Source organism: Cottoperca gobio, chromosome 24 (assembly GCF_900634415.1).
Source record: "Cottoperca gobio chromosome 24, fCotGob3.1, whole genome shotgun sequence".
Classification (NCBI taxonomy): domain Eukaryota; kingdom Metazoa; phylum Chordata; class Actinopteri; order Perciformes; family Bovichtidae; genus Cottoperca; species Cottoperca gobio.
The window spans coordinates 4109708-4250141 of record NC_041378.1 but is presented as its reverse complement, the minus strand read 5'-3'; the positions used below and the strand labels follow the sequence as shown (position 1 = coordinate 4250141).

Here is a 140434-nt window from a genome sequence, read left to right as displayed (position 1 = left end):
AGGTGGAGACCAGGAAGATCAACCCCAACAGCCTGGTGAGACTAAAAACTCAGATTACCTGCAATGTACAATAAATACATGCACATATACTCATATATATAATACACTCATACTTCTATGTCTCCATAGAACATATGAAAGCAGACAGCATCATTCATGCTGCTTTGAGTAAATGTTGTCTCCTGATTGTGATCGTATTTTACTCCCCACAGAAAGAGAGGCTGCGTCAGAAAGAAGCCAACATGTCTTCAACCTGAGAGAAGGAACATAAAGCTGATCAGGATCATTACAGCCATCTTGGATCAGACTGGATGAACGTAATATATTTTAAAAACTCTTTTGCTGCTCTGTTCCTGACGATGACATCTTGTTTTCCATTCACTGACAGCTCTGTAATATAATTCACTACCTAAAAATGTACTTTGATTTGAAAGATTTTAAATGTACATGTGCAATATTTAGAATTTAATATTATAAACTTCCACGCTGTATTTATATCTGTGTGTTGCACTTTCTACGTTGATTTTGACGTCTTTAAATCCTCCTAGAGTATTTTTTCTTTCTACGAATAAAATCACTGATCAGAAAATATGTGATTTCACAGCTTGTTTTATTCACAAGCAACTTTACAATACAGGATATACATATTATACACAGTCATGAAATGAAGTGGCATTTAGCAGTGCAGGTTGTAAAAAATAAAAATAAAAATCATCATCCCACACAGTGGAAACAATACAACCACCGAGTCCTTTGAAGATGTGTCCTTATACTTATATTGTGATGATCCATAGCCTGGATGTCTCCAACATATACAGCCGCCTCAGTTCACTTTGGCAACACTGCATCTTAAACCTTCTGACAACAAATCCTCCAAATCTCAAACACACAAAAGAAAAACTTTGTGGAAGCAATGACTGATAATTAACAAGATATCTGGACAATGTGATGGATTATTAATTGCAGCTCATATAGTTTCATGTATTTTAGAGAGAAAATTACACCTTAATCAACCACGTATGTATATTTCCTTTCAACATTTTCTCCCCATTATAATGATTTTAAAAAAGGGCTCAGGTAAATTCCTCACCTTCCTATTCCCACTTTATTCTCAAGTGCCCTTTAAGCAAAATACACTTTCCGGTTTATATTTTTGCAAAACTGCACTTTCCCTCCAATGGAAGCGGATATTATCAACCTGGATGCGTCAGTTTGCGTCTAATCCGTATCGATTGTTGTGCAACGGCACTGCTTTACGCGCTGGATCCGTCTCTTCCTGGTGCTGGGTATCTGACCCGGGCAGAAGAGGGTGTAAGTGACGGTGCTGAAGGTTTTGGGTTTGCACGCAGAGCAGGACTGAAAGGCGTCTCCGTCCTGGTAATTATGCCTCGGGATGTAGAAGGAGTTGCACTGTCCGTAGCAAAACCGGTTGATGATGGTGCGACTCAGGCAGCCCTCCTCCTGCATGGTCTGCTTGAGCGGCTGCGTCTTGCACCAGTCAAGCCGCAGGTACCGGCGCTCCGTGACGTGCAGCGCCTCCTGACTGGACTCCAGCACCTCGTCGGTTGAGGTTACAGAACCCGGCCCACGGGAAATTAGTCCACTGATTGCTGGTTGTTGGCATCTATCCGATTCGTTTGGGTTGTATTTGTTTGGGTGCGGGAATGCGCCTTGAAAGGTGACAGCATCTGCGCTCCTCAGCGGGCTGAGCAGCAGCGCCAACACCGCTGCAGAGATCAGCACTGATGGTGTCTTCATCATTGAAGCTGAAGGAGAGAAAAAAAAATACACAAAGAGAATTGATGGAGAGAATTTTACGCAGTTTATGTGAGGATTTTACGCACAACTTTTACGCGAGAATTACGCACCAAACAAGCAGCAAATAAATGACCATTAAAGCAGTTACCAGCGGTTACTAAATGAAGTTACCTGTTGTTATTTAAGCTCCTCACGAGAAAACTTTATCCAGACAGTCAGTTCACAGCATGTTTGTTGTCCAGGTTCTTGCTCCTGGGCAGTGGCTTTATGAATGACATGCTGAGGGGGTTTCTAAACTGTCTTGAGCTTCAGAGCTTCAGCAGGACACGCCCCCAATCTCCCCCCCCCCCCCCCCCCCCCTCTCTCCCTCAAACCCTGATCCTACCTTTATCTGTGTGAAAGAAGAACAACTCCAAACGTTGTCAATGCAGATAAATCGTTTATTTGACTGTACAGAACAAAACATAACACAAACGTTTTTGTTGGCAAGATGCCGTCAACAGATTCAGTGCTGCCTGTAGAGACTCACGACTGCAGTGAGGAGAACAGATACTAATCAGAGTAAGAGCTACAATATGTGCCATGCTACAGTGACGTGGTTCACGGTCAACCTTTACATGACAAAGCAAAGCTGCTACAGTTGATAATTAACTTCCAATAATATGATCTGTATTGAATCTTTGCGTGTGAAGACACAGAGGTGATTATATCAGGACGTACAAAAACTTCAAATTCCCTCAAATCAGTATTTCTTTATTCAAACTTCTCTTTATAATACATTTCTAGTTATACTGTACACTGCCAGTCAATATTTTAACACTTTTATATTTTAGCATTTTGGGTTTAATGGTTGAATCTCAGGCAATGTGACTATTTGACTTAAAATTGGTTTGTTAAAGTGAGAATCTTTTCCCCTTACAAGATTTTTAATATTCTGATCAGATACTTACACTAATAACATGATAACAGTTTGCTTTGTGAGCTTTCCGGTTCATTCTCAAACTCTGAAACAGCAGCTGTCAAAATAAATGTCAACACAAAGTCCCACCTGCGTGATGTTTGAGAAGCAGTTTTGATTTTGTGATGAGATTTTGCATTTTCTTTGTCAGGATCCAAAAAAAAAAGCTCTAAAATGTTGTTTCCTTGGACGAAGGCCTCGGATCGTAATGCTTAAATAAAGCCAGGTGCCGTGTAAGAGTTTTAAATGAGAGCGCCTTATATACAGTAAGTTGTGCCGAATTAGTGAAGAGCTAATTAATATGATCGCAATACAATAAAAAAGCATGAACGATTTTCAAGCTGCTTCTCTTTTCTCTGCTTACTATTGCTTATTTTACAGTACTGGCACTGAAGTCACAAATCCATCGCTTGTTAACCAAAAAGTTTAAATATGTTGTGTTAAAAACTCGTATCTGAGCGTATACTTCAATGTTACAGTGAGTGTTGCAGGCGCGGGAGTTTAGGTGGTGGTTTTGCTTGCAGCGGAGACGGTCGGCGCCTCTTCCTCCTCTTCCTCAGAGAAGTGAGGAACAGATTTTTTGGCGACCACGTTGTCCAGCCTCTGGCCCATCAGATACGGGTTGACACTCTGCAGGGAGGCAGGGAAATATGTTACTATACAAAAGTTATAAATTACTCAACCTGCGTTACTTTGAATTTCATTAAGAACACTTTGTATTTCTCACGCATGCCTCCACAGTGAAGGAAATCATGAAACCTTACTATTTAAAGCACTTCTGCATGTTTAAATGAACGTGTTTAAATAGTAGTGAGTGTATAACTGGATAAATGAAATATATATAGTTTCGTTGTTAAAGAGTTTGGTCCGTTTTTTTGGATTCTTCGTTCACTGTGGAGGCATGCGAATAAAAAAACAACGTTTTCTTCACAAATTCAAGGTAACACAGAGTAATTGATATATAAATAGTCATTTTGTGGGTGAAGTATTCCTTTGAGAGTACATCAGGGGTAGATTTCCGTGCTGGTGATGTGGTTTCTCAGAAACAAAACTACAAAGGAAGAAGACAACAAACATAATACCCTTTTTCTTCTTTTCGGTCCACCCTTCAGTTTTTGGTACAAAAGCTCCTTGTTCTGAAAGGAAACAAAAGTTTTCAGACATTAAATCATGTTTCTGTTGTTTTACAGCCGCTCTCTTTGTTCCTATAGTCCACAAATCACCAGACCAAGATTCAAGAATGAATCCATGCACATCACCAACAAGCTTCGTGTGATCTTTTAAATGGCAGAAGTATTTTCTTCATTTTGTTTTTAAGCCGTCACACGCATGAGCAGACCATGAGAGACCAACTCTGTGGCTGCTGGGCCGCTTGGCAACATCCATTGTTTCTGTTTCAAATGTTAGATGATGAAACCAGAAGAAATCCTCATCACACTGTTAAACCACTACATGCTTACACTTAGGTGTGTTTAATTTATTTAAAAAAATAAAACTTTAAACTCAGAAATCACTTTGCACTTCCAATATGTGATGACATGTATCTTTAGAGTTTTGTTTGGACACGATGAGCAGTTTGAAGCTCTGGGAGCTTTTTTTCAGCCTTTGATTGGTCTGTGATCAAACATGATCATGTGTTCCAGTCCTGCTCTGTACTCACCCACTTGGCCAGCGCTGGGTAGTCATGCTCTGGGTCAAATAGGTGCTGGTGTTTTTGAAACTCTCTGCTGAACTCGGCTGTGTCCGGAGCGTTTTCCAAACACCCGTCTGCTGCTGTGAATGTGATGAGAGGCAAACGTTAAATACAATATAAAACAGATATAATTGGCCCTGTGGCATCATTAATAGCAACATTTGCCCATCTGTTTATATATAATGTGCTTAGAACAAGAGGCGCTACCTGTCTTTCCCAGGGGACAGGGGTTTGGAGGGTCTGGGTACCCGTGGTCATCACTGAAGTCTTTGGGAACGTTGTCGCCGGTCAGCTCGGCCACAATGTTGGGGATGTTGCCAAAGGGGCCGAGGTGCTGCAGCCCCTCGTGAGCACCACCTTGTGGAGGCAAACAAGAACTACAGTCACTACAAAAACAACAACAACAAAACCCAGCAGCTAGAAAACGATTCATGATGAAAGTACAGGCATCAATGAAGCATGTATATGTTATAAATGTCATGTTTGACAATATGCTCCATGTCTCAACAACATTAATTCATTTTATAATAACTTGTTTCAGCACAGGATGAAGCCCCATCAATGATCAGTTATATCACTTGCGTTCAGTATTTGAATGAGTCTAAATACATGATTAATTAATCTATTTTTTTATATTGTTATAACTATTTTTAACATGTTTTGGTAATTTTTCAAGCAAAAATACAAAATATATGTTTTTCGTTGTCATGTGATAGAAAATAAATATCTTTGAGATTTGGGCTGTTAGTGAGATATATTATATTATATCTGTGCATTGCTCTATTGACATGTTTTGTGTTAAAAAATAAAAGTGAAAGAAGTAAATGCAGAATAAAGACAGATGATATAAAACTAATATCATTTATATTATCCATATTGGGGGATCACCAATCAAACCAGAGGTATTGGGTTGTTCTGATCCAGTGCTGCTGTCACAGTTTGGGTTGTTTAATCAGAATAAGAGGCAAAATAAGAAGAATTGCATACAACAAAAAGAAAATGAGTACATAATATATCATAATAAATACACAGCATGTGTAAATATAAGCACTTGCACCCTCCCTACTGTCCACGTCTCCCCTTTTAATAAAGTGTATTATTGTTATGATGATTTTAGCTTTATGATCTTTTCCTGGTTTCACCTGGTTCGTCTCCTCCTATGTGTGTTACATACCTTGTATGCTCTGAGGCCCGACAATGTTGGTGGCCTGATGTGCGGGATACTCCACCCTGGGCCGAGCTATGCCCAGCTGCTCCATGACACCGTGCAGGAGCCGCTGGATCTCGGCCTCAGACACCTGGTCCGCCGTGCGCGGGCTGCGGGCTGGAGCTGTGCCGAGCTGCAGCCACAGGAGGAGGCCGAGGAACGATAACCGCACCGCCGAGCTCATTTCTGTCATCTGTGGAGAAGGAACACATTAAGCTACTGTGCAAAGGATGGACATGTGCAAACACAGCTGCCTTCTCTGTTACACACAATGCCAGGCTAATTAGGTAGGAACACATCCCATAATATGAGAAGAGTGTTTGCATATGATGCTTTTATGTTATCTGTTGTGGTTGATATAAATAGTAAAAGGTAAATTGTCTGTAAATTGAATAAAGACTTTGTGCGCCACTCACTCTGTAAACAGAGCCAAGGCCGATGTAAATAGTCTATAAATAGCCTACATGATGTCTATTAAACATAAAAACACCATATTTTATGAGAAAAGCTCTCTTTATTTACATTTATTGTATTTACAGTAGGATTTATTGCAATAAAACATCACAAAAGGCTAAAACAGGAATTAAGGTGTATTTTGTCTTACCGTGCACTGATGGTGGGACCTGCGTATTGCGCGAGACCTGTGTCAAGCTGGCCAGAATAAATGTGGATTCCGGTTTCCAGAATAAAAATGGTTTCCGGTTTCCAGAATAAAAGCTTGCGTCACAAACACTAATGAAAAAATATAGTTTAAAACAGTTTCTCTCAAATTTTTACTGAAATCAATTCCGATTAAAGTTTATTTATCAAACATTTTGATGTGAATTGTTCTTAAATAATTGGCTTAAACCTTTCTCTTTCCCCGGTTCATTTTCTCCCACTTTATTTTGAATGGAAACACATAATTTCCACTGTCATCACGAGCGTGCATTACGCAACCTGAGAGGACGCCGATCCGTCTCACTTCACGGTTCAGATGCAGTTGCTAAGATACCAAAATCCCTCTCTTCTCATTGGCTGTTACATTAAATCAATACTTTGTGCACTCAGAAACACTGCACGGACATGAAGCATAATGAAAGTCTCCAGAGATGAAATTTCAATATTTATTCTTACGATTCTTTTCCTTTTAGACCAGAAGCTTTATGGGGTCATCTGGTGGTTAAGTAATAGGTTTCCCATTATGTCATTAACATTATAATATTGGTATTGTGCTTATATCTAGATATGTACTGTATCTGTAACTTCTTATATGGATTGCTTTCATGGGCCTCTTGTGTCAGGGTTTCTCTTGATACTGACTGTTTACTTTAAACGGTCCACTGATCTGCACTTTCTTTTTTAAATGCTTCAATAGGCATATATTTCCTTGCATTTTGAGTTTGCATCAAAGATACACTGAGGATAAACTGAGGATAAACATGACCTAATGACAACCCTGTAACACCTTTAGTATAATGTTTAACATGCAGGAGGTAAAAGAGAAAAAAATAAACATTTATTCACTTGATATAAAAGTATGGTGACAGTTCACCTACAATAATCCTGTTGTGCAATAAAAACACATATATACACACACACACATTAAAATGTAACTTAAGATCTGAGTCAAGACAATAACAAACACTTTATAAATATAAACTAGTCCATCAGACATTATAAACTAAAATGTTGCAGTAAGCAACCCACATGACTTCTTCCCATTTAAAACATTATAGTGAAATGCGTCTTCTCCAAGGTGTGAGCTGCAGTTTCCCGACGCCAGTGAGAACAGGAGAGCCGTCTGCATCGTGTCCTCTGGTGAATCTGGAGAAATGAACAACATCTCTGAAAACAAAGATGGGAACACAAACCAAACTAGAAACAGTCGATATAAGTGCATTAGATTTAGGATGAAAACTGTTTTAGAATACACAAGTTACTGGTTAATGGGCTTTGAGACGATACTATATTATAAAAACAAAGACCATATTCCTGCTGTCTGATAACTTCATTGGTTCTACACTGTAAAGACATTCTGTGAAATTAATTACAACGCTTTTATAATTTACCTTTTCAGTCCCTCTTGTGGAGTTTTGCATGCCTCTTTGTCAACGGGGCTGTGACTGTCCAACAACGCCGGTGCAGGTCTAAAACTGTGCTCTATAAACAGTTTTAACAGCATTACATTCTGTGCAAAAACAAATTGACATCTGCTACAACCTGCTTCTTCATATTGCGTTTACCTGCATAAGGCATACAGGTCCTAAACAGCAGGACATTGGGGAAAGTCTCCAGGCCGAGGCTTCTCCTGAGCGTTGGTCGGGCTCTTGAGGGAGACTCTTGGCTCTGCTCCGAGACGCCAAGCTTGACCTTTGGCCTCGCTTGAATCCAGGGCACCGTTTTCACTAAGTATTTGAGAAAATTAAATGAAAGAGGCTTTTATTTAAGACAAAATGCTTTATATGTTTTACCTTTCAAACTGTGTCTTTTTCTGTGTCCTCCCTTTGCAGCTTTCAGATGAGGGAAGTTAATCAGGAACTCCATACTGTCAATTACATCTTTAGGAATCGCACCTAGAAGCAAACGTAGTAAAGATGTGATTGTTGCAGATATCCAGTCCGTTCAAACAGCCTTAATTAAAATGATAGCGTCAAGATGGAATCATTTGGTTTGTTACCGAATAAATCGGGATTATCAATGAAGGTTTGCAGGACGAGAACTCTGAGTTTAAGTCGCCCCTCAGACATCTCTGCCTTGTTGGGAGGCGGCAAAAGACACGGAGCAAAGACTGTGGCGATGTTGGAGCTGGTCATCAAGTTTTCAGAGCACCTGACAGCAGTGCATTAAATAAAGAGGAAAAACACATGACATGTAATCTCTTTGTAGGTCTCTTGAAGACCTTTCTCTTGAAAAAGAAGCTCCATTGCTTTACGGTTAAGATAACTCCTTCAAAACTTCAACATTTCAGTTGTTTGAGTAACATCAGAGTTTCACTTCATATAAATCACACTGGTGCTTCATTATTAGTTTTCTCAAACCTCGCAGAGACTTTGGAGAGGAAGTCAAACAGGTAATGCAGACACGAGGAGTTTCTGGCAGGTAGCAAACAGGACAGCAGCTGGAGGGCCGAAGTCCTGTCCTGCAGGTTGGACAGCTGCCTGGGCTTTGAGCAGAGCTGCGTGGAGCTCAGAGGGAAACAGAGGCTCCGGCAGCTCCCTGCAAAACTGTTTGAGGAGCGTTGTCACATCGTATGGGGGGGCTGTGGACAGACACCCTTCTCCTCCATTTAACTTGGCCTGAAAACACAAATTAACTACATTTTGTCACAATAGAAATCAGTGATTTCTCAAACCACCAGATGGCGCTGTTGCCTCAACATCATTTATATTAGTAAAAAGGTTAGAATCTTACTCTGAGGGTCTTAATGCGAGGAAGAGAGCCTGATTTTCTAAACAGGCCTACAGTCCCAGCACGCTCCAGGAGCAAGGAACAAGCATCCACCAAAAAGCTGAGACAACATGTTAAAGATTAATCTGACCTGTTGTCCCAGTTTAATATCATAGAGTTCCTAATCCTGCAACTCACCAGGGCACCAGTCCAAACTCAGCAATGTATTGTCTGGGTAAACACTGCAGAGGAACACCAAAGACCTTTGAACCACAGATGAGCAGCTTCTCCTTTTTCTTCTCAAAGCTCTTCACAGTTATCCCATAAATAATTTGAAGGTGAAACTGAATCCCATTACTGTCTGCGACCTTCATGGTTTGAATGTCACCGAGAGACGTTAAAAACTACGCAGTTCAGCAAACTCCTTCAATCACTGAGTAAAATCACTGATGAATGAAGGAGGCCGGCTTTATAATGCTCATCTATATCACCTGTGGACACAGGTGAGGAGGAAGTGAAGGAATAGTGTTGTGTTCAGGGCACATAGGGAAGGTGGTAGATATGAGCTTTCAATTTGAAAGTAACTTGAAAAGTGTTTTATTAATCACACATGGTATAAAAAATAAAAGTATCTAAAAGAACTATATTTATTGGATGATTTAATTAGAGTGACGGTTTTAAGTCCAAGGCCATGGAGAAGAGAACACTTTCTCAAATGCTGACTTCCTGTATATTGAGACATTCCAGACTGTTACTGTTAAAAGCAACTATTTTTTATTACAACAGAACATATATATACAGCAATAAACACAGTAGAAATACAGATATGGATGAAATGCTGGTGCAGTCGGTGTGGGGTTGTGGGGTTGTTTGTTTTTTTGGTGCTGGTTGGAGATTTAGAAGCACTTCCTGTGGACGATGGAGGGGCCAGCCTCATCGTACTCCTGCTTGCTGATCCACATCTGCTGGAAGGTGGACAGGGAGGCCAGGATGGAGCCGCCGATCCAGACGGAGTATTTCCTCTCAGGGGGAGCGATGATCTGTAGGGAGAGGAGAAGTATAGGTTGGTACGAGGACATTTGACAACAAAATTAACTTCAGGCACTTCCTGTCAACTAAGCATTACAGGTAAGAGGACAAATCTGTGTTTTTGATTTTGGGGTGAACTGTCCCTTTAAGAAGCCAGTGCTCACCTTGATCTTCATGGTGCTGGGGGCCAGGGCGGTGATCTCCTTCTGCATGCGGTCAGCAATACCGGGGTACATGGTGGTTCCACCGGACAGCACATTGTTGGCGTAAAGGTCCTTACGGATGTCAATGTCGCACTTCATGATGCTGTTGTATGCAGTCTCATGGATACCAGCAGACTCCATACCTGCGCAGGTGAGAGGACAAAGGTGAGTGTTCATACTGCTGACATTAAATCTGTGCTAATATGGGAATAAATACAGACATTTTACACATATGGCACCTTTCGAAAGCAATGATTCCAAGTGCAATAAATAAGTAAATAAATGTTAAAAACAATAAAACAAATTGGCCATAAAGAAGGAATCATACAAACAAATTAAATTTGAATAGATTCGATATTTCAGTAACATATTTTATGGTAAGACTTTACTTTAAACCCCTTATTACGCATTTATAAACAGTATATAAACATGTGTAGTTACACCTACTACAATGTAACTATAAGCAGATATAAGGATATTATATGTGTTCATTTATGTACATTATGTGTCAACAATAGCACCGTCTCTGATCAAGACATTTTACTTTCACTGCATTTAATATTATTATTTATTGTCTGTTCATACACCAGCACTGTAATTAGTTATAAGCACTGTATTAAATGTTTATATAATGTCAAGAAATGCTAAATAAAGATTACATTAAGATACTGAAGTATCATAAATATAAAGAAAAATACAAATAAATACAAATTTAATTACATTATGAAATGTCAAATTATTGTTTTTCTCAGCTCGGTTATTGTTGATGTCAATCTGAAATTGTACCTTCCGGCGTCACTAGATGCCCTCATATGAAAAGGGTTTATGACGCTGTGAGACTCACCGATGAAGGAGGGCTGGAACAAAGTCTCCGGGCAGCGGAAACGCTCGTTGCCGATGGTGATGACCTGACCGTCGGGCAGCTCGTAGCTCTTCTCCAGGGAGGAAGAGGAGGCGGCGGTGGCCATCTCGTTCTCAAAGTCCAGAGCAACGTAACACAGCTTCTCCTTGATGTCACGCACGATCTCACGCTCAGCTGGAGGGAGGACAATTAATCACAGTTTAGTCGATTAATCTCACATGACAACAAATCATACTCAACAAACAGCTTTCTGAACGAAGAAATAACACATCGTTTCTCTTACAAATGAAAAGTTTAATGCATGAGCAAGAAAATACACCTTGTGAATACACTTGGTCACTATGTTTTATTAAGTAAAGGATTTGAGTATTTCTTCCACCACTGCTTGTACTGCAAGTGTCACTTGTTGTGGTCTTGCTTTAAATAAATATAGTGTACTTAAACCTCCAGAACACATGTTAATCTCATAAGTCATGCTAGTTGTTGGGGCTTTTCTTACCAGTGGTGACAAAAGAGTAGCCACGCTCAGTCAGGATCTTCATCAGGTAGTCAGTCAGGTCGCGACCGGCGAGATCCAGACGCATGATGGCGTGGGGCAGAGCGTAACCCTCATAGATGGGCACGTTGTGGGTCACACCATCACCAGAGTCCAGCACAATACCTGACCACAGAAAAGCAGCAGTTTGTCAGAAGACAACTCACACTATCAGAATATTATTGGCCTGCGATCTTTTGGTCGAGACTCACCGGTGGTACGACCAGAGGCGTACAGGGACAGCACAGCCTGGATAGCCACATACATGGCGGGGACGTTGAAGGTCTCAAACATGATCTGGGTCATCTTCTCTCTGTTGGCTTTGGGGTTGAGGGGGGCCTCAGTCAGCAGTGTGGGGTGCTCCTCGGGGGCCACGCGCAGCTCATTGTAGAAGGTGTGGTGCCAGATCTGTCAAAAGACAGGAACATGGAGGAAATGAACCATATGTTTGATATGACTCACAAAAGGACTATCAAATTGACACGTCAACACAAAAGCAAGCATTACGGCAATATTTATGCATTAGGCTCCAATCAGAAAAACATTGAAGAATTTGTTGTTTGTCTTCACCTTCTCCATGTCGTCCCAGTTGGTGATGATGCCGTGCTCGATGGGGTACTTCAGAGTCAGGATACCCCTCTTGCTCTGGGCCTCGTCTCCCACATAGCTGTCCTTCTGACCCATACCCACCATCACACCCTGAGAACGAAGCAAACACAGCTCAGAATCTCACACAAGGCACACACAGACAGCCTGTGATGAAGCTTTGACATTTGAATCTTTCAGAAACTCATGGCTGTTGTCAGTATTCCTACCTGGTGACGGGGGCGTCCAACGATGGACGGGAAGACGGCTCGGGGAGCGTCATCACCGGCGAACCCAGCCTTGACCAGGCCAGAGCCGTTGTCGCACACCAGGGCGGTGGTCTCGTCGTCGTCGCACATGTTTGGTCTTTTCTGGGCTGGCCTTCTGAACGAGACAGAGGGTGAAGATTAGTTTATGGGATCCGGAATTGAGGTGTCACGATATACCAATGTTATTAAAGTAATTTAATATTGATATTGTGTTAGTAATACGTATATGATAATATGGTTTTTGGACGCTTTTGTACAGTTACGGATACAGACTCTTTCTAGTCGTATTTGACGAAAACGCATTAACAAAGTCGTTTACATCGAAACACTGAACATTATTCATCCTCTTTAAGGTTCTGATGAAAGTTCCATTTAAATCAAAGTGATTATTTGCAGGAAATGATGTAATATTTCCATTTAAAGTCTCATTTCACATGAAAAACAAAACAAAACCATCCAATCCTGAAACAATGTAGCACTATGTTGAGTACGAAGACACCTCTCAGTGCTCTAATCTCCTCTCCGAGTCTCACAGCTGCCTGAAAAGCCAAAACGGGACATATCCCAGCCTCTCCACACACACACACACACACACACACACACACTCAGGGCTATTTTTAGCCATCGGGACCCCTTGTCACCCTCCTCTGCCCCCACAACCCGTCCTCTGTATCTCATCATTAAGCCCGAGCACAGTTAACAGCTGAGGCGGTGTGTCTTTTGACAAGTGGCAGGAGGAGGTCTGGGTCTCAGCTGTCGCCACATAGTGGTCTCCTCTGTTTGGAGCCAGAACATGTGCTCTGATCCCTCCAGGATCTCTGGACACAGCCTGCATCCCAAGTGCATCCTACACCCCCCCCCCCCCCTTACATCCTACATACAGGCTTCCCCATTCAACATCTGTACATTCAATTTAAATGGCTGCTGTTGCATTTTAAAATGAGACGAATGAGCACTTGAAAGGCATCGTTGCAATAAGATAAGATTCTTTATTCTCATTGCATGTCAAAGACAACTCAATTTAGTTGATAATTTAATCAAACAAAAATACTTTTCATCATTCCAGGGTAGTACAACACATCGTAAGGGTACAACATGCTTACAATTGGAATTGTGGAACAATTATTTAAGAGGCCATTTGTATTCCGGGGTTTCCATAGTTTGTTTCAAAGTACTTAGTCCATTAATTGCTACTTTCATGAAGTTTTTAACTACTTTTTAATCTTCATTTCACCAGGAAAGTCCCATTTAGATTAAACATTTCTTTTTGAAGACTTCCTGGCCATGACAGGCGGACTAGACTTTGATTATTGTGGGTTTCAGTGGAGCGTTATAAATGCTTCTTCAGAATGAACATATTGTGAGTAATATACTGAATAGTTTGGTCTTTAAACAGTCAAACCTAATATTATCTATTTCATCTCAAAGTATATACATTTTGATGTATCTAAGTTGAGTCAGGGCTTCATGCCTGTCTCTCCACAGCAAGCATCCCAACCCTGCGTCCTCAACCTCTGAGTATGTCCTACTCTGCAGAGTGCAGCTCACCGCTCATACATCTGGATGACGTGTCCATATTTTGCAACAATCTCTGAAATGTTCAGCACTAACTTTCCTTCAATGTCTTCCCCCTGTCTTATGCTCAGCTCTCATCCTTCCCCCAACAAACTAACTATGAGCTCCGGTCACAGAAACAACTTCAAACTGTAACAAAATGAATAAATCCATGTTTGGCAGTAAGATGTCGTACAGCAGCGGCGTCTGATCCCTACTGTCCAAAAACAACAACAACAACAGCTGAAACGCAAAAGACTGCAAAGACACTCACCAAGTTGTTACCACAAGACTGGAGTTTCCACTGGGACAAAGGGCCGAGGGTGTGAGGGGGACCTTAAATATGTCCCAGCGTCCTGAGGCTGGGGGGCTGGGGGGCCGGTGGGCGGGCTCAGCATTTCACACAAGCCCAAATTAAGTGCTGCTTAGCAAAATGGTTCTGTAAAGTGGATCCTGTGTCAGGGATGACATAAAACTGGAGCGATGTTGCCTTGGAGACGAATAGGCAATGGACAGAAGGGAGAAATAGTGTGACGTTTCTTTAAGACCTTTTCCTAAAGGGATGGTTAAAAAAGTTGGGGTTCGTCCAGTTTGATATGAATTTAGGTGCGCTCTCCAATGGTCTGTACATTAGTATGCTGTATCTAAATTGTTTTAGGTGTCAATTATTTGTGTGGTTTAATTTATGGAATTTAAATCCACTTATGCCCATTAAATTAAAGGTGGCAGAGAGATCGGGACACTTGATAAGTTCATATTCTTGCAGCATCTTTCTCCCACTCATACCTTGAGGAGCTGGCCTTCAGGGCCCTAAGGATGTGATAATATGACTAAGCTGAAGCAGGCCACCAGGGTTGTGGGTGATTGGAGGGAGCGATGGTAATCTGAGATCTTGTCTGAGCAGTGTGGTTAAAGAACCGTCTAAGGGGAACCTGCCTGTGACAGTTTGCCAGTGTCGTGGCATGTGTGAGGACGGACGGGGGCCAGAAACATGCCAGACAGCTGAGAGGCAATATTGTAAGAAAGGGGGGGTGATGAGGCTGGTGTCCAGACCTCCAGCAGACGACAGATCCCTGGAAAGGCCTGTGCAGAGAGCGACGAGCGCTGGTTCTGAGCTCTGATTGGCTCCAGTGTCTCCTTTTAGGGAAATGGAGTGTAACAGGTGTCGCCTCAGAACTCAGGCTCCATATTCGTCACCTGGCACTGTCCCCCACAGTTCCTACGTCCCCATGCTGGAGCCCTATCAGGCCACTGCCTGTGCAATAAGAATGTGCATCAACACTTGTAAATGTGCTGTAATGCACCTCAAAGGGAGACGCTTGTCTATTTCTACTCCAAGCTTTCACACAACAAGGAGTTACTTTCACTTCCTGGTACCAGCTGATCACTAACGTTTCTCATGAATCACCACAGCAACATACAACATACAACATTTTTTTGCTTTTATGTTTGCAGTACTTTAATGTTGTAGTGCTTTCTGTCCTTTAATATGCATCATATTATATAAACTGATCATATGTTTTGTTTGTAAAATCTTAATCTGAAAAGTAACGTCTAATTTTATATTTAAAATAAATGTAGTGAAGTGAAATGTACAAGATCTCCCCTTAAAATGTAGTGGAGTGGAAGTTTAAAGTATATAAAATGTAAAATACACAAGAAAAGTACCTACAAATAGTACCTAAGTGCAGTACTTTAGTAGGTTTAAGGCCTTTTCTTCCTTCCCTGGTGCATAAAACAAAAACAACCACCAACAAAGTGTCGTTGAATGACTCATGAACATTCAAACCAACCAAACAAAACGTGTTTCAATAAGTGTTCTCGTGGCAGAAAGTAGAAGTCAGAGACATCACGTTAGTTTTTGGATGAAACCGCCAGCTGTGTTTTGTCAACATCTCCCTTCGAGTCCAGGAAGCACTTTTTGGCAGAGTCCCGTCTTTATCACCCGGGCTTTATCAGGATAAAGCAGGTTGGTCTTAAATGGGTCATGGTTTTGAGGGACATTCGTCCTTATAAGGGCGTGTAGGAAGCACACGGTTTGTCTGTCTTGACAGCTGCCCCCTCTGCACCTCAGCCCCCCTGAATCCTCCAACACACACACACACACACACACACACACACACACACACACACACACACACACACACACACACACACACACGCACACACACTTCAGCAGCTGTTAGCAAAAATTGCTTTCTAACAGTCAAGTCCTGCTATGACGGTGGTTTGTTTACCATTTAACATGCAATGGTTAATGGTATTTAGGCTTTTCTGGTATTTGAATAAAAAGAAACTTCTGCATTTGACCACAAGCTGATTACTTTTAGTCAAGTTTCTGTTTATATGACATAGTCTCAAACTGTTCCTAGTTGAAAACTATAAGATAGATTAATAACTAATAGATTAATAACTTATACCAGTAGTCTGATTGCCATGTTTTGCACACTTCCATTAACAAAATGTTGTCACTGCAGAGGAGTACATTTCAGAAACAGCCACTGACGATGAACATGCAGTGTTGTCGTTGGAAGCAACAGCCGTCATCGTAATGTGCCACATGCCGGCTGTAAACAGCTGCTGGCTCGGCAGCGTTTGACCAACTGCATGCTGGTTGACATGTTAATCAAAACAATCACATCAGCGGCTGTTTTGTAATTTGCAACACATTACAGAAAGGACATATGAGACCTATGTGACAGCAGAAACATTCTGTTTGATGAGTATAATGTTGTCATCAGCTACAGATATTTGATTTGTTGATTTTTGAGTTTTTTAAATCAGATTCGGATGATATTTCTTCTTTTTTTAAACATGCTATAATTTGGGAGCAGTGGACACAAGTTTTGAACACAACACTTACATATCATCACCTTTAAGTTGATTTGGCAAGTTAGTAAACAGTTGCTTATTTACACATCCAATGATTATGGAGCAACTTTATTGGTGTGAATGTCGCTTTTTCATGCATTTTCAGCTCTTATCGATTATTCATACTCCTAAATCCTAAAATGTTCCAGGTTCCAGGTGACCCCATTCAAACGGGGAATGAAAAACATACCAAAACACCTCAACAGACACAAAACATACAGGAATCAGAAGCTAAAAGAATCAAATAATGTCACTTGTTAAAAGCAACAACCGTGCATGATGATTCAGGAATTACAGGACTTAAAAAAGGAACAACTGGTTAATTTAAATGTACGATACAAGGCAATGAACAACCAATCATCCGTGCAGCAGGTCCCTCCAGTATCACTGTGCTTTGATTATATGACAGGGTCTGTTTTCCTGAGTGCTGAGACCTGCTGTGTAGAGCAGACACCATCAAACACTGCCAGCCGTTTCTTAGATAATGTCAGCTCTATAAATATACCGGGTGCTTTGAAAGTTTCCATGTCAGCGCTCCATTGTTCTGCCTCCTGTATGTGTGATTGGGTTAAGGGGCAGGAGTTAGACGGGGAGCTGCATGGGGGGGGTAATGAATAAAGGTATTAGAGGAATATTAGAGACACCAGTGTGGAATGTAACTAAGTACATTTGAGTGTTGTACTTAAATACAATTTTGGGGTACTTTACTTGAGTGTTTCAATGTTATGCAACTTAATACTTCTACTCGACTACATTTTATTTAATAGTATTAGTTACTCTGCAGATTTAGATTATTGATATAATCAGCAAATATATGATGATGTATTATTATAGGCTATCCAGCTGTATATAAAGGAATTAATATGAGCTCCACCTTTACCAGCTGCAACATTAAAGTGATATGTACATTAATCTGTCACTGATTATGATTCAATAATATAATAGGCTATACATATTATTGATGCCAATACTTTTGTACTTTTACTAAAGTAAAATATCTCAGTACTTCTTCCACCACTGTGTGACACCATGCATGTAGAAAATGGTACAATAAGGTCAATAACACATATTTAAATGCCCTATATCATAGGCTACAGCGCGAGATAGTCAAACTCTTACCTTATGGCTTCACATCAACAGCATGAAGAAACTAAAATGACCCTAAATAATAATAATATTATATAATTATTGTTAAATAACAACCACAGAGTATGATGAATATTTACTCTGCAACAGTCCAGTCTGATAATAAATGTACTAAAGTAGTATAATGTCTCACATGGTATAACTTAATGACACAAATTAATTAAGTAAACCTTAATTAAGTAAACTAATAAGTTACAGAATAATCCTCATCATCATAATATAATATAATATAATATTTGGGAGGCCTATTCAAGTTTCTCAATATGTTCAAATGTGGCAACTAAATAAATAAACATTTCACACCGTATGTTTTTATCCTGGTTCACGTGGTGAACGTGAATTACGTAAAGTAACGTGTGACGTCCGACGCATTCTTTTTAGCGACGCATTTCATTGGCTGAGCCGTAGCAACTAGGGTGAGTCCATAGCAACGGGCCCACAACGCAGCAGTTATTGTCACAAACGCAGACTACTAATTAGAGCTTTAACACACTTGTTTGTGTAATAAAGTTTGTCATTACTGCAAGAAGCTAAAGGCAGTAGCCTTTTAAAATGGGGGATAAAAAGCAACAAACTCGTCCCAAACGTATTTTTATCAACGACGTCGACAGGTATTCCTCCAAACACATCGCGAAGGTACGCTAAGCTAAAGTTAAATGCATGTTTTAATGGGAAATGACTTGTCATTCACTAGTTTTACAGTATATTTTCTGACCTACTTAACAGTTTTTATCGACATCACGTGTGGCCGGAGAGGACGCGGAGGAGGCCGAAGAAGAAGAGGCTTCCCCTCGAGGTGAACCTGCTTTCCACATAGTGGGAACTACTTCTTCCACCAAAGATGCAAAACAAAGTTTTCTTCTTGAACACTACGCGGTGAGTCAGGCCAATAATAATGTAATATCCTTTTAAGGACTCATTCTGCATAATGCATTATTTTAGTGCATTCACCTGATCACACTTAGATTTGTTATTAAATGCAGGACTATTTCTTGTGTTGTGGTGTTTCTACTTTTACTTGCTACCAGTGCATACAGGGACTATAACAACTTTATATATTTCTCTATTTCTGGACAATGCACATTACAGACTAATGTTATATTGGTTGTATAATCTCTTTTGGTAGTCACCAACCCGAGACAAGCTTCTTGAGCGCCTGCTGGAGTGTGACATAGTGGTGTACAACATCTCAGAAAGCACGACAGAACAGCAGGTTGAAGACACAACATGGGCGATCACAGGTAAGGGAGTGAGTAGGCTGATTATTCAGTGGAATGGCTTAAGTATACCTTGATCTCTGTACCTAAAAATCCTCCTTGTACTTTGTTTCCATCTTTTAAGCCCTTGATGCTGAGACGGAGAACTTCAAGTCTCGGAAAATGTTCATCTTAATCTCAAGCGTGATGACCTGGGCCATGACCAAGCCAGAGCATCCGGTGAGCCTGCAGGCAGAATGTAGGCAAACTCGTCCCGTGCATAAAACACAACCGACGTGATTATAACTTCTCTCTTCAGGAAGAAACAGATGTTCTGCTAACGGAGGAAGAGTTCAGAAGAAGAAGGCCGCATCCTAATTTCAAAAACCACAATAATCTGGAGAAGTTTGTGCTCAAACTGGGTAAAGGTGTAAGTGCAAAGTCCTTATTGTTCAGTCCCAACGTCCAGGAAACGAAATATGCCTGTAAACATCACAGATTCTGTTTCGTTGTTCAATCTTACAGAAGAAGTCCAAGCTTACTGGATATGTTGTAGCTTCTGGTCTTCAGTACGGAAAGGGAGAGAACCTCTTTCACTACTTTTTTAAGGTAAATATTAATGTGGCAATAACTGGATACATTGTATGTTTGTGAATATACCTAATAGCCTAATGTGTAATATCATCTTCTGTGAAATGCTTTTGAACAGGTATCCTGGTTGATGCAGTTCCCGAAGGTTCCTCTCTTTGGACAGGGCACAAATCACATCCCCATGATTCACGTCTATGACCTTGGAGGGTGATTTTAATGAACTGCACTTCTATGTATGTACTTTAGATAAATACTGCAGGGCTGAACTGTGTTTCTTTTTCAGAGTGATCCAAAACATAATTGAACTGAAGCCGAAGTCAAAGTACATTCTTGCTGTCGATGACTCCAAGAACACTTTAGAGGATATAGTAAAGGTCATCGTGTTCTAAACATTAATGCAGCAATATGTTAAAGGAAACGGACAATTACCTTTAGTGTAAGTTGTTCTGAAATCCTTATTTTTGACTCTCTACGCTTCAGATGATAAGTGATACACTTGGGCCGGGAAAGATGAACAAAGTACCAGAGCAGGACGCCATCGCCATGAAGGCTTTTAAGGTACAGTATGATTACCGCTCAACACGCGTATTCAATATAATATCATAGATTCATTATTCCTTCTAATAGAATATAACATAGGTTACTGTTATTATCAGATTATGTTTCACCCCTTGAACATTTCTTCTATCTGACACTATTAAAGCAGGACTAGATTCTTTTGTATCTTTGTTTCTAGCTCTAAAGGCTCTAAATACATGTATGAAAACATGCCTCTCTTTTGAACATGACTGCAAATCCTACCTGTAAATATTTCATCTAAAACATACTGTGTCGATGACCCCTTGATATCATCTCTCTGGTTTCAGCCAGAGGAATTGGAGTACCTAAACATCAACCTCCGCCTGGATGCTTTTGTCATAAAAGACTTCTTCAGTCTTCGCTGGACGTCTGAAGCTGGGATGGTTGAAAACATGGCGAGCATTGTGGAAGAATACCAGGACACCAGGCAGCTACTTGTGAGTGTGAAGTAGTCCACAACAATACAAACACATGTATGGAGGTATTTGAGGTGTAAAAGTTATTTTGATATCAGATAAAAGATGCCACAAGTTCCTTTTTTTCCATGTATTTCCTCAGCCAATCAGAATGTTCCTGGTTGGACCTCCAGCTGTGGGGAAAACAACTGTTGCAGAGAAGCTCTGCAGTCATTACCAAATACACCACATCAGGATCAAAGAGGTCATCGAGGAGAAGATTTCACAACTGGTCAGTAAAATAAAAAGATTGCATTTTATTTTTCTATCAATGCTGTGAATAAAGGAATTATACTGCCCCCGTGTGGACGTTCTTCTTTGAAAACGAGTTGTAGTGAATATGTTTTGCAGGGCACCAATCAATGATGAATGTAAAATACATGCTGTTTCTTTCCGTATGCTACAGAAGGAGATCGTTAGCGGAGCTGACCTTGAAAATGTCGGTGAAGACGAAGCAGCTGCTGCACAGAAAAAACTGGAAAGTTTTGACAAAAGCATGAACATGAACGCAGGTCAGTTAGAGAAACAAGTAAGAACGACTTCTTTTGGTTTATTGACATTGAAAGTTGTGGTTTGGATGTTTGGATTACTTCCAACTTGTGCACTAAATATGTTGGTCACAATGCTATAAGATAATAAAAGTGAGAAAGTGTTGTTAGTAATCCATAACCTGTCCAGAAATTGATGTTCAGTCAGTGTAATGGGAAGGAAACAGTTTGTTACCTGGGGCCTTTAGTCATTTGATATTCTGTTGTTGCATAGAGAATCTTCTTGTTCCTCACTTTAGGTTTAAAATGTTTGTATTGGTCCTTTAGGTCGTCTGGCTGACCATCTAGTTTTTGACATTTTGCAAGAAACGCTGAATTCAAAGCCATGCAGGAACCAAGGATATGTTCTCGATGGCTTCCCCGAGACTTATGAGCAAGCAAAGCTGATTTTCTCTAGTAAGTTTCATTCCATTCATTCCATCGCTGTATAATGTTTACTCCATGTGATATCGATTAAACTAATTGTGGTGTTTTTAACATTCAGATGAGGACACGGAGAACCAGGATTTGATGTCCAAAAAACCTTCATGCAACAAGAAGATCACTCCAGGTTGTTGATTACTTATTACTTTAATTTACCACTAAGGTGGAAGACCTTCAGTTCTCACAGCATAGCAGGCCCTGGAGGTGCATATGTACAATAACCTCAGTCCCTGAACTTGCCAAACATCAAAACATCCCGGCACTTTCTTAACTCTACTTGTTGTATGTTTTGCAGAGCATATTTTTGCCCTCAATGCGACGGATGAAGTTCTGACAAAGAGAGTTCGGGGACTTCCACAGAGCGTGGCAGAGAAAATGCGTTACACGCAGGAGGAGTTTTCCCCTCGCCTGACGAGATACAGACAACTCAGCACCGCTGAGGAAACGCTGCTGGACTACTTCGATGAGCTTGAGATTCACCCAGAACATATTGGTACTGTCCTCAAAGACAACCAGTTCATAGTAGACCATGAACAAAAAACAACCGTTACTCCAGAATGCATAAATGTCAAGACATTAACAGAATATTAAAACATATCTCAGATGTAGGAGACACATTTTGTTACCTTAAGACAGAGCCATGCTAGCTTTTCCCACCTGTTCCCAGTTATTATGCTACGCTAAGCTAACCAGCTGCTGGCTCCGCCGTACAGACGTGCGTGTTGTATCAATCTTCTCATCTAACTCTTGGAAAGAAAGCGATTTGAGAATAGTCAAACTGATTAAGAATGAACATGCTGGATGTGATGATTCCTTTAATCTTTCCCTCCGTCCAGCATCTGGCAAATAAGGAAGATAACAATGTTTTTTTGTGCCATAAATCAATCTCACTGTTTACAAACAGCACGATGAGGTTTCTTGACAGCACGTGTGTCTTGTTCCTCTCCAGAGGTTACTGCAGGTGATTCAGAGTACACAGATGTCATGAAGAAGATCACAGAGATGGTGGGGCTTCCCAAGAACTATGGCCTGAGTCCAGAGGAGCAGGAGGAGGAGGACAGAAAGAAAGAAGAAGAGAGGAAACACAAACTGGCTGCAGAGGCTGCCGAGAAGAAACGCAGGAGTGAAGCATCACTGGCTGAGATGGCTGCTCAGTATGAGGAGTGGGTAAGTGTCGTGATATACATTCACAGATGATATAATCCAAGAAGAGGAGCAGAAAGAAAGAAAGCAGACTTCACTGGCGAGTTCCTTATCTTCTTTTAAATCCCTCTTAAAAAACAGATTTTTATAAATGTGCTTTCACAGAGTTTGTGTCCTGAATTCACTTCTTATAACTTATTTATATACATAACATTCTCTAAACCTTTATTTTATTGAGCATTTTAATCATTTTAATATGTATTTAGCTTTTTCTCATATGTTGGTCTTATAAAGCACTTTGTAACTTTGTTTTGAAAAGTGCTATAAGTTTATTATTTTAATATTTATTAGCAGAAGAATCTGTCCGAGGTGAAGCGACAGGAGAGCGAGCTGCTGGAAGCTCACTCTCTTCCTCTGAGGGACTATCTGATGAAGTACGTGATGCCCTCGCTCACCGCGGCCATGTTAGACTGCTCCAAGATCAAACCAGAGCACGCCGTCGACTTTTTGGTATTTATACACTTGACCTTCTCATATCGAGCAAAGGTGCCTTTTGTTAAATATCAATGATGCAGCAGTTTTGTTTTTGCAGGCTGAACATCTGCTACGGAACAACCAACAGGAACAACAGGAATGATCCGATACGTGTTGTTCATTTGAGGCTGTGTTTATTCTACAGCAATATAATAAAGATAAATATAAAATGTAAAGAGGGCCTGCAGCCCTTTTTAGAAGGTCAAAGGTCAAATTATGCATTGCACCACTTGGTGAACCATAAAGCTAAAAAGACGCATTTATAAACATATTGACTTATTAACTAAAAACTATTAACTATTAACTAGCCGCCAAAGTGGAAAATAAAGTATTGGGTCCTGCACAGAGAGGATATGAAGGCAACACTACTTTCACTGGTAAAATGTAAAAAAAATATTTATTAAAAGAAATATTAGTTTTTTTAATTTAAAAAAATATAAAATAAGATATCGAAATAATATAAAATATATTTAAAGAAATATAAAGTATATTTAAAAGAAATATTTGTTTTTTTAATAAAAAAAATATTAAATAAGATATCGAAAATAAATATAAAAAAATATATATTTAAAAAATAAATAAAAATTAAATATTTTAAATAAAATACAATATCATCATTTCAATGTGGAAAACCCCAAACATGTAAATCAACTAAAGTGCCAAACTAAAACTGTGCTCTAACATATTATAAAAAATATATAATATGTACATAAGAAGTACCAAAAAATACATTGCAGGTATTTTGTGATAGGGTATAAGTCTACATTTATAACACACTTCAGACACTAACAACTAAACTTTACATACTGAAGTTTCTGTTGGTGCAGGACTGGGCTCAGTGTTTGTTAGAGACGTTTATGATGCAGCCAGGTTTCCACTCATTACACATCCGTCCTCTCACAGCCTCCAGCTGGTCAATGACTCAGCTCCCACTCTGCTGAAGAGTCACAGCTTACTGGAAGAAGCGTGATGACTGGTTCTAATCCAGCAAAGACGTAAACACAACAATCTGCAGGAAGACTTTCATTTTGTGCAAAGTGTGTCGCTCGAACACGAGACAGGAGTCAACTTTTATTTATTGATAAATTAAAAGGTCACTTTATTCCCATGTTTTGTTCTAACTTATATTACTGAAAGAAAACCTGCGAGTCATGCTACATATATTTATGACGGTATCTAAGTGCATTTATCTACTGTACTATTTGAGGTATTTGTACTTGAGTATTATCATTTCATGCCACTTTATACTTCTAGTCCACTACATTTAGAAGTAAATATTGTTATTTTAGTCTTAGAATTCTTAAAGTACGATGCCTTGTTTTTACATTAAACTACCCAACAGTTTACATAATAAGAGCTAAAATTACTATATTAAATATTTGATATATTGAAATGTAATAGGCAACTATTTTATGAATCCTAATTTTAAATGCAAAAATGTCATAGTTACATCTCTTTAAGTCTGATTATTTACTACTTTATTACTTTAATTCACTATTAACATGATTAAACAAACAATTAGGATCTGAATACTTCCTTCACCACTGACAGTTCATAGTTTACTTATGAAAAAGCCACAGAATAAAAACAAAACTTAAATGCACACAGTACATACCGTACAAAATAAAAACAAGAGATCTCTCAGGTTTCAGTTTGAAGTCTGTTCTTCCAACACAAGGTGGTGCAAAACGTCCATCGTGGTTTAAAAGAGACTTGGACTCAAGTGTTAAAGTGTCTGTAAAAGTGTTTGTTTCTATTCCACCAAAAGACAAGAGAGTTCTCATGTTATGAGATGCATTGAAATCCCAGTGTGTTGCTTTGCTGCGCTTTTATAAATAAATCTGGCCTTTATTGTAAAATGTGTCATAAAATATGAAGGTTTTGCTCGACTGGTGTCTGGAGTTTGCTTTGTTGTTTCTTTGTGACGGAGAAACTGTGGAATCCACCAGTTAATTAGAAACTGTCTGCAGACTCGCTCATATGGAAAATGAATCAGAAGCACTTCCTGTCACAAAGTCGCTTCATATACAAAGTCTGACCACAATTATTGGCGAGAATAGTATTTTATGGGTCATAAAAGCTGCAAAGAAAAACGATATAATTGCTCCTGTAGCTGTGGGGATTACAGAACATCCACTCTGGAGGTTTATTGCACAGTAACTGTTCTTAAACAGCACGTTTTCACATGTCGAGCTTTAAATTCTAAGGTTGCAGAAACAGACATGTGGCTTTTGTTGTCACTTAAAACTAATTATACCTGTGCTACCTGTGCCGTGACGAGAGTGAGAGAATGCATGTATGGTGTGGGTATTTAGGGTCTTTAATTTACCCAGCAGGCATAGAAAGAGCTCCATAGTACTGCTGATTTAAGTATCTTACACTTTTTAGGCCTCATGGGCAGTGGTGGAAAGTAAACAAGTAGAGTAAGTCTTTCCATTTTCTGCCACCTAAAAACAGCGCAGGTGTGCAGGTGAGTGTGGAGGTCATGTGATGGCGAAAGGTGGAAAAACACTGAAGACTGCTGCAGGACAGAACATGAATGACAGCTTCTAAAATAAAACGACAAAAAAACACACAAGGGCAAGGGGTCGGCCCAATCAGCCACGTTAAAAGTGTCGGCGGTAACACGGCGAGAGGAAAATCAGTACAGACTTCCCCGGCAGGGAGCAGGTCCAGCTCTGCCACTGACGTTTCATTTCATATTCATGGGGAGAAATGACAAGATGTCCTGCCAAACGCCCACGGTTCTCATAATTCACAACTTCAATATGTGTGTGTCGGCTTTTTACTGGACCCCAAAGTCAGTCCTCATTCCCAGCGTTTTACTGCCGTAAGAGTAGGAAATGATTCGATCTAATAAGAGTTATTTTTCCCACGATGCACTGGAGCAAGTTAGTAGTTTTATCCTAAAGTTGTAAAATGCTGGGAATCCATTGTAAATAGCTGAGGCTGTATTTGCTCTCAGGTCTGTTTGGAAAACATGAGTCATCTTGATCCCAGATGGTCCAGCTGTACGGAGACCTCACCTGCTCCAAAGCATGCTGGGAAAAGTACAATGTATTACTCCTGTACTGCTACTACTATACAAACGACCAATACTGCTGTTCTTCTGACTAGCAGCAGTTCTCTTCTCTTCTCTACTGTACCTCACCGCCGTTATGATTACAGCTGATTATTATTATTACATTTACAATATATGATATTAGATAAATGCTGAAAACAACCTTCTGTATTGGGCTCTAAAACTCCACATTGGTCACAGCCAGAGGTCACTGTCAGGTCTACCATAATGGCCGCTCTCCAATGGAAAACTTTTAATCCAGGACTCCAGAAATAGTGTATGAAGACTTTCACCTGAACAAACGAAGAAGAAAGGTTTCATTCTGCGGCGCAGGGCGTCGGCTCGACCTCAGAACTGGATGGTAGAAATGTATTCCTCTTTCCTTGACCTTGTTTGACAGCCGGATTTTATAGAATCCATATTTATTTTGAGTCTTTTGATTTCTTCCTTTCCTTCCGGGTGAAGCATGGGCCAAATAAAAACCCATTCGATTTTGGAGCACAAATTATTTTCACTTACGGGAAAAGTCTGCGCTGTCTGAGTGCCGTTTTAACTTTAACTTTGTTTTTGGAGGTATTCTTTAGGAACAGTAATACTAGCTCCAGTAGAAGTTGTATTGTCATTGATGTGTGTGTTCTTGTGTAAAGGAAATATGTTGTCATCCTCTCCATAATCCATCATTCACCTACAACAAAGGAGAGACAGAGATGTAAAAGAAAAGGGAACTTGTTTCTTTTAATTCCCCCCATGGTGCCGAATGGTCTGCACACAGCATGCGTGTGCAGGGGAGTCAGAGTGAGGTCTGAGGTGGTCTCTGTAAGCCATGTTGTTTTATCTGCTAGGCTTCAAGTCACAATAACCTCTACCACCCTTGTAGTGGTCACACACGCACACGCACACGCACACGCACACACACACACACACACACACACACACACACACACACACACTGAAAACATGGATAGAGCATCTACCACCCCCGTGGTGGTCACCCTAACATCTGCTGGTGGTTGAAAATGCAAGGAGAGGACCACACACACACACACACACACACACACACACACACACACACACACACACACACACACCAAACTGTGTTTAACAGCAGTGTTTGCTTTTGTTGGATTATGAGAGTGTGTGTGTGTGTGTGTGTGTGTGTGTGTGTGTGTCCTAGTTTACAGATATGCTTCACCGTGCCTGCAAACCAGTCACCCACGAGGGGTCCAGGAGGTCGACCCTCGTTTGTTTCACAGGGCAACATGTTGTGTCTGCGGGTGACGATGTGGGTTTCACCAGTTTTCCAAACGATCTCCACATCGGGACAGATTAAAGGTCTGTTACCTAGCAACAATAACCGTGACTGTAGTACCTTGTAAACAGCCCAGCAGAGGACACATGGTTGAAAATGAAAATAATCTGCGGGTGTGGGGTCAGAAAGAAGTGAGTTGACATCTGCGACACGCTCCTCATCTCTGCTACAGGCCCGAGGCTACTTACGTACGTAAATTGCAGCTAGCATAATAAATCTGAATCTCAGCGGTGGTCCAGCACACATTTATTTATAACCAGAAAAGGACACCAGACTATAATTAGTGTCATGTCAAAATACAATCCCTTGCATGTTCCTGCACTAAAGAAGAAAACATCTAAACATATAAAATAACTCTCTCTCACATTTCGCTGCTCTTCTTGGCCAGTTTTTAAAACACATTATGTCTCCGGTTGATGCTGAAGGTCCAGATTCCAGTCACAGAACATGATCCTCTTTAAAATCTAATTTATCCTCCTTTCATCCTCCATTTACTTCAAATTGTTTCTCATCTAATTTTGTGTTTTCAGCATGTGCACTCCCGCTGCTCAATCTGGCAGCTGTTAGTGTTTGTGTGCGGAACATGTTTATGATTTTGTAGTTATGATAAAAAGAGATAAACGGCTTTAATGTACTCTACTCATTGTCGAATTAAATCCAATGCATTAATGTGCATATAGTAAACAAATGGGGGAGTGGTTTGAAAAATATTAAACATGTCTGTTGTTTCCTCCTGCAAACTGGATGTTGTTGCAATACTTAGGTATTGTGCACCTCCGGTAAGATAGGAATGACACTTGAGCACTCATTTACTACTACATCCTGACAGCATGATAAAGCCTCTGTGGGTCAGGCAGGGGCCAAAAAACTTTTCCTTTAATCCTCTCGCAGCATCAGTTTGAGTGGAGGAAGTGTCAGCAGGTCTACTCGTGACTTCTCAGCAGGCTCCAGGGGTAAACAGGCGCACTCGATCAATCGCAGATACAAATATCTGAACGCTTTCCAAATGTTAATGGGAGCCAGGTCTGCTGAGGCCTCGGAGGAGAGCATCCTGCGAGTCTGCACGAGGAATGTTGGACAGCGAGAAGAAGCTGCTTGAATATAAAGAGAGACAATGTGATTTGCGATGCAACGCAGAAAGACACCACTTTCTGCGAGGGAGATGTTCAGTGGATCATCATCCTGAAGAATAAAAGGGTTTCCTGGATACAAATACTTTGAGCTCTTAAGAATCTAGAAGATTTAGATCTAAACAAACCTGCCTTGTGTTTTAATGTTCAGTTTACACGAGTGAGTGAAGAATGTGTGTGTGTGGGTGGCTGGTTGCGTGTGCGTACGTGTTTACTTGTGTTTTAGGCAATGACATTATAAACATCCCATAATTACCTCTGATTGCCTCATGGACCTCCTGACTGCTATCGAAACGTTTAAGGCCCGGTCACATTTACAGCGTCACTAAGTGCAGCGATATAAAAGAAAAAGAGACTTCAAGGTGTTTGACGCTGGTTATGGATTCAACATTTCGACCACACTGTGTCTTATGTCTTGTGTTTAAACAAGTTTCTCCTTTGAGTTTCACGTGTTACTCTTGTGACCAGATACTAGTAGGTAGAGTCATCTGCAGAAATCATCTTAGATCTCACAATATCATTTTCTTAAGATAACAAAACTTAGATAGTGACATAATTCATTCGAGATCACAAGAAAAACAATATTATTGCATAAATTATAACTTGTTTTCTTGAGAAAACATTTGTTATTTCAAGATAATGACATAAATAACTAACGATTTCAAGAAAACAAATATAATTAACTTGTAATCGGGGAAAACGGAGGGAATAAAATGTTTGAATTATGGCCCTTTAGGGCTTCCGTAGTGACTGCTAGTTTCTCCGTCTCTGATGAATCAGCAGTCATTTGTATAAATATGATTATTTTTGTCTTCAACAAATTCATACTATTGGCTTGTAATTTCCTCTCGTGCATGAGAGTTAAGTAGCACATGTTGGTCGTCAGGTACTAAAACCATCAGATGTATTCTTTGCAAAAACACAAGGTGTCGAAAATCTGCCACAAAGACTCATTACATCGTTATGAGTATATTTAATTAAGCATGCATCGATTTTGTTTTCATTCCCTACATGTGCAAATGAAACTCAGAACACCAAGTAATTTTATGCACATGTGTCGGGTAATGTTTATTTGAAATGTGTAAGGGCAGTATTACAGTATGGAAGAACACAGATGTATGGCAGGGTACGGAGCCTGGTTACATAATTACATAACCAAAAGAAGAGGTTATTTAAATCTGTAAAGGAAAACATCCCTCCTCTGGCAGAGCTGCTGTGCTGAATGAAGCAGGCAACTGCTTCACTTGAAATAAAACAGAGCAGAGAGCAGGTTTAAGTGATGTGAGCAGCTGCACTTCTGTTATTCTAAACACATGGAGGGAAATGAGGGGAGGATTTTATCCTGCAGCTCCGCCCAAAAACACTGGATGAGGGTTAACCAAGGGTCTGACAGTGTGTCTGGACAGGGTCATGTGTTGGGTGCAGATGTAAAGAAGCAGACTATTCTTTCAGGTTAATTAACCAAAACAGTCAAGTTGTGGGTCTGTAAACAAAAACATGAGGTTAAAGATGCTTAAATACAGAGTTGAAAGGAAACGCAGAATCCAAATCATGGGGCGGAGACACATTACCAGAACATTACATATGTGATAAAAGGAAGGTTACTTATGTAACTACGGTTCTATGAATCCTTGATGACCGGCAGAGTTCTTAGTCACTCAAGAATCTCGTGATTTCACAAGAAGATTCTGTAGGACTGATCTCGTCGATGACACCAGATCTTATACATGACCGGGGTCATCCAAGGTCACACGTGACTTTGTCGACTATGTGCGAGACGGAAGGTATTCAGTGTTAAGCACTGCATCTGGCGGTCAGTAAGGATGAAATAGAACAAGATACATTACTATACTATAGTTTTATTGAAAGGATTATTATCTGTAGTGACGCTGAATGCAGAACTTGGAAACACAAACATAGGGACGAGAGGGAAAAGCTTTATTGATAAAACCTGTAGTGACATGGTGACATGAGATTGTATTGTTTCTATAATCCCTGACGTGTGGTAAATCATTGCAAAATTGCTTTTGACGGTTCATCGAGTTTGCAAACGGTGACTGAGATGACAAAGGTTTATAGAGGACGGCAAAGTAGAAGAGAAATATGTTATTATTTCAAAACCAAATTACTGGTTTCCAATGTTGAGAAACTGTCACGACTCGTCCTCATCGGTTACCACAGCTGTCTGCCATGTGAGCGCTGCATAACGCCAACACACTGTTTTGCAAAACAAGAGAAGCAATGAGAGAAAACCCACCATCCCACAACAAGACCACCATCATGTTGCTGCTAAATTGCAATGACGATATTCACCGACAAACCGATAAACAAAACCAAGCGTCCTTACATTTACAGGAATGTTGATACAACTCTGGACATGAGTTTTTCAAAATAGATTATTTTAATATTTGTGGAAAATTACAAAACAAAAATACCTGTTATTACAATAATCTGTCATTTCTCTGTTGTTCACAAAACAACTAAAACATTTATTTGGATAAAACAGCCGCACATGTGTTGTTTGATGTTCTGATTTATTCTTCTGAGGCGTTACGATTTCTCGCCAGGCTTGAATAACTGGGACGAAGCATTTTATTGGAATTAGCCTCTCAATAAAATAAGCATTTCAGTTCACACGACAGTTTCTGGAGCCAATACCGGACACGCTGGATCAATGTGCCAAAAATAAAGTGAAGGAAAACAAATCAGCCAACGTTCTCCGGCCGGTGACGGCAGAATAATCTTCCTCATTGGACTGCAGCTTCACTCCAAACTCAAAACACATGGTTACAATAATACAGGACCTCACTTTTCCCCTGCTGCCATGCAAAGCAAACAAACACATAATAGTTTAATTTCATCTGTGTTTGAAATGTTAAGTTACTTATTGCAATAACTTCAACTCTACATTTTTATGACTTTTTGTGCTTTTATGTTGTTTTTTCTTTGACAAGCTTTCCACACAGTATGTTCTATATTACATTACATTACAGGGCATTCAGCAGACGCTCTTATCCAGAGCGACTTACAGTGAACTAAGTACAGGGACAGTCTCCCCAGAGCAACTCAGGGTTAAGAGCCTTGCTCAGGGGTACAGCCAGGGTACAGGCAGGGTACAGGCAGGGTACAGCCTGGTATTGAACTCCCAACCTTCTAGTGTTTTGTTTGGAAGGCATACCACTAGACCACTAGGCCAACACCACCCTATATATAGAGAGGAGTCAGTAAAACACACGTTCACCCAGTGAAATCCGTCTAAAGTAAACAGACCTGACTGAATTGACCTGACTTCAGTGAGACAAGTGTCCCTTCAAGTGTTGTGGGCGGATTGAATCGCATTCTAGCCACATGTTGAAAAGGTACTTAGCATATAGTAAGTGCGGCCGCTGGGGGAGAGATGGGAGTGTCTCAGCTGGAGATCAGAAAGCTGGACAGTCACACAAAGAGAGAGAGTGTCCGGGTGAGAATGCGTTGGAGAGATTGTGTTGGAACAAAGTGTTTTGTCTTGCCTGAAAAGGCCAACGTGTCGTCCCATCAAACTGTTTCATTTACCAAACATTTGTATCTGGGTGAGAGCGGGAGTTGTCTCACAGTAAGACAGGAAGTTAATTAAGACTGGGAAGCAGGGGGTAACAGTCTGGTTTTGTCAAATGAGCTCCAGACAATATCCAGAGAATCAGGTCATCGTTCGGAGGTTCCCTTTCACACAACAGGATTGTCCTTCTTAGTAGCGTTCTCACTTACTGGAAATACTCCGTTTGGGTTAGTCGAGGCGTGGCAGCTGGGCATTACACCGCCGTCACCTATTCGCTTCATAATTTGATCATAAACAACCGAGTCTCTTGCCGTTCCTTGAATTTGTCTGACGACTTCCTGTTTCACGCGAATCCGCGATAGAAACTTCATCAGCACGCCCACTCACTCGCCGTGAACGACCCGGAATGTCGAACGCCTTTCTTTAAAACAAACAAATTGATCTTTCATCCGGCGAGGACACGTAGACTTACATAGAATACGTCTGTTATTGTCTAACATGATAAAACAAGGACCACTCCTGAAACTTGTGAAGTACCTCAGTAAACAAACCAGGGTTCAGACCGTTCCTCCGTCGTCTGTCGTGACCCTGCAGTTGCCTTCGTGCACTGAGTCCTCACTCACTGCCAACACAAATACTGTGTCAAGCTGCGTGACTCAAGCGGTTCAAAAGTTCTGTCCAGGACCCAACTCAATATCTTGAAAATACAATGAGGGAACAGTGTGTGTGTGCAGCCAACCCGTGGATAACAGCAACACAATCACTTTGATGATTTAATAACCTCATTTTTAATGTTGGGGAAGGTAGCAAGTATTCTCAAGTGAAAAGGCTCAAGTGTAAGTTAAATCACGAGTCATCGGGGATGAAGATCAAGTCGAGTGGCAAGTCCAAGTCATGTGACGCGAGTCCACACCTGTGCTGTCAGATGTAGAGGACTGGAGCTTGAACTTGAGACTCACCATTTCAATCACAGACACAAATACTCCACTATTTATTTTCAGAGTTAGTTGCTGAGTCACTACACACTTTGCAGCAGGTGTGATACCTACCTTTTCTCTCTGACACACACACACACACACACACACACACACACACACACACACACACACACACACTAATGGTTACCTGAGCCAAAGTGAAAGGCCAAGTGTGTTTTTACAGCTGTCTACATAATGAGCTCTTTGGGGTCCTGTCAAGTCAATGGTTAGCTAACGTCTCAAAGTGAATATGTACATGTATGTGTACATGTGTGTGTGTGTGTGTGTGTGTGTGTGTTGGTCCAGGTTAGGTAATGTGCCACCTCCCACTCCTGACAGAGTTGATGTCATCATGACTGGAATTACACAACCTGACGTGGGAATTAATGTGACAGACGGTTGAGAAAAAGCATGAAAAACATTTTTTTTAAAGGGAATAAAAAGATAAATTAAACGGAATGTGTTTAATGGAGATCTGTACATTTTAATGAGTGGTGTGGACCCTGCAGAGGTGAAGAGGTCAATTACCACTGCTGTCAATCTTAATAAACATGTAAGCAGTTAATGATAAAAGATGTAAAGGTGCATCTAACTAACGATTGGTGGCATGGATGTGTAAAGAGAACTAGACACAGCGAGGCAATGATTTTCTGAACGTTCCTTAAAGTGCCTATATTGAAGGATTATTTATGAAATGAGACCCTACTGTGCAGGCATGACATCAGATCATGAGTCAGCAGAAAGCTGTCCTGTGGGGTGCATTACTCCACAACAGTCCATCACAGCCACTCAATCCACTTCACAGCCAATCAGCCTTTGAGTGTTCATGTGGAAAGAGGGAGAGCGGCGTTACATCCCGGTCATTATTGACTCTGAGAAAAATAAATTATGAAGTTAGAGCTTTCAGCCTCTGGTGTGAGAAAATTACACGAAGCAGTGAAATATATTCCACCTGGGAAAGTCGGAGCTGGTTCCAGAAAGCACATCTGGCATTCGGGTTTATTCTGGCTCGGTCTGGTGTTTTTTTTACCACAGCTATAGCACACCGTGCCCACACTTCTCACACGTATTACTTCACTTCCTTTGACTCTCTTTCTCTCTGTGCATGTTGGACATTTTCATGTTTTAACTTCATGCGCTGCTGTAGTTTCAAAATAGAGATTTTTGTCTTGATGAACATTTATGGTGTTTTTTTCCCCCCTCTAGGATTAGAGATGCTGAGCCACTATAATAAGTAGAAAAACAATAATTACCCTCCTCCAGAAATCCCCCTCAGTGACCTCTGGCCATTTTAAAGTTCTAAAATATACCTTGTTTGTAAGCATGTGGTGAACAGGGCAAGCCGAAATGAACAAGTGATTCCTGCCAATGTAAACAGGCTGTGTTTCCCCCAGCCCCCATATTACTCATGGGAACCTCAGTGTGATGGCGGGCTGAGAATCTGAAACATAAATCAACATAAATTGTCGTGATATGACCTGGAAGGTGCTGAGGCTGGAAAAGACACTTTAAAAAGATGAAATATTGATGCAACGTAATGCTCAAAGGATTTGGAAAGGCTGTGCAACTGTATTGTAGTATTTTACACCTGTAGCTTTGTCAACTTGAAACTTTTTCACTGTTAAAGCAACATTAATTAATTGTTTGGCCACTTTTGTCAGCTCTGCAACAAGCTGACAAAACCAGAAACATACAGCAACATACATTTGCTTATGGTATATGGCAGAAATATAATGATAGTGTGTGGACTGTACAGTTTTATCTTTGCATGTAAAGCCTTTTTCTTTTAACTAATTACTAATCCCCTGCACCTGCACCAGTTTCAGCCAATCCCTGGCAGGTGCAGGGGATTAATAATTCGTTTTTCAGAGGCAGAAAAGGCTCTAAAATACTTGCCTGGTTAAAACTATACACTACTGTACACACACTAAAACACTGCAATAAATAGAAGTAAAAACATTTACTTAAACTATGCAATGAAACAACATAATAAATAAATATAATATTCATTAAAACATGCAACAAATGTCCCACACAAAATCCAATATTTCTCCCTTCATCATGTGAAGACTTGCTTCCTCATCTTAAATAAACATTTCATTATTATCATGTGTTCTGCAACACTCTAGTTTGCTGAACGACTGTAGTCGTAGAGTAGTTTCGTCAAAAGTTGGAGTTAGATGTTGGCTACATCAGAACCTTATTTCCATATCCCATTTATCAACTCTTCTTTTCAACAAAGGCAAAAAACGTCCCTACTTTTCCATATAGCTTTTGTAATGCACATTAAAATAAGTTTATGGAAACGCTAACGCCGTTGACCGACCAGGCAACGTCTTATTTTCTAATTCATAGGCCTACGCTAAAGTGTTTAAATTACTAAAGTATTCTGGGAAGATGGAGATTTCACAACGTAAAACATTAAATCACTGTAATTGATGTGATTTAATTTTGCATTGACATTAATAACTAGTCATACCTTGGGGTTTTAGTTCATTTATAGTCCTAATCAACAGTTCTAAAACGTCTCTTTCTTCCATTGTCGCTTCTCTTTCTCAGTTTCTCTCTTGTGGCTGCATGTGGTGACATCTGTTATACTGTGCCCTGTCTAACAATTGATTTATGGCTCCCCATGTGGGAATACTTTGTCTGCAGGAGGTCCCCCTGACCATAAGAAGAGACATTGAATCATCTGATGTGTGAATAAAGCGTTCAAATCAGACCGATATAAATCTAAGCCTGGATTTTATATAATCCATATTTTCCTGCTTCAATTTTACGCCCCAGCTTCGAGGTCTCAGGTGAAAACAGCGAGTGATTTAGAGCAAATGTTGCGTGCTCGTAACTAATAGTTATGAGGACTGCAGGAACAAGGGGTTTGGGTGGATTTCTGAAGGACGTTTTTGTTGGAGATCAGGTTCCTAACATCCCACAAGGCATGTCGTGTTCCCGCACTGAGAGGGATATGTGAAAATATCAGTCAGCAGATCAGGGCAGCCTGTTGCACGGAGGTTATCAACTGTTTTTCTGCAACAACACACCTACATAAGCTTGTTTCAGACATTAATGTTTTCTAATTGTCACTTTAAAATATTCAGAAAAGTATTTTGAAGAGAGTTGCTTTAGCATAAAACGGATGATTTTAGGCTTATCAAATGTATTCTTTTTTATCGTTAACTCTTATTTCCAGACAAAAGTACCCTAAACATTATTATGTTCTGCTATGAACTGCAAAATGTTAATTGTAGGGCACATTTTTGTAAATCTAGACAATCGAATATCTTCAAGTCAGTGGAAGCAAACCTCAAAAATCTAATGGGAGGGGTTTGACATGTGTTTTGAATTAATGTCCGCCCCTTTCCCCTCACAGGGCAACAATAGCACTCTGCTCTGGAAGTACAGTAGGACACTGACAAGAACAAGTCTGTTAAAAAAAAAAAGCTTTATTGAAGTTCGATGCAAACCAGTCGCATTTCATTACAACACACAGGTTTACAAAAATAGTAAGTTTCCCTTTTTGTAAGATGTTTTTTCTGTGATATAAAAGGTTATTTATGTGTGTATCATAAGACCTAAAAACCCTCTTATAAGTCTTTACTCTTCTATCTCAAGTGTTAATAGTAGAAACTGAGGCAAATGTGACACTCGAACTGCCACTTCGGTGTTTTTAGTGTTATTACTTGACATGTTTACAAACATTATTATTCATTTTGTATTTAATGAGTTTCATGTCCTTCCAAGCCTTCATACCTCTTAGAAGGAATAGTTCAACATGTCTTTGAAATATGCTTATTTTTCTTTCATACCCAAAGTTAGATGAGAAGATTGTTACCACTCTCATGTCTGTGCATAAAGGAGCATAAGGATTAGCAAAGCTTAGCATTAAAAAACTGTAGCTTATAAGAAATAGTTACAACTCCCAAATGCAATTAAACAAACAAGATACGCGTTAATAAGTGAGCTTTTGAAAGTCAGGCTACCTGTTTCCCCTAGCTTTCTGTTTTTATGCTAAGCTAGGCTAATCACCTCCTGGCTCCAGCTCCAAATATGAGTGGTATCCCAAAATGTTTCGACAAGAGTTACTTCCTTCGTTCTTACAGATGTTGCATACAATGTAAAACAAGAAGGTTATCAGAGCACAAATTCAGAGGCCGTGAATTCTGCAACTTTTACTTCTTCAAACACTGATCATAAAATGACTGCTTTGCCCAGAGTACCTGCTCTGAAATGCCAAAAAAAAGATAAGCAAACCTTATATTTTTACACTTTAAGAATGTATAAAGTGCCATCTATCAGAAAAATCATACATCATACATAATGTAAAAACAAAGAGATATTTATTACGCCCCAAGAGGTTTTGGTGGCTTGACAACAACCTTTTCTTTTCTTCCAGTACATTCAATGTACAAGACAAGACTTCCATAACAGATGTTTTTTGAATTCCTGTTAATCTCATCATGCAAAACAAGTTTTTAATTCTGGTAAAATCTCATACTAAGTCATCATATATGGACAGAGCTTGTTGTCTTTGGGTATTCTTTGGTTTTGGTGGACAAGGAAACACTCATCCAAAGAACCATGTGTTGTATGAAAGCAGTTTTCAAACCCAGACCATTTCTGGCCTTAGGTCCTCTTCTTTCTCACTCCTCAACAGTTCAGTTCTGTTTTCTATCTTCTACATTTCTTCTTGGTTCATTTCATGTGGCCATGTCATATTATCAGGGGAAGCCTCCTTTAAAGACAAACCCCAAATTTGATTTGTCGCATTTGTTCATGAAGTTCTCGATTGTCTTGCATAATCCCATAGAAATTATTTATTGTGTCTCTAGTCACAATGGATGATATTCCTTCATCTGTCTAGTAATTCTTCTTTGTACCGTACAAATGCCCTCTGGGTCCACGTCTTCGTCCATCATCCTATTGTCTCTTGGACCTAGATAGCAGGCGTCACGGTTCGCTGCAGGGTGTTGATTCGGGCATGGGGGTATGACAAGCCTGGAGGTCCAGGGGTTCCTGGTGGTCCAGGCGCCCCTACTGGCCCTGGTTTTCCCCTTGCTCCTGGTGGCCCAAGTATGCCCGGTAGTCCTGCCTGACCCTGGATCCCTGAAGGCCCTGTGGTTCCTTGGTTACCGTCTAAACCGGAGAGGCCAGCATCACCTTTCTGACCCTTCTCACCACGCGGTCCTGGCGTGCCAAGAGCCCCCTTAGCTCCTTTGATTCCTACTGCCCCTCTACTGCCACTGGAGCCTGGTTCACCAGGAGCTCCTTTGGGCCCAAGAGGACCCTCCTCTCCAGAAGTTCCACGGGTTCCTATCGGGCCTCGGTCACCTTTACTCCCAGTCAGTCCCATGGGTCCTTTTGAGCCGCTCTCACCGCGGTTCCCTTTGGGCCCTGGTAGTCCAGGAGCACCTGTTGAGCGAGGAATGTGAGGTTAAGTGTACATTTCTAGGAGTGACCTTTTGGTCAGTTGGTCAATTTGTTGGTCTATATGCTCTTGTCCGACCAATTCTCATTGGTTGGACAATCGTTGGTGTTATTTAAAATATAACTGTTTAATCCATTTTTCTTAGGGCCATGTGTGTGTAAGAGAGGTGCGGCACAGCCTCAGGAGAGCGCACAAGTTTGCTGCAAAAAACGTTTTAAATTTAAATTTTTGACCCCTCAAGTTGTTGAAGACTAGGTAGAAGTTCCGTTGACCAAGATTTACTTTGGTTGACTACAGCCCTGTACGTTTCAACAACATCTACTGTACCTTTTACTATAGTGAAGTTCTTTATGAGCTGGATATGATGAACGTCCACAAGCTTCATCTCCTCCATCACCATGGACAGATTCCTGACGTCCACATCCAGTCGGACATTCAACAACATGTTTTGCTGTCTCAGTGTGTCGGCCAAGTGGAGGAGTAACAATACTGTGTTGTTCAGATTCTGCACAAAAGAGAGGAGGCGGGGGAGAAAATCTTTAGGAGCACAAACACAAAGAACAGGGAGAGTAGAATAATGACAAGAAGGACAAATCTGGTTAGTACAAGTAATAAGTGTCAACAATTACAAATCATCTTAGCTAACATTTAAGCTAAGTGTTATGCATTTGCTGTCAATAACATCAAGCTTGTTCATGCATGAGCTTTTGTAACAAACAAATCAAAGATGCTTGCTAGCTATAGCTAACTTTATATCAGTTTGTCCTGAAGTCTCAAAGCTCCAGCAGCACATGGGTCATCAAACATGCATTTAAGGAGCATAAAAAAGGCAACCAATCACCATGTAATCCGTGAATTAAATACACGAGCTGGCAGTCATGTGTCTAATGTTGGATGTATTTAGAATATTTCAATGTTATAGTGGAGGTGTGGTACACTAGGAAACATTTAAAAATACAATCTCTGCATCTGCAGGACTTCAACTCTAACCTGCACTTTTTGTGTGTACTTGTCAATGGATACAAAAGCAAGAAGAAAGACATCTTCCGTGTTTACTACCTGTAGATCTTCAGTGTGTCTGCCCATGCGACTCTGGCACGACGAGCTCTCGATGTTGATGTACTTGTACATGCTCTGGACGTGGCTGACGGTGGCGTTGATGCTGGAGGAGATGGTGTCGATCTCCATGGAGATGGAGTTCAGACGACCATCCAATGCAGAGAAGCGCTCACCTGTCCGGTTCTCATAGTACCTAAAGAGGATGGTTGCAGGTTACAGTGTAAGTTTTTACATTTCCTGAATGATCATACACTTTCTTTGTGCGCCTGTGTGTCGAGAGTGTGTGGATATGATTTATGCACGTTCTATTCATGTTATGGGGACATCTGTTCACAATGTCACATGTGGGGACTCGCCTCCCATGTGAGACAAAAACTCTGGTCACCACAAGGTTAATCATCTTTTTTTCCACCCCCTGACTCTAGCACCAAAGATCCGACTCAGTAAAGGGTTTGGTTCCACAATGTATACAGTAAATCCAGTCGGGTCCCATTCTTTTACTGTGGGTCCCAGGTCTGTTTAACATTATGTGTAATACCCATGTGCATCCAAGGCTGTGATCTGACAGCGCTGATCATTATGGAAAAAATGTGTGTGTGTGTGTATTGTTATTTGGATGACATAGTGCAGTGCCGGGAAATAAAAAACAACTCCAGAGCCACAATGAGTTGAGTGACTTCAAAGGCAGAGCGGGACAAAGGTTGTACCCGGAGAGAGCAATGCTAACGTTAGCAGCCGTGGCAACCAGCAATCGTTATTTTAGTTTGAAAGGGCAAACTGTTGAAGTTATCTTTATCATGCTAGATGCAACAAAACAAAGTTGTTATGACAACTCGTAAATAAACGTTAACGTGTTAATAGCAATCAGCTGTGAAATCGGTGACGATCGGGACTTTGTCTGCTGGCCAGGTTTGGATCCGACATTTCTGAGTTTACGTTGAAAGGAGCCAGTTGAGGTGGTTCGGGCATCTAGTAAGGAGCCACCTGGGCGCCTCCCTAGGGAGGTGTTCCAGGCACGTCCAGCTGGGAGGAGACCCCGGGGAAGACCCAGGACTCGGTGGAGAGATTATATCTCCTCACTGGGAACGCCTCGGGATCCCCCAGTCGGAGCTGGAGGATGTGGCCCGGAGAAGGGAAGTTTGGGGTTCCTTACTGGAGCTGCTGCCCCCGCGATCTGACCCCGGATAAGCGGTAGACGATGGATTGATCGATGGATTTCTCGGTTTATTTCCGGGTCTTTTTGTGTTCGGGCACAAATCTTTGGACCCGTGAAGACCTCTTAGTATTAAAGTTAGAATTTGACTTAGATAAAGCTGGGTGAAGGTATGCATCAGGCATGAAAGGCTACAGTTAACCTCTAGGGAATTGATGTTAGTCAATACAATGTCCTCTCATGTGTCGTAGTGTTACCTGGAATGGTAGTGAAGGTCATGCAAGTTCTCCTCGTGTTCATCCATGAAAGACGTCACATTGTCGAGCTGCATCTGCAGGTTCATCACCTGGAGAAAATACAGACATGTTGTGTTTCTTTACTTGTAAGGAGGACACTCATTAACATACCGTATACAGAAAAGCTGGAAGTCTGTTACTATAAAACAACAGCTGGAAGCGTGAAGTTGCATTCACGGTAGCTTAACATTGATCGGGAAAAACGTAAAAGCGAAAGGACTGGAGTGAATGAAACAACATTTCTGTGGTGACTGTTGTTGTTGGTGTGCAGAAGGAATCTGTGCTGTGGAAATGTACATCATACTAAATGTATCAAGGTAACAGGTAAACATGGAGGAAGTTTTCAGTTAGCATTACTGGGAAGGAGGTAAAAAGGTCCATCGCAAATGTATACCTTTTCCAAATAAAGGCCTATTTCCCTCTCTGCAATTGAAGTGCCACTATTTTGAGAATTTACAGTAATGCATTGCATAGACCTGAACCCTAATTTTAACCTTTACTTCTAAAACCAAGTCTTAAAAGGGACAGTGTGTAGGATTTGGTGCCATCCAGCGTTGGGGTTGCAGATTGCAACCAACTGAATACCCCTCCGCTCACCCCTCCCTTTAAAGTCTGTGGTAACAAGCCACCGAGAGCAAAACCGTGGAAACGCTGTGGTATCTTTAAGGACCTTCTCCCCGCTCAGAGGCCATCCTTACTACTACACTTCTTTAGGAGCAACGAAGAAGAGGACCCGCTAATAGACCTTTACTAAATACTACACCCTGGCCCTTTAACACTCAAACAGACTATTTAGACACCTCTTCTTTTTCCTGAAGGGATGTTTTGTTCTTTTTCAAATTAAACTCGGAAACACAAACAGACACACACCTGCTGGGTGAGGTCGTAGTACACCTCAGCGGACATGGCGATTCTCTGGTGATCTGCTACGATGTTGTTTTGAAGGAAGCGCATCGTTTGTGTGGTGCTGCTCGTGTTGGATTTGATTGCGCTCAGAACTCGGCTGTAGTTCTGCCAGTCGGCGGTCAACTTATGCAGGACCAGAGTCTCCTCATCGGCTTTTCTCTGCAAGGCATCTATCCACATTGTGCTGCAGAGCAGGAGAGAACAAAGAAGACCTTGAGGTGCAGTGTTTGCAGTATTTTTTTCATTTTAAGAAGCAGGCAAAAGTGTATGACGAGCACATCATTTATTTATATCTTACTATATATTACTTCCTTAATGGAGGAACATTTTGCTTTTCTTGTTAATAAATCATGTACACGTTGAAAAATCATCACCCCATTACAATTTATAGTAGTCTTTCAAAGCAGCTCATAAAAAGATGGATGATCAACTCCACCGGTCGCGTTCTACCGTAGGTTTAAATCAGCATCATGTGTCCCAGCTGTGCCTTTTCCAAATGGGAATTCCCAGTTGTTATTCTTACTGTACTTTGCCTTCATAAACAACGATCTCCTTGTCAGAACATTGCAGTTGTGGCTTCTTGCCTGCTGTCAGCCACTGATTTTAAGTTTCCATTAAAATTCAGTTCACTCAAAGGTCGTCAACGCTAACAAGGCGTGAAAGTAATCTAGCGTTGTGACTAAATTGGAATTTCAAAATAAAAAACGCTCTCTTATTTTCATTGATGAAAAAAGACAGAACAAAGCAGAATATTAGATATAAAGTATTAGGACATCTTTTCATTCACCTGAGTGCCACCGTGGTGTTAACCTGCTGCGATGTCGCTTTGACGTCGTACTGATCCTCCACCAGCGTCTTCATTTTCTCTTCAGTTTCCTCGATCACGTCCTTCCAGCCCTCCACCCGATCCAGGTATCTCTCCAGCGACTGGTTGAGAAGTTTGATTGATATGAGGTGGTTTTGCATGTCACGTGTCAGCCGGTTGCTGGTGGTCTTTAGCGTGGTCTGGGTCTGAGAGGCCTGGTCCAGAACCTGGAGGGGGACAGTTAGTTAGTTTTATCTCTTTACAAGCGACTTGAAGAGCTTGTTTTGTGGTTCACAACACAGCACCTGCTCCTGTCCCAGTATCATTTTCTGTATGTCTTCGAACTCTCTCTTCAGCCTGCTGATCTCCTCGCTGTACAGAGTCACATCCAGACATCCTGAACAGTTAGAGGTGGAGCTCAGATCTGAGAAGGAATCAGAGAAAGAACAGGAGTAAGGGGGGGGGGGAGGGGGGTGAAAGCAAAGATATAAAGACAGCGATGCAGGGAGATGTCTGATATATATATTTATATAAACGCTTCTGGTATCCATATGTGTGTGAGAGATCCTTTGAGCTTCCCTGACATCACACTCCATCATCCGTACTGCTTCACACTTCATGAATGACCTTACAACACCTGGGACATGTGCAGGCTCTGTGTACTGTAGTTGACCAAACAATCGCACCGCAAGGTCCATTTAGTGGCTGTGCTGGAGCTTTCAGTCGTTTTATATTCCTCAGCAGATGGGAAGATACTTTCACTAAATGTAAATGTGACTAAATGCACGTTGTAGTGAGATTGTTTTTTATCAACTGCTGGTTCCAAGGTTAAGAATTTTATTTCAATTTTCGTTTTTAGGCCAAAGTGAACGAGAAATCCTGAAGGTGCTCAGAAAGATCGAGTCTTGCACACACACACACACACACACACACTGAGCAAAATATGCAGTATAGCTAGTAAATTAAACATTAAAGAACTCTGTTTTATGTGTGCATAAGTGTTTTTCCATTGCTTTTGTTTCCCCACGATGTTTGGGGTCTCACTCGATATAAAAGCTGCTTTACCCTCTATTCCTTGCTGAACCCTGGTGATCGTCTTGTGGTAGCTGGACTCCTCCTCAGACAGGTTGTCAACCTTCCTGAACACTGGAGACACCGCACAAGTTAATCAAAGAAAGCAACAGTTGTAAAATGATTCTTAATCCCAAATTCAGGATTTACGTTTCAGTGTAAATCAATTGTGAATGAAATCATTATCTTTCAAACACGCTAAGAACCATGTAGGGTGGTTTCTGAATGCTGAGGAGTAGATACAGAAGGGATCAACATCAGCAGTGTTTCCGTGTTAACATGACATAAGAAGTATTTAAAGGAGTAAAAACAGGAAGTTGTAATTTAAGCCCCCCGACAGTGAGAAATGTAACCAAAACACTGATGAATGATGGTTTGGACAGCTGGCCAGGTCCCGCTCTCCCAACATATTTCCCAAGAGAGCAACAATTATTTAGTGAGTGTGAGTTTGTGAGAGTGTTAGTTAGTATAATGTGTGTTTGCAGACCTTTTCAGCATCTTAAACCCTGACTCTGGGGATTAATGCAGTTGTGTGTGTTGTGTGTGTGCATGTATAAATGCTTCCACATGCTTATACCACCTGCTCTACTGTATTAGCTGCTGTGACAGTGAGGATGAACATGCCTCTGGGCGTTTGATGCAGCGGTATTTGTTTTTATAATGCATTGGCTGTGACGACTTGACAAAATGTATTTCACTCCAAACAAGAGCTAAAAGAAATGTGTTCCTTCATTCCACGTTTGTTACTTTACAGATTGTTGCTAAAGAATTTGTTCCTATGAAACAGATGTCCAACATGGAACAGAAAATCAAAGGTTATTTGTATCTGTTTTTCCTTGAGCACATGCACAGTCGGGAGTTGCAGCCAAGTGAAATATCTTTTCTGTTTACAGTCGAGTTTCCAGAGCTTTGGTCTCGTACAGCTGTGCTGGAAGTTGACTCGAACATAAATTAAGCTGTTTCTGCGTATGAAGCATTATAGAAGAGAAGCGACGCTGTGTATGTGGTGTGCATGTGGTGTGCATGTTCATATGTGTGTTGGCACACGTTTGGGTACAATGTTTGTAAATTGCACTTGGATTTGGACGCTGATCATCTTTTCTGAAGCTCATTAAACAATATATTATGTTTCCGCAGAATATTGTTATTGAGCACGTGATGCAGACGTTTAACTTAGAGATAAAAACACGTCATATTATTATAATGTTACACGTTTACTGGCTAGCATCCAACAGCTGGTATCGGTTAAACTCTTCTATCCTCACAACGCGTACACTTTACAATATTATTGGTAGTATAGCTAACAAAAAACTGCTCTTCTGTATGTTAACACTCCTTTGAAAGGGACACTTGGAGAGCGCATTACTCCACCAAGGCTGTTTCCATAATGCGTGTATCCTCCCTGTGATTCAGAACCGCCATATTAATTATTATTTTATTTTATATTTGGTTTTAAAATGCGTCTTGGGTGATTGAATCATAAGTGGACAGCTGTGTACTTAACATAAACGACCACCGAGACGCATTGTGATCACTTTAAACTAATTAAAGAGGTGTTCAGGGACGCATTTGACCGCATACTTTTGTTTCGTGAATGCTGATGCGTCCTGATGCGTCCTGATGCGTCCCCGACCAGGACGTAACAGGAAGATATGTAATCAAAGCTGCGGCTCTGCTTTTGTTCCTCATTTTTGAATCTGAAAAGCCCATAGTGATATTATTAATAGTGCGTCAGAACTCTTGGGTGATTTGCGTTGCCTTTGGAACAGACACGATTTCTTCTTCTGTTTTCAATTTCCTGCAGACCGTGCACAGGAAGTGCATTGCTGCCTCCCGCCGGTTAAACACAACAATGCATTTGGTCTTTGATGTGCGACGTGTTTATTTGCATTTAGAGCGGGGAAGTGAGATCTGATCCGAAGTCGTCACTCAAGGACGCATGTGGAGACGCATTCTAATGCCAGGTGTGAACTGACACAGCTGACCACTGGTGATCGAAACACCCAAGATGCATGTTAATGCACGGTGTGCCTATGTTTCTGTACAAATACAAACTTGTTCATGTGTTGTGGGATTTCACCCCACTCTCACCAGGCCTCTCTCTCGCTCTCTCTCTCTCTCTCTCTCTACTCTTGAGATCCCCGAACGGTAGTAAAAGACGAAGATTTACGACTTTCAAACCTAATAAAATGTGATGTTAATGTAAAAAGCATCTGTTGGTGCGGAGCAGCTGTCAGGTAAAACATGGCACACAGGGCACATGACCACGTTCATTTGATCTATGGGAGTTAAATGGACTGTGTTTTATTTAAGACGGATACAGCACACAGAGAAGTATGATCTTTTCCCATGAAAAGATCATACTTCTAACTCTTCTTAATGCCTCGTGTCAGCGTTAATCGGTGGAATGACCTAATTAATTACAAGACTGTCGACTGCATTAACCTGAGAGATTAGTCTCTGTGGCTTTTACTTTACAGGATTCATTGACTGCAACTTGATTGTAAAGGAGCTCACCAAGCGATGCCAGCACGGCCACAGTGATGATGAGGAATGCAACAAATCCATAGAGGATTTTGACAGCCAGCTGTAGAGAGTGGCTCTGCTGGCACCTCATACAGCCGCCTCTGCTGCGACCTGGAAGAACAATGAATTAATATACACAGATACTATACTCTAGTATGTTTTGTTAGAATCGTTGTAAAACTATTAAATAAAATTTCCTTCTGAAATGTAACAGCAGGCAAACTCAGGAATGTATATACAAGTCATGCACACATGGCGTCTGTGTACACAGTACGTCATTGGTGTAGAAAACCCGTAATGCAGATGACATTATGTGTTGTTGTTGTCGTTGTTAGACTGTGTGTGTGTGTGTGTGTGTGTGTGTGTGTGTATGTGTGTGTGTGTGTTTGACCTTCACCTCTAAATGAAGGCATCTCCTCCTCTCCAGTGAAATCCTCCTCTGGAAGGAAGGAGGGAAGAATGCAAACATGACAATTTGACAACACGTTTGTTCTACTGAACAAATAACAAAGAAGACACAAGCTTTAATATTTATATAGTCACACCAAAGAACCTTTACTTTTGCGGCGTTACGCTACTTCCTGTCTCGTTGTTTTTACGTTGGAGTGGACGAGTCAAACGGCTGAAGATAAACTACCAAGTTATTATCTTGCAATCTGGGTTTAAACATAATAAAAAATGAACAATTGTCTGCCTCAAGAATCGATACATCCTCACAAGAACAGAATATCGCGATACTTAAGTGTAGCGATAGTTTCTTACACCCCTAACCATATTATCTAATCTTTAATATCATAATCCAAATCATATCCATAAGGTTAGCAACTCTTATGGAGCGCAGAGTTTTGGGGAGATTCTGGAGATCATTTGTGGAAAAAACATCTTTAGTTCTGATAGTAAGTTTGTTAAAATCGTCTTAAGCTTAAAACAATCGACTTCAATCGTTGATATGCGATCCGACTGACCATCATTTATGTTTCTTAGACAATAGAAAACCTCGATCATTACCTTTGAAAAGCTGGTTCTCGTATCCCCCATAGTTGTCTGCCAAAACAAAAAAGAAAGAGAGAAAGAAAACAGACATTTAGCTGACTGAAACCAATTCTGCTGGAGCCACCAAGCTTTATGACTCCCGTCGTAAATCATACAAACCGGCTGGCTCACAATCCCCTGCAGCCTGCCCCTGAATCTGCATTGTTCAGTGTGAAGCTGCTATCTCAGCACAATCAAAAGGAAGGTTTTTGGTTCGGCTCAGGAGAAATCAGCGGCACAAAGTGTGAGAACAGTCGTTGGTTTTGTTTGCTAATTCTGGAGGGAGTATTGTGTGTCTGCGGAGGCTGTCATCACACATTCTTAGCTGCAAAGGACTGAAACAAGAAGCATGACGTCCACATAATGTAACCAGAGGGCCTAATAAAACACACAAGGCCTAGGATGCATTCAGCGCCATGTTTTCATAACTGCATCTAACAGCGATGGCCTCTATCCAACACGTCATTAACTGTACACCACCCAAACTGGCACCCAACCCCACACCTGAGGCACTTGTTTAGGAAGCAAAAAAACACTCAGCGGAGCAGCAGGGGAGGCTGTTTGTGAAGGAACAGAGCAGGGAAACACACATACACTCATTAGCAGGGAAAAAACCAGAGGTCTGGCAGGTTGCTGAGACAGTTGGACTCTTTGCTATGGTGCCGTGTTGATACTGCCAAAGGAGCTGGCCTTAAAGCAAACAGTGTCAGGCTGCGGAAACATTGCTGTATAATATAAAGTATGTGGTCGCACATGTTACTGCAGACCTGCCCCTGAACATGAGCACAGCTAAATTACTTCTTAATGGCGTTTCTGATTGTAGAAATGTGGAAAATGTGTTAACAGAGTCTAGACAGATGTGATGTAATCCTAAGGAATATTCCACCCAAAGAATATATGCTGTGAGTCTTAACACTCAACATCTGTAAACTGTAGGGTGGCTCCAAGACTGTTGTATGCATATGAGGCTCAGGTAGAAACGGAAGCGTGCAGCTGACTAATAACATCCAATCATATGCATATGCAGGAACCAAAGCAGCCTTTATAATCTCCCACTTATGTTGATGAAAATATGGCACTTAGTGAGCATACAATGGTCTGAGAGGAAACTGGGTCGTTGGGTTGAAATCCATTGTAGTTATTCTGAATCCAAACTGAATAAAGATGGAGCTACAAACCTTTTAGAGCTACCTTTGGACCCCAGAGGGAATGAGTTGTTGGTGCTTACAACACAGTATCTCTTTAAGTAATACATTTGTGGAGACAGAACGTCCGAAGTTGCGATGCTTAATGTCAGGGATACAAAATGCTAATGAGAAAATGCATTAAGTGTGACTTTAGTTGTCCGTTACTCCCAATGTTTGTCCCTTTAGTGTGTTTTTATGCAAGTGAAAAGTACTTTTCACTCTGTCTTTGAGTTCATTTTGAGTTGTAAAAACATCTTTTATATTTCAATTTTATTCTTCAAGCCAATGCAAAATGTTGCAAAATGATAATTGAAACCAAAATGTCTGCTGTGAATCAATATCTGTGGTTAACCGCACATCAGCTCAACATGAGGAGAGGTCTGACCTCTCATCGGGAGAGAACGAGAGAAGAAGAGAAGAAGAATAAAACCAGGAGCAGTTGCACACAATGTGTTTTCATAAATATGATGATGCAACAAGTTATTTCTATTCTAGTCACAATAACAGTCTGTGCAACATTATGGGATTTGTGGTGATACACGGGGGATGACATTTGAGAACTTAAATGTTATGTTTTCCACAAATATTGTTTACATTTGGCTTAAACCAAAATAAAGAAAACACACTTGATGTAATCTCCAAAAGCAATGTCAGTAGAGTTTCGATAGAGCAGAGGACACAAACGCCACAATGAGGTAAATGTTTGTGTCGGTCGGCGAAGGAACAGCTGAGTCACACAACACGAGAGCAGCGAGACGAGACATCACATTCAAAATTCAGAAAACTCGTAGATCAGCAGTTGCTAAAACAAAAAGAGAAAAGCTGACCGGCACCGACTCTTCCAGGAGTGCACTGACTGATGTCTGGCCTTTTATTAGAAACATGAAAACATGGTTATTACCTCCACTGAGGTCTTTGGCTCGGTTTGTCTGTTTATCTGTCGACCGGCAGGATGCGAAAACAACTACTGGCCACATGGTGGACGGGTGGAGCTAAGGAAGAACCCTTTCTGATTAGGTCGTGCTCTCCGTGATTAGAACAATACACATAGAAAGGCCTGCAGCTGTCGTGTAATCAACTATAAGCTGAGATTAATCTTGTGTGCTGACGTCTTTATGTAAAAGTCAACAAAGCTTCCAAAACAGTCTGTGATCGTCTTCTTAAACTAGCCCTGTTAGCAGGAGGACTCACGTGATCTGATTCCTCTGTGGAAAAGTTGAACTAGCTTAAGGTAGAGCAAAAGATGTCATTGATAAAGTAAAGCCACGACTTCAATGTAAAAGCAGAAGCAGAGTCGTGAGAGTGTGGGGAGGGGAGTACTGAGCTCACATACCATCATTACTCTGGGTTCAAGCGGAGAGCTTCTCGTGTCCCATATGGTCTAAATCCCATTTCAGGAACTTTCCCACCGTGATTAAAAATGCATTTCTGGGGAGAAACTGAATACTTGTCATTTTTCTGGATTTCTGGTCAGATTGAAATGTTTGAATGTCAGCACATTATTTGCTATTGGAAGCTGAAATATCCTCATCAGCATCCACCCTCAAATATCTGCCAGCTCCTCAGGTTAAGTTTCTCCTCCTTCTCTGTCCTCATGTTTTCTCTGCTCTCTGCAGAAGAAGAAAAAACCCCCTCACGTCTTGTTAGTGAGGAAGCTGAGCTGTCCAACACTCACAGAGCAGAACTGAGCTGATCTGACAGCAGCACGGCCCGTAGCAGGTCACACCTACACAGTCAGACACTGTGGATCTACTGACAACTGTACTCTGTGTTATTCGTTGTATCATTTACACTTTAATTTAATAATGCTTCAACGTTTCAAATGAGTTTTGTTTCATTAACAACCTCATTTCCTCTCCACACACCGTCTTTGCTGTTATTCTTGTGAATTACTGGATCATTTTACTTCTTCAGGACTCTAACAAATATTAAAATATAAGGGACAGGACATTATTTGTTTGTGCCCTTCAAAACGGTTTTAAAATAATTGTTGAAAAATAATAAAATGATGATGAAGAAATCCTGATGTGGGTTAAAATAAGGACTTTATATAAGTAAGTTGAGTGACCGTTTATATTTGATAACTACTGGGTTGCACAACTTACAAACAATACCAATTCTAAATATTATTTGGGACCAAATTCTAATTTGAGAAATGCATTCTTAAGGAAAACCTGTAAAGCAACTGAGATTATAACTTGGAATATGTGGATCATTTGCAGTTTAGTGTTCTGCAGAAAGGACCAAAGCAGACAGGTTGTTTATCCAGACAGTGAGGCAGACTGAGGATGGAAAAGTTTAGCTTGCAGTTTAAATACACACTGCAGCATGTGTGCACTTGTGCTGTGACAGGAAGTAAATATACTGAAAGGATGTGTAATGGAGGGAGAGACTAAAAACAAAAAATGTTAAATAATATCCAACAAAACTAAACATTTCAAGAGTTTTTCCAAAGGAGGTAAAACTCCTGAACAGCGGGGAACTCAGTAAAAGTCATGAAAATGAATACTTTTGCCAAGAATACTTTTTGTGACCAATTAAAGCGATAATTTATCTGTTTTCTGGGTTTTGTAAGTAACATTAAAGGAGCTCAACGTGAACCACGTGATTAAATATGCGACTGCAATCCTGGAGAAAGTACGGTTCCCTCAAAGCGCAGTTGAGGATGCAGGTTTAGATGTTTGGGAACCCACTGTTGTAGGAGACAGGGTTTTCCAGTCAGTGTACTGTACTGGATGGTGCTGGTTCAGATGCGGTGCAGACGACCACACCTGTGAAAATATCAAGCGCCGCACACAGGATACGAGATGGACATGTTGCGCGTTAGTTTACAGAGCTTTTCTGATGGTTTCTAATCAGTTCCATATGGAGACACGTGCAGGTGAATGTGAGGATCAATAACAGAATAACCCACTGGGTTCAAAGTAAGTGAAAGCAAGGACAGAACCTAGTTGTTGTTCTTCACCCACATGGAGTCACTCAGCCCCCTCCCCTCCCTCCCTCCGTCCTCTTTCACCATCGGACCTTTGGTGTTTGTGAACGAAGCGCCAGGCCTGCACTTGAGTCAGCGAACCCTCAGCTCCACTTCATGTCTGTGGTTCCTCTGTGGTGGTTGCTCTTAGGGTGGTTTTGGACTTTCCAAACCCCGTCCAGACCCCGTCCCTCCCCTTCATTCCCCCTCTAGACTTTACTTTCGCTAGGGGATTGTGCAAAATGTAATACTTGGTTGGTCACATGCCCTGAATGTCCTGTGATCTCACTCCACGATTTAAGCGACACATAGAGATGCCCTCTTTCAAGCAAGCTGTTCCATGTTTCAGTCTTTCATTAATTCACTGAAGTTATTTTGACCAGACAATCCCGTCAAGAACCTCAGCATGTCCCAGCTTTAAGTGAAACCAGGAGCCCCGAGATGGGCCCTGCTCCAGATTAGAGTGGAGGTCTTGACCACAGCTCATGAAACCAAACGAGTCCTTCTCCAAACCTCTGTTGACATCCAAGCCAGTTAGGTGCCCCCTGACTGGAATGTGTGGTCTCCTCGCAGAACTATAAACGCCCGGTATGTGTTGCTGCGGACTGCGAAGCTCAAGTTATTCACGAGCCATTACAAGAAACATTTTATTTTATTGTGGTGCGGCAGTGAAACGAGAGAAACGGAGTCAAGATCCCATAAACGCATCATGTTTTCTCAGGATCCAAAAAAGCTTTGGAACAGCCATGCGGAGACACAGAGACAAGCCGCGTTAAGTTCACGGAGCTTTACAGGCCAAAGGGTGCGTTCAATATTCTCCAATGCTTTATTTGCAGGCCTCTCAGTATTTATTTGTTTCACATGATCACCTTCTTATCGGAGCTGTGCACAGACACATAATAAAGATAAGAGTAATGTAAAGGAAGTTAAGATATAAGGTTAAAAGTATGTGGACGCCTGAATGAGATCTAACATCAGTGTTTGTTAAAGGGATATTTACACATCAGTAAATTAAAACGGGTTGCACCACGCACACTAGTTACTATCTAAAGTTATTGATTGTTAATACAAACGTACTACAGCTAACTGCTAAGTGTAGCTAAAAGAAACGACCAACAAAGCTAACGTTAGCTAGCTTTCTAATAAATCACCTGTTCAGGTTGTCGAGGTAATGGGTCAAAATGCTGTTTAATGATGAAACATTAGCATAATCAAGTATTTTCCACGCAATCTAAACTGTGTGAATACAACTAACTAAAACATTGCTCTATTTCATACCTATATTATAAAGAATAGTCATTAAAAAACATGTCTGTGCCTCCAAAAAAGTGTTTTTAGAAGTTATTATTCAGCTTGTGATGCTACAGATCCAGTTTTCATAGTTCTATAGATGTTTTCTAGCAACTACATCCCTAAAGTCAATCTTAAAGTTTTCATGGAGCAACCTGATGTATTAAATCACTGCTTTGAAACTAGTTAGTACTTATGGAGAACTTAGGAAGGACTTACAAAGAACCAAATCATGGAGTTTGTGCCATTTTGTAATATTGAATCAGGATAAGTAGCAGAAAAGCTGTGAGAATGATCTCTGTATGCTCGCTTCCATCTATTGGAACGAAGGGGAACCGAACCAAAAGTACACAGAAGTATGTGGACATGAGTTTCTGTATGTATTATCAGTATGAGAGGTACATGAAGAGAAATCTACATCTGGATACTCAGACCTCCACCAAGGCCGTTTCCATAAGTGAGAAATAACGTCTGTATGCGACCCGTGTTTTGGATCCGCTTCAAAATGTACCAGGTTCTTCCTTGGACCGTGTGACAACCTTCCACCAGGTTTCATGAGGGGTCAGTAGTTTCTTCAGTAATCCTGCTGACAAACAAACCAACAAACCGAACCTCGTCGGCGGAGGTAACAAACAGCTGCTACTACGAACCACTACCTTCCTAATAAGTATCCAGGAGCTGGAGATTCAACATTTGTACGTGTATTCTGCGAGAGTCCAGCAAAAACATTTCAGAAAATGAAAACAAGCGAGTGAAAATAAATGGTGAAAGTTCACACTGCGTGCAGAAAGAACGAGTCAGTAGGACGTTTTCTTTGTTCTCCTTTTTAATCCAAATCCAAAATGCTTTGACTGTAAACGCTGCCGCAGCAGAAGTGAAGTTTAAAACAAGAAAATCTGTCTCTCCTTCTGCACCTCCCTTTCTCCTCTGCGCTCACTCTTTCCTTTTGCTTTGCCAGCCATACACCTGCCTCACCTCCTCTCACTGCCCCTCCTCTCCTGCCCTGAGAGGAATGTGTGAGGCAGCATGTTTAGTTCTGGTCGGGCAGCGCTGGAAACCACATTAACGGACCTCCTGCTCTGTTTGGATGAGGGGGATTACTGTATATGTTCCTGGGAGTTCATTTACTGTATCGACTCGTAGTTCAAGGCAGCTTCTCCACTTCGGACACAATGAGACAAATGAACCACGAGTGAAGTGAACCCTAACCCTAACCCAGCCACCTAGCTGTAAGTATGCAATGTCATACTTACAGCTAGGTGGCTGCAAGCAGAACATGTTTGTTTGCTTTAAAGAAATAAGTGCATAAATTGTGAAGTTAGCAGAGCCACAATGAGACCTGCCGCCCCGTTACTGTCACCTGCCTTCGACTCTTGTAATGACGATTGCATTGATTTCTGATGGAGAAAGACAAAAGCAGTTTCTCACGTCTAAAACAACAAGTGCTGCTAGCTATCGACTGTAGCTACTTAAGCTAGCCCTAAGAGTTAGTTGAAAAGGCTTTCATCAGATGACTTTTTAATGCTTACAGCTGACTTGTTTTAAAATGAGAACCCTGTATCGAGGATTTTAAGTATGAACCTGAACCGTATTATCGCGCTAAAAGACCGAGGCTAACGTCGGCGTCCTCTTCAGTTGATCCGTGTCGATGCTAACACAGACAGAGAAGCAGCTTTGCTCTTGTTTTACAGTGTAGAGCTAGTAAGTCGTGGAATAACAAGTATGGTGAGTGGAAAATGAGATCACACAGGTGTTTTCATTCTGTCCGGCGGCCTAGTTTACGTTTACGTTTTCACATCGAGCGTTACAAGAGAAGCGTCCTGGGCTCGGCGCACATTAACCAGTAGTTACAGTTGCTAAGCTATGATTGGATAATTGCTGTTTGGGGGATTTACAGCATTATGGTCAATTAAAATAGCGCCACCGCAGAACTAAATCCAATTAAAGAGACACGCCTCCAAGTTTTAAAAAGAGAGAAGGATGCTGTTAGATTTCAGTTAGCAACAATAATAAATACGGGAATAAATCACGCTTATGCCAATTACTGTTGGCTATGAATATGTCAACACTTCTCAACGTCTTTCCCAGCTGCTACCCCACATGTGGGATTTATTCCTGCCCCCTTCCCCTCTGTCCCACTGTATCCTCCCGTCTCTGTCAGCCTTTCACTTCTACGAGCCCCGGCCCTCTTCAAAGCCGCTTGCAGCTCTCCTTTCATGCCATGTTGTTAAAAAAAACTCAAATTCAAATGATATGTTTTCGCTCGTTCTCTTTTAAAAGGGGGGGGGGGGGGGGGGGGGGTGGTATTAAATCAATCTGTGGCCGATTGGCGGGGATAGAGAATATTTTACGTTTTATGAAACGGGGCTGTGGCGTGCACGCACACACATTTAGAGATTGAAAAGCTGACTGATCAAAGTCTCACATCCAAGAACAACAAACCGTTACTTTCTCAGGATCCACACGGCCAAGTTTCAGAGCCGATGAGAAGCATATGTGGTCGCTGGTGCCCTGTGCAGGTGCCTGCCTGCATGCCACAATGACAGATACTGTTCCTGTATACAGTGTAGAGTATTACCCAGTCGTTGGTAAGAAGTGTTTGCACAAACTAGAGTATGAAGATGGGACGTGTAGGTGCTCAGACTCAACACAATATGAAAGCACAGAAGAGAAATGACTCTACCTTTCATGATGCCTCTCTCAAGAATCCTTTATAAACAACGTGCGGTCTGGGTTTGCTGATGCTTAACTCGATGCTGGTGATATGTCAGTCCTCTTCACCTTTTCTTCCACAAAGCAAGTGTCCAGGAACAACAAAGGCAGTCAGCGATGTACCTTTGAGGTGTCAGCAAACTCATTCGTGAAACATTTTTCCGGTTTTCCAAAGAAAGGAGAAAGCCCAAAAGTCCCAAAAGTCCTTACTTCCACATATTTGAAAAGTGATGAACAACAAGCAAACACTTCACGATTCAGCCACATTGAATGTTATTCCTTTATGGGCAAAAACTGCACCTCTGCAACCTGAAAAACTGTCTGCTAGCTAGACTATTTCAAATATTCTTGCAAATCTATCAGTGCTGAAGGAAGCTGCTCAAAGATCCTCTTAAGTTTTGAACATGTGTGTTTGCCTGCAGCTTTCTCTGGCATCATCCCTCTCCCATCCAGAGCCTGAGGAAACTAAACCTCCTCAGACTGAAACCATGTGCAACTTAAGAGAGGGAGGGAGGAAATGGAGCGGGAGGGGAAGAAGAGAAAGAAGAAGGGTGGTGAGAGAGAGAGAGAGAGAGAGAGAGAGAGAGAGAGAGAGAGAGAGAGAGAGAGAGAGAGAGAGAGAGAGAGATGGGAGGGGAACAAAGAAACTGGAAAATGAGGGAGGGACTGGAAAAGGGGACAGGGTGAAAAAAAGAAAAGGGAGGGAGGGAGGGTCCATGTGTTTTGTTGAAAGTCAGTTTTGTGGCTGAGGCTAATTGTTAACAAATGTTTGAACATTGTGGCGTGAGCACCTTGAATATCAGTGGCCTTGGCCTGCGAGACAGGAAAACAGTTTCTGTGAACACACACCTACACACACGTCAAAGCTTTAATCCTGATCTGGCACCAGTTCCCAGTTTTGCTCCCGCTAACCTCGACTACCAACGTGTAAGACTAAACAGCAGGTGTAATGTTCTCACCGACACACACACACACATCCGGCCTTCCAGCTGACGAGGCGGCTCCGGCGTCTGTCTGGCATCGTGGAGTTTCAGCTCTTTACTTTCCTCTCCTGCAAAAGAAGAAGTTGGGTTATTATTCTGTTCATACTCACGCACAAAATGTGAACACATCAGATTGTAATCATCGATAGATTAATGTATCACTTTAATGTTGCAGCTGGTAAAGATGGAGATAATCTAATTAGGCCACTTAATATACTTCCAGCGCTACAGGGTCTTCATCAGGCAACAACAACAAATGGCCAAACAATAAAGAACTGTTTGATAAACACTTTCCAGCAACGATGCCTTGCCATGATTATACTCTTATCTGCATTACATCTGCATCTCCACCGTGACCTCCGTGTATAATAACCTTTTGATGAATACTTCTACTTCCCTGAATGGCTTCAAAGCCACATCCTTCTCTCCTTCCTCTTTTTCCTTTACAAGTTGTTTTGGCTTTTGATGCTGCAGTTTATACAGATGAGGATCCCATGAGGTCATTTAATGAGCGACATCAGTCAGCTGGACTTTGATCCTGAAGCCACCAGAACGTGAAGTTTCTGAACCAGCTGAGTTCATGCACATTCTGACACACTCACGCGTCCACACGGAAACGTGATTTCCCCGAAATTGATCCCAGAATCGTCCAAATGTTTGAAGTTTATCTGCAGCCTGTCAGCCACGGGTCGTTCGGTACCACCAATGGGACCAATTAGGTGATAATTATGTTTTGTGTTAGAAGCCAGCGGAGCAGCTCGTTCAGAGCTCTCTGTGTTTGTTTTGAAATGTGGAAATCCATGCCACTGGTCGAGGATTGGCTGCAGAGCTACGTGTTTCAATTCACTAGTTGGCCAATTTAACACTGTAGCAGCATGGCACATGATGCACACACACACACACACACACACACACACACACACACACACACACACTGACAAAGTGGAGCAAAACACAAGTATGCAAAGGGTCACGTAACAGATAATTAGTTTAGTCACAGGGTCTGCAGCTGGTAAACTGTCAACACTGAGCAACACAAACTGAACAAACCTCAACGCCAGCAAGTTTAAGCTCCACATGTGCAGTGCTGGTGTGTGTGGCTTTAAATATCACTGCTGACTGTAACTGTAACAAAGGAAGTCGTAGCCGATTGTTGGGAACCTTTTTCTCATATTAGTGGTTGTGCTAGAGCCAGAGCTGAACACTTATAGTAAGACTTGGACTCCAGTGTACAGCGGGGTTTTTAGTGAATTTGATTAATTAAATGTCAGCTGGGTCTGAGGACTACAAGTTTGAAAATAAATAAAAGATCTGAAGGTGTTGGAGAGAAGTGTTTACCAGACCTGCGCCTCATCTCTGCCTGAGGCTACATTCTCTGCTACTAGCATTACACACCTCAATCTCCAAGTGAACTAAACTGAGTTGCATTGTGGGTAATGTAGGCGCCAGGTTTTGACAGAAAACAATCTGGTTCTGTTGCCTCAATTACATATTTTTGAAAACTGAGTCTGCCAATGTTGTAGGAGCACATTGCTAAATGGGTGGAGTTTTAAAAGCCAAAACAAAAGTAAGAGACAAAGAAAAGATTAAAGACAACAGGAGCGAGACACCTGGTCACTTAATCAGTCTGTGTTCTTTAGAGATCAAATGATGTGTATTTTTAAATAGTCAACAAGATGTGACTTGCAGCTGGCTTTTGAAGACTTGTTAGTTGACCCGGACCCCAAAAGATCTAAAAGCAGCGGTTGTTATTCTAGTGTTTCTTCAAATTAGGACGACATTCCTCAAACCGCTGTTGCTAAGAGGTTGCTGTTTGGATCATGTTGGGCAACGTTTCGAGATCAACAACTCGAGGCAATGCGAGTAAAGGGCAGAAACAGGGAGACGTCGACATATGACCACATCTGGTGCACAAAAGAGTAATTTAGACAAAGACAACGTGCGTAGACAACCTCGCCTCGTTCAATGAACTGCTGGCGCAATTAAAAAGTGCAGTGAACGTAACTAGTGCTAACACCAGAAGAAATCGTTAATCCAAACATAATATTGATTAAAACAAAAGACACACAAAGCCCGTTTCTTGTTTTTTTTTATAAATACGCCTTAAAAACAAAATTCCTTTGGTATGTTTATCCAGACAAGTTTCACAATCGTCGTCTGAATTTGTTGGACTTAAATTAAATGTGCATGTGTTTATGAGAAATGTCCTGCAGCTACATTCTGGTGTTGATTCAGTGTCTGAAAACGCTACATGTAGCATCTTTCAGGTGTTTGTTGTGCATGTATTAGATGAGGAGCATCTTCCAGGAGTGTTCTGTGAGAGAGTAAATGATAAACACTGCGAGGTGATCCAAGAATCACATCTTCTGCACTGCTGACAGCTATTTGATCTTTTTGCAACAACAACACGTCCATCTTGGTTTGATGAAGCTCCGTCCAGATTGTGTCGTGAAGCGGATAAATCTCCAGAAATAGACAGCAAGGGAGAAAGAAGAGGAACAAAGTGATATCACATGTCACCCCTGATTTAAACACTGTCTGTCACGTGTCCATGCTATGTTTTGGAATGGATAGAAACTTTGTTTAATAGATTAAAGTGAAGTGACGGATGCTGTGTTTCGTGCCTGGCTGGAATGGACAAGTGGGGGCCATATTGGACATGTTTTCACAGTGTCTCACTCACATTTAGAAGTCCAGTATTCTCTCCATCCTCAGCATCTTTACACAGGTCACTATTGTTGATTTACTTTCAGGGGGCTCAAAGTGGCTCCATGTGGCCGATGAACAACGCTGAAATGTTGAGCCGCTAAATATTTATATTATTTTATATTTATATAAGTGCTGGGTAAAAAGAAAGAAAGATCCAACACACAGTAAACAACTGAACATAAACATTGTGTGTATTCAGTGTAAGAATGGCGCTCCTGCCCCCTAGTGTCACATTCAGCTGTTGCACTGATGGACAACAAAGATCCTTAAAATAAAGATGTTTTTATTTTAAACCCCACGCTGTAACATAATCTAACAATTCAAACCTGGATTTTTTTTAAGTCTGATTTGTTATATTTTAATTTTAATTTTCTTTACCTACCAAGCCACAAGGGCAAATCATTTCCTTCCTGGTGTTTCAAAACATTTAAGTTTGACAAAAAACTCAAATCTACACAAATATAGGCCGATATATATTTTTATTTTCTTTATCTTGCAAGAGCCTGACAGTTTTAAAAGTAGAGTTTAAAACTCTTAATTGATTAAAGTGTGTGTGCATGTGTGTGTGTGTGTGTGTGTGTGTGTGTGTGTGTGTGTGTGTGTGTGTGTGTGCGTGTGTGTGTGTGTGTGTGCGTGTGTGTGTTTTACTGGAATATCCATCTCCTTTGATGACACAGTCCTCACTTGTTGTTTTTCAGGATTAAAGGATTACTGTTCTGTTTGAAGATACTTCAGTATTAATAATACTTGGTTTGACAGATGCTTGATTCAGTTATGTGTGTGTGTGTGTGTGTGTGTGTGTGTGTGTGTGTGTGTGTGTGTGTGCGTGTGTCAATGTTTTAACCCTTTTGGGCTCCTTCTTTTGCTGTTTTAAATTCACAAAAGCTACATCTAATAATACATATAGTAAAAGTATGACACTTGGAAGTATGATTAAGTAGCTAGACAAAATATATAAAAATAATACAAATATTATAGTATTATATATAGTATATAGTATAGTATTATAGTATAAATAGTTTTGTATTTCAATACTTCTGGCTTGTCTTTTCAAAATCCAGTTCAAATTATAATATATTTTCTTTAACACATTTCAGTAAATAATGTATATAAAAACAAAAGTATGTAAAAAATTATGCTTTGCTTAATACTTGCTGTCAATGTAGGAACTGTGTAATTATCTGTGTTATGAATGTTGCGATACACTTTTGTTTATAAGCTTAAATTACATATGTGTGTGTGTGTGTGTGTGTGTGTGTGTGTGTGTGTGTGTGTGTGTGTGTGTGTGTGTGTGTGTGTGTGTGTGTGTGAACCTGTACATATAATCAGGTTTTATACCATACAGATAATGAACCGTGAAAGTGTAGTTGTTAAATGTTGAGTCACGGTCAGGATGAGTCAACTGTTTGTCTCTGAGTGCTGCTGCCAACACATTTCAAAAATGCTGGTCCAAGTCCTCTGGCTCACGAGCGTCAAGTTAGGTCGAGTTAAACACCGGTAAACGCATTCGGATTTCAAAATAAAAGCAAAAATGTGTTATAGTGGAGGAAAGGGAGTCACTCTTCAAGCGCAGTACAAATAAAAATGAATGAATCATAGTATAATTACTAATTTTATATTGAATGAAGCGATTTAGATTACATATAGCCTATAGATATATAATACCAATATATGGACTTCATTAAAAATATGTAGTGAAACTCAAGTAAAATGTTTCCTCATGACAGAAAACTTATTTAAGTACAAGATATTTTATTATAGTACCTATGCAGTGGTGTTTCAGGTGGAAACAACTACTTTGGATGGATGCAAAACCAGAATATTTCACAATTTGACAGTTAGCGGTTTGACATTTCCCACAGTTACATACCTGTTCCCATCCATTTGCTATGGCCTACTGTCAGTTTGTCATGTTTGACAACGTTTTCTACGTTTTCCTGCTGCTTTCTTGTTTGGAAATCTTCTCAGAAAGATGCTTGATATCCTTAAAGCCTGTTCTTGATCAGAGATCATCCCCACCGAATAATAAAACACACAGGAAGAACGTCTTCTCTGTCAAGCTAGCTGTTAGCAGTTAGCCATTTTGTCCTGGAGAAGCTCTTCACGCTACATCAGATTATTATTATTTTTACTAGTTATTACAGTGAATTGGAGCCTACTTTTACCATTACAATGTCTCCTAAGTTGGCGTGGTTTAATGTATTTTCATTTTATGTTGTTAACATTCGATATTTACACAGCTATGTTAAGCATTACGAAAAGAAGTTAGCTAGGGCGTTGGCGAACATTAGCTGACAGTTTGACCAACGTTAACGCGTTGTTGCAGATCTCGCGAGAGTGTGTTGCTCCGAGACAGACAAATCAGACAAATTGGTCTCGAACAAAGTTAACTTTCTCCTGATTTGTCTGTCTAAAAAAATTATATTTTACTGTCAGACTGTTCGGAAGATATGTGGGCATTTTTTTATTTCGGTGACAATGGAGCTAAAGAATCGGTCATAATGTTCACGTCTACAAATTAATGGACTCAGACCTGCCGCCAGTCATGATAGCGATTTACTTTGAAGGGTAATACCGGAAGTTGTCTTTTATTTGGCTGTAGCGTGATGCTAGCGGCGGCGGGCAGTATGAGTCACATGTCTGCACCTTCGCAGTTATCCGCGGGTATAAATACGAGCAGCAGAGAGACAGACGCAGCTTCAGACGGTCTGGAGTCTCAGGAAACAAACAAAGGTGAGTCAGATGAGCTTTTATTTTGTGAGAGTCTGCAGCATGGTGATGCTCAGAGAAAAAATAGTCTCTTTAATGCAAAGTCGTGATAATAGTGTTATTATGATAAATGAGAATAGAAGAGAGTGCAACATATGAGTTGCATTAAGCTTATGAAATTTCAACATGTTCTAACTTTGATTCGGCTGTATAATGTGTATTGATTTAATTATTAAAAACGGGGTCCATTCAGTTGTTTTTCTTTATGTAGACTTCATAACTGACAAGGTGGCTGCTGTTTTGTATAGCTTACTCATGGGTGTGACCTCCATTTTTGGATCAAAACAACTGGATTAGGGTCGATGACATCATGTTGTGGTCGGTTCACTCTAATGCACTTCAGGCTAGGCACACCCAGCAGCAATACTAACTGTAAAACAGGAATATTAACATGCTAGGCCTATTTGATGATGAACCGTTGACAGTGTTGAATGAAGGAATAGAGAATTTTAAAAGGAAATTCAGGCTGTTATACATATAGGACTATTGTACAATAGCTATTGTAATATCAACAGTTTTAAAAATAGAAAATGTTGTACATATTCTGGTTTAGAACTGACCTTCATTTCTCCGTAAACCACATGACAAGTGAATTCTTTTGGGTGCTGAAGTCCCTAAACACCTCAAATGAGGCCAAAATGAGGTCACGTGTGTCAGTGTCCCATTTGTTGTAAATGGAGCCCAGATGATCCAGATTAGAATAATTATTCCTTCTTATTCTGGTATTGAGAAAGTTGTTTGTGCAGGTTTGAGCTTCTAACAGCGAGAATGAGACAGAAACAGAAAGGGAATTAATCAACAGTGAAAACAAGCATCAGCTGCAGTTATCAGAGGACGTACAAACAATCAACGGGAAAGTATTCACATTTGGAAGCAGAAAGTAAATAGATTTATAATGTATTACTATGTAGTAATATTACAATACTATGCAATGTATGCTGTAGAGAAATGGAAAAGAATACCATGATGTATAATATAATAAAAAACTATATTGATAAGATAATAGTCTTATCATATCGTGATATATGTAATATTACGCAATGTAGGATACAATAGTTTAATGTATGGACTCAAACACAGCATCTGCTGCAGATGTTTTACTGTATTTGACTTCATGAAGCTGAAACTCTCTGGACGGCCCACATCTGGACGTCTGCTGCTTTTGCATTCTTCAGTTGTGTAACCAGGATCCCTGCAGCTGCTATTCAGCAAATAATATAGCTTGACCTCTGCCTTGTAAATCCTTTCTCCTTTCTCTCCGTTAACCTTTCTGCATCTGTTTTAACTCTCTCGAGCTCCGTGCTTCTTCTCTTTGCACGTCAAGTCTTACTTCATTCTGTCTCGCGGGTACCAGTCAGCCCCCCGTTTACAAACCTTCCCGTAACTGACATGTTGTAATTAAAGCGAGATTGTCACATGAATAATGACCTCATTGTGTAAGCCGCTGCAGTTTTTGTTTTTAGCCTCCAGGTGGGAGTTCAGTTTTTCACTGCAGATTAAAAAAAGCACATTTCTTCAGAGAGCTTATGAATGCCGTCAGTAATGAACTGTATCTTCCTTATAATACTTATAATAGTTGGAAGGAAAGCTTAGAGCTTCAATAAAGAGTTACTGAATTTACTGTAAAAGTGTGGACATCGTATGTTAAGATAAATGTAAAAGTTATAAATCATTTTAGTGACGCTGTGCACACTTTACTTTGCTTGTTTCCATAGGAACAGCAGTAGATGGTGGGTGAGCACAAACTGCACAAACATCCCTGAGCAGGAACAATCTGAAAAACAAAGTTACATAAGATATATCTTTGTTTTAAGGACAAATTACCTCTTTATTGTATATGGGTCAACGTCCCTCTCAGGATAATATAATGGCCGACCATAACTTATCTCACACTGTATGCACCAAGGACACTCCTGTCCACAAACATGCTATGATCAATATCTTTTATATTAACAATGGATTCAATTACTATGTATAAAGATGTTGTGACTAGCTGGTAAACTTAGCGGAGCGTTCAGCAGATAAAGAGCCTGGTATACAGAACACTTCGTGTCTGTTGGATGTGTTCAGTTAATAAGCTGAACTTGTTAGCAAACACTTGTGTAAGTAAATAAGCAACTGTTTACAGTTTTGTGTTTAGAGCCTGTTTTTCTGCTGCGTCCCAAGTTGCAAAAAAAAACCGTTAACAGTTAAGCCTGTGGACAAAGCGAGGTCTAAAAGAAGACTCACGTCCTCCTGGATCACTTAAGGGCAATACGCAAAGTCAAATCTACAACCTGATGTACCTTCCTCCAACTCCTGCAATCTATTTTAGAAAACGCTTCAATAGTTCCATGAGAAGGTCTGACTGTCCTGTACAGAAACCTGACCTCAAACCCATCCGACACCTTTGGGATGAAGAGGAACGCCGACGCTGACGCTCTGGTGTCTGAATGGGAGCAGATCCCTGCAGCCAGGTTGCAAAAACTTGCAGAAAGAAACCTGGAGGCTGTTTATAACAGCAGATTTACAATGAGACGTTAATAATAATGACAAATGAAGGTAATGTTTCGCTGTCCATATACTTTATCAGCGTGCTGTGTATTTAGAGGGAAAAGGAGGATTAGGTAGAGGTAGAGGTAGAGAGAGGTAGAGAGAGGTAGAGAGAGAGAGAGAGAGAGAGAGAGAGAGAGAGGAGAGAGAGAGAGGAGAGAGAGAGAGAGAGAGAGAGAGAGAGAGGAGAGAGAGAGAGAGAGAGAGAGAGAGAGAGAGAGAGAGAGAGAGAGACTGCCTGGAAAAAGAGAAGGCCTGTCTGAATACTTTCTCTCTGTCTTTTTCTGTGTGTGTGTGTGTGTGTGTGTGTGTGTGTGTGTGTGTGTGTGTGTGTGTGAGTCAGGCTCTGTTGAAGCTGTCTGTGCGGGCAGCTGACCAACAGCACACGTGAGAGGAAAACATGAGTAAACAGAGAAAGGGCTGTTCTCTTTATATAATACACAATTGGTCAAAGTCACAGGAAGCACTGATCTGAGGTCAGTTTGGTGATAATGTCCTTGTGAATGAAACAGGAGAGCAGGGAAATGATGCATTCAGCAGGCGTCAGTTTGAATTATTTATTAGTATTGATCAGTGATTTGATATTTGGCTGTGTAAGGGGGGAAACTGCTGAGCAGTGACGGTCATTTCCTCCTGCGTAGGTCTCCGGTTCCTTTGCAGCTCGTGACGCCCTCTAGTGGAGACGGAGGGACGTTACAACAACATCACAGCAGTCAGGACTTTAAACTGTATGTTCATGTCTCATGGGGTTCTTTTCCTAAAGGTTTTTTCTCGTCATTGCCTGCTGGCCCCGTGAGAGTCAGAGAGGATGTTGATGATGATGATGATGATGAAGAAGAAGGGGTCCAAGACTCTGGCTGTGGTGGCTCTTCTTCTGGCCTCAGCAAACTGTTTGGTTCCTCCATCAAAAGACGATCTTAACCGTAAGTTTCTCTGCACCGGCATCAGAATACTGCAAAAAATATATCTATAGCTATTTTATTTTTTTATTCAAAAAACAAGCTGCTGTTGGGACTTTAAAATGTATTTTTTAAATGCTGTTAACACCACAAATACAACACCAGTTGCCTACATTATATAGTGGTGGCAGTAGGAATATGGGTGAATTGGTCCTCTAAACATTTATTGAGAAATAAAAAGGAAAATACCATAAAGTAATTAAAATGATTGTTATTCCTGTTTATATGAAAATGTAAATGAGGTCACGTGGGTTGCAATAAAGTGCATTTTTTTTAAATGACATTACATAACACTCCTGCAGGGGATGTTGATACGTTGTTTTGTTTTTTACAGAGATCTCACTCCAGGCAGAAAAGTTTCTGGACAAACAGATCGAGACCGCCGTTAACGGAGTGAAGGAGATGAAGAGCGTGATGCAGAAATCTTCTGAGGACCACCAGAGCTTTTTGGACGTTCTGGAGAAAACCAAGGAGCAGAAAGAGGTAGGAACATGGTGGTGAGGTCGGCGCTGATGGCAGAATGACCTGGGAATAAACACTAAATCCTAAAGATCCCACCAAAATAAGAGCTTGCTTCTTACAATCTTTGTTTCTTATTCCCCCGACAGGAAGCGATGCGCGTGGCTCAGGAGATCGAGGACAAGCTGGAGCGAGAGGAGGAGGTTTGTAACGACACCACGAGGGCTCTGTGGGAGGAGTGTAAGCCCTGTCTGAAGAACACCTGCGTCAAATACTACTCCCGAACATGCAGCAGTGGATCTGGACTGGTGGGACGCCAGGTCAGACCCTCACATGTTCACACACTCGATCATTTACATGGAGCTTTGATCATAATTCAGATATTAGCCGGTCAAGTGACATGTTGCCGTTTCATTGATTACATAATGCTTTGAGAAAAAAAGAAATGTGTGTATATATATATATATTTAAGATTCCTCTTCTGACCTGCAGCTGGAGGGCGTGTTAAACAGATCGTCTCCCTTCTCCATCTGGATCAATGGGGAGAATATGGACGTCCTGGAGCAGGAGGGGCGGCGACAGAGCAGAGAGTTCATGAACCTGGAGGATAAATACACCGAGATGGCCGACGGCGTGGACAGCATCTTCTCAGACAGCATGAAGGTGCTGGACACACATACATATTTACTTGTGTATATGAGTGAGGGATGTATTACTGCACCTGGTTGAGGTTGTCCAAAGACTGACATTAATACCACTAAACTATATTTAACATTAGACTCACGAGTGTCTGTAGGTGTTAAGTGGATACTCTCGCTGCAGGACAGAGTAGTTACAGTCTCTGTGTCGTTGCTGTTTCTCAGGTGGCGGATCACGTGCACCTCAACCCTCCGGCGTTGTTTTTCCCCAACTTCCTGGCACCGTACACTCGCCACAGCAGAAGCATTCGCTCGCTCTTCAACGATCCGTTCCACGGCTTCCAGAATCTGTTCTCCCCGATGATGGGCATGGGCAGAAACCTCTTCAGCTCTGTGGGCTCCATGATGGACATCGACTCAGACGCAGCTCCCAATGAAGGTACACTGTCTGACATATTCTACTTTAACTGTCGACGCCCTTTTACTAACATCGTTAGGGTTTTGATTGACAGCTGTAATTGTGTTTTGACCGTTTGAGTCTAAAAGATAAACATATAAATCGTGTCGAGACAAAAGAACTTTAACACTTCATGAAAGTTACATGTGTACTTATAAAGAACACATTGTCTAAACCTTTTGTGTCTGGTGGCAGACGGCAGCGTGAACGAGGACGTGGTCATCACAAAACCTTTTGGCACCGGTAAGATGACCTGCAGAGAGATTCGCCGCAACTCAGCCGGCTGCCTCAAGTTCCGCGACGAGTGTCAGAAATGCAAAGATATCCAGCAAGTCGGTAAGAAAATGTGTTTTATTCATGTTGTGACCTGATGAGGAGGAGACGGACTGCGTCACGCTGCACAAAGACGAGTAGCACTGATGGGGAACATGCATAAAAACGTATAACGGTTCAGTGGGCGCAGGGTCCTTTCATGCACCCTCCTCCACCCTCCTCCTGCAGGAAACCGGAGATGGAGACCTGGATGACGATCCAGATGTTTTTATTAGAGCAACACAATTAGCATTTATGATAATGTTGGAAACAGGAAGGGCTTCAAATGAACCTGATTTAATTATGTCATCTCTTAAAGCGGACGTTAAGGTACAATGTGATCGAATCAGATCCTTCATTAAATCTGTGGCCTCTGCTGTGACGGCAGACTTCTGCTTGTTTTTCTGAAGCTTAATATTATGTTTCATAAAAATGTAATAATACCGTCTGTGAGTGGATATTATAAATATTTCCCAACACTTTAGCAATTTATTTTGCCCTATAGGAGGCTGAAATGTGGCATGTAGGTCATGTATTTGTGAGGTTGTGTGTCCTGACATCACTCTGAAGTGTCATGCTTTACAAAAACATCAACCTTGTTGATAAACGTCAACAGTACATATTTTATCATATATATCAGGAAGACATGATGGCTGCACTCTATACTGCATCATACAATCATTTCAAAGTATATTCTGGGGGAATTTATGCCTTTATTTGATAGTTGACAGTAGAAAGATGACAGGAAATCGTGCAACCGGACACAACATGGACGCCTTTAACAAGCAAATGTTTTCAAATTCAATAAAATGTTAAACCTGCAAAAACCGATTTCTTTGGCAAACTGTCGTTATGAAAGTATTGCTTTAAATACACCACAGTGAAAGTCTTTGGTCAGACATGTGATCCGATGAAATGTGATGTAACAATGCCAGTGCGGTCAGTGAAGTTGTACGCTGATGTTTCCCTCGCAGACTGCTCCGGGAAGAAGCCTCTGGAGAGCCCGCTGAAGGGGGAGCTGGAGGAGGCGCTGGCCATGGCCGAGCGCTTCACTCAGCAGTACAACAGCCTCCTGAAGACCTTCGAGGAGAAGATGTTTAACACCTCCTCCGTGCTGGACCTGCTCAACAAAGAGTTCGGCTGGGTGTCGACTCTGGCCAACAGCACCAACGCCAAGGACGACGTCTTCCGGGTGCAGAAGGTAAAGTGTCTTTATGTGGCATGCCTGTTTTCTTTGCATGACAAGAGCAACCAGAAACCTCCTTTTTACCTGTCCTGCAGGTGAACAGCAGGGACGCTGAGGAGAAGCAGCCTGGAGATACAAACGTGTCCGTGCAGCTCTTCGACTCTCCGCCCATGAACGTCAGCGTGCCGGGCGACATCCCCTGGAACGACCCCAAGTTCTCTGAGGTGTTGGCCCAGGAGGCTCTGGACCGCTACAAGGAATCCAGCATGTGAGTGTCGCGCACGTTTAACCAGTTTATGCTTTATATTTCTTTAAGCGTTTGTGTTTTTCTTGTTACTCGTTTGTTTCTCCATTAAACTGCAACGTTACCTTCAACATAATGAGCTAACATACATGGCACCTGACAGATTTAAACGTTTTAAAGATGTGTTCAGTTCTTTAGTCTTCTGTTATCCTGCCGTCTTATGATGATTTCTGATTTCCTTCTCTTTGTTTTTTTTCCAGTGTGTTCAAATAAAGTCTCAACCTGCTCCGTCTGCTGACAAGTTCTGGACTCATCACACCTGAAACCCCGACAACAAACACGCCTGGAAAACTAAACCTGAAGCCAACACACTGATTCTGTTGTAAATCCTCTTTAAGTCCTGCTTTTGGCAAACGACGAGATATATATTGTTACATTAGAGCTCTTTGTCCTGCTGTAAGAGAAGTAGATGTAGAGAACAGGCCTCATATCATGTCCGCTGGGCTTTGGGCTGCTTGAGTTTCCATTTAAAAGCCATAATGTATGTAATTGACTCTGAAGCTGTTAATTCTCCGCGCTGAACAAGGAGTTAATTCAAGCTGCTTCAGTGGCTTTAAACACGCCAGCAGATCTCTGATGCGTCTCATCTGAGCCGGTTGAAGTGGTCACACTGCTGGAGGTGAAGTCGCTGATCGGAGAGACTAAACGTTGGAGTTGTTGTTCAGATTGCTTTCAGCCCCTCTGTACAACAACCTCGAAGCAAAACATAAATCTAATTAAAAAAACCTGCTCAATCTCCCCCCCCTATCAGTGTCTTGTGTTTTCTGAATTTGGGATTCTTTTGTAAGTTGTCGTGCACACGTCAGAGATACCAACACCTGTCCAACAAAGAATACAATACGTCCGTGTGGCGCTCAGGACTGTATAAAACTGCAGAAATAGACATTTTGGACTTTTAAAAGTGATCGTTCCATCTCAAAGATAGAAGATATACATCAAAGTTATTGTGACTTCAAATACTTTTAAGTTGGTGCACAGAAACAGGTGAACACACACCTGCTGAGACACATTTTGGATGACATGGAATAATTAGACTTGTTTTAATCAACGACTTGCTGCTTTCTTCTCTTTGCATTTGTGTCTGCTCTCGTCACTGCGACAATAAAGTCCAAAAAATGTCTTTTGAACAAATTGTCTAGCTCTTCCTGCTACCTTACTGTATTTCTACATCACATCAAATATCCATGACTAAATAAGCCACAGTCGAAGTTTAAATGAGTAAAAACAAAACACTCCGCTGATTCAAACATTGCATGATAAGAATTCTCTGGTGTAAAATATCCCAAAATACTTCGACGCCTTTTAAAAAACAAGTCAGTAAAGGAGCGCAGCGCTTAAAATATTGTGCCGTTTTTATTTTTGTGTAAAAATCACACAGCTGCTAGTCGACTCTGCAGAGATACAGTACATCCATGCAGTTAAACATCTAGGATCCCACAGCCAAGAGAGAAGGAATTAAATAGAATATTCTTTCGCTGTTAGTCAGCAATTAATGCAAATGTACATATGAGTCCAAAAGTGTGTATCATATACAATATACAACACAGATCTGGGAGCAAATAGCATTTAAAATCCCATCAAATACTTGATCGCTTCTGCCTGCCTGCTTTTGCCTTTTGGGTTTAAAAGGTTGAATGGGGAGCCGTTTAGCTAGCAAACATAAATCAATCCCATGAAGAGGTTTTTTAATAGGGTTTTCAATGGTATAGTTCCAGGTCTGGAAACAATATAACACACACACACACACACACGCACACGCACGCACACGCACACGCACACACCAAGAACATCATCGTCCTCAACAGCAGAAAAAAGAAGGCGAGCCTTGATACAACAAGGAAGAGAGGTCAGTCAGCCACAGTGGAAACCTGAACGCCAGTCGGGGAGTAAGGCTTTTTAAGAACACAGATTCTTCGCGGACACACAGGAAGCTCCGGGGACAAAACATTTATAAAAAATAATTAACCAAACAAGACGGGATAATTTCGGGTACTGGCACAAAGAGTTGTACTGAAGAAATAAAACTCGAGTGGTTTAATTATTTTCTTCTTAAAGCATCTTCTTTTTTTAAATACGCGTGAAAGACGACATGCAAATGTTAAAAGACAGCGGGAGAAGGATGTAACAAAGTAAAACATACTAAGAAAGGATGCTGGGGGGAGGGAGGGGGGGGGGGGATTTAAGGTCAAAGTGCAGTTGGGTCATTCAGGTCTCCTGGTCTGTTGACTGGTCTCCGTCTGTAGTAAGGTTCACCTACACCCAGCCACGGTCACATCTTGTACATTTAGGGAGAAAGTGCCCTGATAAAACACTGAACTGGACTTCCCTCTGGAGCCGGGAGAACCCCAAAAAAAAACAAAAAAGGCAAATTGAATCACAAACATACAGTAGATGTTCTGGAAGATCTAAGATACAAAAACCAGAGAATACTGCTCACACAGATGCTACTATCACAGTACAAACACGTATAGTTCTGTGAGGATGTAGCGCCCGTACTTGCATAGTGCCGACTGCCCGATTGTGCACGAGTGTTTGCTGATCACAAGAACAATTCTTCATAAATTTTGCCTCCTGCGGTGAAGCAGCTGGAAAATCTTCAAATCCTTCCTAGTGAACGTCTGTTTAAACTAAAGAGATTCCCATCCAGGTGAAGGTTAAAGACGGGAAACAACCGCAGCAACCAGGTGTAAAGAGGTTTAAAAAGAAAGCTAAGGATGTTGACTCACAGCTATGTTTGAAAACAACTCAAAACTTAAACCTGTAGGAAAGAAAAGAGGTCGCATCTCAGTTTTAAAAACACAGCCCAACTAGGAGGTGAGAGAGCAGAGTGATAGTTCAGTCATTTGGCATAAAGTTTAAACCCATTCAGTCACATTAAATCCCAAACACTGTGTAACATAAGAAAAAGACATTCATTCACCGCATCATGCCATGAACACAGACACACACATATGTAGATTCAAGGGGCAGTAAGAAGAGAGAGGTGGGCTGAGTTGAACAAAAAAAAAAAAAAAAAGCCTTCACCGTGATGATTTAGCCATTAATGGCTTCACAAAAACAAATATACACAAAGTCCTGTCCAGAAGTAGCACAGTATGTTTTCATGAAGACCAACCACACCAAACTCCAGTCAATAAACAGCTAATTGTACGTTCCTCACTGGCAGACACAGATTCCTGGTGTAGACTCATGTTTTGAAAGCCTCCAACATGTAGTAGCACGTCAACAGATTATTTTAAAATGGTGACATTCGGAAGGCAAATGTTCAGTAGGCCGACTGTCTTCGATGATATCGTCTCGTCGACGCACATGATATGGATCTTCTCAGCGAACTCTAAGCATATTTCCCAAAAAATACTAAACTGCTTCTTTAAATTTGCCTGATTTCTAATGGAGTTTGGTGTGGCAGAGTCTGTACCCCAAGACAGAATGAACATAATGGTGCGAGCTTCAAGTAAGTCACTAAACAGGAACACAAATACACAAACAGTCACACACACACACACACGCTGCCTTTCTACTTCAGTCATTCAGAGAGTAAAGTAATCACACGGCACTCGCAGTTGGAGCGTCTGGTCAGCCACTCCTAACCGTCTCTCAGTCCGCTGTCGTCCTCATGTTCTCCTCTCTTTTGAGAAATTTGCCAGTTTGTAAAATCCCCCCCCCCACACACACACACACACACACACACACACACACCTCCTCCTCCTCTTGGTAAAACTGTGCTCTCAGGTCCTTCCGATTCGTGATTAATAAGTGTGTGATTGAGCGTAGTAGTTTAACGCAGCCTCCAGGGAAAGCCGAGATGATGGAAGGAGGCGGGAGGGATGGAGGGGGAGTCACACCGAGGGCCACAGCGACGCTTCGGATAAACTACAGCAGAGTTTTCCTCCTCGCGTCGGTTAAAGATGAGAGAAAGGTCTGAGCTGCTCCAGCTGGACTTCCAGGGATATCCTCTCTTCAAGCAGGTCCTGCAAAAGGTTATGAAGTTATGAGTGATGAGTTATTTGAGAGGGGACGAGGATCAGAAAGAAAACCTTTGAAATGGTGCGTACCTTCAGCTGTTGCTGCAGTTCACTGTTAAGTCGTGCCAACACTGTGTTCGTCTCCTTGTTTCTTCTGATTGAAGCTTGAATCGCCTTTTTGTCCTTTCCTACCGACCTGAAAACACACAAACACACTTGTTACTCACATGTGATGAAGTAAAACAACAACTTACATTTAACAAGAGCTTCCAAAAGTCTTGTTCACTAACCAACGAAGGTTTTCTAACCTGGGGATGGAGGGCTGCGTGGCCAGGACGGCAGCTATGATGCTTGATTTCTGCGGACCGTGTTGCTCGTCCTCCGGTCGCAGCTCGTCTTCAGATTTCAACCTTCGGCGCACAGGTTTTGGAGGAGGCCCTAGTGGACCGGAACCAGAACCAGAACCGGAGCCAGAACCAGAACCTTTGGCCTGATGGAGAAACAAAACCAAAAAAGTTTTAGTCTTTGTGTTGTTTTTACTGTTTGCCAGGAAAGAGATTTCACCCGTAGAGTAATTATCAAATGAATTTAGAGATGAAACGATAAGTTTGTGTACTGCATTGTATCGATGTTGTCTTACGGCGATGACAGTAGCTGAGGCTCTCTCATCTGCTTGGCCGTCACTCTTGACTGTTCTTAAAGGGCCGGCTCCCTCTGATGGCTTCTCCACCTGTAGGCACAAAACAAAACATTGACTCGGACCAAAAGGACAAAATGTGAAACTAAAAATAAATTCCGACAGGTGATCATTTTTGAAATCCATCAAATTTCCTGTATTATGATCAGAACTTTTTATTTTTAGACAAATACACCCCAGGTGTGTTGATATTATGGAGAATCACTGAGGGTCAGGGTCATTATGTTTAATGTAACCCCCCTGTAACTGTTCCTCACAAGTAACCAGGGCTGTCTTTCTGGCAAGAGTTATAAAACCATTCTAAATGTTGGCTGTGAAAATAACCTAGGAAAAGAGACACCACACACGCGCACACACACACACACACACACTCCAGGGACAACCGACCTGTCCAGGCTCACTGTGTACATCGACCTCCGGCAGGCTGGAAGGCTGTTCAGTTGCAGCAAAGGCCTGAAACTGACTGAAGTCAGCGAAATTGGGCTGCTGGGGAATCTGTTGGGGGGAGGTGGTGGTGAGCGCCGCAGCGCCACCTGGTGCACCCTCAGCCTCCGCACGAAGCCCGGCGTGTGGTACTGAAGTCTAGAGAGAGGGAGGGAGGAGTGGAATGAAGGCCTCCATGTTGTCACGATCACACAGGATTTATGATGACGTGATGCAGTTAGACCTCGTGATGCGTCGAGGTTCTCTTACCTGTGTGGGTAGCGGTCGAGGAGGCACAGCGGGCGGGTAAGCTATCGTAGAGGATTGTGGTTGTCCTGCAGCAGTTGTGGCAGCGAAGGTGCGGTTCATGTCAAGAGACGAGGAGCGAGAGTGAGAGGCGTGTGGGCGGGGAGGAGGTGGAGGGGGGGCTACTACCTGCAGAGTCTCTGGAGACGTTCCCGACTGAGACCTGAACACAAACATTTATATTTCTAGAATTATGGATCGGATATGTAAATTAATCTATTTACAATGCAATTCCTAAGAGCAGATGTTAACCAAAGCTGAAATATGGTGAAGATTTATATATACAGATACATCGATACAGAATGCAAAGACACGTCCACAGAGAACAATACAGAACATAAACTAAATTAAATCACGTAAAAGTCTCACCTTTGTCTTGTGATTGGCTCCTGGTCTGAGGTGAAGGAGTCTGAACTGCTGTACCCATCACCTTCATGGAAGACTAAACAAAACATCCCATAAACATTTGATCAACCTACTGACTCATAATACACAAAATCAAAATGACGTTGCATTTAATAAAAGATCCGCAGATGAAGAAATGTGAAAACACAAAGCGGATAAAAACACTTTATTATAGACTAAAGCCTCTACTGTATATGTTGTACATGTATCTACTTCTACTGTATATGTTGTACATGTATCTACTGTATATGTTGTACATGTATCTACTTCTACTGTATATGTTGTACATGTATCTACTGTATATGTTGTACATGTATCTACTGTATATGTTGTATATGTATCTACTTCTACTGTATATGTTGTACATGTATCTACTTCTACTGTATATGTTGTATATGTATCTACTTCTACTGTATATGTTGTATATGTATCTACTTCTACTGTATATGTTGTACATGTATCTACTTCTACTGTATATGTTGTATATGTATCTACTTCTACTGTATATGTTGTACATGTATCTACTGTATATGTTGTACATGTATCTACTGTATATGTTGTACATGTATCTACTGTATATGTTGTACATGTATCTACTGTATATGTTGTACATGTATCTACTGTATATGTTGTACATGTATCTACTGTATATGTTGTACATGTATCTACTGTATATGTTGTACATGTATCTATGTATCTACTGTATATGTTGTACATGTATCTACTGTATATGTTGTACATGTATCTACTGTATATGTTGTATATGTATCTACTTCTACTGTATATGTTGTACATGTATCTACTTCTACTGTATATGTTGTACATGTATCTACTGTATATGTTGTATATGTATCTACTTCTACTGTATATGTTGTATATGTATCTACTGTATAAGTTGTATATGTATCTACTTCTACTGTATATGTTGTACATGTATCTACTTCTACTGTATATGTTGTACATGTATCTACTATATATGTTGTACATGTATCTACTTCTACTGTATATGTTGTACATGTATCTACTTCTACTATATATGTTGTACATGTATCTACTTCTGCTGTATATGTTGTACATGTATCTACTTCTACTATATATGTTGTACATGTATCTACTTCTACTGTATATGTTGTACATGTATCTACTTCTACTGTATATGTTGTATATGTATCTACTTCTACTATATATGTTGTACATGTATCTACTTCTACTGTATATGTTGTACATGTATCTACTTCTACTATATATGTTGTATATGTATCTACTGTATATGTTGTACATGTATCTACTTCTACTGTATATGTTGTACATGTATCTACTTCTACTGTATATGTTGTATATGTATCTACTTCTACTGTATATGTTGTATATGTATCTACTGTATATGTTGTATATGTATCTACTTCTACTGTATATGTTGTATATGTATCTACTGTATATGTTGTATATGTATCTACTGTATATGTTGTATATGTATCTACTGTATATGTTGTATATGTATCTACTGTATATGTTGTATATGTATCTACTGTATATGTTGTATATGTATCTACTGTATATGTTGTATATGTATCTACTTCTACTGTATATGTTGTATATGTATCTACTGTATATGTTGTACATGTATCTACTTCTACTGTATATGTTGTATATGTATCTACTTCTACTGTATATGTTGTACATGTATCTACTTCTACTGTATATGTTGTACATGTATCTACTGTATATGTTGTATATGTATCTACTTCTACTGTATATGTTGTACATGTATCTACTGTATATGTTGTACATGTATCTACTTCTACTGTATATGTTGTACATGTATCTACTTCTACTGTATATGTTGTATATGTATCTACTTCTACTGTATATGTTGTATATGTATCTACTATATATGTTGTATATGTATCTACTTCTACTGTATATGTTGTATATGTATCTACTTCTACTGTATATGTTGTATATGTATCTACTATATATGTTGTATATGTATCTACTTCTACTGTATATGTTGTATATGTATCTACTTCTACTGTATATGTTGTATATGTATCTACTGTATATGTTGTATATGTATCTACTGTATATGTTGTATATGTATCTACTGTATATGTTGTATATGTATCTACTTCTACTGTATATGTTGTATATGTATCTACTTCTACTGTATATGTTGTACATGTATCTACTATATATGTTGTATATGTTGTACATGTATCTACTGTATATGTTGTATATGTATCTACTTCTACTGTATATGTTGTATATGTATCTACTATATATGTTGTATATGTATCTACTGTATATGTTGTATATGTATTATATGTATCTACTGTATATGTTGTATATGTATCTACTTCTACTGTATATGTTGTATATGTATCTACTTCTACTGTATATGTTGTATATGTATCTACTTCTACTGTATATGTTGTATATGTATCTACTTCTACTGTATATGTTGTATATGTATCTACTTCTACTGTATATGTTGTATATGTATCTACTGTATATGTTGTATATGTATCTACTTCTACTGTATATGTTGTACATGTATCTACTGTATATGTTGTATATGTATCTACTTCTACTATATATGTTGTACATGTATCTACTTCTACTGTATATGTTGTATATGTATCTACTTCTACTGTATATGTTGTATATGTATCTACTTCTACTGTATATGTTGTACATGTATCTACTTCTACTGTATATGTTGTACATGTATCTACTTCTACTGTATATGTTGTATATGTATCTACTTCTACTGTATATGTTGTACATGTATCTACTTCTACTGTATATGTTGTATATGTATCTACTTCTACTATATATGTTGTACATGTATCTACTTCTACTGTATATGTTGTATATGTATCTACTTCTACTGTATATGTTGTATATGTATCTACTTCTACTGTATATGTTGTACATGTATCTACTTCTACTGTATATGTTTTACATGTATCTACTTCTACTGTATATGTTGTACATGTATCTACTTCTACTGTATATGTTTTACATGTATCTACTTCTACTGTATATGTTTTACATGTATCTACTTCTACTGTATATGTTGTATATGTATCTACTTCTACTGTATATGTTGTACATGTATCTACTTCTACTGTATATGTTGTACATGTATCTACTTCTACTGTATATGTTGTATATGTATCTACTTCTACTGTATATGTTGTATATGTTGTACATGTATCTACTTCTACTGTATGTTGTATATGTTGTATATGTATCTACTTCTACTGTATATGTTGTACATGTATCTACTTCTACTGTATATGTTGTATATGTATCTACTTCTACTGTATATGTTGTATATGTATCTACTTCTACTGTATATGTTGTATATGTTGTACATGTATCTACTTCTACTGTATGTTGTATATGTTGTATATGTATCTACTTCTACTGTATATGTTGTACATGTATCTACTTCTACTGTATATGTTGTACATGTATCTACTTCTACTGTATATGTTGTATATGTATCTACTTCTACTGTATATGTTGTATATGTATCTACTTCTACTGTATATGTTGTATATGTATCTACTTCTACTGTATATGTTGTATATGTATCTACTTCTACTGTATATGTTGTATATGTATCTACTTCTACTGTATATGTTGTATATGTATCTACTTCTACTGTATATGTTGTATATGTATCTACTTCTACTGTATATGTTGTACATGTATCTACTTCTACTGTATATGTTGTATATGTATCTACTTCTACTGTATATGTTGTATATGTTGTATATGTATCTACTTCTACTGTATATGTTGTATATGTTGTATATGTATCTACTTCTACTGTATATGTTGTATATGTTGTATATGTATCTACTTCTACTGTATATGTTGTATATGTTGTATATGTATCTACTTCTACTGTATATGTTGTATATGTTGTACATGTATCTACTTCTACTGTATGTTGTACATGTATCTACTTCTACTGTATATGTTGTATATGTATCTACTTCTACTGTATATGTTAAAGTTATTTAAAGCCTTTTGTGAGCTCTCTTCTAAACATCCCTCTGGCACAGCGGCCCGTCCTTTACTCACCTACAGTGTTGGCGGCTACAAACTTCAAGGAGGTGGGTAAATTGGCTTCTTCGGACAGTTCGGGGGGTTTAGCCAGCAGTGGACTAGTCGGGTGGTTGTGGTCTAAAGGTTTGAGGAATAACAGGGAGGGCATAAATATTGAGCAGTCTTATTTCAGGAACAGCTTTAGAAACAAACCACAAAACATTTCCTATGAATGTTTATGAATAAAATCCAGACTAATTATGCTTAATGATGTTAGTGTCTATAGTTCCCAGATTAATGTTGTACATTTACAGCTTTGATCTCTTTTTTTTGTTCTCTAAAATGTTTTTATTTTACCTAAAATATGCCGTTACACACATAATGATATAAATTGCTCATTCATGCAATTGTAAACTATGATGCTGGACAGTTCAGAGGTTCTCTCACCGCTGCCAGTCCTCTTCAGCTCCATCTCCTGCATGTGGATCTTACTGGGCGTCATCCGGATGGGGACTGGGTGGACGATGGCCGTGTCCTGAAGGGCAGAGGATGGGGACAGGAGGTGAGACAGACAGATTCGTGATGGGAGCGAGACACGTTTCACAGAAGGAGATATGTTGGCAGACCACAAAACTTTATTTATTATCAATTTACTTTGTCAGGCTTCTCCTTCAGCTCTCTATTGACTTGGTTTGATACATAACAGCTCGTGTATCAAACGCAAACAAAGTGAATATTTGATTTATAAATCGCTTTAAATCACTTGGTGTGTCGAGAGGATTGCTGTTGACCCAGTTTCATTATTGTTTCTGAATGTTATTGCAATATCATTGTTTAAGATGCAGCATATTTTAACTCTCGAAGTAGCTTTATTCTGTACTTGTACTTTACTACAATTCAGAGGGTACTATTAACTTTGCAGATTAGGATTTTACATAGAAAACACAGGATGATCGTATAAAATATGTTAAAGATTCAACTACATAACATTCACAGCATCATAACTTTTATTCCTGATACTTTAAGCATTAATATGTACTTTTACTCACATGACATTTTCAACGCAGGACTTTAAGTTGTTATAGTTTTATTTATAATGCAGTATAGCATTATTATATATTCGTATATTTCCACCACTGCGTGAGGATTTGTGAATGTTACACCCTCTCAGTAAAACGTCTACCTGTGATGTTTCACTAAAAGCAGCTCGTTGCATTGTTCAGGTTCTACTCAGTGATGTTTTTGCCTTATGCCTTATAGCAATCTAAAAAAGATGCAGACTCTTGCAATAAGGCAAGATGTGGTCGTCAATACAGCACTTTCTGCCAGATTAATAGTGCAGAGTTATTCGTGAGCCCATTATTGCTGTAAGGGGCACGAAAGGACTTCAACGGTAAATGAAAAAGCATTACACACATTTTAAGTACTTACATCATTTGACCATATATGGAAAAGTGTATCTGTCACAATCTGCAAATGCGCTAGTGATTGGTGGAAGTCACTGTAGAAAAAAAGGTTATGTCCAATAGAAGCTAAGCCAGCCAAATCACAACACACACTGGCCACTGCAGCAGACTGAACTTTGAAAGAAGATCATGCACAGAGAGAAAGAGAGATCCGTGTTTCCATAAACGCATCAGAGCAGCCGTGTGGAAATGCCTCCATTTTGCAAAAAAAAGGTTTTATGCTGGTTTGAGGTGTTTTTTTGTCAAGGTCGAAAAAGAGTTGATGTGCTAAATGGGATATGGTAACGCCTTTACGAATTAGTTCTGATGTAGCGAACATTTAACTCACATGATCAGCTGTTTCCGCTGTCGACAAGTGCATTAGAAATGTGTCTTTGTTCGCGGACATCTTGAAACATGGCTGATATTAGCTGACATGAAAGAACATATTTATTTTAGCTTGACAATTGAATGGAAACACAGCTAGAGAGACAGAGACAGAGAGACAGACAGACAGACAGACAGACAGACAGACAGACAGACAGACAGACAGACAGACAGAGAGCGAGAGACAGAGAGCTCATGGAGATCCAGAGAGGGTTAATGTCTGTCCATTAATGGTGAAACCATGCATACTAAGTGATTGACTTACAGGGTCAGCTGGTGCAATGTTAGAGTCAAATTGGGTCAGAGTTTGTGAGCTGGAGGAGCGCTCGCTAAACGTCTCCCACTGCTGCAGGAGACAGACAGACAGTGAGAAAAAACATGTCAGTCAGCCAGTGCAGTGACATCACACATTTACATCATCAGCCTGAGGAAGTGAGAGAAGAGGTGCTGAATTATCAGTCATTATGTTTGATAATGAAAAGGATGAAATCATGATGGGTGGATAATGCTAAAAAAGCAATTACCCTTGAGCAATTAATTATGATGAACACAGCAAAAGCAAACAAACGTGGAGCTCACAGTACGTGTGAAGATACAATAAGTAATCGTGTGTGTTGTGTGCATGTTGCGAACCTCGCTGCTCTGGTTCATCTCCGGCCAGGCCTGGTTGAGTGAAGGCATGGAGGGAGACTTGCTGGGGGTGACCTCCACCGGGGAGCCCGGGGAGCCCGAGTATCCAACGTCTGCCGTCTGGTCCGGGGCCTCTGAACAGTGAGTATTAGACGCAGGTTAGCCAGGTTACTTAACACACATCAAAGACACAAATATTAGGGGTCCAGATGGTAAACAAGTTCTCCTCTAATAAATCAAAATTGTATTAAAGAGAGAGATAAAGAGATAAACTCTTAAAAATAAAATTCTCTTGAATACAGAGAACAATGATGTCCATTGTCTTTCTGACAATGTTACGTTTTACAACGTTGAAAGTGCAGCAGAAACGTACAGCAGCTCCATCATAGAAAGTACAGCCCAAGCAAATGAATAGATTTACTACAACTGCCACCGTTCAGATTGTGCACACTGCAGTGCTGTAACCTCACAGGCTTTATGAGGCCTGAGGTTGGGAAATTAGGGAAGGAAGCGAGAGAGAGAGACACACAGAGAGAGAGAGAGAGAGAGAGAGAGAGAGAGAGAGAGAGAGAGAGAGAGAGAGAGAGAGAGAGAGAGAGAGAGAGAGAGAGAGAGAGAGAGAGAGAGAGAGAGAGAGAGAGACAGAGACAGAGACAGAGACAGAGAGCGAGCGAGACAGACAGAGACAGAGAGAGACAGAGAGAGAGACAGAGACAGACAGAGAGAGCGAGAGAGACAGAGAGACAGAGAGAGAGAGAGAGACAGAGAGAGAGAGAGACAGAGAGAGACAGAGAGACAGACAGAGAGAGAGACAGAGAGAGAGACAGAGAGAGCGAGAGACAGAGAGAGAGAGAGACAGAGAGCGAGAGAGACAGAGAGACAGAGAGAGAGAGAGAGACAGAGAGAGAGAGAGACAGAGAGACAGAGAGAGAGACAGAGAGAGAGACAGAGAGAGCGAGAGACAGAGAGAGAGAGAGACAGAGAGAGAGAGACAGAGACAGAGAGAGAGAGAGAGACAGAGAGAGAGAGAGAGACAGAGACAGAGACAGAGACAGAGAGAGAGACAGAGACAGAGAGAGAGAGAGAGACAGAGAGACAGAGAGACAGAGAGAGAGAGAGACAGAGAGAGAGAGAGACAGAGAGACAGAGAGACAGAGAGAGAGAGAGACAGAGACAGACAGAGGCTGTTACCTGCTGAGTCATCCAGGTCAATCAGCTTTGGCATCAGGCTCTCAGGCAGCTTCTCCGGGAGGTCATAGCCATTTTCCTGGCCACCACCAGGTGAAACGCGGCGCAGAACTCGTCCAGGGTCAGTGCTCCGTCTTTATCGAAGTCTGACAGCTCCCTTCAAAGCGCACGTTAGACATTAGTTAGTCTGCCGTCCTCGCAAAACGTGTCACACTAGCAACTGTAGCTGCAGCAGAGAACTTTTCTCAAAATGGATCAGCTGCCTTTCAATCCGACTTCATCATCACAAAGGTTTAGTCAGCTCTTGCTAGTTCAGACGCCCTGTTCCCCCTTCAGAACAATGGCTTGTAAATAGATTGGGGGTTCAGACACTGGGATGTTTTTTTTTTTTCTTTCTTCAATTTATAAATTCCCTAAATAATTAAGTATAAAACGCCAGAATTTTGCTTTCTTCAGCTTCTCATTTATCAGAAAATGCTGATCCTGTCCATTTCATATCACACGTTGAACACACATTACACACACATTACACATACATTAGGCAGTGTAAACTAAATAATTAAAAATGCCTGCCCATTCCCCTACAGCATTTAAATAAAAACATACATTTTACTGTCATCCTGTAAAAAATCATGTTAAAAAAATTATTCTAGTTTTCATATGATGGTCATTAAGTCCAGTATTAGTTGCACTTGTGGTTTAGACATCGACATGGCACAATAATTATATTCAGGACAGACAAACACAGCAGAGATGATAATAATAATAATAACAACTCACCAAATATGTGACAACTCTAAAATTGGTAGTTTTGATTTGGTGAAGAACTCTTTTGCAGCTGAACCTGGATCACAATTAAACAGATTATTAAAAACATATTTTGTTTAATAGAACTCTTTGTTCGTGTGTGTTTGTCGGCATTTTCCTACCAGGTATGAAGCCGTTGAGGTCTGGCTGGATGGTTTTGAACTGGTTAATATAATACTGTCTCTGCTCGTCCGTGATCTTCCACGGGTCATCGTAGCCGCTCGACTGTCGCTGGATCTCATTGGTTGTCGCTGCTGAGGCAACCGTTCGTATCGTTGTGCTTTCCTATGGAAAACCACATGGGACATTTACAGATACATTAAAGAAACCAGCACTGGTTTAAAGGAATATAACTAAGTAAATTATTAGTAAATGTGACAGCAAAAGATGTTACTGTTATTCAGCCAACAATGTTTTATCCAAAATAAATCCTAAACTTTTTTTTTAAGCATCAGGGTCAAAAAGAAAGAATGTGGGGGTTTGTTTGCCAACTGAAGAATTTAAAGCCAAGTTGCTGCACAAAATATAATTTAAATTTATCAGTAAAATCAGCTCATTATTAAGCTGGTGACAGAAGTTACACTGTCCTACCTGGACTGACGAGGGATGCATTCCTGGGATGGCGCTGGATGGCGGTGTGTCTGCTGTGAAACTGACCCAACTCTCCTGACCCGGAGGCGGGGGCGAGTGGGACGGCCACATGCCATCACCTGGCACTGGACCTGGAGGGAGGAGGGGAAGGGGGGGGAGGGTAAGGAGGAGGTGAGGAAAGCATAAAGTGACATCTCGATGACAGACATATAAATATACTGCAAGTGTTATTAGAGGAGGATTAGGGCTGCAACTATTAGAAAGGATTATTGTCATACTTTTTTTGTTGTTGTAATATCCCAACACAGGCCATGTGATGTTCCCCGAGTGACTAACTGCGATTCTCAGCAAACATCATTTCTCTACGAGCGGCAAACTCCAGGAAGTAATGCAAACACAACTAATATGCTCCGTGCAAGTCTGTCACATTTCAATGTTGTTCTCATCAGCAGTGGAGAGTGAATACCTGCCTCTTCTTTGCCATCGCCACCAAAATATGACATCTGGTATGTGTTCTCAAAAATTACATTTACGCTTTTCAACACTCCGCTTTCCAGAAGAATCATCATTCACCTTGTGGCCTCGTCCCATTGGCTTTAACTAAAGGCTGCAACTAACAATTATAGTAGCGTTTCAATTAATCCGTCGATTATTTTGACGATGAATCGGGAAATAGTAGGAATTGGGCATCTGAGTTTCTACGAGTCTAAGAGGACGTCTTAAAATGTCTTGTTGAAACACTGGACAAACTGACACCAGAGGATTTAGACTCATAACGATTGATTGTCTATCGATTACATGTTGTAGCTCCACTTTAATTCGAGAAGCTATCCTATCACCACTCAGCAGCCGTGTGTCAGTGGGTGTTACCTGCTTGTGGTTCTCTGAACTGAGTCCACACAGCTCCAGCTGGAGCCACAGCAGGCTGCCTGTCTGCGTTTCCTCCACTGGGCTGTCGCTTGTGTTTCCTCCACGATTGAGGGGAGTTGGGGGGAGACTGGTGAGGGGAGACCACTGGGGACGTCGGTTCGGGCTGTTAACAATATGTATGCAGATTAAAAATACATTTAGATTCAGATTCAACTGCAGATTTATTTAATAAACATCTTCAGACATGCAATCTTTCAAAATCTTAATTTGACAAACTAAAGTTCAGCGTGCAGAAGTGTCGCCACTACGGTCTTATTATGGTTTCACATGTTATGGGTATTAACTTTCAGTTCACATTTCAAATACTACAAGATTTCCATCTCGAGCATGCCACATCTGAGCCAAGAAATACCGCTTCAAAGCGTGTTATCTGCTCATCGCTGATGTGGGATGTTTAAGCAACAAGCGAATGAACAAAAGATGCAATTAGATACGAGGTCTGCGCAACCGACAGGCAGCACACTGCTGCTGCTTTCTGCACAGAAAGAGTCAGCAGCAAACTTCAGACAGTCATTTGAGCTTGAAGTACACGAACATGGAAAGGAAAAAACACAGGAAACAGCAGTATTCCAGTCGCATAGCTCTTGGAACTGCTGGGTGGAGCTGTACGAGGTAATACAATGTAAAGCAGATAAAATAAAGTCTATATTTAAAGCAGTTATTGCACAACTAACTGGGAAAAGAAAGCATGTTTGCCTTTAAACATCAAGACCTTTTATTTATTGCCTATGCACATATAACTGAATCTTTATATCAAAGGAAAAAGAGCGAACACACATGATAATATCAAACTATTTATTTAGCTGTTGGTGTTATGTATACATGAGGAGAGTAAAATAACCAACCTGTGGTTCTGTGCTGGGTGCCAGGGGCTGGGTGACCTCGTGTGCAGGAAGTGATGTGGATGATGGGGGAGCTTTCTTGTTTTGGAGACCCCTGCCTGGCGGTCTGGGCATTACTGCGGCAGCAGAGGCTGGGTACAAGCCCTGCCCGTCTGTGTCCTGGTACAGCGCTGCTTGCCTCGCCTCTGCCTCATTCTTCCCCACCACAAACCTGGGCAGCGGCAGGTCTTTGACTGGTGAGACAGGAATCCATTCACAGGATTAGAGGAAAGATTAGTTTCAAATTGATTTTTGGGTGCTTAAATGCACTGACATCTCTCTTCATTGCACTAACATTGTGAGATACCATCAGTTTGTGATGTTTCTCATAGCATAAACTTCTTGCAATCAGCTGTTTATAGGCGTTTGTGAGAAGAGTGACAGCTGTATGACGACAACGGTATGAAAACAAGAACAAAATCCGACCACTTCCTTGTCTATTGAAGCTACTGTTGATGCAGTAAACTGTGTGTTTGTGTCCTCTACAGTGGATTTGAATGACATTGAATGTCTGAACAAAACAGTGATAATAGAAAAAAAGTCCTCGCTATTGTTTTGCCAAAGGGATGACAACACAACTTGACAGTTCCACTGTTTCAGACGAGCGTTGTGGCTTTTTCTGCTTTTAACTTCCATCGCTGCAGCACTGCCAACATCTAATTTATCTCTATTTTGTAAATCATTTGCTCAAAATCAGTGCTACAAAATGTCAGTGATCTCTGGTGAGCAAACAATGTACTGGTAATATAGAATAACTTTCTATTCAATAGCTCAACATGACCAGGCGGATTTTAGGCTTTCTGATGGTACGAAGCAAATGTAACCAAATTCTATCCATGATTTTAATACTGCATCTAATTCTGAGAGAAAGGTTTCTTTAGTCCAAACTTCCTCAAATCTAATAAGCATAACGCTGTACATCTCGTCCATTTTGATATGAGGAAGTGGCCTAAATACTTCCTTATATCTAATTATGAAATAATTTCAGCAACTTCATGATGCAATGTTTTCAAGCCAAACAAGTAGCTTCATGCAGCGGGTGACTATGACATCTTCCTTTGTTAAGAAGAGTCACACCAAAGACAAAAAGAAAAATGCAATTTTGCAGTTAAACCCTTGAGGGCTTAGACGACAGACTCCATTTAGTAAACATCTCTTATTGTCAACCTGATGCCACAAATATCAGGATACTGTCTGCCACTAACAGTGCAACATGGCTGCCATAAAATGTATCAAATCATTTCTGATTACAGTACATTTCTGTCCAAAGTAACCAATATTTTTCCCGCACCCACACATTAAATGAGCTATTTGGGGTCCAATGTCCTGCTCAGAGACTTCAGTACTTTGACATGTGGACAGGAGGAGGCGGGGATCGACCACCAACAGTAATGGCTGCCCCTCTCTACCAACTCAATAAGATTAAGTGTAATTTATGTATTTTAAGTGGCATACAATGTGTCCACTGACTGCACGTTTTCAGCATCTAACACGCAGAATAAAAAGCTTTACATTCTTTCTTTATATTAAGCCTATCATTTGTACAATTAGGAAACGCATGTATATAATTATAGCTATAATTTCTAAAAATAAAAACAAGATGTTGACCACACTAAATGCACAGAAAGCTGTGAGACCACTGGCACTGGCATGTTTTATATGATGGTACTGAGAGGGAATCTGTTCTTTTTTTGTGTAACAGGAGGTTCTGAAGTAAGATGGTTAAATTCATTGTTGGACTCACCCGAGTTGAGGCTTTCCACCCTCAGGGGCAGACCGGACTGGGCAATGGCAATAAGCTTCAGAGCAATGTAGAACTGGCTCCGCCCGAAGTGACCCAGCCGAGTGGCCCCACATAGCTCTGTGATCTAAACCCACACACACACACACACACACACACACACAGTATTTATCTGAAACTCTGATATTAACCACAATACTAAGAGAAGACCAGACTTCCCTATGACAATAAACACTTTACTAAATGTTACATGAAAAATAAAGTTTACAGAATTCCTTAATGCCCACAGCAATCAATGTATATTGTCACTTTGTTTATTTTACCAGCTGTTAATATCAACTTTGATTGTATGTTTTGATCATTATTATTTAATGCTTAGCTAGCTCCGGTTCGCTCCTCATCCGGTGTGAGATGCCAGGAGAAAACAAACAAATATGATGATGGAATTGTTTCCATTTCAAATGTTAAAAGATGTTTGGTTTACATGAGTGATTGTGTAGATGAAACAGCAGATGATGATGAAAATTATATTATAAATAAATATTCAAATTCAAGCATATTCCTAACCTATGAAAAAATAACAGTTACAATTAAGCTAAACGTGTAAGACTTGTAGCGAGAGGCCAGATTGTTTTTTTATCAGGGGTCACAACCAGCACTGTAAACACTTGATATTATTGTACTCAAGTTCTCCGCTCAGACTTACTGGCTTAATGTGATGTACTTTACCAGCTTTAAGTCATGAAAACAGCACAAGCAACAGTCTCATTTACTCAGTTCATTGGCAGATGCTGAGTGGGTCTCGCCACTAATAAGCCTGATTATCACATATTTTGCTGTACTTGACGTCATGCTGAGCAAAGGCTTTGTCCAGAATGGTAGACTGGGCAGCATAACAGAAACTACAACATGTTTCAAATGTGCACAGGAAAATGTAACGGATGATTTTTTGGTGAAACATTGTGAGAGTGTAGAATACGAAGCCTGTTGCCGATTAACACCCAGGGAGTTAAACTTCATAACATTAAGATGAGTCCTGTACTACGAGTTCAACATAATCAGGATATCTTTGTGTTATCTGGCTTAACTAACCCAAACAACCGCGATCACGCCAAGTGGTCTCACTAAGGGGTCTTACGGCGGTGGTTATTCGCCGTACTCGGTAAGTGAACCCAGGGTTTCTCAGTCTGGCTATGAGCACGGTCACATAAAAAGGGGCGGGGTTTGCAGCATATGACCAATTACAAACATGGACAAGTGTACTGTCAGCAGAGCGTCATATTTTACAAATGAAGCGTAAACTACAATATTAGACAATAAAAATAAATTAAATACATAATCCAGAAATTAAATTACAGTTTAAACTGCCAAGTGCAGGAAGGACAGCTGGCAAAAAATCTCCGAATGTGTGAATGTGTAAATTATTAAATATAAGATATCTCTGCCCAGATCTCACTATAATTAATTTGTATATTCTATTAAATGAAGGTGTTGTATTGAATGTATTCAAATAGAATAGAAGATACTCTTGGGGAAAGTATGACGTGTTTATTAATACTTAAGTCTTCTTTCTGCTGCAACCCTGGCGGTGTAAAACGGACTTGGGAGCCAATAATAAATTATAACAACAAAATAATTCAAAGCGGTGAGCAGACTTGGTTTCATACATTGATAATCACCCACAGCATAGGCCGACACGACAGTCTGTGTCTGTAAGCACACGACACACGGCTCAAGAATCTGACATATGAAGTGAATATATACACGATATGATTTTTGTCAGCTCTTTTTTCCTGCATTTAGCAGTTTAAACTGCGTTGCTTTTAGTCTGGATTATGAATTTATATAGTCAAGTTATAAATGATGACCTATAACTTCTTCGCATTTGTGTAATATTATCTTACGATCCGCGCACAGAGCTGTAATTGCTTTTAAACAAGTTGATCTCTTATCTCGAACATGCTCCGGAGCAGGTTAGGTGTGCAGCATAAATTACCATGGCGATATACCCCGGTAAGAAATTAACCAGAAATTAAGGGTTAACCCTGAAGTTACCTCGTTAACCCCAAATCCTGCTTCGAATTACAGGCCTCTTCAGTGGTGAGAGCCCAAACATAGACAGCTCGCCACAGCTGACTGATTCCTTTCTTGCTGACAAAGGACTTATTCTGAGTATGACTGGATACACAAAGCACCAGTCACTTTTCTCTGCCTGTTACAACATGACTCTGTAGCTGTATGTGTCTCATTGGCCACCACAGTGCACATTTTGAAAGTAGAGGATTATAACACTGCCTAATTCTTCCACCCCACAGCTCCCCTTGTTGACCTTGAAATGCATTCTGACTCACAAACTGCAAATATTTGCCTGCTGAGAGTAAAGAAAAGTCAGGTGGCCAAAGTTTGCTAAGTAAAAAAGGTTCACAGGCATCACTGTATTCAGTGTAGATTAGATTTAACATTATAATGATACAAACTAGTGACCTACGTGGCTTTAAAGTCAGTATCATATTTGATGATGCCAGACCTGGCAGTTACAGTATTTCAGAATCAGCTGACCTTCTGGGCTTTTCACATAAAACAGTGTCTGGTGTTAACAAATGAAAACGGTTGAGTCAGCGACAGTACTACGGTCAAAAAAACAGCTTGTTAATACAAAAGGTTGTGGGAAAATGGTAGAATCATGGAAGCTAAATTGCGTGAGTGAACATAAACCAACATTCCTAAGAAACATTTTCAATACCTTGTATTATCCTTGCCTTGATAATGCTGGTTGCTCTGGAGGCCGAGGGCAATCTAACACATTAGGTACATTATTAGGCACACTGTACCTAATAATGTGTCGAATAAACTGGCCACTGAGTGTAAGTACAGGGTCTGTGTAAAGGCCGGTTGAATGATACACCATTCCTGAATCATGCATTTTCAAGACCGTGTAGGTTAAGTGACAACTTTCATAAATCACATTGACATGTAGACACTGTGACATTGGGTCTGCATTTTCTCCATGTCGGCTCAACCCAGTGGCAAACAAAATAATAGATATTAATGGAGTGAGAAGACAGGAAAGAGTGGGCAGTAATCTGAAACCATTTATTTTATTTAACTGGCATACAATGCCTCCATTGACTGCACTTTTCAACATAAAACAAACTTAATAATAAGCATTTCCAGTATTGTTTACATCATTTACTCACTTAAGTAACACAGACTGCATTCTTAAGCACTTTAAAACTACAAGTCTTCTATACTGCCCCTTGTTTCCTGTCCCATGACCTCCTCAAATTGATTAGGACACCATTTATATAATAAAATAATATTTTGACCACCTTCGAAACATAAAAAGCTTTGAGTCCAGTGACACTTGGCTGAGAAACTGGTATGTTTTTAATGATAGTACTGGGCAGTGATCTGAAGCAAAGGGCTGATGAAGACATCATTTGCTACAACCTTATGTACAGTGGGCGCTGTTCAACACATGGCCACAAAATGACACTTAAAGTGCAGACATACAAGCGTCTGTTATATGCATTATATGTCCATGTGAGGCCAGACGTTCAGCTAAGGTTAACGATGTGAATTGGCTGCCCACTCTCTTTGGCTAAGGCTAGCATTAGCCAGAAGAAGGTGTGTCTCTTCTGCTGCGCAGCATTGCTAACTACCAAGGCTAACCATAGTTTAACTGGATGACAGGTCAGCTCTGACAGCCATGTAAGTTTGTAAAATATCCATGATACGTTTCGTGGCACAGCCTCACAGTCTGGTGATAACACTTTAAAAACTGACACTCGCTAACGCTAGCTTACCTGCAGGATAACTTCGCTGGGTAGCTGGGCCGCCCTGAAAAGGTCAAGAACTCTGCCATTGGAAGCCACTTTTTTGGTGTTGTCCGTGTCGCAGTAAGCGAACAAATCCGAGTAATATTTCTGCTCGACATCAGTCAGCGTTAGACTTTCCATCGTAGCACCAATCGACCCTGATAACCAGACTACTAGGCTGTTGATTAGCCCTTAGCCAATAGCTGGTGCAGGATCCAAAAAATGGGCGAGACTTCAAACTTAGCTAGCGTTATTGCACTAGCTAGGTTAGCAGTAATAATGTTCTCAACGCGCTATGTCGACTTGTTGTCGCCTGAGCCCACTCTCTGTAAAACACCCTAATACTATCTGTTGGCAAAGACAGCTAATCACCACTCAAATATTCAAATAAGGAATGTTTTCATACAGTTAATCACTTAGTTAACTTGTTGGGCCAGCCAAGCCAAGTAGCCAACCGCTGGCTAGCTAACAGCTACCTTGAATCAAAGTCAGTGGCAGTTAACGTTTAGCTAACTAGCAAATGGCAAAGTGCGTCCACCTCCACAGCCTAGACAACTACCGCGTTTATCTCACGTTATAGCACTTCTTCTCCCTTTAATCCGTTATGGGATGGTGTTTCTGCGTTTCGCTGGAAACAAATTCCTCAGCGGGGCCGTTAGAAGAAAAGTTTCATGGTCTTTGGGCTCCTTCCTCTAGTAATCTTAGCCGCCATTCCTGCCAGCAGTGTCAAGCCACTCAGAGCTAAAGTGACACTTCCGGTAAGATTTTTCAAATTAAAACACCCGTTGACGCGCACTTCAGAAACAGAATCGGCTTTATTGGCCAAGTATGTGTACATAATACAAGGGCTTTGACTGTGATGGTCGTTGCTTTCAATGGTACCCACAGTTCCAGAAGATACAGAGAAAGAAGAAGATATACAGCTAAAAATAAGCACAACCAAGCTGAACAAAGATAGGTAAAGTGCAGTACAATAGCTTCCAATAGGCCAAACCAATGTAAGTGCAACATACAGAAACAATATAATAAAAACTCAACCATTATCTTAAAATAATAATAACAATTTAGGTGCTACACCCATTATACAAGTATTGTGTGGTAATTTGATCAATTGGAATTGCATTATAATGTGCAAGTTTACCTGCCTTGAAGAGGTAACCACAATCAGTGGTTCAGTGGGGGCCCACTCCCCCCCCCCCCAATTTCCTTTTAATGTGATGTTGTGGTTTCTTGTTGCATATTCCTAAATGTATTTGTGTTCCAAGTTAACATATGTCAGACCTGGGGCCGAGTACTAATCTGGCATAGAAAAACTGTTTACATTACACAGAAAACTGGAAGAACATTAAATGAGTTGGAGCCTTGCAACTTCTTTTGGCTCTTGTGCCCCCTAGCAGGATATTCTGGTATTGACATGTCATGTTGTTATTTACAAAGAAAACATTAAATGTAACTTTGTTTAAAAACGAAATATTGTGATAATGAGCATTCAATTTGAGTTCTTGTGTCCTTTTTCTTCAGCTTGATAAGTACCCATATACAGTATATATACAGAGGTGTAAACAGTTGAAAATCATGTTTTCATGAACACATTTTTATCAAATTAAATCATCACACGTCCCCTAAAAATGTTCAACTTTAATTAATTAATCGAACCTACTAAATATATAACGATAAACCTGAAGATTTAACGTGATTTACCTGCAACATAAGATTTTAAATACACCACTGAAATGGTCCTTTTAACAGAAGACTCTTGTGGCACATATCCAATAAATACTAAACTCTCCAAAAAAACAAACAAAGTTAAACTTTTGTTCTGAAAACAAACTCGACAATTTCTGGTTTTATTTCAGATTTCTTGCGACAAGCTTGGTGTCTCGCGACGTCACACGGTCTGAGTCAGCGCGAGCTTGCTTGGCCTGCAGGGACCCGGATGAGTGATTTCAAAATAAAAGCTACAGCGATACCGAGACAGTTATGATAGAGTCTAGATAATTTACTGTTGTGACAATAGAGCCAATAAATAGGAGAGCATTATATACTTATTATTATTATAATTATTATAATTATTATTATTATTATTATTATTATTATTATTATTATTATTATTCAGGATTAGACAAGTAATTAGTGATTGATAATAAATTACTTTTTTTTTATTTACTAATTTCATCCATACATGTACTTTGTTCTTGATGATACAAACTAATTTCTTCATACAATATAAATAAAACGATACAAAGAACATGCCTTAACGTAAGCATCATATCTATTACCAGTATTTTTAGGTGAGGGAAAAAGAAGGGAGAAAGAATAATTATAATAATATGTAAATAAGTATAATCATAATCATAATAAAGAGGAATAAATAATATTATAACAAGATAAGTTATAACAAATTAAAAGGTAGATGAAAGCTTATTGCAAAGAGAAAAAGCACTATACAGTTGTCATCATAATATAGTTCAGCTTTCTCCGCTTCTTAATAAAACATGCTTCCCAAAGGACCAGAGAAATTAAATGTGTTACCCAACACGGTAATAATTAAGAATCAATAAATTGTGTACATGTCATATTTTTTCCTTATAGCCTGCAAAAAGCACAAGCCCATCGCTTCCATAAATTGATGCATACTCCAACATTTTAAACAAACCAGTTGACAAACAGTGACGCTGGAGCTTTTGGAGCCCCTGCCATTATTAGCTTTGTGATAAGGCACTGAGTACATTGTTGTGTGTGAAGGTCAAGCAAAGCAGGCTGGTGAGAAAATTAAATCAGAAAAGGTAGATGGAGTAGGTGGTGAAGGGAGAAGACAGGATACAATTAGAAAATAAATGGATGCCAAAGAAGGGATGGAAAGGAAGAGATATAGGAGAGGAGGAATGTAAATATGGAGATGACGGAGGTGAGGAGGATCAGAGTCAAGCCAATGAGCTATTATGGCCTGAGCATAGAAATAACATGCTTTTCACCTTGAAGCAGCTCCAATACTGTTATTACATGGCCCTTTCTCAGTTTTACACACATACACGTGCATGTATGCCAGAACCTATCTGCACTGACTGAAAGATCACAGTTGTGATGGATGGAAATCTCTTTATTGTATACTTGTTTAAATGTATTAACACTGCTCTGAAGGCCTGATAACAAAACGCTATTTTTTATTTTGTAGTTGGGTGTAGGCTCTATGCCCAGTCATTTGTGGAGGACTAGAAAAGGTATCTTGTTTGTCGAGGCAGGCATCCCTCTTCCATGCCATATAAGGAGCCCATGAAAGTATCGCATTGTGTCACGATGAAGTCAGATGAGCTTTAATGGTGCCTTCAAGGGTTATAGGAACTTTTCACACACGTGAAAAAACCCATGACAGAAAATTCCCACATTTAAACATCTTACAGTTGCCCCACCTGAGCAAAAGGTCACTTATCTCATGATCTTCATTAGTGAATGTTTGCCTACTGAGCCATGAGGTGTTGCTGAAAGATATTTTAATTTATTATGTATATTTAATATTAAAACAATTTATGTGTACATATCATTTGTTAATATCCTACATGATGTATATACAGTATGTATTCATGTCCATAATCCAGTCTATGTATTTTCATTCAGTATTTATTTCTTTGCATTATTTATATAGTTTACAACTTACAAAACACTTGACTTGTATATAGACGTTTTATTTTAATTTGAATACTGATGCTGCTCATATGCTCATATTTCTGGTTCTGTGTTTTATGTCCCTATTTTAATTGTCTTCATTTTCCTTTAATAGTCACAAACAACACCTTTGAGCATATAAATTAAAATGCTTGTGAAGTATGTTATTGACACTACTAGTATTTATATTTTTCTATTATTGCAATACATGTTTGTACCTTGTCTTGTATCTTGTTCTGTACCTGTTTTTATATATTGTTGTTTAAACCTTATGTTCATTTGTTTATTCTTTTGTTTTGCACCGGGGACCAGAGAAACAAAATGTTATTCCTCTATGTATTGTATTGTACTGTTTATAGATGGATGACCATAAAGTGTCTTTTATCTCTTATCTTATCAACCACTCTGCTCTTACTAAATAAAACTAGTATAGCAGGGCAATGGTAGAAATCTTTAGATTTCCCATTGAAAGACACAGCTACAAATAAAAATAAATGAGAGCAGCTTCATCAATTTATGAATGATAAACAATGGTGTGTTAGAAATATGGTTGGCATGCGCATAAAATCTTTCTATGATGAATGTGTATGCACATCATTATTTATTTTTTATAACTACTTACAGTAATTTTATTATGTTAACTATTTGTATCAAGCTCAGGCCTGTAACAAAACGATGTTATAATTAATGTGAAGAAAGAAAAAGAAATGTCATTATAAAAAAAAAACTAGTCTCATTCTGTGATTCCAAGAGCACAATGATAGTTTCCGAGCAGACAGTAAACGCATCAACATCATTCACCGGAGCAGATTTAACAGATAGTCGTCCATCCTCTTAACAGAATCAAGAAAAAATAAGAAGGTACGTGTGTTAATGTTACATTCAAACTGGTTTTGTGTTTAATTTTAATGCATTATTTTGCCACCACATATTACATCCGTTTATCAGTCTGAATCTCCTCCGTCCTCCCTCAGCAGATCATTTGTTAAACGTTAAGAAGCTAACGTTACCGGCGAGCTCGTATCTGCTGCTCATTTAAATCATTTTGTATTGCACCTGAAGAAATCTAAGACATATTTGAACTGTAAATTATAACCAGCACTCAAGAATGACTACACATCTGGAAAAATCCATGAATTACAATAAGGATTTGTGCTCTGTAATGGCTAGCTCGGAGTGCTAATCCACCCATTTCCGCATTGATGATAGTCCGCCCTGTTCCTGTTATAGCTTGTTCCGTTAATCTCAACGATCTCAATGTCTTTTTATTATACATTTAATAAATCTCTTATAGTGATTATGCTAGTGTTTGTGAGTATATTTGAAAAAAATGAAAAGTGAAAATTGCATTTGTATTCGTATTTGTAATTGTTTTTATAGCTGTTTTAATGTAAGAAGAGAATTCTGGAACCAAATCCCGTTCACTAATCGGGCAAAACTGGAATAGTCTCGCTAATAATAAAATATAATCATGGAAAAAAAGAAAAACATTTTTTTTTCTGATTTACTATCCTCGTTTGAACATTCGGCATACAATTAATCCCCAAGCACCACTTAATTTCAATTCAATAATGTATTTAAATAAATACACACATTATCATCATTGGTCCAATGTGACCATGTCAGTTAAGAAAATTGACAATTGACAGACGTTGATTGACGGATGAAGAATATACCAAATTGAGGGATGGCCTTTTATCAAAAATGTCCTACATTAAAGAATTTATTTACTTTTTTCTTGAAGCATCATATCATTAAAATGACACAATTTTAAATGGAGTTTGGCTTGGTGGTCTCTCCCTGGAAGAGAGTGGCATCAGGGATAATTACTCACATCCAACACAGTGTGTTGCTTTAAACAAACAGACCTATGTCAAGCTAAGAAGTCTATTTGCGTTAATATATTTGTCTCTTGATTTGTTTTCCCCTTCTAGTCACAATGAATGTCGATCATGAAGTAAAACTGCTGGTGAAGGAGATTCAGCGACTTGGCACTAAAGGTAAGTCTGTGCTATGCAGCAGTAGGCCTATCGGAGGATCATAGTGGTGTGTAACAGCAGCTGAACAGTTTTAAAACCATGTTCATGCCATGACTTCTAATGAACCATAAACATGCAATCATGTGATGTTGATCAGTAGTTCTACGGCACCGCATCTAATGCTGGAGTATTCACTTGTATGAAGGCTCAAAATAACTCTTTAATAACTTTTTTCATGCTCTATCTTTGGTGCTAATGCTACGTTCATGTCATATTGGGAATCTCCGACAGCTACGATGTCTCCCACTTGCTGCACGAAATAATTTGCCAACAAATCTGTGGCAAAGTTCTGAAACGATTAGCTGGTCGACAGTAAAGATTTGATACTCAATTGCTTAATTTCAAGCTAAAATATTCAAACGTACGGTTTCTCTTTAAAGATAAGTTAAATATATTTGGGATTAGTCGGTCAAAACAAGCAATTTAAATGAAATTATCCATGGACTTTCTCTGGGAAATGTTATGAGCCTCCTTTTCCACAGTCTTATGAGATTTTGTAGTTCAGAAAACTATTTAATCAATGAAACAAAATGGTTTACAAATTATACATTGATTTAAAAAATTTTTATATATATATATATATATATATATATATATATATATATATATATATATATATATATATATATATATATATATAATATATATATATATATAATATATATATATAATAATAATATATATATATATATATATATATATATATATATATATATATATTATAAATAATATAATATATATATAATAAATAATTATAAATAATATAATATATATATCAATTAATTAATTAAAAAAGAAATGAATCCACCATTACTAACGGTTACATCAAAAATAAACTCCAATACTAACTCAATCTATTAAGCCAATTATAAAGGAGCCGTAGGCCTGTACTTTGGTGATTACTTGTTAATGAACTACTTTGCTGATTTTGGTTTATAGATGGAGTCCGCCACACAAACAAATACCTCCCTCTAGATTTACCGTCCATCTCACTCCAACTCCCTTTCTCTATATACAGAATAAGAATATTACGTGATTATAATCCCTCCTCTTTGGAAATAACCTTATTGATCTGACTCTTATTTCAGATGCTGATGGTCAAACCACCGTAACGTTTGGGGTCTTATTTAACGACGACCAGTGTGCCAACATCTTCGAGGCGTTGGTGGGCACCCTGAAGGCAGCCAAGAAGAGGAAGGTGGTCAAATACGAAAGCGAGTTGCTTCTGCAGGGCGTTCACGATAACGTTCAAATCGTCCTGCTTCAGGAATAAGGCCAAATGTTTGTAGCAGATGGCCTTCCCTCAACCTACTGAATCCTTTCACTGGTACCGGCTTGTCACTGAGCTTCGTTTTTTAAGTTATCTTCCTTTATGTGCAAGGCTCAGTATTTAAATTCAAACATAATGACCAACACGGTTTAGTTCGAACTGTACACTTATGGACCACGCTTGCATGTCTGCATATGATTTCATATGATTTCACTGTGCCAAAACAGTATCACAAAAAGTTATTTAAGAAAATATTTGAGGTTTTCAGTGGCTGAATAACGGCCACATTCATAGTTTCATATGAAAATGAAAAATGGACTTTCTCTCTCTCTCAGGCGCTGCTGTTTCATCAACCACGGGTCTGAAATGTCATTTTGATACACTTTTAAGACTATAAACGCACAAATCAGGAATGTAATAATTTGTGTAACGCATTCGTTTGGGTATATTCTTTTGTTAATTTCTTGAGAAATTACAGTATAATGTAACTTTCACTACCAAATGCCTCTCTTCATGGTATCAGTGTCGAGATAAAAGACCTAGAACAATGCACTGGCGAGATTTAGCAACTTTTGACAAACTTCTTCTTCACATTTGTAATTAGAGCACTCTGATCTTGACAAATTGTTTGTAACGAATACTCGTTTTAAAGCTGCACTAGGTCTATGCTTCCTTTTATCAGCCTCGAGTGGCAATGTGAGTTAAACCTCATCACCAAAAAGATCATGCAACGTGTTTTCACATTGCATCTAGTGCAGCGTTAAGACAGCGGGTAGTGTGTGTCCACCAAAAGTGTCACCAAATGGCTGTTTCATTTATTGTTTACATGAGCAATTTCTACTACCTCTTGCGGACTTTGTACAAAGACCTTATCAGACCAGTGCTTGTGGAAATAGAAACTACAAAGACAAATGCATTTCAAGAAAGACTTTGGCACCTTTTTGTACTAGTTGCAACCTGCTAGAGTAGTTTTTATTCCCTCTTTTTACATGTGATCCATAATGAATTTCCTCTGCGAAACAAATTCCAAAACTTGCCTTTCATAAGGAGCAGTTGATGAGCATACGGCGGGTGTATTTCTCGTACAATTTTTGTTATTGTGTAATAATTACAGGGTTATTGGTGACGTGCAAAAGATGAATTTGCGATGTTTCTTAGGACCAAATCGACGCAACCAAATTATGTTTAATAATTGTCCTGTAGCATAAATTAGGTGTCTGACACAAGATGTGCATTTATAGTTTTATTAGTTTTTATTATTATTATTATTATTTTTTCCACTCTTTGTTCTGTACTGTAGGTCGAATGATACATGCAGATCAGACGCTTGCTACAGATACGGATGCCCACAGTGGTCAAAATTAAATAAATAAATAAAGAGATAAGACATTAATATTAGTAATTAGTAATAAATACAGACAAAATGTGTAATGAAACATGAATTTGTGAAATAATCCAATTGATTTTTTTGAACTCGGATTAATATTATGAAATTCTGTCTCATCCTGATTCTTTTCTCTATAATTATATATATATATATATATATATATATATTTATTACAGGTCATTTTTTATTTAATTCCAGCTGTTTTTAATTCAAAATGTAAAAATCTATTTTTTCCCTCAAAATGACATTTTTCCAAGTGCATCATTTTATTTCAAACTGCCCCTTTCCATCGCAACACAACACAACGCTTACAGCTGCGTGATCTGCTGACAAAAACATCAGCAGATCACTGACCTGGCACTGCGCTGTTTGTCGTGATGAAATAAAACAGTTTGGGAGAAAAAATACATTTTCAGATAGAAAACTTTTGAAATAAAAACGTAAAATAACCTGTAATAAACCATTTTATTGTGAAAAGAATCAGAATCAATTAACATTTCATAAATTGAGTTAAAAAAATATTTGGAGTTATTTAACAATATTTCCAATTGTCATATTTTGTCTGTATTAATTCATATTATTGATGTCATGGTATCTTTTTGTTTACTTTTGACCACTTGTAAGTGGCTCCAGCTATTTGGATGTGAGGAGAACAAAACATTCTCTTAGATAAACACCAACAATCTCCAAATATTCTGCCTGAATGTAACATTTCCTACTTGCTCACCTGCGTAATATCAAGCGTTACATATCGAAGAGAAGCCACGCCTCGTCTGCAAGTTTTATGAGAGCCATTTCACATTCACTGCTGTTGTATCGACCTATCTTAATCTCTTACGGTGTTTTGTTTCCGTTAAACTTGAATTATGTGATATATGATTTTTTTGTTTTGTTCCTGAACCGTGTAGATTGTGCTCCAAACAGCGTTGGTGGCATAAAAGTGTAAAATCAGCCTCGAAAACTAAATGTAATCATGAGAATACAAAACAAAAGGCTGAGTAGAAATCTGAAACGTTTTTGGGAATAATGGAGATGGTGAGGAAGGAACATGCTGCTTGCATTACTGTCATTTTTGGATTATCCTGCTGTGTGTTGCACTGGAGTGAGCTGAACATAAATGCAAATTACAGCACAAATTAACACTTAGCAAGAGGAGAGAGTTATGATCAGAGCCAATACCTCAAGCCATTTCTGTGAACTAATGGGATGCCTGCATTGTGTGTTTATGTGCGTCCTTACTGTCTTTTTGTATTGGCAATAACACATTCCTAAACCTACGAAGGTGTCTGTTACTGTGGAATACGCTCTGATGAATAAAATCTTTACACTTGAAGCCTTGATCCTGCTTTGTTTTATTTGATGACTCAAATTTATTGTTGTTATTATTATTAATTTATTATGTGCCACTGAGTCTGGGCACGCTACATTGCTGCATGATTTGTAGGGGTCACAAAAGAAATATTACAGCTGTTGTTTTTTGAAGTAAGACAAAATGTAGAGCAGCTGCTGTCATTTTGTAAAACCTCTTTAGTTTGTTTTAACAGGTTTGAGCGGTGACTGTTGAGCAAGAAATCTTTAAATTGTAAGATTTATGAATGGAGTTTGGTGCCTCAATCTTGAGGTACTTTTTATTCACCATGTTGTTAAAATAAATAAATACCATTGGTTGTTATACAGATACTTTGATTTATATACTACATTACCTCACAGATACTTTGATTTTATTGTGTTAGGCTGATGAAATATGTGCTGTCGTAACTGCTGAATAAGACTGATTGTACCCACAGGTATGTGAAATGTTTTACTACTTCTCATCAATTTGTCTCGAGGCTGAGTACGGTGGTGCATTCAGGAACTGTGAGAATATCTGACACACAGTTTATTACAAGAGATCATTTGCAGTGTGATCAGTGATGGAAAAGTACAAAAATGTTTAATAATATAACACTTACAGGGACCATTTTTCTACATAACGAGTAGTTTCACCTTTCAGTGTTTTTGTCAGTAGTTTAAAGTAACTAAGTTAATTTACTCAAGTACTGTACTTAAGTACAATTTTTACTTGACTAATTCCATTTTCTGCTACTTCATACTTTTACGCCCCTGCAAAGCTTATTTAGCAGATTCTGATTGTAATACAAAAGTTTAGAAAATATCCCCCACCTTAATAAACATTAATGCATCAGTTGTTATAATTAATTGATATAATATTATTTTGAAATAGGCCATTCTGCATGAGTATTTTTTTTTACTTAAAATGTAAATTAGTACTTTTTTCACAATTTTTGCTGATAATACATATATTTATAATTTTATGTATATTTATTATATATAAATGTATGTATATATAATATTACACATTATAATATATTAATTATTTATTAATTACAAATACTATATAATACTATACTCATCATATCCAATATTTTATTTGATACTAAATGTTATATTGCTGTACTGTATTATTTATGTAGTATGTATTTTGTTATACTATATTGCATTTCACCTATACATACTGTAATATACCAGACTTTACTATAGTATATTATGTTATTGTTATTGTTATGTATATATCTTATTTTTTATCTTATGTTTTGCAATATATAAACGAAATGATGTTGCTGTTAAGTATGTTTAACTCATAAGCATTTTAAATAAAGCTGTTAAAGTCCGAGCTTTCCCACGCGACTTGGACGCAACATTAGTCGTTGCGGGGGGCGGGGTTCTGTGACGTCAGGGGGTGGAAGAAAACAGCAGAGCAGGAATCAAAACAAGAGACGGACACGCCTTCGTTCTTAAAGGTTATAGCAGCTTATTCTTTATAACTGCTGCATAAGAGCTGAACTTAACCCTGCCTGTCGTCCACGAGGACACCAAAACCCACACAGAGAAAACACTGCTGCAACATTAACAACAACAACAACAACAACAACAACAACAACAACAAAAAAGCACCACTGCTGCAGAAATGGAGTCCACAGAAATGTCAGACACCGTTGACAGCAGCCGTTGATAGAGGTCGAAAATAACACTGACGTCCGAATCCTGTACAATGCCCAACCAGAAGAACAACAAGGGAAAGAAAAGCAAACGCACGAACAGCAGCGGAGATGAGCAGGAAAATGGAGCCTGCGCGGCCGCAACAGGAGGCGCGGCCGCGGCGGCTGCTGCACCCAGACACGAGCGCTCAAGTGGTAAGAGAGGAAACGGACAATGTAGAAGTTTAGTGATGCTGCCTTCCTGTCTTGTCTGTGCGACTGTGACATGCATGCACTGCGACGTTGCAAATGTCTCGAACCCCCCCCCCTTCACTTATCTCTACTCTGCAGAGAACACTGTGCCAAACTTCACTTTAAAATGCTATCAATTTAATGGTGCTTTGATTGTCTGCACAAATATGGTCGATCACGACTTGAGGCCTTGTATGAAGGATTGTATTTTGTTTGGTCGTTGGTGTATATGTGAACCAGCAGGTAGCTCGTGGTCAACTGCATTGAATTTGCGGTTTGTGTAGCTGGTTAACACTCATTTTAAGTGGCGACTGTGGTTTGTTTTGGTGCAGGAATATTGTGGAAAGCAGGCAAACAAGTTGAAATATTACTGAAACAGGTGTTGCTTGCTATGTTGGATGTTAGCAGAATTGAAGAGCGCTTGTTGTATTTTAGTTTCAGTCTTTAGTCTTGTTTTATCACATATAAGTAGTACCCGATAAGATAGAAATCTTTAAATTGTCAGATTTACGAATGGAATTTGGCGCCTCGAGCTCCTCTTGAAAAAAGGATTATAACCTATGAAAATGGAACTTCTTGTTGTGAAATGCAGCCTTAGTGAGTCAATGCAGCGGTTCTTTGAATGTCAGTACACGTTAATAATCGATGTCTTTGTTTTACATTTGGTGTGTAGGTGGTTAGGTAGGCCTCATCTGTCTTTTGCTGAAGCACACTTTGTCCACACAGTTTTTGGTTGTGGCCTTAACAAGAGTAATATTGACACTTCACCACTTGTCACTCATGTTCAACTTCCAATACATAATACCCACGGCTAGCAAAAAGTCACCCTGCACTTTAAAAGTAGTGCACTTTTGTTTTAAAACAGACTTGGGTTCAGAAAAACAGCATCTCAGAACATTCATAGGTTATTGCACTTCCGATGTTAGTGGTGTAGTATCTTCAGAGACATTTTATTACATTGTCATTATACTTAATATCCCTGAGCAGAACTGTAACCTGCAGCCCAATATAAAAAGTATGCATATTTCCTTCTCAGGACAGTAAAATAAGTAATTTATAAAACATCTTTATGACGCTATTGTTTAATCCTGGGTGTTTGTGTCCAAGAAAGATTCATATAAAGATTTATTCAAGATGAACTCAGTGTCGCACTTTATCAGTTGAAATGATGCACAGTGGTAAAAATGCATCGGTAAGTATATTTTTCTCCAATGTGGTGACTTTAGAGGGAGAAAAGAAACGCTGAGACTGACTGTACCGGAAAAGGAAGGAGGAAAGCCTCCACGCACACGCACGCACACACACACACACACACACACACACACCCACAGTGTATCATCATGAGCTACTTCTTGTAGAGACTGTGTGCCCACATTTACTTGATTCACATCCAGACTTGACAGTTGGCAGAGCTTGAATAGAGCCGCTCACAGGCTTGGATGGCCTAGTTGAATTTCATAAATCGATGGCGATGAGGCAGCAAGGAGGGCGCTGAAATCTCTCTTTTAACATTTCACCTCATGTTGTGTTGTTGTATGTAACGTATGGTGGAGAGACTACTCAAATGGTATCAGACGAAACAAAACAATGTCATGTAAGGTCTTTAGCTTCGGTCTTTTTTTTTCTTATATTGATTATGTTTTAGTTTGGGGCATTTGAAGACATCACCTTGGGCTCTTTGAGATAGTGAGGGACATTTTTATCTATTTTCTGATGTTTAATAGACCAAGCAATTAATTGATTAATGGAGAAAATTATTGGCAGATTAATTGACTTTAATATTTTTTTGCAATTTGAAGATTCTACTAAAATGTTATTTGTACACACTGGATAAAATCCAGATAATGAAACAATAAGAAACGTGACAGGAAAGGTCAAGAAAATACAGGTTTGTACAACAGATCTCCCCGCAACTCCAGGAGAAAAACTAACGATAACAAAAAAAGGAAAATATAAGAAAAACTAAGTATAATTTAGAAAAATTCAACAAAAAATGAATGACAACAAGAAGCCAACAAAATGAGCAGAAAAAATAATAACAATCAAATAAAAACAAAGAAATACATGAAAACAATAGGGTAGGAAAAGAAGAAGAAAATAGTTATGTCACAAAATAATAACACATCATGAATTAGATGTGATGACAATTATTACAATAATTTAATGTTCTGGCATAGACCAAATGATTAACTGCTTAATAGAGTCTTCGACTACATTGTACAATATTACACACACCTGAGGTGAAGAAATCTGGCTTTTGTGGGAAATTGTGATGAGAACGCCTCAAAATAATCTTCTCCTGTCTTTATTCACGCAGAGGCCCAGTGTGCGACCCCTCTGGGCTGCAGCTGGGCCTGCCCCATCAACTTGGAGAAGGACGACTACCAGCGGGTGCTCTGCAACAACGAGGTCTGCCCTTACGGCAACTGGATGCACCTGCAGTGTTTCTACGAGTGGGAGAGCTCCATCCTCATCCAGTTCAACTGCATCGGCCGCGCGCGATCCTGGAACGAGAAGCAGTGCCGGCAGAACATGTGGACCAAGAAGGGCTACGACCTGGCCTTCAGGTTCTGCTCCTGCCGCTGTGGCCAGGGCCACCTAAAGAAAGACACCGACTGGTATCAGGTGAAACGTGCGCATGATGAGCGCAAGAAGAAGCCATCTGAGAGGAGCACGGGCAGGAATGGGTCCACTGGAGGGGCAGCGGGCCCTGGGGACGGGCTTTTTGAGGAGCCCAAGAGAAGCAAGCCTCTTGGAGCAACAGGGGGAGGTAAACTTCCCCACAGAGCCTCGAGTCAGGAGCTACCTCGAAGACAATCATTGGACCGTCAGAACTCTACAGAGAGAGGAGCAGCAGGAGGAGGACTCCCTACAGGAGGACCCTTCTCTCTGGGGCCTCCTCAGAAGTCTCCAAGTGACTCCCCGGGACAGTCTCCTCCAGGTGCTTTCCCTTTTTCCCCCACTGCTATCCTTGGAGCAGCAGCTGGAGGAGCAGGATTGCGAGGTTCTCGTCAGCTGGGAGAGTTCCTCAAATCAGCTGTCCACATGGACCCGCAGAGGAAACACCTGCTGCTCGGAGGAGCGCTCAGTCGGGGCGGCTGCTCGATGGGAGCCTCCGGCTGTGGAGCTCACCTCGACCCCGGGTCTGTAATTCCCCTGCCGCTGTCCTTCTCCCTCCCGCTCCACCAACGGCTCACCTCGGGCAGTGTGGGTGACGGCTCCCACTCTCACCCAGTGCAGTTCCTGAGGAGGCTGGACCTCTCGGAGCTCCTCACCCACGTCCCCCGACATAAACTCAACACCTACCACGTCCGCATGGAGGACGATGCCCAGGCAGGCCAGGGAGAAGAGCTGCGCAGGTACACTGTCAAACATGTCAAATCAAATACATATGTTTCCTCTTCCCTGTTTATCAATGCAGAGTGTTGGAGCTGTAGAGATGTCCGCCTTCTCTCCCATATAATGAAACTCGATGGCACTCGGCTTGTGGTGCTCAAACCATAAAAAAAACCACGAAACTGATATTAAAATCAGAGACAAACAGTAATGGAAAAGTCTTTTCTAGATCTTAATCGTTCAGTTTCTTAAATATAAAATGACGAGGTAAGGCAAGTTTATTTATAATGCACCAAAGCAACAAAGCAGTTGTTGTATAATTACACATAAAGGCATTGATATGGATGATATAAAAGAAACACAAGAGCAACAGGAGCATATTTAATTGACTGAATTGGCGTTAGTGCGCTGTGGTCCATCATGTTAGAGGCACACATGTTATTAGTCTCACCTTTATACTATCAGCTCTGATAAAAACCATCCCATGTCACATAAATCTGCCACTTAATCATTTGTGTCCATGTGGTCCTGCAGGTTTATCCTGTCAGCACTCAGTGCGAGCCAGAGAAACATGGTCAACTGTGCGCTGTGCCACAGAGCGCTGCCCGTGTTTGAACAGTTTCCTCTGGTCGACGGGACTCTGTTTCTCAGCCCTTCACGCCACGACGAGATTGAGTACGACGTGCCCTGCCACCTTCAAGGTCAGACCTGGTTTCAAGATCATGGTGTGAGACACACATAGTGTATGGAGTTAAACTTAGTACTAATTATAAATATGTAGTACAAACCTTTTATTAAAGTTACACATTTTCTATGGATAATAAGAGCTTATGAGACAAATAAATATTGAACATATTATTTACAAATCGTCCCTCACAAGCCAGCAGCGTGGCTCTGTGGAAGGCAGTGTACTTCTGTCTGTCGGCTGATTCACCACTTTGGCCAAGACCGATGTATCTCAACAACTTACTGACGGATTGCCATGAAATTTGGTTCAGACGTTCATATTTCCCAGATGATAAATCGTTTGGTGATCCTCCGACTTTTGCTCTAGCGCCACCATCGACTTCTATTTTGATGGATTGCCTTAAACTTTGGTGCAGACATTCATTGTTCCCAGAGGATGAATTGTAATAATTTTGATGATCCCTTAATTTTTAATCTAGCGCAATATTTAATTATGACCAAATATCTGCAAACGACTCACATCCCCATCAGCATCAACTGTACTTTAGAGCTAATCGTTGACATGCTAACATGCTAACATGGTAAACATTATACCTGCCAAACATCAGCGTGTTAGCATTGTTATTGGGAGCATGTTAGCACATATATATTAGCATTTAGCCTGTACAGCCTCACAGAAAAACAAATGTACCATCTGTGAATAATAGAATTTCTTTTACAACATCTTCAGTTTGTGCTGTAAGAACAGAAACACAGGAATCATGTTCTGTTATCAAGCTGTGGCTCTGCAGTACACCAGCTGCCAGGATTGCTTCGTTATTATATGACATGTACATGACATGCAACCATTAATATGTTGTTGTGCCCAATTATATATTCACTTTCTATTTAAAATGTTCCTTTCTATAAAGACAAATGACGACTGGTTGATCCAGTCCACACTGTGTGTACACACATAAAAGGTTTTCCGTTTGCTGCACAGTCCAGCATGAATTAGCTCAGCGCCAAATGAACCGTCTTTGATGTGCCGGCCCACAAGCTTTGATATGTACACTGCTTGATATGCATCAGTATAAGAGGTTATTTATTCTGTTTTTCATGCTTTTGTTTGGCAGGCAGAATATAAATGTTGGCGAAAGAGAAAACGGTTGAACCGAGCTTTACAGTTAAAAAGCGTTTGATTAAATTATTATTGTTTATATTCAATGGCAGTTAACAGCTAAGATCTTTCTTGCCTTAAGAACGTGTAGTCGGAGCTAGTGGGCAAGTTCACAGGACTTATCTTACAACACAAGTTCACCCAGAACACCAGAATCACGAGTATGTGAGGGTCTGGGAATGCATTCATGTTTACGGTGTGATTTGGATGATAAGCTTCATGCACCGCTTTAAAAAAACATGTTAAATAAAATGTCTTGCAACCTTTTTCCCAAGCATTGCTTCTTGGCGTTGACCCCAGATGCTGTGACGAGCTCGGAAAGTTTAATTTTGGTGCATGCCAGGCTGTTCATTCAGGAAATGAAATGACATCTGTGCTAAATCAGTTGTAACCTTTATTTGCGGACAAGCTTGTTGACTGTCAAGTAGCTCATAAACTGTACGACAGGACCCAGAAGTATGATAATGAGCTGAGCATGCAATGAGGAGTTTGTTATTTTATGGACAAACCGACAGATTGTTATTTAGTAAATGTTGTAATGAACTTTATTTCTTTATTTCTAACAGGCAGGTTAATGCACCTTTACGCCATCTGTGTGGACTGTCTAGAAGGCGTCCACAAGATTGTATGCATCAAATGCAAGTCACGCTGGGACGGGAGCTGGCACCAACTGGGCACCATGTACACCTACGATATACTGGCTGCTTCACCGTGTTGCCAGGTAGGAACACTGATGAGCACATCGCTAAAAAAAGAAAAAGAAAATTATTTTCCAGGAAGGCAGTCATTTTCCAGACTACTGTTACATGTGTCTTCCTGTAAATGAGCAGTACAAACTGTATTTATGCAGCACTTTTCAAAACAAAAATTAAATACTAACCAGCTTTTCTGCAACAATCTCGCCGTAGGAAAATATAGGAATCGATCGGATCGAATCAACTTTTATTGTTAAACATGCACAACACACGCAGTGAAATTTAGACTCTGCATTTAACCAACTAGTATTAGGAGCAGCTAACTACTACTAAAACTCTACTCTGTACTTGGTCCGTCCGGGGACTTGAACCGGCGACCCTCCGCCTCCCAAGCCAAGTCCCTAAAAACCCCGTGAATTATAGAAGCTACTGAAACAGACCTGTACTTTCCTGTCTCACTTCCTTCGGCGTGAGCCAATGAATATAAAGTTGGTAAATGCTCCAGGCTACGTTTGAACTTAAGGACCAGCTGGTGCACCCGGGTCCAGGGCGACTGCTGTTTCCTCAGTGTAGCGTTGACGAACACTGTGAGATGCAGTTAAAAAGCTCGGAAAAAAGCTGATGAGTGGGCCTTTGAGTTGATTACCCTCCCCCCGCTTCTGAACCTTCCAGGCTCAAATCTTGTACAGCTTTACATACTGACCCGTAACTGACCTGCGTCCTCCCCGTGTGTCCTCAGGCACGTCTCAACTGTAAGCACTGCGGGAAGCCGGTGGTGGATGTCCGAGTCGGGATGCAGTATTTCTCTGAGTACAGCAACGTCCAGCAGTGCCCTCACTGCGGCAACCTGGACTATCACTTTGTTAAACCTTTTTCCTCCTACAAAGTACTCGAGGCATATTGACAAATGCTGTTCATGCAGGCTAGTTAAGCTGCTTTTGTTCTCAATCTAGGAAAGATTTTTATTTTTTGGGGCCTTAAGGTGATTTTATGTTTTTAAGTTCTCTCTTATAGGTTTTTTTTTTTTTATGTTTAGGAAAAAGTATGACGAGTTTAAAAAAAAAGTTCCATGACAGTATATCTCTGCTGTGAGAGAAAGGTGTTGATAAAGTGTGGAACTGACACATCAGTCAAGCAACCACATTTATCCGTGACAAGTGAATGTATCTGTATGCCAAAACTTGCTTTTATTTTAATTTTTTTACCAAAAACATGAATCTCCAATAAAGCAGAGAAAGATATGAGTTGGTGTTGGTTTGATATCTTCATCCCATCTGAAACATTCCTCCATGCAATGTTGACATGTTGTGAAAATCATCATCAGGCTATTTATTGATGATCTTCAGGCTCTTCACTCTTTAATACCTTCATCTTCATCCTTTCGCTGGTTTAATATGGCAACAAATAGGTGAAGAAACCCCAATGAAATCCACATCTCCTGTTCATTTTAGACTTCTAGGGTCATCGGTGTTTGTGTGTGCTTAAGAAAGCCATGTATTACGTTCCAACGGGTTCTTAACAGGCAATAACAAAATGGAAGTGCATGTTATTTGTCATTAAAGGGCAGGTTATCTTATCTCGCTGTCGGGCGTGTAAGCTCCGATGACAATAAAAATGATTTATAGCTAAATGTCTCAGTAATGAAGTGTATAGTCCAATGTAATGGAGCAGAAGTACATTTATTTTATTGCAAATGTACTCGAGCAAGAGTGAAAGGTATTCTGCAAAACAACTCTCAGAAGTACAATTCATTAAAAACATGTAACAGAGTAAATGTAACGCGCTGCTATCCACCACTGCATAATAATAATAAATAAATATATATTTATATATATATAAATAAATATTATTTATATATATTTATATATATATAAATATAATGTGTATATATATATATATATATATATATATATATATATATATATATATATATATATATATATATATATATATATATATATATATATATATATATATATATATATCATTTATTCATATATAAATATTTATATATAAATATAATTTCTATATATATAAATATAATTTATAAATATAATTTCTATATATTTATTTATTTATATATAAATATTTCTATATATTTATTTATATATAAATATTTCTATATATTTATTTATATATAAATATTTCTATATATTTATTTATATATAAACATTATTTATATATATATTTATTTATTTATATATAAATATATATATATATAGATATAAATATAATAATTAAGCAGTTGATTTTCTTACGTTCTGTCTGACATGTACAAAATGATGTTAAAGACCATTCAACCTCCATTTTGGAGCAAGAAGGACAACATGCACAACATTTCGTTTCCACCTTTGAGGACTAACGATTTGTCCATTTAGCTGCATGCATCATTATAATATCCCACGCTTTACACCCACACATTACACTGAGTGAAGCCCGATGAAGGCATTTACACCAAACTGTGACATAAGCACAGACTTCGTTCAGTTTTTATGAGAATGTTTTATTTCCATCACATCACTGCTGTTTAGACCCTTCCGTCGTGTCCGTGTCGCTGACAGGAGGGGTTTCGCTCTCGGTGTCTTTCGAACTTGAATCTGCAGACTGCGACGCTGCGGTCTTCTCCTTCTGTTTTTGTGACAGGAGGTCTTTAGCTGAAGGCGGTCGGAGGATGCACGTGGCTGCTTTACCGTCTTGTATGACTGTTGGCTTAGAAACAAATCCCACCATCACCTTCATCTGCTGCACCATCTGCTCCAGGTTTGTGTCCTGAGGAGAATAAAACAATGTGTGAGTTTGGATATGTTTCGGTGACATACATGCCAAATGTGTGGCCATGAAAGGACATTTGTATGATCGTCTCATCCTCTCGAAGGCATAAAGGTTCAATCTATTCAATGCATCAAAAGGAAGGTGGAATTCTGTCATCATTCCTTATGAAGATCAAGAACTGATATTTGATGAATATTTGTATCCACATCTGCTCCATAACCAAGTTAAAAGACATCATTTACTGTTTCTACTTCTTAAATGTGTCATTTCCTGTCGTCCCTCTTCTGTCTCCATCTAATACAGGCAAGAGATAATTGACAAAGATTTCCTCACCAGGTTGACAGCAGGTCCGCCGCGTCCTGATCGCAAAGTAATTTTAACGTGGTTCTTCTTCTCCAGCCAGCTCTCCACTTGTCTCATCTTGGTGGAGAGGTCATGAGCTGCGATGCAGGACAATACAGTGATCTCTTTCACCTGCACGGGGGCTGAGCACAGAATACAGCCACATGTTTTAATTGCAACAGGTGAAATATCTGTTAGAGGCATCTTTGTTTGGTACAGATCCCCACAAAAATCCCACTATTTTATTATATGATTTTCAGGACTCCACATACCCGCTTTTGTTTTCTGCTTCTCCCGAAGTTTCAGCTGCTCTTCGTGGATCTGTTTGCCGCTCATCAGCCGATAGACGGGAGGATCTTGGCGATCACTGAGCAGCACTAGTTTGAGACCCTGCTTGTTCATGATTTTGATCACATTTGCACGGTGCATGGTGCCCATGTTCTCGCCTGTCTCACTTATCAGCTGTATCTCACTCTGTGGGATCATGCGGCCAACAGAGCCGATTGTGTCATTAGCTCGGGGATCACGCTTTTTTTTCTTTGCAGCGGGAGTCTCTCCTGTGTCGTCTACAGCGGAGGAGAATGGAGACCATCTCCAGGAGGAAGCAATGATGTTAGATCTTTCACTGCATATGGTAAATCTTGATGCTGGTGTCCAGGAGCCGAGGCTTCCACCGCACACAGCTCTCACTGTACGGCTCAGCATCCATCTCACAAAACCTCCAGACATATCCTAAATTTAAATTTAAAAAAAGAGGGGAGAATTGAGCTGCCAGGTGTGATTATGAGAAACAGCATAAATCAATAAAACACCATAATAGAACAAAATGCATCTCTTTCATCACAATGTTAGAATTAAGATTTGACGTATGTAGATTATAGTACATATTTACATACAAGGCAATTGGCATAGTGCAGTTTCTGCTAAATGCTTTCCATCAATTACATTTTAATAATAATATTTTATATCTGATACATTGTGCTTGACACATACATCTAGTACATTGGCTTGCTTTTCTTATGTTTTCTCTTGCCTCTGTAGATAATGTGAGTAATATCTTGTAAACTCAATGTGGGATGGGCACCTTTGGGTGTATGACACTTCAATAATGAAATATAAATCTGGTCATTTATTTCCTTTCTGACTCAACAGGCTAGGCAGACCTTGAATCACAAACATATTTAATGGGTGTTATGTTCAATTTCATCTCCGCATCATTAGTAGCATGTCGTTTGAAACTTAAAAACACATTGCATCCTCAGCTAGTCCATAAAGTTGTGAAATTCAGTTTCCAATTTCCTAAGCAGGCCAGCCCCCATTTAAACACCGGCCAATTAACCTTTACCTTTCTTATCCACCACTGCACACACCACACACATCACAAATAAGACATATTTCAAACCGTCAGGTACCACTGTGGTATTCGGGATACACAATATTTACTTCATAACTTACTTTTGGAAGTTTTTCTCTTATTTGACTTTCTAAGAAGTTGGTTCTTCTAACTTTCTGGCAAGTATCTACAGGTAAAACACTCTGGCAGCAGTGACAACTGCAAGCAGATTGTAAACGCTAACATTTAATTTAAAATCAGTAACGTTATGCCGAACTGACCAGCAAACCTTAATAATTAATTAATTCCTTGCAGTAAATTCCTTGTGTTGCACGTGGTGTGGAATTGAAATGTCAACATGAAACGGTAAGATTTTAAATGGGAGATTGTAGTTGACTGAGAAAGTAGTTTACAGTCATCTCGGCTGAGTGTAATGTAAACCTGAAGTCATGTGGAAATGTTATTTTAATTAATACACTCTCGGTGTCATTGACAGTTTATTAAACAAGTTGTCGACTATTACCTTGTTCTCCAAATACACACAAGCGGTTAAAAACATGCAGGAACACATGGTCAAATCACAGATAAACGCAAATCTCGTTGGTAAATAAGTTAATCAATGCATCTTCTGTTGCTGTGCTGTTAACTCACTGAACATCAATGTCGTTTATTCATGTTCTCTGCAGCAGGGTGACTGTTTCTGCTTCCGCCATCTTCTTCTTCTTCGCGTCTTTGAGCTTTATTGACGGTTGCAAACCAACGGCTGCATTACCGCCACCTACTGGACTGGAGTGTGGAGCAGTAGATTGACCATAAAAAAGAAGAAGAAGAAGAAGAAGAAGAAACAAAAGCAGAAGAAAAATACACACAAATAAATTCTCTATTATTCCGCTCTTCAGAAATTAATTAAATGTATATATACTATCTTTGATGTCAAATTCCCCAATGTAATACGGTGTTATTCCTGACATTATTAATTCCTTCTTCCAATCTTCTTCTTCATTTAATTTGAGTCAGAACAGATGAAAAAAAAAAGCATGATGCTGCCCTCCTCTGGACAAATCAGGACACATGTTACTCCATTAAAGGCTCAGTTCAGCCACATTACAAAAGGGCATACCATGTATTCTCATTTGCCCTTAGTCGTTTTACCATGCAGGTAAGTCTCCTCTAACTTTCGGCAAGAAAGTGAATAAGCTTCTGTTGATTTGTTTGAAAATGTTGATGTCTTTTCTTTTAGAGTATTGTTTTTTTCATACTTATTTTCATGAGAAACATTGAATTTAAATAGCATAGCAGCTGTTTCTTTTTTGTCATTTAAGTTTTATTAATTTTAACATATTAACTTTGTGCAGAAATACGAATAATACAGATGCGAAGTAAGAGGATTCACAGTCAATTTAAAAGGCAGCCACAAGGAACCACCCAGGCAATTATTGTCAGATATACACATGCACATATACAGTACATACATACTTACGCATACACATCCTGTCCAACAGTACCCTCTGCCCACTCTAAGACGTTGTACCTTTAATGTTAACCCGAGAAAACTCAATGTTCAATGTTTTTCTGTACCAATTTCCAAAAAGGCAATACCAGTTAAGTTAAGGTGTGATATACGTTTAAGAGCATTCAAAAAAGTGATCTTTGGGAAGTTCATTTCCAAATACAATTAAAACTCATAGTAACAGTTCTAATTTAAATATTAAATATTGTTAATTGTTTATTAGCGCAGGTCAATTTATGACAAACAACCACCTGACCCACAACAAATTGCAACAAAAGGTTTCTCAGTGGTTTTCATCCCTACTGGATATACTGATCAACAGAAAAAAAGTCTACCAGAATCAGACCTCCGGAAATGGGTTAAAACTGGGTCATTTCCAAGATGGCCGCCGCCGGGCTTCAAAATCACTAAAACAGCTATAACTTCTTCAATAATTGTGATAGAAACATAATTATTGGTTCTAGACCATTGTTTTAAGGGGTGTATGAATGATAATGTAGCTCCATGTCTGCAGGATGTGTTTACAGCTTGTTTCACTGCCTCCAGGTGCTAAAATCAAACAATGAATGTAAAACTAAAGCGGAAAAAAATGCAAAATACTTGGTCAATGCAAAAGAAACTGTTTGATGGTTGGTACAAAGCTAACGTGACGTCACAGAAGTTTCTTTGTTTCTGTGGTTTTTACAATATTAAGGCTTTATTCGACAAGTGCATTGAAACTTGAGGCTGAAGCAGCATATTTAATGGGAGTTAAAGCATGGATGTAAATAAAACCCACCTACATGCAGTGCTGGAGGAAGTATTCATATCCTTTAATCAAGTAAAAGTAATAATATCATACTGAATATAGTCTGTTACAAGTAAAAGTTCTGCTTTGAAAACGTTACCTAAAATAAATGTAAGTAACATCAGGAAAAGGTACTTAAAGTACTCAATGCTGAAAAATGTCCCTTGCAACTGTTATATTATATATTGTATCAATAACTTATTATTTCTCACGCATTCATGTTCACAATGCTTTGTCAAACCAATAGTACTTTGTTACATTCCACCATTGAGTGAGCCATGAGTGTAAAGTAGCGGTACAATAAAAATACATTTAATTCGCTCAACTTGTCTTTATGAGCGTCCATCTTTCTTTGCTCGACAGCTTTCTTCCTGTTCATCTACTATTACAACACGAGCCGCTCAGGACAGATAGTTGATGTCGTGAGTGATAATTCAAACTCAACCACCACCACCAGCAGCACTCTCCAAAACGACTTGGACGACTCGGCTAACCTGTACATCAATTTGTCCGATAAAAAGAAAGACGAACTCAAGAGTGATAAAGATGGAGAGCCCTGAAGCAAGACGCTAAAAGCAAGTGCTAAGAATAAACTGTCAAAAGTGTGCCGATGTACAATACTGTAAGATTCTTCCTGACACATTGAGTCATTGTATTGGAAAATGTCTTTAATACGACAGTTTTATCTTAGAATTTAATACCTTAAGGATAAGGGTGAGTCGTGCTGTTAGATTAATGAAGTCTAGACCTTTTTTTTTTTTTTAAATGCAAAAATTAATTGTAATAATAAGTTTGATTATTCAATGGAAAAACAAAAATATTTAAACCTACAACTTGACACAAGTATCAAGTTATTTTTATTTCATTGCAAGGACCCTCTGATCGTCAACCTATATAGAACAGATCGAAATATCTGTAGTTTTGGAATAAAACAGGACACTTGTAATTGTAAATGGGGTGATACCTAAAATATTAAGAGATATGAAGAGAGATGATGAACACAAGGAAATAACAATCCTTTATTCAGTTTCTGTCAACATTAAAACATACATTATACACTTTTTCTTAAAACTCACTTTAAGTTGGGAAAAGATTATTACGTTTACAACAAGAGACCTTCTGCTTCTCCAAGAGCTTGTTCCATTTCCGCAGCCTCCAGGGAAAAGTTCTCCCTTTCCTGCATCATATGTTCCCGTGCTTTAGTGAGTTCTGTCATCGTCGTTTGGATTTCCTGTAAGTGTGTAAAATGAGGAACATTTAAAATAAACACCAACTTTTCCTTAAGTCTACTGCGACAAATAGCAAAGTTCAACACAAAGGAGTTTGACTCGCCTCTAGTTGAGCACGTTGCTGGGATGCAGTGTCTCCGAACACTTTTAATTCATTCAGCAGGTCTGCGGAGACGATCTGAAATGGAGACAATGACATTTGTGTTTACTAGATGGCACTGCTGATGATAACCAACCCTTTATGTGTAGGATGCAAGTATAGCGTCAATTTAAGTTCATTTAAAAACAGGTAAAATTGTGTGAGTTTTTGGCATATAACAAGTGCATTTGTACGAGTTTGATGAAATAAAATATACGTACCATAACTTCTTTTCTTTGATCTTCATTTTGTCGCGTAGCTTCCCCAACCCTTTCTCCTAAAACTAAGAATCAAAGAGATGTTTTATTTTCTATCAAGCAAAACTGAAATGAAGAAAAACACATGGCGGATACATATTCACCTGGGTCTATACTGGCTGTGACGAGGAGGATGTGACAGTCCTTCAGGTTTTTCTGTACCTCTACATTCTCCTTTTCAAGGTCACTGCACTGCAGCTCCAACTCAGCTACTCTTTGCTGCAATATAACAAGGAAAGAAATGCTGTACAATTGAAGACAGGTGAAATTCTCCAGTCAGTTGGACTATAAAAACAAGCACTTAGTTAAGTTATGTTACACTCCTACAAGTACGTCGTTAAAATTGCTTCCTGCACCTGTGTATCCGTGAGGTTTTTCTGCAGCTCCTCATTTGTAGCCATCAGATGCTGATTTTGCTCCTTGAGCTCCGTCTGTTGCCCATACCTGGTGGAGACCCTACGGACAGGTGCAGCGTAAAGTTGTGGAAAAAGGTTGGCGCTCACTACGCGTTCAGGATATGCAATATAATGTATGACTTACCCTTTGTGAACTTTGTGAGCAACGATTTTCCTGGAAGACAAAAGTGAAAAAAAAGAGAAGCAATTAAACAGCTGAGAAGCAAACATATGGAGCCTGGAAGGTATCAAGGGTTTCTGATGCTTTACATCAAATGATGACAAGGACAAACAAAAATTATCTGCCACTCGTGCGTCAACGTTTCTCTGGATGGAGCACTCGCTCATCCCCAAGACTTCAAAGTTTTGATTTGTAACTCCCCGACGGCAGTGTTTTCCCCACAAACTCTACCTGTGGCAGAGGAGTTGGGTGGACTTACTTGTTTAGTTCATCTTTATCAGCCTGTTTGAGTGCCATGCAGCCTAGGTGGATTTGTTAGGGGTCTATCCCACAGTTTAACACATGTTTGTAAGTCGTGACATGTGCAGTTTTTACGTTTTTATCAGCAATTTCTTACCTTGGCACGTTTTCTTTTTGATATTTAAGGATACCATCTGATTTTTGGCCAGCATTTACATTTGCTGTGTCTCTGGATTCAAACTTTTGACCAGCTTTCTTCATTTCTGCAGGTAACTGCACTGGAAAAACATAACATTGTTAATCAGACAACAGCTTTGTTTGACTTAAAATACACATCAATATAATCACAAACAAATGTACAAAAACAGCTAATTCTGCTCACCTCTTGGAATTTTTGAAGACATTAATTTATCTGATTAATACGATGCCAGCAGTGACAAAGGCACCTTTATGAAGAAAACAATCTGATTAAGTATAATTTAGTAATTCCTGGAAATCTATACTGAACAAGCTGTTTAACTACGTTTCATTATTATGTTCTGCTTGTGTGTATTCTAAAGATTCAACAACTGTATCATGGATTATCATAGTAAACTTTATATGTGGATTACCAGGACCTATATGATCGCTCTTACGCCGAACATAAAAATTGACATATTTTGAATGAAGTTTGGTGCGATTTCCTAATACGACTTCGATGCAGGACTTAAACAAATACACATTAAGCGTCTAGTTAGCTCAGTTTAGGTGCTAGTTAGGAGTTCAACATAATTTAAACATAGTAAAATAACAGAACAACAACGCCTACCTACGTTAAATATGAGCTTTGTCAACAGTCAAAGAGCCGCACAAATTTATAACGTCCCGCCCTCTATGATCAATTCCGGTTTGATTACGTTATTTCCTGTATGAAGTAAACTACTTTTTCTGGTCGTCAGAAGGTTTGTATTGTCTTCATTAATTTGAGCTAAGTGTTATATTTATTATTTGTAAGTAAATTGTACAGCACTTACCGAAATAAGCAGAGAAATCAGGAAAGTACACGAAACCGAAATAAATAGTTCACTCTGCGCATGCGCGGAGGCGGTTAAATTTAAAACTGAAGACGTTAGGCGTCGACGCTCATTGACGTTAGCTGCAGCTCGAGCCAGCTAAAGATAAGCGACATGAAACCGATTTTAAATTAGTTAAAAAGTAATAACACAACCGTATCCGTGATAAAAAACACAAGGAATTAACTCATAACAACTACAAGGTATGCGCTCTAATGTTTTTTGTTAATTTATTGTTCTTGTTCACATTGTGAATGGCAGACGAACACGGACGTTAGCGCTAACTAACCTAGTAACGTTAGCGTTACACTCAAATCAATGTGTTTATCGTTGCTAGCGAGCTAACTATTCATCCGTTTGTTTTCTTTAATGGAATAAGAGAAATGCGAACTCTTTAGCCTAAATATTTTTCGGAAAAGGTGTTCCATATCAAGGAAATCCATATCCACCTAACGTCACATACTTGCTATTACGCTTAAAAATGACGTTTTTTGAATGGAGTTTGGTGGACTTGGTGTAAGTAGTGTTCACATGTCACACAAAGGTGAAATCCATATCCAACAAAAGTTGCTCTTATTATATGATCAGTTATTGTGCAAATAAAGATTATTGTGCAGCGAATGATGCATAATCTTGATTAAGTTAAACTCTGACTATACAGAAATGCAATGCATCGTATATTTTCACAGTCAGAGGTCATTTAATAGTGTCACACTTTATAATTTAGTGTATCATGTTTGTGTTAATCTGACACCACGCTTGACCTACCTGCTGCCAAAAAAATATATCTTTCGTTGTGAATGTAATGCTCTAGCTAAAGATGAAGAAAAGTCAGGCACATGTTGCATTTATGTCACTCAAAAGGTCATGTCTTATCATCTTAAATTGGATCATATACTGCAGAAGCTGTGAGTTACTGTATCTTCATTTCTTCACAGTTGAAATGGAGCCTCTGGATCCTGCCAAGAATGAGTGAGTGAAAATGATGTTATTGTGTCTTATATGCTTTGTGCCTGAACCTCAAAGCAACAAACTACACATTACCTAAAGGCCATCTTTAGATCTGACTTGTGATGATGACTGTAATTACATTGTATATGATAATTATAACTACACACCTGTGCTCAGTACTGTGCTTCATGTTTTGTGTCACAGTGAAGGCGGTGGATTCTCTAAGCAGCGCATTTCTTCGGTCAGTACTACAAATATATTTATGGACAAAGTATATATACATTTACGTGAACAAATCATTTTCCTGAACCATAACATCTGCCATTTCTCATTTGTAGATTTTAAAAGCACCACGGAGATCAATCAGATTCCCTGACCCACAGCAACAGGAAAATGTGGTAACTGGATTACTTGATTTTAAAATGTTACCTGGAGTGTTTATATGTAAAATTGGGGATTTTTTGTTGTAATTAAAGCTACGCTCTTACTATAATATATCTTTTTATATCAATTCTCACTCTAACAAGGATACAATTGGCTGGTAATATCTTTGTTTATGGTTTTATGTTTTACTTTATATATTATCTTTATTTCACTAAGGTGGAGTGTGGCAACCAGGGGAAAAGAGGAATTCAAGAAGAGTCAGTTTTGCCCCTGCCAACGATGTTCTCCTGTTTTCAAAGTGAGACACAATAAGAAAAGTCAGGCTTAATTTTCCACAAGGACATTTTAAGCTAATCAGTATTTTATCTTTTACAGGGATGTAAAAAATGATTGTCCTGTCCGGAGTCCTTTACAAGACTTGCCAACAACAACAAGTAAGTAATGTAGTCAGTGTGAGTCTGTCATTTTAATTTATTTATTATTATTTTGAGCATCCATTTAATATTTGTCCTGTGTTATTCCACAGCAGCAGCCACACAGAATAGGTAAGGTGGCTCAATCTTTTTAAGCACCACATATTCTGCTGTGATGTTTAGATGGTGATCTTTGATTTTACAGGTTCACCAAACTAATTGGAATGTTTTGTATTACTAACAGAAATGTGTTTTCTTTCATAAGGGTCCAGGTGGCAGTCACTGATGATGGGATTCAACAAATTATGGGTAAACTTTTCAACTTCAAACAACTATTACCACATGAAATCATCACATTATCTGTCACAGTGTGAGATGACGCTTACTAAAGTCAAGTCTTCACATTTAGGGATGGAAACCCTGCTGAATGCTCCTCTACATGCTTCTCAACAAAGGGATAAGGTGAGCCTGAAGTCACTGTGTTGCGATTATATGTATTATATTATGATCATGAGAGGTTTAAATGCAAAGCTTGATATTTAGTGACCGTCATTGACATAAAGCTACTTATCTTCACCAGGTCAACTTCGATACTGTGGGTGACTTAGGGGAGAAAACGGTGATGTTCTCTGATGATGCATTCATGGACATGACCCACAGTCACACTATAAACATTGCCAGTGATGCAGAACTCCAAAGCTATGTCGCTTTACCCACGAGAGGAGACAGAACCGTGATGTTCACTGAGAATGATGCATCCATGGATATGACCCTCAGTGTTCCAGTATCACTACCCATGAGTAGAAACATGGATTCGAGTGTAGAGAAGAAAAACATATCTTCATCAGTGCCATCGTTGGATCCTGGATTTGAAAACTTCTTTGCAAGTCTTTCTAAACCAAGGGGCGCAAATCCTGCGATCCCCAGAATGACGTCTGCTGCTGGCGCATCCTCTGAAGAAACAAACGGCTCCGTGGGCCAGATAAAAACCCAAGGCGCTGATGTGGACAAAGAAAATCAGGCTCCAACTTCAGTTTCAGCTGTGATGAGGAAGTCACTAAATGCATCCAGGAAGATTGGTGAATTATCTTACGGAAGTGCCCTCTGTCCGGAAGATGATTTGAGCATGGATATGACTGAAGCTCAGACAGGCCGCATTATAGGACTCACTGATGATCACTTTCAGTTTCTCTTTCCCACACAAGACATGTACTCTCACCGTGACAACAGAGTGCCGCAGACAGCAGAGAAGACCAAACCGCAGATCAGTAAAACATCGACATCATTCAACCCTAAAGGTATTGCATTTCTTATCAGCTAACTAACTGATTAATGGACTAAATGTTCCAACACTAATGTATTACTCGTGTGTGTTTTGGGCATGCTGGTATTAGACAGTTTTATTAACATCGTATTACATTTCAATTTCCAAATTTAGATGTGACATCTTGGACGAATCCTTCTCGGCATGCTTCTCATCAAAGCCTCAAGGTGAGTTTTAAAATGTTAAGTCTGAAAACAATCCTTCATGCTGTACTGACATTAACTGAAAGGTATGATAGTTATAGGTTTTAGAGTAGCATAGTTTTCAGGGTGTTGTTTTAAAGCTCTTTAATATCTTTTCTTCTTCAGGTCAACCTTGATGCACAAGATGAAGGCAGAGAGAAAACAATAATGTCCACTGCAGGTGATGAGTTTATGGATATGACTCGGAGTCACACCGTTCGCATTGCCAGTGGTTCATTAGCTCTTCCGAACCAAAACGTGGACATTTTTCACCCTCGTGGGAAAATGGACGACGCTTCATCTCTGCAGGAGCGAAACCCGCCTGGCTCGTCAGCTAATTGTTTGGATCTAGGATTAAAAAACTTCCTTTCAAGTCTCTATAAAGCAGGCACCCCCAGTGGTAATCCTTCTACTGCAGCATCCTCTGAGGAAACTGTCAACACAAACCGCTCCCTGTCGCAGCTTGAAAGTAATGTTGGTAAAGAAAATCGGTCAACAAGGAGCTTTGGAGAATCTTTTAATGGAGGCACAATCTGTCCTGAAAATGATGTGAGCATGGATATGACTGAAGCTCAGACGGGCCGCATTGTAGGACTCACTGGCTCAGATGATCCTTTCCAGTTTCTCTTTCCCACACAAGACAAGTACCCCCACGGTGAAAGTCTGAGGACACAAGAGATCACTTCAGGACCGAAGAGCAGCGAAGTGCTGGGATCATCTCACCGTGCGTAATATTTTTTTTATATTGGTAAAGTGAATGATGATGTAAATTGAACTGTGGGGGGGGATTTGGGTTTGCTAATAGTGCTTTTCATTTAATCCCTATCTCCACATATTAGGTCTGGAACCCTCATTGAAGCCACTTTTGAAGACAAATGTACAAAGAAATCCGGTGAGCCAAAGATTCACTTACTTCCATTGTTCTACGCATGCACTTTTTTGCAGAGTGAATTAATATACAGCTTTGTAAGTACATTTTCAGAGCTGCAGTCGGTCTGTACTGTGTTGTTGCATATTGATTCACTTGAAATAAACACATTTGTAAAGTTGTCACAGTAATTTCATTATTTTTTTAAATGGTAGTGTCATTTTTTATTTATGGTGGCTCTAAAATCCTAAAATGTTTTAGATATGATTAATTTGTTATACCAATTTAAAAGCTCAAATCAAGATTGTGGTTTTCTTACTTTCTAACTTACTTATATTTATTTTCATCCACAGGTCAAATTTGACACCGAAGACGACTACAGAGAGAAAACAGTGAGGTTTTCTGCAGATGACGCCTGTATGGATGTAACACGAAGTCACACTGTAAATATTTCAGCTGATTTACAACGGCAATCGCTCCAAAATGTGGCCTTTTTACCTGCATGTGGAGAGAAGACCGTGAGGTTCACTGCAAACGATGCAGCGATGGATATGACCCAGAGCCTCACTGTGAACATTTCCAGTAATTTAGCATCGGATTCAGTTCCTGTGAAGAAACAAGAAGGTGTGAGATGTGGTCCGCCTACAAACAGATCCTTCATCAGCACGCAGTTTGGATCCAAGGTTTAATGATGATCCTCTTCAGCGTCCTTTCCCACCCCATGACATGGACCCAGAAATGGGCAGTGTGAAGAAAGCGGAGATGACTTCACAACTACAGCGCCATGAAGCACCGGGATCATCTAACCGTAAAGGTATAAAAACACAAAACCCTCCAAATGTTTTCACCGCGACAAACAACATGTAATGTAATGATCGATGTAAGAAACTCACTGAGCTGCTTCAATTCAGTTTAAATATTGGAATTGGGGGCAGATAGCTGTTTTTCTTTATGTTTGAATCGCTTCATACTTTTTTCCCATCCCCACATTTAGGTATGGATCCCTCATCGACTGCTTCTTTAAAGACGAAGGTGCAAAAACATCAGGTGAGCTTAAACCTTTGTGTATTTGATCTTTTACACATTTGTTTTCCGAATAAATCGCTATGCGTACGCTTGCTCCAAATACTACCAGTTTAAATTAACATTAAAGCGGCACTAATCGATATTGTTTGTCTTAATAGATGATGTAACTATGTGTACTGTGACAGGGGCGGCTCATAGTGACAAACCCAAATATTGTCCCATACCTGCTGGATGTGTAAACAGGTGTCTTTAAATACTGTATTTGTCCAAACATTTCTGTGACTTTCACAAACGGCATGTTGTACGAACTAGTTATTTTCACCCATAACCAGACCCTACGTGGTGTTGATTCACCTCCTAATCTCCGAAATAACACATTTGTTTAGGTATAAAGAACCACAGTGATTATACTAGCTTCTTTGCTTTAGAAAGGGGAAGCAGACTTTTTTATGGATGGTGGCACTGCGACGGAGAACGGTTTTAATTATGAAATGATAATGTCAACTCGGTGTTACTATCAATAAAAGTTGACACATGTTCTATGACCGTCTCCCTCAGATCAAGTTTGATGCTGAAGACGACTGCAGAGAGAAAACAGTGAGGTTCACTGCTGACGATGCAGCTATGGATGTGACAAGGAGTCACACTGTAAACATTGCCACTGACTTACCACCACAGTCTTACCACAATGTGGGAATGTTACCTGCATACGGAGAGAAAACCATGAGGTTCACTGCAACTGATGCAGCTATGGATGTGACAAGGAAGTCACACTGTAAGCATTGCCACTGACTTAGAACTGCAATCAAACCAAAATCTGGACTTTTTACCTGCTTGCGGAGAGAAAACGGTGAGGTTCACTGCTGACGATGCAGCTATGGAAGTGACAAGAAGTCACACTGTAAACATTGCCACTGACTTACGACCACAGTCTTACCACAATGTGGGAATGTTACCTGCTTACGGAGAGAAAACCATGAGGTTCACTGCAACTGATGCAGCTATGGATGTGACAAGGAGTCACACTGTAAACATTGCCACTGATTTACCACTGCAGTCACACCAAAGTCTGGACTTTTTACCTCCTTTCGTAGAGAAAACGGTGAGGTTCACTGCTGACGATGCAGCTATGGAAGTGACGAGAAGTCACACTGTAAAAATTGCCAGCAATTCAGTATCAGATTCACTTCTTCCACACCGAGATTCTAACATTTTATCCACCCATGAAAGCACCGATTTTCCTTTATCTGCGAAGAAGACACATCGTCCCTGTAGAAACCGATCTTCATCCTCACAAGCTTTGGATCTCGGATTTAAATACTCCCTGTCTAGGATGAGTGGCCCCTGGGCTAATCCTCTGATCACCAGAGCAGTGGCTGCGGCTGCACCGTCCCCTCAAGAAACTGTAGACACAAATTGTTTCCTGGACCAACTTAATACACAGAAGCCGGATGTGGATACTGAAAAAGAGGCTCCAGGTTTTGTTTCAGCTGTCATGGAGAAGCCAGTAAACAAAAGCATGGCAGCAGGTCCAGAGGACGATGTAAGCATAGATATGACTGAAGTTCAAACGGGTCACATTTTGGGACAAGCGTATACAGATGAGCCACCTCAGTGCCCTTCTTCTGCACAGGACACCGAGGTCACTTCCAAACAGAGCAATGAAGCACTGGGATCATCCAACCCCGACCAAATCACAAACTTTCCCGATTCTCTTGACTCAAATGAAACTGACAACTGGAAGGAACCTGAACCAAGAAATCAAACTGGTGCTTTATCACAGAAGGTGGAGAGCTCACCCAGTGCTGTTGATGATGCCGCGCCCTCATTGAAGTCTAGACGAATTAGTTTAGCCGATCTTCAGTCAAAAGTAAGGCGTTTGAGCCACATGGTGAAGACAGCTCCTGATACTGTTGCCACGGACGGCTGCACGGCACCTTTGCCTCGGCTGCAATGCGACATGGACAAAAACTCAAATGACCAAACCAACTCACTACCTGTAACAGAGCCTGAACGTGAAGAACATACACAAGCTCAATGTCTTATGCAAGAACAACCCCCCATTACTACGACTCCTTTCAACTTGAAGACGAAAGAACTTATGTCCAGACTCTCAATGGGAAGCTTTAAGGCAAAGCTCCCCCAAAGAAGCAAACCCAACGATCCCAAAGAGGGAGAGTTATGTGGGAGAACATACAAGGACAGTCAATGTTACTAATCAACTTGGCAACATCGCCGATGATTTGAGCGATATTTACGATGAAGAGCTTGGTAGCTATGAAGATATGTCAGAAACGGTTGACATAATGAGTCCTCAGAAAGCCACTGAAGAAGTGAGTGCTTCCCACGAGTTCATGGGAGAGCTTTCAGAGGACAATGTCTTTGACCAGGACGTTATAAGTGCTGTCCATGGAAAAAAGAGACCTTTGCCTGTAGATGAAAATAATCCGGAGGATGAGAAGAGACTGAAAACATCCACCGAGGCGGCCGCTGACGTTGAAACGGTATGTCAAATTAGAGTACTGTGCATTCTCAAATAGTATGATGGGGTGTGAATTTCTTATTTTCCATGACAAAGCTTTTAAGGCATACTTCACCCCCCGAAATGATCATCAATTACTCACCCAGAAAAAACTTTCTCTTTCAAATCATTTCTTACATGTCCTGATGGTGAACCAAGAAGTAAATAGGGTTCTGTTTACAAACTCTCACCCATACACACCTTATCTTCCGTATTATAATAGTACATCATATTTTAGTAAGAAGCCTCATTTTCTCCTGTTGATACTTCCTCCATGTTTACCTGCCGTCCTCATCATTTTTAAGAGACTGTATATTTCCACATCTGTGACTCTATTATTTCATACTCATGCTATTATAGAGCACAGATTACTCCACCAGCAGCCACACAGGCAGCACGAGGTGTGAAGCTACATTTGAATCAAGTAAGTTGATATGGATTCACACGTGCATCATTGAGATCCTTATTTCACCATGTTTTCATGTGTTTCAATCAATTATTATTTTTATTTTTTTCAGCTTACAAACAAAGCCTGTTTGAATCCCAGCTTGAGGACTACACCAATGATTTACAGAGAGTATGTTGTAGACATATTTTTGAAATATTTCTTTATATTTATTCTTTATATTTATTGTCTTCAATGTTTTGATTACAGAAGCTCGACGATGGCAACATCACAGTGTTGGAGTTCTTTAAACTCTTCAACATAGACTTTGTCATCCATAATCCTCGGCAAAGCATCCTTCCTCGCAAAGTAGGTTTATCTTCATTGATATTAAAAACAATATATAAAAAGCAAATGTGGTGACGGGACTTTTCCTTTTTGTTTTTGCAGCCTTTGTCAGACACAGATCACACACAGATGGATTTATTGAAAGACCGGCACATCAACCGTCCTAAACAGATGGTGTACGAGACAGACGTCCTGAACCTCACAGAAAAGGTGGAGGGGTATGTACGCTTAAGATTGTATAACACATTTATGGCTGAGATTCATACATGTATTAGTTTGTCACATTTAGCTCTTATAACCATGTGTTTCTTCTTTCCTGAGGGGTGTTCATGGCCCCCTTTAATCCCAAATGCCCTTGAAACCTTAGAAAGCTTCCCCCTAGGAGTTTGTTAAAAGCAGCATATCTTATTTTGTGGCAGAGATTTCAGAATAAAATTGGAAGTGGTACAGATAGATACTGTTATAACGAGTTAAACTAATGACTGAGGCTCAAACAAAAGCCTGTTTTGTCCCGTTCGCAGGTTGAAGGAGCGAATGCGGGACTTGGACAAACCACTGATGATTGTTAATCGATCTTTGTGGGAGGAAGTGAGACATCTTTCAGAGAAAGAGGTATTAAAGGAGAACTTCTCTTTGCTACCATGATGTCTTTGTTCATGTGACACCTGGACAATGTGAGAAGGATGTTTGTGAATTATCATTTGGATTAAGCTGATGCCCTTTGCTGCGTACGTAGATGTAGCACATGATCTTATTCCGGGCCCTCACTGCGTTTGTTTGATTTCACAGCTCAAATCTTGCGGCGCAAAACTAAAGGAGAGAAATAACCTCTTCAGGAAGTCGAGCAAAGTTCAGTCGCATGAAATGAAGGAGGTCTTGTACTCTAATCTTGTGCAGGCTAATCTGGTAAGAGACTTCACACAGAAATACTGAATTACAACATGAATGATCTTTTGAAAACATGGAAGTTCATTGACGTTTTCCTCTTTTTCAGGAGGAGCAGCAGAGGTTGAGAGGAACGATCGAGAAAGCAGATGAGATGATGAAGAGTTTGGATGACTGTATTCGTGAAATGGAAACGGGTATGGCCACTGTGGGAAAATGAGTGATGGCTGTCCACGTCACTCACCTTCTCTGTATGAATGGACACATAAATGAAGAAAGAGGCCGTGTTGGTGTAAATGTGCTGATGAAGGGAGAAGATGAGTCTGTAACACCTTCTCTGTTTGCACCCTCCTTTAGAACTGGCTGCAGTTGAAGAAGAAGGCTTTGAAACCAAATCAAGTCTGAGATCCCGTCAGGAAGGTAAATACTTCATTCGTTTTTTAATGCGCTTGAATTGAATGTTTTTTATTCATTTTGGGGTTTTTTTACACAGAAATGCAGAAAGTCACTGAGGCTTTGGCCGATAATGACCGGTGAGTTTAGAATGTTAATACATATATTTAGATTCTTTGAATATAGAAAGGTTACTTATTGTTTTTTCTTTGTTCTTGCCACAGACAAATATCCGAACTGGAGATGCAGAAGAAGCAGAATTCAAATAAACTGAACCGGCTGAAAGTGGAGACGAGGAAGCTTGAGAGCCACGTCACCATGCTGCATATGTCAGTTTCTGATTTTAATGGCTTTTCAGATCTTATGTCTTGCTATGAAAACACGCAGGACCTCATTTCTAAAAAGCTGCTTGTGCTGAACCTTGAACCACTTTAAACTATCTCAAAGTGTGTTTTCTCTGTTGCTCCCGACTGTCAGGAAATGAGGCCCATTAGTTTACTGTTGTCCGTAGTATTGACTATAAATGCACTTCCATAGTTATGTGTTTTTATGTTTTCTACACAAAGATGTTAAGTAGAAAACACGTTTCTTACCTCAGGGTGAATGAATGGAAGTTTGCAGAGAAGACAGACGACTACACCGTCTACACCTTCCTCCATGAGACCGTACATCTACAGCTGGCGTTTGAAAAATCCAAAGGTGAGTGTTCTTCAACATACTCCACAGACTGAATGAGTCGTTGGTTCTTTAACAGGAACGACAGCTTTCATACTGTTTCAACAAGAATTAGTTATTTTAGATGTGCAGGAAAATAAAAAGTGTGTAAGGGCAGAACATTTAACCCATGTTGCACTTTTAGCACTAAAACTATTGTTTACCACACAAACTATAAACAGAAATGTAGTCTGTCCACTGAAAGTTCATTTGCAGACTTGTAGTTTTGCAAAGACTGATTTGTGTTTTCATTTACAGCAAAGCCCGAGCTCTTCTTTCATGTGTTCTACTATTAATAACATTTTCCCTTTTTTATTTGTTATTTGAAGGAAATGATGCTGATGATCAGTCTGAGGGGAAAATATCACGCATCACATTCAAACTTCAACTCGATGGTGAGAAAAAAACAATACAAAAAGTAGCGTGTGTGTGTGTCTCCGAATACCTTGGATGTTGAATGAATATTACTTAAGTTTGATCTTGGGGGACGTTCTTGTTACTGGTAGTTTGTTTAAACAGGCGACTGTACATTTTGTTCTCTAACTAGACGAGAAGTCGAAGGGCCACGCCTGCCTCGTTCACAAACTGCTCTCTCAGTACATCGAGGGAGAAACCGACTGGGTGGAGAAGTATCCAACGAGCAGACATGTTCCAAAGGTACGTGTGAACTTTGTTTTGTTGATTTGAGAGAGGGGCACATGTGCAGCTGCATGTTGTACTTAAACGTATCGTGTTTATGGTCAGACTTGCTCTTTAATTCAGTAGACCTGTAGAATGTGTGCAAATAACGTTTTACACAGTCACTCTGAAACCTTCAACTGAGGTTGTTTTGTCTGTTATATGTAGCTGCTCCATGACGTTAGCCTGGTGGTGAGTCGCTGTCGTCTGCTGGGAGAGGAGCTGCGTCTGCTAGGAGCGTGGGGGAGTCTGAGGCTCGACATACTCAACATCAGCTGTGTGGACACTCGGTAAGAACTCTTTCCCACAAATCAATAGCTAGTGCTTGTAGTATTTAGCACACGTGGCTTCTTTAATTAAAACCGTATCACAAAAGATGTCAAATCTCATTTTGTATTTTCAAAACAAAACAAAGAATAAGCTACCTTTTTTATATATAATGTTTTTTCTTTTTCTTCTAGAGTGCACATTGTCTTCAGCAGTCTCAAGGCGTTTTCTAAGTTTGAGGTGATCTTCTCCGTCAGTTTGGTGGAGCACCTCTGTGTCCTTCAAGTGCAGAGCTTCAAAAACATGATCGGAAACGCAACGTAAGTTTGACTCAAATATACATTAAGTAGAAATGAGGTGAGGCGCTGCGTTCTTGACCTTTTGGGTGGAGGGAATTACAGTTTTAAAAGCACTTAAATAAAAATGTGTCTTAGGACGATGATAGTGGGGCTAAGACTATTTGTTTCCTTACAAACTAATATTTTATATTTCATGTATTTGCAGGATCCAACAGATTGAGGAGATTGTGGCGTCGTTCAGTCCGGCCAAGAACCTCCTGACGAAAATTGTCAAAAAGATTCACGAAGATCTGCTCTGTCGAGACCAGGGATTTAGATTCTAATCGTTTGTAATCAAACTCTTTTGTATAGTATAGACGTTGAAAAATGGAAGAAAGAAAAAATGTATATAGTGTACAGGTTCCCAGTCAGTTTTGTATTCCACTGTATGTTGTGTCCTCATAATGCTCCTGCACCTGTTCACAGTTTATATTTGTTAGGAATGCTTGGTGGCATTAAATGCTACACCAAGTTACAACATGGGCAACGTAAAACGGGATAACATGCGTGAAAACAGGAAATTAGTTTAAACTTTGACCAAAAATCACCAATATTTGCAATCACTAGCATTTAGGTGTCCAAACTAAAATTAATTGTCAGTTTTAGGTTAATGCTCATTTGTGTCGGCTATGTCATCAGCTTTGTCATTCGCTTAGTGAACAGTTTAAAAGATTAGACACAGTCGTCTTTCCCTGGAGTGCTGACAGTTCTGTGCAGTTTCCAGAGTTGCCTCCAGATGGTGAACACGGACCGAGCTCACATTACTTAGTTTTGCTTACAGCGTACAGTAAATGCGTCACATTCTGTTGGGTTCTGTTGTTGCGGTACTGAACAGAAGCTGTAAATATATTAAGCTATACTTTGCTCATAATGCTATTAACACAGTTCCTCTGATCTTTTAAGTTTTGTACTTGGTCATAAAAGCAAACATTGTAAAATGAATATACTCAAAAAAAAAATCAATTAAATAGATGTTGTTTACAATTCTTCTTTCTGTGCCACTGTTTGCTTAAATGTGCTTTCTTTCCTCCAGGATGCATTCTATGATTAATGCACACATTCCCTACTGTAGTCTCGTCTTAATCTGTTTGTCTACAACATGTAGTTTGATCTGTTTTAGTATCAATAATAGAGATCACTTTGCAGAATGTGAACATTACAGACTGATGGGCTTTAAGACTAGTATTACTTTCATTGACTTGATATGTTTCGTGTTGTCTGTGTTAAAGCAGTGCTCAGCTACAGTTTGACCAAGTTGTCACTATGTGGCTCTGCAACAGAAACATAGATGAGGTGTGTCTTGCAGTAGAATTGAAGTCAAACTTGAATTATGGGCTTTTGTGATGAAGGTTGCTTTTCCAGTCTCATTTACACATCCGTTTGAAGCGTTACCTGCCTAATTAGACATCATCTGCACCTTCAATGTCTAGTGCTATACTGTGATTGGGCTTTAGAGGGCGCAATGGGCCTGTAAAATATATAATTTATTCCTACCTCTTAAAACAAAGCAAAGTCTACTTATCCCCTCGTCACAGAAAATGGCCTTAGTGTGGATGCTCAGATTGTTTAATTTGAAGGATTTTTTAAAGGCTGGTATTTTATTTGGGGGAAGAAATAGCAAGAAATATCAGTTTTCTTTCCTAATTTGAGCGAATGATGGAAAACTATTCAAAAAAGTGTTGGTAAATAGGGTAATAATAAACCATGCTGCAACTGACAAATACTTGTGTAAACATCTTAGCGACGGAGATTCTTTATTTTCCTGTGTTTCTAACAATGTCTAATCGACAGCCTTGTAAACCTTCAGCGACCAGAGAGCAGCTGCACCTCGGCATCAATCAGAGGAAACTGGTCTGTGTAGACTCTCTGTCTTCTGTTGAACCAACATAAACCTGATGTTAGTATTTAGCTGCAGATCTTGCTGCTGTTCAAAGCTCATTGGTTACAGCCAAAACATGACTGACATGGACAGTGTCCAGAGGTCACCTGAAAGGTCAAACAGCCAGAGACAAGCCTCTGAGAGGGTGTGTGTGTGGGGGTGGGGAGCAACGACCGTCCACTCCTGAAGCCCCGACGTCAAAGGTCAAAGTGGACTTTCCAAACCGTCACCCTCGAGTGAGCCGTCAGGGGACACGAGTTCCTCCATCCCTCCCCCAGAAACAACGGCTGCTGTCAAACCAGATAGAGGACACACAGGGTGTCCAGGCGGGGGTTAAGTTTGGCTGAAGCGGCATTTGGGTCTGCTGACCTCAGCCTGGGGGTCAACTCAATTTCATTTCAGTCGATCCATTGAAGGATATTTCATTATTCGCAAATGTGAAACTGAATCATTCATTAGATCATAACACAACAACACAAACAGGCTAGGTGTTAGGCTTCTCCGTCACTCCTGTTGAGCACATTTAAAGTGACATGGCAGTGTGTTGTTAAGTCTTTACCATTTAAAAAAATACTTTTTTGTTGCTCTGTAAAGAAAAATCTCAATCCTCACACACACACACATGAACGATCATTTGTACGTGCAATGGGTTTGGACTGTTGAATCTTATTTGCTCGCTTTCTAAAGTATGAAGACAACAGGATTTTATGTTGAATAATTTGAGTAATTTCACTGTAATTTCAGTGTTGCTGCCTCAATAGAAAGAAATAAGTATAAATGTTACACTAGCATGTTTCCAAATGGGACAGAAAAGATATTAAACGTTGAATAAACCACAAAAAAAAGAACCAAATCATTGTTTTTTTGTCTTTGTTATGTTTGAATACTTGAGTCTACAGCCGTGCTAGCTAAGCGCTCTGTGGGACCATGCTTACACGTTGTAGGCTACGCTAATAGCAGAAATCAACAACAACAAGAAATAAAATCCATCTAAGTTAATTAAATAAACACTGGTGTAATGCTCAATAATGTAAAAGATCATTTCCACTTGAATACACGAGCGGTGCAGTGAAACACTTTTCTGAGAGACAAATGGTTACAGTTTACAGATTTAGATGAAATCCAAATGTGTAATTCTGTAAAGTAGAACATTTGCCTCGAGCAACCTGGTTCAAACCTGTTTTATCCACAGAACCAGGAGCAGTATTTCACCCAAGTAACCTCATCAGTGTCCTGCACTGACAGCAGCAAGCGGGACAGCTTCAAGGTGGGAGAATGGTTTTGGAAGATGGAAAAGTGCTTTAAAGGTCAGACAGAATGGTGCAGAAAGAAGAAAGAAAGAAAGAAAGAAAGAAAGAAGGAAGAAAGAGGAAGAAAGGAAATGAAAGAAGAAAGAAAGGAAAGAAAGACGGAAAGAAAGAAGGAAAGAAAGAAGAAAGAAAGAAGAAGGAAAGGAAAGAAAAGAAAGAAAGAAGAAGAAGGAAAGAAAGAAAGACAGAAAGAAGAAGAAGGAAAGAAAGAAGAAAGACAGAAGAACGAAGAAAGACAGACAAGAAGGCAGAAATCCTTACCGCCAGACCCCTACCGACCCGCTCCATTCCAGAAATAACACATGATCAGCAATCCTCCCCCTCAACTAATCACGCAATCCTCCCTCCTTTCACTACCTACTCCTCCTCCCTCCGTCCCTCCTCCCTCCCTCCTCCCTCCCTTCCCCCCTCCCTCCCTCCTTCCTTCCTCCTCCCTCCCTCCCTCCCTCCTTCCCTCCCTCCCTCCCTCCCTCCTTCCTTCCCTCCTCCCCTCCTTCCCTCCCTCCCTCCTTCCCTCCTCCCTCCTCCTTCCTCCTTCCCTCCTTCCCTCCCTCCCTCCCTCCCTCCCTCCCTCCTTCCCTCCTCCCTGCCTCCCTCCTTCCCTCCTCCCTCCCTCCGCCTCCTCCTTCCCTCCTTCCCTCCTTCCCTCCCTCCCTCCCTCCCTCCCTCCTTCCCGCCCTCCCTCCCTCCCTCCCTCCCTCCCTCCTTCCCTCCCTCCCTCCCTCCTTCCCTCCATCCCTCCTCCCTCCCTCCCGCCCTCCCTCCTTCCCTCCTCCCTCCCTCCTTCCTCCCTCCCTCCTTCCCTCCCTCCCTCCTTCCCTCCCTCCCTCCCTCCCTCCTCCCTCCCTTCCCTCCTGCCCTCCCTCCCTCCCTCCTCCCTCCCTCCTTCCCTCCCTCCCTCCCTCCCTCCCTCCCTCCTTCCTCCCTCCCTCCCTCCTCCCTCCCTCCCTCCTCCCTCCCTCCTCCCTCCCTCCCTTCCCTCCCTCCTCCTTCCCTCCGTCCCTCCCTCCCTCCCTCCCTCCCTCCCTCCTCCCTCCCTCCCTCCCCTCCCTCCTTCCCTCCCTCCCTCCCTCCCTCCCTCCCTCCCGCCCCCTTCCCTCCTCCCTCCTTCCCTCCCTCCTTCCCCTCCGCCCTCCTCCTCCCTCCCTCCCTCCCTCCCTCCCTCCCTCCCTCCCTCCCTTCCTCCCTCCCTCCCTCCCTCCCTCCTTCCCTCCCTCCCTCCTCCCTCCCTCCCTTCCTCCCTCCCTCCTTCCCTCCCTCCTCCTTCCCTCCTCCCTCCCTCCCTCCCTCCCTCCCTCCCTCCCTCCCTCCCTCCTTCCCTCCCTCCCTCCCTCCCTCCTTCCCTCCTCCCTCCTTCCTCCCTCCCTCCCTCCCTCCCTCCTTCCCTCCCTCCCTCCCTCCCTCCTTCCCTCCCTCCCTCCCTCCCTCCCTCCTCCCTCCCTCCCTCCCTCCCTCCCTCCTCCCTCCCTCCTCCTCCCTCCTCCCTCCCTCCCTCCTCCCTCCCTCCTCCCTCCCTCCCTCCCTTCCCTCCTCCCTCCTTCCTCCCTCCCTCCTCCTCCTTCCCTCCCTCCTTCCCTCCTTCCCTCCCTCCCTCCTCCCTCCCTCCCTCCTTCCCTCCCTCCCTCCTTCCCTCCCTCCCTCCCTCCCTCCCTCCTTCCCTCCCTCCCTCCTTCCCTCCCTCCCTCCCTCCCTCCTTCCCTCCCTCCCTCCTTCCTTCCTTCCTCCCTCCCTCCCTCCCTCCCTCCTTCCCTCCCTCCCTCCTCCCTCCCTCCCTCCTCCCTCCCTCCCTCCCTCCTTCCCTCCCTCCCTCCCTCCCTCCCTTCCCTCCTTCCCTCCTCCCTCCCTCCCTCCCTCCCTCCTTCCTCCCTCCCTCCTTCCTTCCTTCCTTCCCTCCTTCCCTCCCTCCTTCCCTCTTCCCTCCCTCCCTCCCTCCCTCCCTCCCTCCTTCCCTCCCTCCCTCCTTCCTTCCCTCCTTCCTTCCCTCCCTCCTTCCCTCCTCCTCCCTCCTTCCCTCCCTCCTCCTTCCCTCCCTCCCTCCTTCCTTCCTTCCCTCTTCCTCCCTCCCTCCTCTTCCCTCCCTCCTCCCTCCTCCCGTCCTCCCTCCCTCCCTCCTTCCCTCCTTCCTTCTTTCCTTCCCTCCCTCCTTCCCTCCTTCCTTCCCTCCTTCCCTCCCTCCCTCCTCCTTCCCTCCCTCCCTCCTTCCTTCCTTCCTCCTTCCCTCCCTCCTTCCCTTCCCTCCCTCCTTCCTTCCCTTCCTCCTTCCCTCCCTCCTTCCCTCTTCCCTCCCTCCTCTCCTTCCTCCCTGCCCTCCCTCCTTCCCTCCTTCCCCGGCTTCACCTTCCCTCCCTCCCTCCCTCCCTCCCTCCTTCCGCTCCTTCTCCTTGACCCTACCGGAACAGGAAAGAAAGAAGAAAGAAAGAAGGAAGGAAAGAAAGGGAAATGAAGCATGCACACTTTACTCTATTGAAAAGCACTATTTTCACTGTTCGTTATATTTGAATATAATATATAAAACACAAACTGAATCCAAGGGTACAATGTGAAGTAAGAACGCTTACATGGTCCCAAGAAGTTAAATGTGTTGTCCATTAAACTTGGATAATTGTTTTTTGTTGTTGTTATTTCTGAAAATGTACTGGCACTGTGTTGTTTCATTTCAAATGTAATACTAAAATCAATAAAAATCCAAATGATTAAATAAAGATCTTAATTATTATTATTAAATAAAATAAATAATAGTTTTGACAGCGTTGCTACATTATATTTCGATATAAATACAATGCGGGGTCTCTCAAGGCTCCACTCTGGGACCAGTGTTGTTTGGCTTTATTGTGTCCGCATAGCCTCTAACAGTATAATGTGTATACATTTATTTATTTCATGACTAGTTGGTGCCACAGTCTCCTACTACAGAGATAAATGAAACACTATTAAACGATGCTCCAAAGTCCAGTTAGTAAAAAATGAGTTTATTGTACCTCAACGTAAATAATGATGGTTCTCAGCTGGATAACCAACACATATTTACAGCAGATATTTAAAACATTAAGCATCTGAATGTACAGAAGCTCATTAGCAGAGTTGCATTCACAGCCGCTGTTTAAAGAAGGTCAGAGTTCAACACGGAGCTCATTTGCAGTGAACCAACAAGCATTCGCTGTAACTGTAACGACAGACTGCCAACACCTCCGGTCTGCAGTAATTTGCCTCCATTGTCCCTCCCTTCCTCTGGCCTTGGTGGCCATGTTTGTTCATAGAACAACTGAGCTATGTCTTATCATAATTATCTCACAGTGCTGCTGGAGTCCAGCTGCGACAGCTTCACTCATACAGTTAGAAAAAAGATAAAGGCAGCGCAGTTTAAACAAAGTGTTGGGTTTTGCAGCAGTTCCAGAGGAAAGGGCTGCATTGAAGCCAAAACACAATGGATTTATTCTTGAGGCGTTACTGTGCATTCACAGCACATAATACTTTCACAAAGAGCTCTGAGAATGAAATATATATAGTCCCAAGGTACACTGGAGTTATTGAAGGACTGATTTTTATTCAAATCAACTGCATAACAGAAAATATGCAAATAAATATGTTCAAAAACGACTTAATTTAGTCAAATCCCATTTTGCGAACTGTCATTTAGCACAAAATGTCGGATCCAACAGGCCAGTCAGTGTATATCACATGTTGATATGTTGCTTAATGTAAAAAAAACATTGAGGGTACACGCTTTAAATAAATGTAGAACAATCTAAAAGAGTATGGAGGTCTGGAAAAGCACATATGGGAAAAGAGACACTGTAGTTATAATCATTACAACTTTAAACGTATGCTTTATATACCTGTAAAATTAAATAAAATATCATGTAAATAATCCAGCGCCTCTTAAATCTCACTGCCCACTGGTGTAATTCTTCGTTTTGTACGGTTACAGACTCTCTCTCCACCTGCCTACATTTGATTTTAAGATTAATTCAGGTGCCCAATAAACACATTTAAAGATGATATTCAAATTTCCTATAGATATCGCGATAATAGCGTTATCGTGATTTATTTTGGCCGCGATAATCATGTCATGAAAATCCTGTAAGGGCGCCTTGGAGGGAGTCTTAATTGGTCCTTCCAGGGAGGTAATTAGCTCTGATGGCATGTGCTCCCATAGTGATGCGAATGACAGGGACTCAGCCACGTCCCACCCCTCACCCCAATCATCAACACACACACACACACACACACACACACACACACACACACACACACACACACACACACACACACAGACTATGTGACCCAAGGAGTTGCCACATTCTCTGGTCATTCTTGGGAAAAGACAATAGGTCTGGCTTGTTAAAATAGGCTCCCTCTCAGCAGGGGGACACAGCAGCTGTCCCATAGTGTCAAGCTCTAATGTCCCGCTCACAAACCATCCAGGTTTGCTTTTAAACCTTTGAGAGGACATATTACATTTCATTAGCAGGGAAATACAAAACAAAAAGTGTTAACTTCAATGTTTCCTTGATCTTTGTGCTGTTACACTGATACAACTCCGAACAGCAAGAATCTTGAAAGTATATTAGCTTCAAATAAGCTGTGACTTCCTGTCCAGGATCGCATCTCGCCTAATGTCAGCTGGGGTCGGCTGCAGAGCCCTGCTCCCCTGTAAAGGATAAACAGAGAATGGATGGACGGAGGGATTCTTTAATATTCATGGTGTGTAGCTATTCAACGTCTGCCTGTTGCTGTTTGTTTCATGTATTTTTATTGTTCTGGGATTTTGCCAAAGTCAAGACTCAAGACTTGAATTTCGTGAGTCAAGTGTATTGACATAATTGATTTTATCGTCCATTTGGGGCAGTGCATCAAGCTTTAAACACAACATTGACATATCATCACTTTATAAATTTGATTATGCAAGAGTAACCAGTGAGGGTGAACCAAAACATTAAAGGTGCAGGACATGTAACCAAAACAATGAGCTGAAAGAAGCTAAAACACAACACATGTATATAACGTAAGACTACAACTCTGAAGCAAAAACATCTACTAAAACTTAAACCTGAATATATTTGATTATTTTAACGTGTCCACAATGTGTCTGATCAGTTGATGACCCAAGACCTGTCACCATCATGTCTTCACCATGGATCCTCCATCCACTCCTCACTCACCTCCACCGCACAACACACACACACACACACACACACACACACACGTCTGTGCCACGTTATCGAGCGCCCTTTTGACATGTGGCGCTATTTTGAAATCCAAGCTTCACATGGGAGGATAGAGGAGCGTCTCCTGGACAAGGCAAGTGGCGGCTGAACGTCCAGACTGCTGGACGGGCGGATACCGACCATCTTGACCCACACCCTGAGCCCGCTAACAGAGGTACAGCAGCCACCTTGGCTAAGTGCATTCCCCGAGCCCCTGGCCCAAATCCCTGCTTGACCCTGGGTGATAAACTATGCTATGGATAGATCACTGAGAGTTTTTCCTTAAAAATACGGGTTAGTACAACGTTTCCACAACAACAATTGTTCTTTGGGCTACTATAGTCCATGTTGTGGACCATGAAATCCTACACTGTATACATATGTCAACCCCATTACTATCAATTCTTTATCAGTCAATATCATCATTACTTTATTAATATAAGATCTTGACACAACAGTTGAAGGGTTTCTGGTCCATTTCCTCAACATCTCCACAGCACACCATACTTTACTGAAAACGTCGCTTCAAAATTAAAATAATGGATGAGATGGACATCATTTAATAAAAAAGAGACCGTAAGACATACAAAGACAGAGCGGGCAGACAGGAAGAGAAGGTTTGGGGGCTTCAGGAGGCTCCAGGTTTGACGTTGATCTAAGCCCGGGGAAGTCTGGCCTGCATCAGCCGCATGCCGACTGTAATTGGTCGTGACTGCGAGGGGCCTGCACCCGCGTGTTCATGGAAGGATGGGATTAACACGTTACGGGTGCCTCGGGACCCGGTTGAGGAACTGATAAGATTTTTGGAAGCATTTTTGTGGGTGATGCTGAAAATAGGCCCAAGAGAGGAATCAGTGCCCGGATAGTCCACCATGAAGAAACGAATTACAGGAAGTGTTACGTTTCTGCTGCTGTGAGATGCACTTTCAAGTTTATAAAGAAAGGTATGTAAAAGACAATATTCAACTTCCGTCCTCATGCAGCCAGTAAGTAACCTTCTGTCAATGTTTCCTTATTCTCACCTGTAATGTCAGTGTCCAATCAGTTCCATAAACTATGATGTAGTTGCAGTGGTGGTGAAAGTACATTAACTCAAGTTCAAATTGTACTTTACTTGAGTA

At 40.3% G+C, this 140434-nt stretch overlaps 14 protein-coding genes across 23 annotated transcripts in view; 6 read left to right on the top strand and 8 right to left on the bottom strand.

Moving 5' to 3' along the window:
• fmn1 (formin 1) overlaps positions 1 to 560 on the top strand; it is a 30042-nt gene extending 29482 nt beyond the window's left edge. The window contains exons 17-18 of the mRNA XM_029425835.1: positions 1 to 35; positions 213 to 560. The exon at positions 1 to 35 is cut by the window's left edge and continues 47 nt beyond it. Coding sequence (XP_029281695.1) covers positions 1 to 35; positions 213 to 257 — 80 coding nt within the window. The 3' untranslated portion in view covers positions 258 to 560. The remainder of the gene's footprint in view (positions 36 to 212) is intronic.
• A 33-nt stretch (positions 561 to 593) lies between these two features.
• On the bottom strand, positions 594 to 2016 carry grem1a (gremlin 1a, DAN family BMP antagonist). Its single transcript, XM_029425976.1, has 2 exons — positions 1930 to 2016; positions 594 to 1766 (listed from the first exon to the last, which is right to left on the bottom strand). The coding sequence occupies exon 2, from the start codon at positions 1759 to 1761 to the stop codon at positions 1219 to 1221; it is 543 nt and encodes a 180-aa protein (XP_029281836.1). The 5' UTR covers positions 1762 to 1766; positions 1930 to 2016; the 3' UTR covers positions 594 to 1218.
• Positions 2017 to 2180: 164 nt separating this feature from the next.
• On the bottom strand, positions 2181 to 6336 carry scg5 (secretogranin V). The gene is made up of 6 exons (XM_029425929.1): positions 6221 to 6336; positions 5584 to 5809; positions 4617 to 4766; positions 4377 to 4489; positions 3799 to 3852; positions 2181 to 3346 (listed from the first exon to the last, which is right to left on the bottom strand). The coding sequence occupies exons 2-6, from the start codon at positions 5807 to 5809 to the stop codon at positions 3218 to 3220; spliced, it is 672 nt and encodes a 223-aa protein (XP_029281789.1). The 5' UTR covers positions 6221 to 6336; the 3' UTR covers positions 2181 to 3217.
• A 746-nt stretch (positions 6337 to 7082) lies between these two features.
• LOC115003985 (uncharacterized) lies at positions 7083 to 8893 on the bottom strand. Of its 2 annotated transcripts, none has more exons than XM_029425930.1 (6): positions 8637 to 8893; positions 8276 to 8427; positions 8070 to 8171; positions 7842 to 8003; positions 7668 to 7758; positions 7083 to 7443 (listed from the first exon to the last, which is right to left on the bottom strand). In XM_029425930.1, the coding sequence occupies exons 2-6, from the start codon at positions 8409 to 8411 to the stop codon at positions 7329 to 7331; spliced, it is 606 nt and encodes a 201-aa protein (XP_029281790.1). In that variant the 5' UTR covers positions 8412 to 8427; positions 8637 to 8893; the 3' UTR covers positions 7083 to 7328. The 2 variants fall into 2 exon arrangements, with proteins under 2 accessions (XP_029281790.1, XP_029281791.1); XM_029425931.1 differs by having other exon boundaries at positions 7083 to 7422.
• An 843-nt stretch (positions 8894 to 9736) lies between these two features.
• Positions 9737 to 14448, bottom strand: actc1a (actin alpha cardiac muscle 1a). Its single transcript, XM_029462925.1, has 8 exons — positions 14297 to 14448; positions 12430 to 12583; positions 12185 to 12313; positions 11827 to 12022; positions 11579 to 11740; positions 11062 to 11253; positions 10179 to 10360; positions 9737 to 10025 (listed from the first exon to the last, which is right to left on the bottom strand). Exons 2-8 carry the CDS (start codon positions 12556 to 12558, stop codon positions 9882 to 9884), a joined length of 1134 nt encoding a protein of 377 aa, XP_029318785.1. The 5' UTR covers positions 12559 to 12583; positions 14297 to 14448; the 3' UTR covers positions 9737 to 9881.
• A 4135-nt stretch (positions 14449 to 18583) lies between these two features.
• Positions 18584 to 23938, top strand: LOC115003538 (adenylate kinase 7-like). Of its 2 annotated transcripts, none has more exons than XM_029425371.1 (18): positions 18584 to 18675; positions 18766 to 18915; positions 19166 to 19280; positions 19381 to 19475; positions 19555 to 19665; positions 19764 to 19844; positions 19945 to 20033; positions 20110 to 20200; positions 20307 to 20384; positions 20693 to 20842; positions 20964 to 21092; positions 21267 to 21372; positions 21676 to 21804; positions 21893 to 21958; positions 22127 to 22324; positions 22781 to 22998; positions 23326 to 23484; positions 23567 to 23938. In XM_029425371.1, exons 1-18 carry the CDS (start codon positions 18592 to 18594, stop codon positions 23609 to 23611), a joined length of 2094 nt encoding a protein of 697 aa, XP_029281231.1. In that variant the 5' UTR covers positions 18584 to 18591; the 3' UTR covers positions 23612 to 23938. The 2 variants fall into 2 exon arrangements, with proteins under 2 accessions (XP_029281231.1, XP_029281230.1); XM_029425370.1 differs by having other exon boundaries at positions 19761 to 19844.
• A 13028-nt stretch (positions 23939 to 36966) lies between these two features.
• scara3 (scavenger receptor class A, member 3) lies at positions 36967 to 61637 on the bottom strand. 3 transcript variants are annotated; one of them, XM_029425795.1, is made up of 14 exons: positions 61516 to 61637; positions 56913 to 57004; positions 55925 to 56076; positions 47770 to 47805; positions 47159 to 47200; positions 46753 to 46872; positions 44230 to 44310; positions 43470 to 43588; positions 43147 to 43391; positions 42324 to 42543; positions 41415 to 41503; positions 40005 to 40197; positions 39273 to 39450; positions 36967 to 38929 (listed from the first exon to the last, which is right to left on the bottom strand). In XM_029425795.1, exons 3-14 carry the CDS (start codon positions 55929 to 55931, stop codon positions 38454 to 38456), a joined length of 1806 nt encoding a protein of 601 aa, XP_029281655.1. In that variant the 5' UTR covers positions 55932 to 56076; positions 56913 to 57004; positions 61516 to 61637; the 3' UTR covers positions 36967 to 38453. The 3 variants fall into 3 exon arrangements, with proteins under 3 accessions (XP_029281655.1, XP_029281656.1, XP_029281654.1); XM_029425796.1 differs by lacking the exon at positions 55925 to 56076; XM_029425794.1 differs by lacking the exons at positions 56913 to 57004; positions 61516 to 61637 and having other exon boundaries at positions 55925 to 56438.
• A 673-nt stretch (positions 61638 to 62310) lies between these two features.
• Positions 62311 to 69997, top strand: clu (clusterin). The gene is made up of 10 exons (XM_029425797.1): positions 62311 to 62378; positions 65710 to 65869; positions 66240 to 66388; positions 66514 to 66684; positions 66857 to 67027; positions 67228 to 67441; positions 67655 to 67795; positions 68746 to 68972; positions 69053 to 69225; positions 69462 to 69997. The coding sequence occupies exons 2-10, from the start codon at positions 65755 to 65757 to the stop codon at positions 69472 to 69474; spliced, it is 1374 nt and encodes a 457-aa protein (XP_029281657.1). The 5' UTR covers positions 62311 to 62378; positions 65710 to 65754; the 3' UTR covers positions 69475 to 69997.
• Positions 69998 to 70595: 598 nt separating this feature from the next.
• Positions 70596 to 92263, bottom strand: reps1 (RALBP1 associated Eps domain containing 1). The gene is given in 20 exon segments (XM_029425793.1): positions 70596 to 73232; positions 73317 to 73422; positions 73535 to 73716; positions 73867 to 73956; positions 74311 to 74505; positions 74617 to 74815; positions 75022 to 75094; positions 79156 to 79257; positions 79567 to 79654; positions 81217 to 81297; positions 81585 to 81715; positions 82773 to 82847; positions 82850 to 82926; positions 83550 to 83613; positions 83699 to 83861; positions 84168 to 84298; positions 85038 to 85200; positions 85943 to 86172; positions 87723 to 87846; positions 91526 to 92263. Coding segments are annotated over 20 exon segments (2496 nt in total). The 5' UTR covers positions 91679 to 92263; the 3' UTR covers positions 70596 to 73163.
• A 3672-nt stretch (positions 92264 to 95935) lies between these two features.
• Positions 95936 to 100060, top strand: abracl (ABRA C-terminal like). The gene is made up of 3 exons (XM_029425702.1): positions 95936 to 96061; positions 97135 to 97200; positions 98328 to 100060. The coding sequence occupies exons 2-3, from the start codon at positions 97140 to 97142 to the stop codon at positions 98510 to 98512; spliced, it is 246 nt and encodes an 81-aa protein (XP_029281562.1). The 5' UTR covers positions 95936 to 96061; positions 97135 to 97139; the 3' UTR covers positions 98513 to 100060.
• A 2583-nt stretch (positions 100061 to 102643) lies between these two features.
• Positions 102644 to 110244, top strand: heca (hdc homolog, cell cycle regulator). Its single transcript, XM_029425978.1, has 5 exons — positions 102644 to 103090; positions 105444 to 106485; positions 106997 to 107163; positions 108875 to 109029; positions 109743 to 110244. The coding sequence occupies exons 1-5, from the start codon at positions 102949 to 102951 to the stop codon at positions 109905 to 109907; spliced, it is 1671 nt and encodes a 556-aa protein (XP_029281838.1). The 5' UTR covers positions 102644 to 102948; the 3' UTR covers positions 109908 to 110244.
• A 1241-nt stretch (positions 110245 to 111485) lies between these two features.
• Positions 111486 to 114256, bottom strand: mtif3 (mitochondrial translational initiation factor 3). Of its 2 annotated transcripts, none has more exons than XM_029425364.1 (4): positions 114102 to 114256; positions 112390 to 112849; positions 112109 to 112260; positions 111486 to 111772 (listed from the first exon to the last, which is right to left on the bottom strand). In XM_029425364.1, exons 2-4 carry the CDS (start codon positions 112844 to 112846, stop codon positions 111521 to 111523), a joined length of 861 nt encoding a protein of 286 aa, XP_029281224.1. In that variant the 5' UTR covers positions 112847 to 112849; positions 114102 to 114256; the 3' UTR covers positions 111486 to 111520. The 2 variants fall into 2 exon arrangements, with proteins under 2 accessions (XP_029281224.1, XP_029281223.1); XM_029425363.1 differs by having other exon boundaries at positions 113974 to 114111.
• A 2490-nt stretch (positions 114257 to 116746) lies between these two features.
• On the bottom strand, positions 116747 to 119067 carry knstrn (kinetochore localized astrin (SPAG5) binding protein). 2 transcript variants are annotated; one of them, XM_029425554.1, is made up of 9 exons: positions 118997 to 119067; positions 118571 to 118642; positions 118346 to 118466; positions 117913 to 117942; positions 117729 to 117828; positions 117477 to 117591; positions 117337 to 117398; positions 117080 to 117154; positions 116747 to 116978 (listed from the first exon to the last, which is right to left on the bottom strand). In XM_029425554.1, exons 2-9 carry the CDS (start codon positions 118590 to 118592, stop codon positions 116850 to 116852), a joined length of 654 nt encoding a protein of 217 aa, XP_029281414.1. In that variant the 5' UTR covers positions 118593 to 118642; positions 118997 to 119067; the 3' UTR covers positions 116747 to 116849. The 2 variants fall into 2 exon arrangements, with proteins under 2 accessions (XP_029281414.1, XP_029281415.1); XM_029425555.1 differs by lacking the exon at positions 118997 to 119067 and having other exon boundaries at positions 118346 to 118461.
• knl1 (kinetochore scaffold 1) lies at positions 117761 to 131404 on the top strand. Of its 4 annotated transcripts, XM_029425553.1 has the most exons (19): positions 124088 to 124176; positions 124357 to 124409; positions 124947 to 126892; positions 127270 to 127333; positions 127428 to 127486; positions 127565 to 127663; positions 127745 to 127860; positions 128164 to 128254; positions 128432 to 128548; positions 128637 to 128724; positions 128885 to 128947; positions 129021 to 129060; positions 129145 to 129249; positions 129519 to 129619; positions 129964 to 130029; positions 130182 to 130291; positions 130481 to 130602; positions 130774 to 130899; positions 131084 to 131404. In XM_029425553.1, the coding sequence occupies exons 3-19, from the start codon at positions 126674 to 126676 to the stop codon at positions 131199 to 131201; spliced, it is 1704 nt and encodes a 567-aa protein (XP_029281413.1). In that variant the 5' UTR covers positions 124088 to 124176; positions 124357 to 124409; positions 124947 to 126673; the 3' UTR covers positions 131202 to 131404. The 4 variants fall into 4 exon arrangements, 1 of the variants encoding a protein (XP_029281413.1); XR_003831684.1 differs by lacking the exons at positions 127270 to 127333; positions 127428 to 127486; positions 127565 to 127663; ... (11 more) ...; positions 130774 to 130899; positions 131084 to 131404 and adding exons at positions 117761 to 117863; positions 120179 to 120212; positions 120396 to 120432; ... (8 more) ...; positions 122621 to 123218; positions 123334 to 123386 and having other exon boundaries at positions 123716 to 124176; positions 124947 to 126846; XR_003831685.1 differs by lacking the exons at positions 127270 to 127333; positions 127428 to 127486; positions 127565 to 127663; ... (11 more) ...; positions 130774 to 130899; positions 131084 to 131404 and adding exons at positions 119287 to 119443; positions 120179 to 120212; positions 120396 to 120432; ... (8 more) ...; positions 122621 to 123218; positions 123334 to 123386 and having other exon boundaries at positions 123716 to 124176; positions 124947 to 126846.
• Positions 131405 to 140434: the final 9030 nt, after the last annotated feature.

Excerpts from the sequence above, each read along its gene's own strand:
- mtif3 (XM_029425363.1), bottom strand. The coding sequence starts at position 114,021 with ATGTGTTCCTGCATGTTTTTAACCGCTTGTGTGTATTTGGAGAACAAG. Across the intron at positions 112,850-113,973 it reads GTGTGTATTTGGAGAACAAG|GATATGTCTGGAGGTTTTGT; the intron begins GTAATAGTCGAC and ends ATTTAAATTTAG. Across the intron at positions 111,773-112,108 it reads GCGGACCTGCTGTCAACCTG|GACACAAACCTGGAGCAGAT; the intron begins GTGAGGAAATCT and ends TATTCTCCTCAG.
- actc1a (XM_029462925.1), bottom strand. The coding sequence starts at position 12,558 with ATGTGCGACGACGACGAGACCACCGCCCTGGTGTGCGACAACGGCTCT. Across the intron at positions 11,254-11,578 it reads CTACTCTTTTGTCACCACTG|CTGAGCGTGAGATCGTGCGT; the intron begins GTAAGAAAAGCC and ends TCCTCCCTCCAG. Across the intron at positions 10,026-10,178 it reads CCAGCACCATGAAGATCAAG|ATCATCGCTCCCCCTGAGAG; the intron begins GTGAGCACTGGC and ends CTCTCCCTACAG.
- grem1a (XM_029425976.1), bottom strand. The coding sequence starts at position 1,761 with ATGATGAAGACACCATCAGTGCTGATCTCTGCAGCGGTGTTGGCGCTG.
- knl1 (XM_029425553.1), top strand. The coding sequence starts at position 126,674 with ATGTCAGAAACGGTTGACATAATGAGTCCTCAGAAAGCCACTGAAGAA. Across the intron at positions 127,334-127,427 it reads TGAAGCTACATTTGAATCAA|CTTACAAACAAAGCCTGTTT; the intron begins GTAAGTTGATAT and ends TATTTTTTTCAG. Across the intron at positions 127,861-128,163 it reads CTCACAGAAAAGGTGGAGGG|GTTGAAGGAGCGAATGCGGG; the intron begins GTATGTACGCTT and ends TCCCGTTCGCAG.
- clu (XM_029425797.1), top strand. The coding sequence starts at position 65,755 with ATGTTGATGATGATGATGATGATGAAGAAGAAGGGGTCCAAGACTCTG. Across the intron at positions 65,870-66,239 it reads ATCAAAAGACGATCTTAACC|AGATCTCACTCCAGGCAGAA; the intron begins GTAAGTTTCTCT and ends TGTTTTTTACAG. Across the intron at positions 67,442-67,654 it reads AGACGCAGCTCCCAATGAAG|ACGGCAGCGTGAACGAGGAC; the intron begins GTACACTGTCTG and ends GTCTGGTGGCAG.
- scara3 (XM_029425795.1), bottom strand. Across the intron at positions 42,544-43,146 it reads AACACCACGGTGGCACTCAG|CACAATGTGGATAGATGCCT; the intron begins GTGAATGAAAAG and ends CCTGCTCTGCAG. Across the intron at positions 41,504-42,323 it reads ACTACGACCTCACCCAGCAG|GTGATGAACCTGCAGATGCA; the intron begins GTGTGTGTCTGT and ends TATTTTCTCCAG.
- LOC115003538 (XM_029425370.1), top strand. The coding sequence starts at position 18,592 with ATGGGGGATAAAAAGCAACAAACTCGTCCCAAACGTATTTTTATCAAC. Across the intron at positions 18,916-19,165 it reads TTCTTCTTGAACACTACGCG|TCACCAACCCGAGACAAGCT; the intron begins GTGAGTCAGGCC and ends CTCTTTTGGTAG. Across the intron at positions 20,201-20,306 it reads CTTTAGAGGATATAGTAAAG|ATGATAAGTGATACACTTGG; the intron begins GTCATCGTGTTC and ends TCTACGCTTCAG.
- knstrn (XM_029425554.1), bottom strand. The coding sequence starts at position 118,592 with ATGTCTTCAAAAATTCCAAGAG. Across the intron at positions 118,467-118,570 it reads GTCTTCAAAAATTCCAAGAG|TGCAGTTACCTGCAGAAATG; the intron begins GTGAGCAGAATT and ends ATGTTTTTCCAG. Across the intron at positions 117,592-117,728 it reads AAAACCTCACGGATACACAG|CAAAGAGTAGCTGAGTTGGA; the intron begins GTGCAGGAAGCA and ends GTTATATTGCAG.
- abracl (XM_029425702.1), top strand. The coding sequence starts at position 97,140 with ATGAATGTCGATCATGAAGTAAAACTGCTGGTGAAGGAGATTCAGCGA. Across the intron at positions 97,201-98,327 it reads TCAGCGACTTGGCACTAAAG|ATGCTGATGGTCAAACCACC; the intron begins GTAAGTCTGTGC and ends CTCTTATTTCAG.
- scg5 (XM_029425929.1), bottom strand. The coding sequence starts at position 5,809 with ATGACAGAAATGAGCTCGGCGGTGCGGTTATCGTTCCTCGGCCTCCTC. Across the intron at positions 4,767-5,583 it reads CGGGCCTCAGAGCATACAAG|GTGGTGCTCACGAGGGGCTG; the intron begins GTATGTAACACA and ends TGCCTCCACAAG. Across the intron at positions 3,347-3,798 it reads GACCGAAAAGAAGAAAAAGG|AGTGTCAACCCGTATCTGAT; the intron begins GTATTATGTTTG and ends GCCTCCCTGCAG.
- LOC115003985 (XM_029425930.1), bottom strand. The coding sequence starts at position 8,411 with ATGACCAGCTCCAACATCGCCACAGTCTTTGCTCCGTGTCTTTTGCCG. Across the intron at positions 8,004-8,069 it reads AAAAAGACACAGTTTGAAAG|TGAAAACGGTGCCCTGGATT; the intron begins GTAAAACATATA and ends TCAAATACTTAG. Across the intron at positions 7,759-7,841 it reads GACCTGTATGCCTTATGCAG|AGCACAGTTTTAGACCTGCA; the intron begins GTAAACGCAATA and ends AACTGTTTATAG.
- heca (XM_029425978.1), top strand. The coding sequence starts at position 102,949 with ATGCCCAACCAGAAGAACAACAAGGGAAAGAAAAGCAAACGCACGAAC. Across the intron at positions 107,164-108,874 it reads CGTGCCCTGCCACCTTCAAG|GCAGGTTAATGCACCTTTAC; the intron begins GTCAGACCTGGT and ends TATTTCTAACAG. Across the intron at positions 109,030-109,742 it reads CTGCTTCACCGTGTTGCCAG|GCACGTCTCAACTGTAAGCA; the intron begins GTAGGAACACTG and ends GTGTGTCCTCAG.